Source organism: Camarhynchus parvulus, chromosome 3, assembly GCF_901933205.1.
Source record: "Camarhynchus parvulus chromosome 3, STF_HiC, whole genome shotgun sequence".
NCBI lineage: Eukaryota > Metazoa > Chordata > Aves > Passeriformes > Thraupidae > Camarhynchus > Camarhynchus parvulus.
In genome coordinates this window covers 62,751,156-62,895,334 of record NC_044573.1, presented here as the reverse complement: position 1 = coordinate 62,895,334, position 144,179 = coordinate 62,751,156, and the positions used below count along the sequence as shown (strand labels likewise).

At 35.8% G+C, this 144,179-nt stretch overlaps 1 protein-coding gene across 4 annotated transcripts; it reads right to left on the bottom strand.

The window, feature by feature from the left end:
• Positions 1 to 60,643: 60,643 nt before the first annotated feature.
• TBC1D32 (TBC1 domain family member 32) lies at positions 60,644 to 134,706 on the bottom strand. Of its 4 annotated transcripts, none has more exons than XM_030945868.1 (34): positions 134,622 to 134,706; positions 132,442 to 132,596; positions 128,615 to 128,776; positions 127,267 to 127,444; positions 126,579 to 126,650; positions 125,297 to 125,422; positions 124,338 to 124,416; positions 124,083 to 124,183; positions 123,938 to 123,999; positions 123,300 to 123,444; positions 122,524 to 122,583; positions 120,787 to 120,886; positions 120,381 to 120,518; positions 118,911 to 119,003; positions 118,517 to 118,659; positions 117,679 to 117,803; positions 116,560 to 116,761; positions 112,886 to 112,968; positions 111,165 to 111,303; positions 110,568 to 110,655; positions 108,986 to 109,104; positions 108,274 to 108,390; positions 104,739 to 104,827; positions 94,399 to 94,521; positions 93,011 to 93,119; positions 92,080 to 92,173; positions 84,284 to 84,409; positions 77,659 to 77,742; positions 69,229 to 69,298; positions 68,314 to 68,429; positions 67,192 to 67,346; positions 65,627 to 65,767; positions 63,627 to 63,815; positions 60,644 to 61,342 (listed from the first exon to the last, which is right to left on the bottom strand). In XM_030945868.1, the coding sequence occupies exons 1-34, from the start codon at positions 134,688 to 134,690 to the stop codon at positions 61,223 to 61,225; spliced, it is 3,972 nt and encodes a 1,323-aa protein (XP_030801728.1). In that variant the 5' UTR covers positions 134,691 to 134,706; the 3' UTR covers positions 60,644 to 61,222. The 4 variants fall into 4 exon arrangements, with proteins under 4 accessions (XP_030801728.1, XP_030801729.1, XP_030801730.1 ...); XM_030945869.1 differs by having other exon boundaries at positions 134,325 to 134,673; XM_030945870.1 differs by lacking the exon at positions 134,622 to 134,706 and having other exon boundaries at positions 128,611 to 128,776; positions 132,442 to 132,571.
• Between the last annotated feature and the right edge of the window lie 9,473 nt (positions 134,707 to 144,179).

The window sequence follows — 144,179 nt, the reverse complement described above, 5'->3', positions numbered from 1 at the left end:
CGTCTAATACTTGAGGGTGGGAGTGAGTTTTGGCTAAAAATGCTTGTTTTCTCTTGTGAATAGTTTAAAAAAAAAAAGAAATTTGAAGGACACACTGAGAAAGGAGCAGCTGGTTTCAACAGACACCAGGTTGCACTTCCCTTAAATTTCGAAGATGCTCTGCTTTTTCATGCATTCTTACTCCCCTTCTGAATTAATGCAACATTTCAGTTCTCCTAGGATGTCTATAGTTATAGCTGGTATGGAACACCAGAAGACACAATCTCTTCCTGACTCTTTCTGTAATGAATTCCTTCTGTATATGGAACTAATAGTAGGAAAATAAATCTGTTCAGCTTTAGGGGTGGTTTTATGTAGCTACACAGCCTTTGTTTGCTTAAATCCCTGTTTGAAGTATACAATTGGAAAACTTCAATCCAGGGTTATGCTATCCAATGCCAGTTCTTCATTTCACACAACTGGGTTAGCACGCAGGTTAAACTCATAGTTCACCACTAAAGCAATTGCAAGGTTACAGGTTAGAAATTAGGTAAGCAGTATGCAAAAGACTTGTGGTGAAGGCTTTTCTATTATGTAATGGAGAACCTCAGTTACAGGGATATTAATGTTGTTCAGGAATGTGGTGAGTTGAATCTTTGAATTACACATGGAAAAATAGTGGTGAGGGTGTACAAGAAAAAAGAGATCTTGCTGAGTAGCATAGCAGAATTCCCTTTGATTTCTTCAAAAGCAGCCTTGAAATTTTCCTGATGATTTCAGGTTTGCTTGTTGATCAGGTTGGAACAAACATCTCACTACCACTGCTAGCTTAGATCTTGATCTTGTTAACCCTTAACTGCCTTTTTAACTTGTAAATTTATTATTAGGGTATTTCTTTCAGGCTGTAGAATTATATTATGCTTAATTCATACAGCACTCCTGATTCCTTTCAAGCTAGTAAAATTCAAATAATTTTCTCCCACTGAGAGTAATTTCCTTCCTGTATTCATTCTTCCTCACTTATAAACTTTGAGAGACATATTAATGTTATTTTTAATGTTTTTCTGCAAAAAAAAGTTGTCAGTCCCAGAATTTTTTACATTTTAATATGTACTCTGCTGAGGCTCACACTAAATGTAGCATTAATTTCTTTTATATATTTCTGGATATCATAGAAATATGTGAATTTTCACTGTCTTGCCAAGGAAAAGCATTTTGCAGGTCTTCTGCTCTACCTAATATTAATCCACTTTGACATTTCTTAAAATTTGTTTTAAGATCAAAATTGACTGTTATATCATTCAAATTGATCTCTGCAGTACAAACCTTTCTTCATATTTGGCCTTATAGCTTTGGTTTCACTGAAGCATGTGGTGGATATGCCTAAGGCACGTTTATCAGAAAACAGCCTCAGCCTGTGTGCATATACAGAAGGACACAGATTCACCACTCTCCTGGAATATGCTCCCTTGCAGCCCTGTGGCGCCCAAACCTTGACATGTAAACCCCACACAAACATTGCAGTCAGCAGTACAATTCCCTCCCTACATTTGCTGTCCACGTTTCTCTTTACACAACCCAAAATTTCTTGGGCTTCCTGATCATAGCACTGAGCTGGGACTTCTGTCATGATTAATGGTTTAAATCTTTGTGTGACACCCTCCACTCCACAGCAGCCCTTTGATTGTACAGCCACAGTGTAATTTTTTTAAAGGGTGCTTCAAGTTTGTCAGCAATAAAATCCCTTTTTAGCAGACTGGAACTATTGAGAACACATACTACACTGACTAGCTACTGCTGGTGCTACCTGAGGTTGCACTATGTAATTTAGTTGCATCAGCATGTCTCAAGCACTAATTACAGAGGCCTAATGAGGGACTGGGTGTGTAGGTGTGGGCTCCCACCTGACCTGCAAAGTGCTGTGACACTTACCATATTTCATATTGTGACTGACCTTTCATCGTAGCTATTTACTGTTTCACCACTCTTTATGCTACACAAATTTTTAGAGGTTTTATGATTCTCTACAGATACCTCATTAAAATATGAAATGTTAATGGACTTATTAGTGCCTCCTGTGGGCATCACCCTCTCATTGGTGATTCCCTGAGAGTTACTTTTTAGATGGAGGACCCAAATCTGAGATACAAATGTTTTTATGAGATCTTAGATGTAGAGCTATGTAATTGTCTTTTTGTTAATAGTAGATGAGGACCCAAAAGACTTATAATTTGAAGATATTTTAGGAAGAGCTGTTGACCAGAAGAATTTTCCACAGAAATAGAAATTATATGAAAAACATATTGACTGTTTTGCTAAAGACCATTAAGTACCACAAACTTAAGAAGGTTTTTCACTTGAAAGAAAAAAAGCAAACAAAAAACATCCTCCATTTCAAAGTTGAAGATATTTAAATGAAGAAATTAAAACATAGTGCTGTTTTGGTCTGATTACATTTGCAGCACTGAAGTCCTGTAACCTCTGAGGGAAGGTTTATTTTAGTCCCTGCTGTAATTCTGTTTTGAGTGTGAAGCAGCCAAGACTTCATCCAACTCTATCCTCTCCCTGCCAACAGTACAATTTGGATACTGACCTGCATCATAAATTACTCCTTTGTACCTGAAGAACTCCAGTACTTTAAACTAACTAGATAGATGTCATTTGTTATTCTGTTGACTCTTCATTTGCAGTTCAGCTGTCAAGAAAAGGGTCTTTATATAATAATATAAAATTCTGAGTTAGGATGAAAGGGGAAGCTAGGGCTGACATCGATTCTCTGGTGTCTCTTTGACTGCAGTGAAGTTGATGTTCATTCTGTAGACTTTTATAGTTATCAAAAACTGTTGACTATTTTACTTTTTCCCACCTGGTAATTGTGCATAGATACGTCTTAGAAAAATAATTTTCCTTTCAAAGATAGCCTGAAAAGTTGTTCTATCTGTCTGAACTTCAACTTCCATATGTCCTGCAGACAACATAAATTAACAGAACTTCCATGTCACAAATAGGGATGTTAGCGTTCAGAAACACATAATCACATAAGCGATTATATGCCGGTGCTTTTATTAAGAGCTCTGGGTGTCAGGGGTGAAACCCAAATCTGACTCCGCCATACATTCGAGATTAACATGCTTTTATATTCAATTGTTATATAACTCTCATGTTAATTATTAAACTTATATTGTTCTATTGTATACATAGATTTCAATCAAGCATGGCCCCTCATGGTTCCCCTTAAATTTCTAACATAGTTTCTTACAATTCTTCTTATGGTTATACAAAAATTATATTTAATTACTAAACAATCATCGCATCTAACAATTATATCATTTATCATACTGCTTATGCAGGTGCAATGATCTGGAAAAACACAAAGCCTAGTATTTTCAGAGTCTATTTTTAACATTTTCCAGAGCCCCCATTATCAGGGAGGCACCTGACTCTTCCAGAAAATCATCCTCCTCTGTACTTTTGTTAGGTAAACTTGTAGGCTAATTTTCTGTGTGGAAAATTACTTTGTGAGCTAAATTCTGAAGGGCTGATTTCAAATTGTTGATACCCTTGAGACTCATGCTGGTGTTATATATTTTGTACTTAGCAATAAAGTGTGCTTCCTGACTTAGGCAATGTTTGCAAAGCAATCCCCCACAAATATGGGGATCCATTTAAAAGATTGAAGGTTACATAAAGTCCTTTAACCTCTCTTTCTGCAGCAGAAACTTGCCACAGAATTCTTGGTATCAAGTACCTCATGAAAAATATGGGGAATTTAGTAGCAAGCTTGAAGACAGGAAAATCATCCTGCATTGAGTGCAGAGACAAATTAAATGTTGAGGAAAAATAAATTAGTAGGACTTAAATGGAAATTAGGTTTTCCTGGAAGGGGGTGTCAAATTATTTAATGTTTTAAAAGAAGTAAAAGATGAAATTATTTAAGAAAACATGTAAAATGTAAGCTTTTCTTGTGGAATTGTCTCACCATTTGCACTGCAATTGAGCAGTGGGCAAATTGTTCACCTATCCTCACACCCTGTAGCCATCTATAACATATTTCCTTTGAAGTAATTTTCTCTTCTCTGTTAAAGCTGGAAAGAAATATTCCCTCAGTATGAATTTGAGGAACCTAGGATTGACATGACCCAGGGGCAGTCAATAATTCTGTCACCTGCACTAGGATGAAATTTCAGAAGCCTTGTTTTTCATTTCTGCTACTAGTGTCTAATAAGCTACTTTTTTCAGACTATAATGCATATGATAATATAGCCTTGTTTTATTTATGGCATACACTGCCGTGATGTCAAGAAAGTCACCTTTTTGTGTGATTAATCAAATCCCAGGCTGCACATTGCCTTTCTATGGACTTGAGATCCTCTTATAGATATAGTTTTTTTTCCGAAATTGTGAAGAGCAATAAATGTGTGTGTTTTTTCTCTGGAAGATACTGGTGATATCATGGAACCAAAAACTGAAGCCGTGAGATACTGGGTCAATGGAAAATGGATAGTAATAGAATTATCCCAAAGGTTCTCATAGCAAAGAGAGGAATAATTGAACTGTACACCATCATCATGAGTGTCCCCAGATCAGCTAAAAAGTAATCCACAAGATGGAGTAGCTTGTTTTCAGCTAAGAATGTAGTTATTTTTTATGCTTCCAAGGATTTTCTTTCTGTTCTCTACCATGTTATTAGATGTGTAAATTCTTGATATAATTGCTTGTGGGAAAACATCTGTACAAAAAATGTGTACTGGAGTTTTTATGGCTGGGAAAGGAAAGAAGGCAAGATGTTCATGTTCTTTTGAAAGCATGCCATATATCATGTAATATAACCCTGCTGTGTGTGCAGTGGTGCATGAGCAGCCTTCTTAAGATGGGGACTTGGCAATGAGTTCTCAGTCTTCTCAAAAATATATTAAAGCAAGAATCATGATTAATATTTTGAGATAATGAATACCTAAAGAATTAACTCTGTTACAAATTACAGCCCTGATTGGAAGTTGACTAGGAATGATGCATGACTGCAAGGGCTGGCGAGAAGAAGATAGCTTCTTATTTCAGAGTAGGCATCTCAAAAACCCAGGCAATACACAAAAGAGAGGGAAGTAAAAGGACTTATAGGGAAAATGAATCATTCTGTGGTGATCCATGGTTTGTCAGCTAGACTACAAAGCAACTTTGTGGAATAGAACAGGTGAAGTTCTCGTGTTGACCTGAGCCAGCAATGTGCCCTCACAGCAAAGACCAAGAACAGCACCAGCGGGCTGAGGGCAGTGATCCTCCTGCTCTGCTCAGCTATGGTGTGCTGGCCCCAGTTCTTGACTTCACAGCACAAGAGAGGTAGATGTGCTGGAGTGAACCCAGCAACACATTGTGAGGATTGTCTGGTGTATGAGGAGCAGCTGAGAGAGCAGGTGATAAGTCTGGAAAAGGGAAGGTAGAGGGTGATCTGGTCAGTGTGTATAAATACCTGAGGGGAGTAATAAAGAATATGAAGCCAAATTCTTCTCATCAGTACTCAGCCAAAGGAGAAGAGGCAGTAGATTCAAATTGAAACACAAGAAAATTCTTTTTTTTTTTTTTTTTTTACAGCGATCACAGTGATCTGACTCTAGGACAAGTTGCCAAGATAGGTTAAAGAGTCTCCATCTCTGGAGGTATTCAAAGCCTGACTGAATATTGTACAGTGGCATTCTAGATCGTGCTTCTCTGAGCAAGGGTTAGAACTAGATGATCTCCAGAGGTCTCATTCAACCTTAAAACTCCTGTGATACAGGTGACAAATATGTTGGCTCTGGCTATGTATCTGTAAGCTTTTTGAAGATAAAAGTAAGGTTATTTTCTTACATTAGTTTAGTCTTTCTGCAGCAATGTCATCTCCCTTTTCGATCAGAGTTGAGCATTTTAAGATAAACTTTCAAGAGGTTTAGCCTCACTATAACAACAATCTTACTCTACAGGTGGTGTAAAAATCTTTATTTTTCAGCACGGTTTTGTCTTCTGAGAGGTGAATTGGGTTTTCTCTTCTGTTCTTTACTGCTGGGATCCCAGGTAGATAATCCTTACACACCAATAAGTAAACATGTGCAGTTAATTAACCTGGAATTTGTTAGCAGGGATTATGTGAGGGGAGGAAGAAAAGGGAATAGATAAAACATAAAAATGGAAAAAGTCACATTCATTGCCAGGAGTTTATAAGAGAGTAGCTCTCTTGACTTTTGCTTTCTGACTTGCAACAGAAATATGGTATTCATGGTTTATTACCAAGCTTTCAAAAACAGTGATTTCACCTGAGAGTTCTCTGAACACAAAAGCAAAGTGTGAGCTTTCTAAGATAAATTGATTCTTGTGAAGTATCTGTGGTCTCTCAGACTTAGCAGCTCTCAGTATTTCTAATTGCAAAGGAGATGAAGTAAAGTGCTGCTGACAAGCCATCTGGGCAACCTGCATAATGTAACAGACTTAAAAATTCATGCTAAAGAAGATCCTCTCCCTTTTTCAGTGGCAAATTATTGTGGGATTTCTATGGCTTGGTTGCTGTTGGCAGCACAATTATTCCTCCTCAGGCTGGATGTGGAATTGGAGGGTGGAAGGACAGTGACAATGCTGAGGAATCTAGATTCTATTACTGATATGAGTAGTATCTCACCATGGATGAGAAGCCTTGGTGTTCTGTTCCAGCATCCCACCTAAAAAATAGATAGAAGGAAAGCCTTCACTTGGTCTTTGAATTACATTAATCTCCTCATTTCTCTACTGAAAACAAGGAAGGTCCTGTTAAGCTTTTTCTTTTTTTAAGACATCAATACCTCTGTTTTATGTCAGCAGCAGTTGTTAATTTTAGTAATATTTTGATTTTGTTCTCATTTCACCAATGGAAAGTGGCTCTGGAATAAAGAACACGCTTGTTTGGCCTCTTTGCCACTTGCACAGCAGCAAATGCTGATGAGAAAGATTGAGCTCATTCTGGTACTGAAATAGGAAGGAATCAGCCCTTTACCCACAGTTATCACTTTTCTTTTGCCCTGACCACTGTTATGCTCTGCACCTCTGTCCAGCACACACACAGCAGGATGCTGGTATTCAAGCTCCATTAGGTTATTGACTCATCCTGTTCCTCAGGAGCCTCCTGGGATCAGAGTAATTGAGCTCAATAGTTGAGCCTCTATAGAAATATCCCTGACCTTTTGCCTTGCAGTCAGTGGGGTGATCATATGTGAATGCCAATTAAGAAGCCATAGGCATTTTGACTGAGGCAATTGGGTCAAGCATAGCATTGAGGTTATATAATCCTTTTTCCTATTAGCTTGTGAAAGTTGGAAATACAGAACCACTCCTTTCCTACCTTCTCTTCACCAGGGGATTTTTATTCATATTTGAAAGATGTCACCTTTTTATTTTTTTGCAAAAGCAGATCATCAAAATCAGCTACTTTCAAACCCATCAATACGATATTTACTCTTCTGGAAAATTTATTATGGTAACAGAAACAAAAACATTCTGAAAATGGAGAGTTTTCTCCTTCCTTCTGAGAAAGAAAATGAGAGGAGGAGTACACTAAGGGTGTTGATAAGATCTGAATGAATACCTGCTTACAGTTCTGCTTAGTTCAGATGCTTCTTTGAGGTGAGCCTGCTCTCTGAATTGCAGCTGTTAGATTTTCTGAATTAAGTAGGGAAATTTCAAGAAAGCACAGTGATAGTCATGTAACCAGATGAGCAAGCGGCTGAGGAAACGAGGAAGGAGAGTTCCCCCTCTATAAACTACAACACCTGCACAAGCAGTAGCATTGGAGCTTGTGCTGCACAGAGTAACTCCTGAACCAAACCAGTGAATTTGCACAGGGAAATTGCTGCTACCCATAGGGACCAGCAGCAAAACAGCTTTAGTGTTTTCTATTTCATTTGCTGAAGCTTAGTCAGCTTTGCCCTAGGAGTCTATGAGGACCCACTTATACATTTCCTTCCTGCATTATTTTGTGATATATCACTTCAAGTTTTAAATAATACATGAGTAAAATCAGGTTGTTTTGTTGTATGGCTGGTATGATGAGGGGTTTCCTGGTAAAATGGAAAATGGTATGAAAAGAAATTAATGTGGCAGTCTCTCTGACCTCTGCTCCTGTGTTATGAGTGCAATGTACAGGGAGGGTTGGAAATGGCAATGATTTCTCTTGAAAACATAGGAGAAGAATGGAATGGTAAACAATAAACTAATGAAAATGGAATAGTTCAACTAATGCATCACAGAGTAACAGACAAAAAAATATTCATGATGAAAAGAAGTCACAAAAAATATGCTTTGAGGAATTAAGGGAGCAGAAAGAGATGTGTGAGGGGAATTCAGAGGATGTGAATGGGCTGACACTGAACATAGAGAGGGCTTCATTAGAAGGAAGCAAGAAAGAGTATGGAAATGAAGGGGGAGCAAAGAGAGCCTTTTCTCAAAAAGGTGATGCAAATAATTACCAGATAATGGGAGTTCATCTTTATGGGAGAACTTCAGAGTAGCTGAGGAAAATTGAGCATGCCAGTTTTTGGAGACTAGGGCTAAAGGTGAAGGAGGTCAGGAAGACTTACTTTCAGTGTGGGAAAAGCTCATTATTGGCAAAATTACACATCCCACAGAGATGTGATTTCTTGATTTTCGGCTGCAGATAAGTGTTGGAGTCTGTGAAGGATTTCAGTGCTCACAGAATGCTTGAGGTCAAAAAGGAGCTCTGGAAATCATCTAACCCCACTGCCTGCTAAAGCAGGTTCACCTGGAGCAGGCTGCACAAATTTGAATCCTGTCAGGTCTTGAATACCTCCAGAGAAGGAGGCTCCACAGCCTCTCTGTGCAGCCCTGTCACTCACATAGTGAAGAAGCTTTTCCTCATAATCAGATGGAACTTCCTGTGTTTCAGATTCTGGCTGTTGTTCCCCTGTCTGGCAATAACTTGAACTTGTTCACAGGCTGCTGGTCTGACACAATTCCAAAGCAGTGTATTGCTATTGCATAATCTGTCATATAGTCCACTGAAAAGCTGCACTGTGAGGGAATTTTCAGCTTGGAGTTAATGAATAAAGAATTTTCTTTGATAATGTATCATTTTGCTCATACTAAGAAGCTTCTGAAAGCATACAGTAATCCTTTGCTTGCCAGGAAAGGCTATTTCACTAATTGAGAAATCTCATTTTAGAGGTAAGTTCATGCCAGACCATTACTGCAATATTATACTCGGAGCACGTATGGGAGTGATTATATTTTAATCTTTGGTCTTGATGGGGGTCTGCTTCCTACAGCCTTTCAGTTTTAATTCCAGCTTGGAAAACATACAGGATCCCTGTAGAGTGACATTTATGTTCTTGTTTAACTTCTTGTCCTTGAGGCTGGCAGCTTGAGTAACACTGTTTCCCTAACCTGACATCCTGCAAAGAAAAATAAAAAAAATCTGAATTTTGCCCCCGGAGCAGAGAGGAAACACGATGCCCTGTACACAGCAGAGTTCTGGCTGCTGGTACACTTACAAATGAAAGGAGCAGCAAACCCTGCATTATCTGTGCTTCAGTGGTTTGCTAGATTTTTTTTTTCCCCTGTGGGGTCATGTAAGTTTGATCTGGTTTTGTAATTTATAACTATTTTGACAAACACATATTCATAGGGTCTTTGGGCTGTGCTTTGGGAAATAGATCTGTGTTTTAAGGATAGGCTTGGCAAATGAGGACTGAGGCAGAGACCCCATTAATTTTAAGATTGGACCACCTTCTCCTGTGTATGGATGCTGGGGTACAGAGTGGCTAAATGGCTTGTCCAAGACACCATTGGTATTTTCAAGCACACAGCCACAAATCACTTCTAAAAATCGTATGTACAAGTAATATTTACCACAGCACTGAGAATGGCGGGCCCCTAGATAGGAGCTTTTCTCAGGAGAGAAAAGTCCACAGGATGTCATCAACATCATTATGAGATGACACTGTTAAAGATGAAGGGTGCCAGGTTTTAGGCTTGTGATGATATTTAATGCTACACTTTTGGTTTTCAGAGATGTGGATACCCCTGAGAGTGCTCAAGGCCAGGTTGGATGGGGCTCTGAGCAACCTGGTCTGTGGGAAGTGTTCCTGCTTGTGGTGGAGGGATGGGAACTAGATGATCTTTAAAGCCCTTGCCAGCCCAAATCATTCTGTGATCTTTAATGGAAAAGATGGAATCTTCTGCTGGATGCAGAGATAGAAGACCACAGTAACGTTGTGTGTGATGGGGTTTGATAACGCCTGCTGCTCACACTGGCCGAGGAGTGACAGAGCGGCCACAGCTCCTGACCAGGGTATGCCCAGAGCCAAACCTAGCCACTCAGTCTTATTGTGTTGTTATGAGAAGTTTCAACACACATACTGCTTGTGAACAGAATATTAGCAAAAAAGTTTCCGCCCAATCACACCACCCCAGAACCTTCAGAGTTTGGGGGGGTCAGGTGTGACAAGTGCCAACGGAGCTGACCTGATGCAGTGGGTTAACATAGACAACTGATTGACAGATAACTGACTGTTTTTGTGTTTAACCCAGCATTTAATGGAATAAAACATAAAACTTATAAACTCAACTATAGAACCTCCAAACTGTAAAACAACGTGCACCCCAACAGGGTGGGAGGCAGAGAAGGTCTTCACTTTGTGTATGCATTGCTTAGTAATAACTAAAGCACCAAATTATCAAGTGTTTCAATCACAAATCCAAAACACAGTCCTCTGTCAGCTTCTATGAAAAGGAAAATAATAATAATAATCAAAATAAAGGGCAACAGGAAAAGACTGTGAACAACTCAGATACCAGTTTAGTGGGACCCAGTTAATGGTGGAAAGAAATGACATTTTTTAATTGACTGTGCTTTTTGCCAGTTTTAGGTTTTGGGGGGTTTTGTTTGTTTGTTTTGTTGTTTGTTTTTGGGTTTTTTTTAGTATAGGAAATACATTTGTATTGTTCCTTATGAGGTAGATGGTGTTTAGACTATATAGATTTTAGAATTATGTTGTACTGGGTGATTTTCACAGTTCCTATCAACCAAATTATGGTATTGTATTCTCTGCCTACCTGTTCATCACCACACTTTAAACAAGCACCAAATAGTTCTGTTCAGAAAATCCTCACATTTATCTTGTCACTGGATACTGGATTTTTTTTCACAAAATCCAGAGAGGAACGTACTAGCCTTACCTCACAGCTATGTGTTTTAATATCTTGCTGCCAGCTGCTTGTAAATACCTGTAAATAATAAAATTATTCTGATATAGTCTCCAAGACATTGGAAGAATTATGACTGAAAGTGCAAAAAGTAATCTATGCTTAGAGAGAGAGACACATAGCCAGAAGCATATGGCTTTGAGTTGAAATGATCCTTTTTCCTCACCTTGAGACAGTGTGCATAATCCTGAATTATGGAAAAAGAACAGGCAGTTCCTGCCACATTGGGAGCCAAGCTATGAATAGTTAATGTCAGCATGTAAAGGCAAGATTGGTCCACAGTTTTAGGTGGCTTACCTTCCTTTGCAGTGGTTTTCCTGGGAAAAGGAAGGAACTCAATTCAAGTAATGTGAATATAAGAAACAGAAACTGAAGATCTGTCAAAATAGAGGAAAAAAAACTGAAAAAGGCAATAATAAGTAGATGGGTGTCTTGGGAGCTTTTTGGTACAGAAATGCCCCAAATGGTCGTGTCTGGAAAGTCTTAGGAATAGAATATCTTTATATTTGTCAGGAGACTTCAATTCTTTCATTCATCTGGGTACTTTGATTATTCTTGTAGGAGTCTGGTATCTGTTTTTATTCAAAAATCTAACAAATGACATATGGAAAGGAGATTTCTGTGACTCTGTTAGGAGACAGAAAATCATATTAGAATTAGATTGGGGTGTGCTAGGACCCAAAAACTTTTTCCTTCCTTTCCATTTGGTCCAGCTTCAGGAAATCACTAACAGAGATCTTTCTGCTATTTATAAAAACACTGAGGAATGTCAGGTCAGCTGAGGCTCACTTTGTGTTTCATCTAATTCTGTCTGAGCAGCTGTGTGACTGAACAAATGTGCAAGCGATGCAACCAGCTCCATCATCCAGTTTTTGCCAATTCCTCCTGAAGATAACAAGCAGCTCCTTGCATTGCTGAACTGTGATTCCCTGTAATGAGACAGGACAGAGCAAAAAGCAATGTATGGAGAGCAAAACCAATGTAGCTGAATGCTGTAGTGATGTTGCTGAGAGCAGTGGAACCACATCCCCCCTGGGCCATTCAATAAGGTTGTGCTCCAAGACTCCTCTTCCTGTGAAAGATGGAGGAGAAATCTTCCACTGTGAGTGCACAGCAAGAACTCTGCCCTTCCTTTCCTGGCTCTTTGGCCTCTTTTACAGTGGTGGATTGAAAAGAAGGCACTCAAATGTGCCAGGCAGTCAGTTTGAAATAAAGGGAAAAATAACTTCTGAGCAGTGTTCGGTCATTCAGAAGGTGGATTCAGCACTTGTCTGCAAAATCTTTTGTGTGTATCTCTAGGTTTGAAAATGTCGCAGTACAAATGGTCCTATGATCTCCCATATTTATTCCTTCTAAAGAATTGTTAAATCAGATTCAGAACTGTAATGAAATACAGTGGGCTTGCATTTTTGTCTTTATGTATGCCTTCTAGCTGTCAGTCTTATCTATTCAACCTGGACCCTGAAAAGCTGCTCATGTTGTTTTAAATTTCTGTCATCAACAGAATTATTTTGGTACTGGAAATCACCTGGCCCTTCCTCTGCAAGGCCAAAGAGTGCAATCATCTGGAAGCAGCTACTGTTCTTCTGGCAGGTGTGTACAAATAGGTGGAGATACCTTCTCCCTGGTTCATCAAGGACTACTTCCTGAGCTTGTTCTTTTCTTGATTGCCTTCCTCCTGATACAGTTTTACCAAATAACTGCAAACAATTTTCTGTAGCAGCTTATTTTAAAGGCTAAAATCTCTGCATGTCTGTCTTGTAGGAGCTCTACTACAAGGCTGCTTAGAAAACATCTTGTATCTCATTCCTCATTGCCAGGCTACACGTTAACTTGTGGAGATTCACAATTTCTTTTTTTTGTTTAAGCCTATCACTGAGTTTGTCTAGACCTGGCTTTTGCCACCTATGTATTCCTCTTTTTCAGGAGTATACAGTAGTTTGGGATTTTCACTCTTGCAAAAAAAATTTGAGGAAACTTAAAATATCAGCAAGATCAGGTATTCACCAATAGCTTAAAATATATATATATATGGATTGTTGTTGTCATTATTATCATTTATATTTTGATAATTAATACTAATGCTAATAAAAATAGGATGAAGTTGAGATAGAAGACCAACTAGAGGCCTAAATAAACAGTGGGCTTAGAGGAGAAAAAGGCAGTCAATGTTTAATTTTCCTGTGTGCTTCCATATGTATAAAATATATGCACCCATTTCTCCTTGTTTTGGACAGGTTAAAAATTTCATGAGCTGAAGTATTAAAACACGTCTGAATAATTTGGTGCTTAATGGGCTAAGGCTCGTAACCAGTTAAAAATGTATTATTGCAAGAGATATAATTTTAGTTGCTTTTTGGTAGTGAGCTAAACTGGGCAAGACTTTCTGTACATTGTGGAACAGGGAAAGATTTGGAAAATTAGCCATTCCATTTGGAAGCCCAAAAGTGATCTCTTATGACCTCCCTCCAGCACATAAGATAGATTTATAAAAGACTTTTGACTCTGCCTTCTGTTCAAATAAATTGTGGTTCAAGAAGTATCTTCCTCTTAGTTTGCCTACTGGTTACTTCTTACATCTAGTCTCCAAAATTAAGAAGTAGTCTCATAAAATACTATTTGGTTTAATTATACTGAGAAAAGTTAGGACAGAAGTACTTGGGTTGGGAGAAAGAGAAAGCCAAATGATCCATGTGAGGTGGAGTTCTGAGAGGAAAGTATGGCTGGCAGAGAGCACTTAGAACTGAGGACTTTGTGCCTGAGCAATGGCCAGGTGGGGAATAGGGGGAATCTTGCCTAATGTTATCCTCTAGAAATGGTTACCTAGCTCTTGTGAGTGAAGAAGGGTAGGGGAGAGAAAGTATTGTTGTTATCATGGAATATCTTCACCAGTGTTTGCTGGCTTGTTTTCATGATGAAGCCTGAACTGTGGGAATGCCCAAGGCTGTTGGACTTTGATTAGTGCAGCTGGTCAGAGCGTGGTACTGAAAACACGAAAGTCAGAGGTTGGATCCCTGTACAGGCCATTTATTCAAGAGCTGAACTCAATCCTTGTGGGTTGCTGCCACCTCCAAATACTCTGTGATTCTTGCACCTTTTCTTTGAAGTTCTGAGGGCTGTGTTCTCTAAAATAGGGGATTTAAGTTGTTCTGTGAATGAAAATGAATCTTGGTGGCAAATCTACTCTATAATATAACTTCAATAATTGTATAATTTAGCATCTTTTACCATTGTTCTCTGGGTACTATATGAAATGAATTATCATTTGCTTATTGATAGAGAAATTTAACTGTAGAGTTAGGATTGCCCATTTTTATTGGAAAGTTCAGTACTTGTGAATTGAGAGCTGAGTTCCCAATGTCTTTTAGGGCCTCTCATAAAACCCTTTTCTTCTGATACTTTAACCAGATTCTATCTAAGAGTAGTGGAAGTTTATAAACTTGCTGAATCTTTATGCAGGACAGATTTATCTTTTCTTAATAAATCAGATTCATTTTTTCAAAGAATTTCACATTGAAGTTCAGAAACTTTTTGTGGGCATTTGATGTTTAGTATTGAAATGTGGAGTGATCAGACACACCAAGCTGTCCTAATTCAGTGCTAGTTTTGATCAAATGCTCCGCCTGAAAGCAAAATTTCTTGTTCTTTAAAGATAAACAATTTCTGGCTGTGTTCTTGATAATTTCAGCAGCTACCCATACAGATTATGTTGTAGCGTATCTATAGTATCATGGGAAGGTAGGATAGTAGGAAGATGAGATGTTAACAAAACCAAAACACAATAGGCTTATTAGACAAGTGAAAATTGTTTTGAAAATAAGGAGCTGTCTTGCTGGTGGATTTTTACCAATTAGATGATTTTTACCTATTAGATGATTATTATATTTTACATAATTATGAATCATATAAACTTATAGGGGATTCAGGATTCCTCTTGTTCAGACTTTTTTTTAATGTAAAAGACAAGGTTAAGGTCAATTGGAATATTTCATGAAAGGACAAGAGACAAAGTAAATGTAAATACAGGTAAGTCTGTATCGTATATACAGGTAAAGGCATCAGAGAGCATTTGCTAAAAAAACATAGCAAGTACTCTCCTTGTTTGTGTATGCTGAACATAATTTAAGGGAATGACATGCCTCTTTTCTTCCCTGTGCTCTAGTTTAGGCACAACTCCTTTGTTTGCCTTTTAAATAGTGCTCCCTTTATTTGAATTTCTTCTGATTGACAAAAACAAGTCTGCCTTAAAAAATTATGTGGGTCATTAGTTCAATTGGTATTAGCTAGTTTTACTTACTGCTTATTTTAAATCTCAGCATTTGTCATCATGGTTAGACTGTGAGGATGAGAAACTTTCATTCTCAGAGGCAGAAAATAATGCAGGAATGTGTTCAGTTTTTGAGAAGTCCCTGTCCCTGTCACAAATTAGATATTAAACATCTAAGAGAAACTCCACTTATAGCCAAGCAAATGCATATATGGAAAGGATTTACATGATTTGTTTGTGTTGATGTTCCACTGCCAGTGAAGTAGGCATGCAAGCAGATTTACCTGGCCAGGTGCATTGACTCTGCTATGTGTTTCTCTAGGTGTCGTGGGTCAAAATTTCCAGTGATGGCCATTAATCCTGACTGAAAGATCAGAGTCTCTCTTATCTCTCTATTTCAGTGGGAATCCAAGCAAGATTCCACCTTAACTTCAGAAAACAAAGACTTTGTTTCACTGAATTAATACCTGGGGGCTCACAGTCCCTCACATTTGCTTTTCTCTATTTTACTGATTTGCTTTAGTTCTCAGATGAGTATGTTTGATGGTCCTTACATGTATACATGCAACTTTGACTAAGAGAAAACTCAAGAGACCAACACAATGGGAAGTCCTTATGCAACCCATATCAGAGAGTTGCTAATGTGAATCTAAAATAGCCTCAAACTACTGCAGTTAAAATGAAGTGCCCTAGAAACTTTGTGACTTCACTTGAGTGACCAGCCTGAAGGAAGGTCACATCATGCTGGGAGATTATCTGACCTGACACACTGAAACTCTTTTCAGACTGAAAAATAGAATTGTACTAAGCAACTGAAAATAGAATATAGTTTATGCTAATTTTCTTTGTTTTGTTCTCAGTGGTGGGCATACTTTCTTAGAACAAACTGTCCTTGATCCAAACCCTGAAAACTCCTGTCTGTGGTGAAAATACGCAGCCAGCATTGTGTTTTTCATCTTATTTAATTTCTTTATATATAAATATATAATGTAAGTCTACATATGCATATGTTTGAGAGTTTATGTATATGTTTATATATTTTCTGTGTGTGCATTTACGAAAATACAATTATGCCCTGTTACAGACTGATATGAAGAGAGAGTTTATTTCCATTCTTAGGATATTTGCCTCCTAGATTTCACTACATCTTAATTTTGTCACCTCCTAAGCAAGTGGAGTGGATGAGAATAGGAGCTCAGAATTGAAACTACTTGAGGAATAAGGAAAAGGAAGATTGTGTGTTACCCACACACTGAGAAGTACCGTTTACTTCTGACCTGGCCAAAAATAATTTGGAGATTTCTATAAATAAATCTTAGGGCACCTGATGAGTACTCCTCAGCGCTGGCTGGGGTTTGGGCCTTGGAGGTCTTGCTGTATCCAGCAGCACACAGAGCTGATGAATGCTGCAATGCTGCCCTAGCTCCATGTCCCAGGTTCAGCCAGCAGGGAGACTGAGCATGGACCTCCAGTGGATGCACACACACACAAACACGTGAATTTACACAAAAACATAACATAGCCACACAGATCAGTGCAGACAGAGACACTCAAGGCTCTCACAAACAGCACTGAGGGCCTCATCCTATTCCCCTCCCTGTCTGACCAGAATCAAAGTTCATTATTGGGAAATATGTACATATCCCTCTGCAGTGACCCTGTAGTCTGTAGGTGATCTCAGACAGGGTATCCTGATGACCCAGAGACTGATGTCACTCCCAGTCCTAAGGGCAGAAACCCTCCTGGGATGTCCTAAGGCAGCCAGGGCAGGGACTCATGTCCCTGACTGGATGATCAGGGTTCCCTCCCTCACAGCTCTGGGCTGTTCTACTCCTCCATGCCTGGAGAAGCCAACTTCTTACAGCCATCCTAACAGGGCTGCTGACCAGGTGTCGATTCACTGCCCAAAGGTTTAGCAAGGTTAACAAATTTGTCAAGCAGTTTTCAGTTAAATTATCAATCTTTTAATAATTTCCTATTTTTTTATTTTAATTCAATTTTTCATGACCTAAGCAAATGTACTGAGGTATACAGTGTGGTATTAACTAATTGCATTTCTTCCTCTAAGATTTGTCTGCGTGGCTCTGTGGTATTGTAATAATATGCATGTGCTCATAAAACATTTGAGAGTCATAAAAGTAGTGTAAAACTCACCTCTACATTGCCTCTTCTTCAGATGTTCAGAACTGACTACTTAAAAAAAAGTTAACAACTGCTATTTTTTATTCAAACTCAGTAAGGAAGTTGAGGGATTTCATGGTCACAGGCTTCAAGTCAAGTGCTTGTACACTTCAAAAACAGCATTATGGAAATAAAACAAGACTGCAGTCATTAGCACTGAAGGAAACCTTCTTTCCCCAACTCCTTTCAATAATGTTTGTTCACGCTCACTGCTGTAAAATAACAACCTCACTTAAATTACCCCAAGAACTGCTCATTTTTGAGATTGTGTTCTGATAGGCATATAATTACAGTCAAAACAACAGCAAAATACAGTGATTTCAGTTTGAAATTTAATTGCCTTACCTACATAATCATTTCAATATAAATTAGGCACAGCTGTAGAGCAGACAGAAGGTTTCTTTTAACTAAAATTGTTTCCTTTCTCTTGACTATATTGAACATGTGCATTTCAGGGTTCCAGATTTTGAGAAGATCTTACTTTATGGCTGGAGAGTATGTATGCATATTTTTTAGATATGGGCAAAAATTTTTTTATTGCCATTTTTCTTTGAAATGTCTAAGTAAAACAGTAATTTGCTGGAAATGTCCATTTTTGCACTGCTGTTCCTGCAGCTTATTTATTGAATCCTGGAACTCAAGGTTTTGGGTTTAATCAGGTTTGCTCTTTGAAATTAAGGCAGCACATAAATAATCTTGTGGCATTAAATCAAAGTAGTTGTCATGCTTGTCAAAAGTCTGTAGTCTGCACAATTAAAGGCCCTCAAAGGGAAGCAGGGGTGGGGGGCAGTATGGTTTGAAAGAGAATTTACAATCAAAAAGAATCTCCTCTTAAACAATTGGCAGGATTCTAATGAGGTCAGAATAACCAGAAAAGAGTGAGTATTTTTGCTTGGGAGTTAATGCAAAAATACTTGAGCTTTATCAAGAAGGAAACGGGGAGCTTAGAAGTCTGTTGGCTTCATATGCATGGAGATTGGTGTCACTTCAGTACTGTCCCACTTTCCCCAGGGTAGCTGTTAGAAGACAACCTGTCCCTAGAGTTATTAATTAAGATTCATACCCTTAATCTGAAATCTAAAATTATATTCTTCAGAGTTTTTGAGAACAGGGAGAGGGTTTTCATTTTTACTTGTTAATGATCTGGGGTTTTTAAATCTAAATCTAGAACTAACTTCCAGAAATCATTACAAACAAAAATGTATTCGATTTTGCTGATGAAAAGCAGGCAAATTAAGTCTTTCATCTTTCGTCTTGAGAGCTCATGTCTCTACTGGAAAAAAAGAGGATTTTCTTAATGTGGCAGCCCATTTTTCAACATATAGAAGAGGAATGAATATTTGTTCTTCTCATTTTTCTTGCCTCAGGGATGCTGGATGATAACACATTGTGGAGCTCTTTTATGATCTTTTAAGGTGTTCGGGGACAAGTACATGTTTAATCATTCAGTTGTCTGACTAGACATTGCAGAATAAAATATGTTCATAGAAGACATGTCTTCAAATCCTTACTGAGTGTTAAACAGGATATCGTGTAGCAGAGGTGGTCATCTTATTAGTAAATAACCTCTTAAGAGGATCATCTCCCTTTCATAGGATTTACTTTTATCATGTGGCCCCCTCGCCTGGGGTTCTGACTCTTTGAAATGGCAGAAGAGAAAAGCTGTGTCTTCCATTCAGATTTTATTCTGTTGCTGGCTTGTTTCTTAAAAGTTTCTTTCTTCCTTGAGATTTTATGAGGCAGGCACTTCAAAGTCCTTTGTGAATCATATAGATGGAGAGAAACACAGTAGCTGTAGGAAAAAAAATATATAAGTAAATATAGAATAATAGTTGGCATGTACAGAATGCAATGTTAACTTTTAAGCTTTTCAAAGCACTGTGTGAAGTTGTTGGCACACAGGTTCTCTAAGCAAATCTCTGCATGACTGATAGAAAATGCTGAGCTGCTGCTGCTGCTCCATGAGGAAAGGCACACTGTTTAAGTCTAAGTATCACCTTTAATTTTTTTTTGCCTTGTTTTCTCTGGAGATCATATTTCATCCAAATATCCAGAAGATGAAGGAAAGAGTGAACAACCCGTCTGCAGTTGCAAACTTAGCTTACTAAGCATAACTATGTTTCTGAAAATTGTTTCCTGCATTTTCAATTCCCAGGTGACTTACTCTTCCTGTAAATAATAATACTGTTGTGTCCTAGGCTGTAATTAACCAGGAAGTAAGATAAAATATTGCCTGTGGAAAGCTCTTCTTCAGTGCATTTGTACCCAAATGCCTACCAGAAGTTTGCATTAATAAATATGCTTATAGTGTGCTCACTCTTCCTATCTCAGTGCTGCCCACTGTGGGATAAGACAGTTTTTGCAATCTTTAGCGATCTGGTCAAATACAGCATAGAAAGCTCATTACTTTTTCACTCTGATCAGTAATGACAAATAAGCAGTTCAAGTCTGAGCTGTTCTTTGAGAATCCAAACCCTTTTTTTCAAAGCCCAAAGGCCTGTAGTGCTTCTGAATCAATTTAGCAATAAATTGTGTCATCAACCAAAAGATTTTCAGAGACACCACTCTATCCCTTCCCATGACAACAAGTGTCACTCCTACTTCATTTTGAATGAACAAAGTTGATTTAATCAATTTTAATCCTGAGACAATCTGAAAAAAAAGAAATTAGATTGTCAAGTGTTATTGGATTGAAAAAGAACATATACCAGAGTATCAGTCTACAGATGTCCCTGTTGTCAGCTCGTTGTCTTACAGTTCTTCCAAGCAACTTTCTTATGAAGCTGAAACATAGAGAACCTGTAGCTGTCTTTGGAACTCCTCCCTGCAGGACAAAAGTTTATTCAAACCATCCTCAACAGCCCATTGATTAGAGGGAACAAGGCTGTCTGCAAATTAATATCTGCTTCCTCTTTAAAATGGCTGCCTACTCATCTACAATGTTGGATAAAATGGTTGACAGTATGATTAATTTGATCAATCCTTAGTCTTTCATCTAAGAGGTCTTGAAGAGGTTTAGTTTTGGTAGCATTTTCCTCATTAACTGATTATTTCTTATGATTTCCTTCCAAAGTTTGTTCCCTTCAGAGCAATACAATTCATTGCACAAGAGTACCCTGGGCACTAATACATTGTAAATGCAAACAATTGTATTTTCAGCCATAGAACAGACTCACAAGGCCTATGTTGAGAAACAGCTACTTATATTGAAAGCTAAATTTAAAAAGTTATTTGTTAACGTATTTATCACCCCAGACTGTATGCATTTGGACTGAGAAAGCAGCAATGAATGACTGTTCTCTGGGAGATTTGTACATTTTTAGGACCTTGGTTAGCTACAGAGTCAAGTCCAAGTAAATATGTACAGTAGCACTTGTCTACTTGATCAAACTCTGAAATACTATTGGTTCAGTAGCACAGATTTCTTGGTTTCTCTCTGCCAAGCATAGCCCCTGTATGTTCACTGATAATAATTAAAATTTAAAAAAATTTCTGTGTTCCATGACAACTTCAAGGTGTAACACACAACGTTCAAAGCAGTTCAGTCATTTGGTTGATTTGACCTGCCTGCTGATGAACTGTCCCTTCCAAAAGTGTCCTTGACTGGAGTAGAATAACCGGTAATTCTGATAAGTGGTTTGTTGCTGTGCCAACCTGTAAAACCATTGTTTTTGTTTGTTTGTTTTCATCTACATATGAGAATTTTGCTGAGTTTATGGTATGGGAGGATGCAATGCACCAGCAGTGAATGCTGCGCTATGAAATGGTCTTCAAGTAATGTCAAGAAAGTGCTGTGATGATGTGATTCATGGAAGGAGGGTGGAACCCATTGCTGCTAATTACAGAAACACACAAAGAACCTTAATAAAAATTCACTTGAGGTTCATTGATAAAGACAAAGTTCTGAGGGGGATATTTTGCCTTTTTTTCCTTTATATTTTGATATCTCTTCTTTACTTCATCATTTGTAGATTTTTTGTTTTTTCCTTTTTTGTTTCTCCCTCATATATTGTCTTCTCTGGCAGAGATAGAAAGTGATACATTAGTGCTGTGTAACCAAAATGGGCAAGATATTTTTCTAAGAACCTCCCTTGTGTGATTCTTTTAAGAGGCATGATAGATGCATATCTTAAAAAGTAATAATAAAAAAAAATTGTTAAACATCACAATGACCAAAATGCATTCTTTGCAGGCAGTTACTTGATAGCTGTTGAAAGAATTTAGCTTTTTTGACTGTCAGCAGTGTTTTCATACATAAAAGCAATTTTTTAAACATTTTTAATCTCATTTTCTGTGTAATATAATGTCACAAAGATGTTTTGGTCATTCAGAAGTTACATTTTTTTCCTAACAGTTATTCAAATACATTTGGTAAATTAAATGTCTGTTCTACAAATCAAATGTAATGTGCACATTGTCAAAAGTTTTTAATATTGTAGAAACAATGCCATTTTGCTTGTAAAGGGAATTTTATCTCTCTTCATGCTGATTTTTTTTGAGCTTTTTGGACTGAAATGATGCACTGAACACTCATAATTTTATTTTGAGTGCACTGCAATTTTCATGCAACATAATTAGGAATTGCTGCTGCCCCTGTCTAAAGGTATGTATGTAGGTATATGTATATACAATGCATGCAAATATACATACAAAATATTAATATAAATATATGTAGAAAGAAGCTTCTCTTTTACAGTGTGATTCTAGGAGTAAATGTTTTATTTGTTACATATACATATATATTTGTAGATATACAAGCGCATTGTCCAACTAACATAGTTTATAAGGAGGTCTATACCACTTTAAGTATCTCAGGAACTAATTTTGGAGAAGATACCAATTTTTATAGGGGTTTTTTGGGCAGTGAAATCTGTCCTACATCTTCTAGTGATTTAAATATTTATTAAAATGCACATCAAGAACCTGTTTTGTGTGATCACTGGTCCCTTGGTTCCTAGAATACCATTTAAATAGGGAGAATCAGAACATGAGTAGTTATATAGGAATAGCTAAGTGCATCTTTTTTTAAAAGGCAAAATCCAAGAAAACTACTGTTTCTGATGAATTCTCTATGAAATACTTTTTCTAGGTAAAGGAATGAATGATGCAAATATTAGTGAGAGATAGAAAATAGTAGCTAAAATGACACTTTTGCTGAGAGCGTATTTGAGCCTTGTTTCTATTTTTAATTAAAGGATTTGTATATCAGGAAGGATTTCCAAGTGGTTGTTTTGTGATGCTTCAATGCACAAATATGTATGACTTTGGACTTCTGGGTTTTAAGTTTGGATAATCGATCACTTTCTGTCAAGACTGATTGTAATGAAAAAGTGATATTTTGATTAAATGAACAATTTCATGCCTGTTGTCTTCTGTCCATGCAACAACTAAAATTATGAAAATTGTCTTCATCTCCCAAGGACAAATTCCACTATATTCTATCTTGTAACTGAAAAATGCATCTTGAGAGATCTAATTGAGCTTAGAGGGGATATATGAATCACAAAATCCATTCTGGACAAACATGTTTATTTTACTTGGGGTTCGTTTTTGTTTAATTGTTAATTTGTTTTGTTATGTTTGTCATTGAGCTTTCTTAAAGAATATGCTCTTTCTCTATGGTCAAAATGCATATTCAGTGTTGAGAAAAAGGGCAGATATTTTGGAAACATTTTTAATTCAAGCATAAAAAGTTACTTCTTGACATCTATCTAAAATAACACAAAATAGCCTTAGGAAGCTCAAGTTGTGAATTACCAGCAGTTTGGATTTGTAGACCTCCTCTTCCAGGCTCCAAGGCCTCTAATCTTTCACCATTCTCTTCTGGCCTTGACTTCTTTTTTTTTTTTTTTTTTTTTTTTTTCTTTTCTTTCATAAGTTATTTGAAAAGATCACCTTCTTAGTTATTTTCCAGTGCTGGTATTTTTGTAAGCCAACATTTTTTTCTAAGTGTAGGGATTATATCTTGAAAATATGATCCTAGTAGAAATTCTAGCACCTGTTTGTGTTGCTATTGTGCAATTTACAGCTAGGCTTTGGGCACATTTATAGACGGTCCAGAAAATTTAAATTAGTGATCACTGGGATTGGTGTAGCAATAGCTGACACAGACAAGCACAATCATGTGTCAGATATAAATTTTCTTAATTAATGCAATTTTTTAGAAGTGGACAAATCCATTGGAGATTTTTGATAGTATGAGATCTGTAGTCTTAATTCCTAATCACAACTGTATTCTGCCCTGTTTGATGACAGATTGTCAAGGGAGCAGGTGCAAAGAAGCAAAAGTACATTATGTGTTCTGTTTGTAAATGAGTGGATGTTTCCTCCTTGTTTTGATTGATGAAAGCTTTATTCCAGGAAAGGTTATTCTCAATTTGTTATTTATACCTTGGATGATCAGCATAGTCTGAAAAATGCTTTTCCAAATCAGCTTTCTCTACAAACCAGAGCCCTTACAAAAAAACTTTCGGGCTTTAAAAGAATAGGGAGATAAGTGTCCAGCACAGATGTTCTCATCAGTGTGTTTTCAACCACAAGCAACCCCCTTCTTCACAAGTATACAGGACATAAATGAATTTGCTGGTTTCTGTTCCCTGTTTCATCTTGGCCTTCACCTTCTGAATCCATCCACACCTGTGTCTACACAGAGATTTGGAGGTTTACTCCTCCCTGTGTCAGCTTTGATGGAATGAGAAACTTCCTAAAACACACAAAAAAGGAAGTCCATTGTTTGTGTTACTATGTAGAAGTAAATTAAACTTAAGACTCCGCTTTATTTTCTTTTTCTGAAGCTGAAGAGGTATTTTTCATCATTATTCATCCTTTCTATAACTGGCCTTTTTGGTTTCTTTCTGAACACTAAGTGTTCAGTCAATGGCTGCAGTAAAAACACAATTTTGGAACTCAATAAGACCGTAAAATTTAAATATATTTTTGACAGTGTAGTAGAATTACGTTTTATGAACTTTCTGGAAATGAAGGATGTTTGCTTGCGGTTCTTACCTCAGCTTCATATTTTGACTAGAATAACTTTTTTCTCAAGATTTATTTTCATTCATGCATGTTTAGTGAGCCAGTTCAAAGGGTGGTTGTGTCACTGAGGTGCAAGAGTATGTATGAAGAGGAAAAAAAAGAGATATCGAAAAAAATCTCAAAATTCATATTACTGTTGTGGAACACCTTGTATCATGGGGCTGCCAATCTGCTGTATAATTGTTATCTTTTAACTGGTGTTCATCTCCATAAAAAAGACCACAAAAAGGTTGAAGATATAAAAGTTGAAGGTATAAAAGCTATAGAAACTAGCAGTTCTGTTTAGAGACAATGTAGTTTAAGTCCAGCTTGCAAGAAAACCCATGAAATCTCAAACATTTGACCTTGTGCTGTTATCATATAACCAGACATGAAGGATTTTTCTGTGTTCTGCTTCTGGCTCTATGGAGAGTATCAGCTGTTGAGATGCTCACTTGCAAGTCAGGTGTGTGAGGTGGCATTTTCCCTTTCAGGTTTGTTATCTCAAACAGCTGAAGACTCATGTTGTGATGTTGTTTTTCCAGCAGGAAGACTCTGGCAGTTTGGAATTCCTATTAATGCCCAGCTGGCTGCCTTAGGAGCTGTAGTTTGATAGCTACTGCAATTAATTTACACATAAAAGAAAGGCTTCACCGTGCACTGCTGGGACAATTTACACCTAGCTGGCAGAACAATCACCTTTGTATTTACAATGCTATTCCCTTACTGCCGTGCCTGACCTTGCTGATAAATCTGAGTCAGAGAAGTGTACAGGAACCTGTAATTCACAAGCTGTCACCATTCTCAAACTGAAATCAGAATTGAAATCTTCATTGATTTGAAAGGGAAAATTCTTCATCTTAATGACTCAAATGCAGCTTTTGGTCCTAGAGAAAAGAATAACATGGGGAAAATTTGCCTTCAAAGACATAATTTCCTGTGGAATAATGTATTATTTTGTTGTCTCCTAAGTATTAGCAGTGGCTTAGCTAATGATAGGTTTATAAATAATGTTTTGAGCTTGAATGCAGATAAACATACCTATAAACTACCATCTACATGTTCATATTTAAAACAATCTAACTTGTTTTTCTCTTACGTATATATTTGGGATTTGGAAGGAAAAAGTGCTGCATATGATCGCCTGGTGTCCTATAATGTAAGTAGCCTCGATTCAAAAAGAAACTTTTGTTTCTTTTTGTGTGACTACATGGACTTGACTTGAAGATGTTCGGCTGATAAGCATCAGTCTTACAACCTGGTTGCCAGACCATTCAGATAAGTTACAGAGCCATATTTGCCAGCACCTGACCACTATCCAAAAAATGTAGAGCATCTGAAGTGAGAGAAGCAGCAACAGCTGGCTGCCTAACGCTGTCTGTTAGGACATTTGCCTAAGATATTTTTCACTTATACATGTGCTTCTAAAGTAGCTCTCCCTCTTCAACATACTTCTGTGACTTTTTGATGCAAACAGTACTAAGGAAGCCCCAGAGTTATTCCTCAGAGTATGCCTACTGGATGGCCCTTAACAGATCAGGCATCTTAGGAGAGTGGTTTGACCAACATATGATCTGCACTGCTCACTAGATTGTGTCTCACTGCCAGGAAAGACCCTGATTTTCTCATTTGCTTGATTCTCTACCTTCTATGAGGTCTCTCTGTGTCAGACATTTAACCCTGCATTTCTACAGAATGCCCTGACAGAAACCTTGGAGGCATGAATGGTTCAAGGATCAATTTGAGAGTGCTGAAAAAGAAGTCTGACCAACTAGAATCAGGTTATCCTAGGTTTCAGGTTTCTTGAGAAAAAGGTTCTTTGAGTAGTTAATTGAACGTTACCTAGCAGAAGGTTTGACCTTCTATGGGGTTTCTGGATCACTTATAAGACATTATATGTCACCAAAACTGGTAAAAAAAATCACTGAATAGAGATGCATAATTCCATTTTCAGGATCAAAAGTCTGGAAAAGCTCTTGCCTGGGATTCACATACTGAGAGTCACTGCAATGCTATGCAGAATCTTTAATATCTGACTTCAAAACATAAGAACTGAATCTGTATAAATTATGAACAGAGTGGAAAAACTATCAAAAAGTTCATAAAAATCCTCCAAAAATCTTCAATACAAAAAATTAATGATAATTTAAAACACATTAAGTATTCAACGTGTTTCTGATGGGAAATTATCCCATTTTATCCCAGTACATTTCTGAAATAAATTTTATTTCAAAAATCATAATACATGAGGGAGGAGACTATTTGTGTTATAAAACCAAGTTATTCTGAGAATGCCAGAAGAGATAGTGTCTGCTTTTAGTTTTCAATCCACTTTTCAGTTTAAGTGTGTTATAGTAATTATAAAACAGTAAATGGTTTCACAGCAAATTTGACGGCAAGTTGAATTTTATGAATTTAATTTTCCATCAAAATAATTCAAAGTATTTCCCAGTTCTAATAATATTCTTGAGTCTTGGTAATACTATTTTATTCTCTTATCTTGTGAATGAAAAAATTAACTGTGTATAAAAATTTTAAATTTTTAAATATATACAAGAGACTCCCCAGATAACTGAGGTAAGAAGAAATGTTATGTAAGGAAAACTTGTGGAAGACAGGTAATCTAAGAACAGTCATGTTTGAAATTATAGAGATAAAAGAGAGATACTGTGTCACTGAAGAGAGGTTTTCTTTGCAGCCTGATTGGTCCCACACTGCTTTGCTTCTTGCTCTCTGAAGAAGGTGGAAATCACAGAACTGCTTGGTTGTCCTGCTCTTAATTTAATTTCATAAAAGTGCCTTTGAAAAAAATTATAATGGAGTTCTCTATTGAAGCCCTTAAACACGATAAAAAACTTATAGTCCTACTGTTACATTAATCAATGGTCATCAGTAGTATCTAGTATTTGCAAAATTGAGCCTCTTACAGAAATGTTACATTTCTGAATCCTCTGTAGAAAATTAGAGGGATATCATTTTCTATGAAGTTCTAAAAGATGGAAATTTTCTCTCCTGTGCACAGACTGCCTGAGTCATAAGGGCTTTTATTAATTATTGAAGTTTTTTCTTCAGAATTTGCTTTTCCTCTAGTATCTTATTGTAGACTGGGTGCCATGACATTTTTCCATATTGTACAGTAAGGATGCAAATTGTATTTCCTAGTCTCAAATCGCCAGTTTAAATGAAGTTGTGACTATGTCCCAGCCAACAGCTGTTTTTCTTTTTTCTATCAAATCTGTCTAAGGTCCCATTCAGCAATTACCTCCCTCACCTTCTTTTACATAAGCTGTGGAAAAGCTATCAGGATACTGAAGTGAGATTTTTGCTGTTGCATTTGTTTTGACCTCAGCTAGAGAGTTGAATGCACCACATCTGTTCTGACAGAGTATTCAAAGTATTCCAAATGGAGCAAAGAGCTCACAGGCTTCAGTAATGTAGCTAGCAATTATCTATTAGATGGTGCAAACACATATTTTGTAGTGAAGAGATGTTTCCTATGTTATTTCTTAAAAACATTTTTGATCTAAATAAAGCCAGTAATTGATGGCTTTCTGATCAACATGTGCCATCAAACTCAAAGCAAGAGCTTTTGCTGAAACCTGATGAGCTGCTCCTGGCTGCACCTTGAATCTGAGGGGAAAGGAATAAAAATTCTCCGAAGCAAATGGTGAGGGAAGTGTCTGACTCACAATATGCTCCCAGTGAGTTGCACAGGGTCTCAGTGTGATGGTGGTCCGACACACAGTTGTAACTATATATATTTATATTAATATATATTAATATTGCTAGGTTCTGCATCTGGGTTGGAGCAATCCCAATCACAAAGACAAACTCAGGCATGAAGAGATTGGGAGCAAGCCTAAGGGGAAGGACTTGTTGGTGGATGTCGACCTGCTGTAGTGACTCCAGAGCATATCCATGAAGATGCTCAGAGGACTGGCTGAGAAAGTTTGGGCTGTTCAGCCTGAAGAAGAGAAGACTCTGGGGAGATCTGATTGCATCCTTTCAATACTTAGAGCTTATAAAAAAGAGGGAGACCTCTTCCCAAGGCCTGGAGTGACAGGACAAGGGGCAACAGTTTTTGTGTTGCCCCGATAACTGGCAGTCTCCAGGAGCAAGGTGGTGTGTGCACAAGGTTTATACGACATCAGGCTCACCAAAGAGCAGAATTGTCTCTCTGATGCATGAGGATGTGCAGCTTCATTAGCTTTGTTTTATCTCACATAAGTACAAACTCGACTAGTTGCAATAAAAGGATTCTGTTTAGAGTGCTGCAGGTGAAGTTTTGTGGAGCTGACCTATGCTCCATGGAGTCTACACTTTGAGTACACATTATGTGGGGAGGTACTCCCCCCAGTACTAAAATGGCCTCTTTAGGATTGCACCTTTTTTTTTCCCCTTGTTTTATACAACTAGAAAGGGTAGAAAGGACAAAGTGATCACTCTCAAGTGTTAATTATGAACATCTTAATTGAAGCTCCATTAGGTTTTTTCTGTCCTCACCATCTAATTCTCCTAGTTAGAATCTCCTGGCATATGTAAAATATTCACAGCAGAAGAAACTTCCGCAGACATTTGAAGATATATCAGGAGGTAACTCTGCCATAAAGGTTACATTAGGCTTTGCAATTAAAACAGACATAAATTTCTCTATTTCACACTTTAATGATCAAATGTAATCTTCAAAGGTTCTAATAGCTGTTAAATTTTTCTAGAATGCTTATAAGCTAAAACAAACTGTTCCATTAGTAGCAGAACTAATGAAAGTTGCTTTCCTATTGTCACCAGTCCTTGCACACCAGCCCACACTTGTATGCAACCACCACAGCAGGAGTGTAACTTGTCTGAAGCTGTGTACCCGCTAAAGGAGTTTTATTTTTCTTCCTGTATGTTGCTCCTTCTCCATCGAAAAGGTTTGGACTGAGCTCTTTCTGATTTTCCATTACTAAAAGAGAAAATACTGTCTGCTCCCTTGAAGTTTCTAATGGAAGTAGGGGAAATTAATACTTTAATATCCTTAAAAACTTGTTCGCTTTCAAATGTGAATGAAGTAAGCTCATGAAGGGGACAGTGAAAGTATTATCACTTGATTTTTACTTTTTGAGAAAGCTCATTAAATTCGATATGCTCTATAAAAATTGAGATGGAACCTGGTTTTTAAATGCAGCTTTAAGGGCATTACTTTACTTTAAATATGGGCCAAGAGCTCCTAAGAAAAACTTCTAGCTCTGTGAAACAGTATAAGTTTTCTGTTCTTTGTCAAGTGGAGAGAATTGGATGCCTTAGGAGGGCTTTCAATTCAGCTGATTTTAATGTTGCTGAACATTTGCTTTGAGATGGAATTAACCCTGACTTGCTCACCTCTGACTCAAGAGGTTGTCTGTGGTGAATGATTCGATACTGATATTTAGTCAAACATATATATCTGCAGGCATTTATGAGCTGTTGTTTGCTTCTTAAAATAAAAAAAAAATCCGTTCAACCTACTCTCTGTGAGCTGGATCCAGATTTGTGTAACAAATCTGTTGCAGTTAAGGTTGAAACTAAGTTCTGAATTTGGGAGAAATAGTTGGGGTAGTGTTTGAGAATGGACCTCTGAGAGAGGTTTTGGGCCTGTTCATGTTGATAGGACTTGACCACAGCTACTTCTGTAGGAAGAAGTTCTTGTGGGACAGGTAGTGCTTCTGTGAGATCTTCATATTACGGTTGCATGATTCTTGGCAATGATTCCTAGTTCAGGTTGGTGAGGCAGCACTGATGATTAGTCTGTTTTCTAAAATCCCTTTTTCTGTTACTAGTGGTGTCTTTGACGTTAAGGAGCTATTTTTAATTCACAGTTTAGTTCTATTTCTTTGATTTGAAAACACGAGATTTTAAATTAAGTAGGCAATAAAACTACAGTGATATTCCAATTTTATAGGGATTATTCTTAATTTGCAGAAATAACAAAAAAGATGCTAACACTCTACCTTCCTGCTAATGAATGTGGTCTCCCAAAATACTAACTTAAGGGTTCTTCTTGGGCTTTTTGGTGTGGTCATGAGGCTTTTTGCTGTCTTCTATTTTGTCATGTCTCAAACTTCCCCTGATGTATTCAATCATTACTGAACTGAAGCTTATTTCAGTTGCTTACAAAAATCACAAGCAGGAGGGATTATGGTCTGAAGAAAGGGATAGGAGAAAAACTACTGCACCTGGTACCTTGCAGCACACTGGGTGTGAAGCTGCAGGGGTGTGGGTGTTGTTGAAACTCTGAAACTTCTCCAAGAAATTTATTTCTGCCTGAATCGGTGACCCTTCTAATTCAAATAACTGGTTTTGTGCTGTGGTACTTACTGAAAATCAACAGTGACTGCATGTGAAGTAAACTGATAAGAAAATCAAGGTTTCAAAAGCCAGAAAGATGAAAGAATTAGTTTTCCTGAAGCCTCTGCTCTGTGAAATACAAATGCTGGAACAACTGGCTTAAGCTTCTTCCAATTATCTTCCAACAATTTGTAGCTACACAGTGCTGTATATGCAGTTGCTATTTTATCTGTGATTTTTTGTTTCTTGAAATAATACAGCAATTAACAATGGTAATGCAGGGGAGGGGAGCAAAGTTCTGGTTTTGTTTAACAAAAAAACATCTTTTATTACCCTGGCAGGTGCATGAGCCATTTTGTCACAAAGTTTTCTTTGAAAAGGAATCAGCGCATTCTGTTGCTTTGCAGAAGGCAAGTATGATTTGGGAGATAAAAGCAGTTACAAATAAAAGAGCTCCATTTACATTCAGGCATCGTTGCTTGGATGAGTACGTGAAAGAAATCCTCTTTACAATATGTATTTCAAAACTGAGGAAAGAAAAGCAATCCTACTCATAGATTTAAAATATGCTCATTAGTGTTGAAGAAGGAAGTAAATTAAAACAATGATGAAGTTTAAATTCTCTTAAACTTTATTTGCTATGAATGCAATTGCTTCAATGCAATCTCTGATGACAGTGCTTGGATGGGAATTTGAGATTTTAAAACTTCAAGATGGATGGGACATGAAATCTTGTGTTTCTGACAAACTCCTGTCAGACACAGATACAAATGAGATTGGATATTTAGATCTAGAGAATGAAATGCTTGAACAGAAGATATCCCAGATGCTGGAAAGAGAGAGATAGGAAGAGATTTTGACTTGGATGCCACTCTCAGACAAAAATATAGACTGTGACTTTGAGATTTAGAATAGAAATTGTATTTTCTTTTAGCACTTGCTAGAAGGGAAAGATTGGAAGTTAGGTGATGACTGTTCTTCGTTTGGTAGTGAATTTTAATAGCATGTTTTTTCCCTTATCAGAAGGCTTAACGGGGAAGGCAGGAGCTAAAACAGAGCTGGTGACTAGGATACCACCCCAGTTGTTGACTCACCAATTCCAAATGTTTATTTTGAAGTAAAAAGCCACCTATGCTCATTAATATCCTACTTGGACACTTTAAAGAATATCTTTTAGTGTCAGAAGCTAATAGCAATATAAGAAACACACAAAAAGTATGCCTGTCGTTTTTAAAGTGTTCAGCATTGTTAATATTGTTAGCACTGCCACTTAAGAATATGCCGTGACTTCCTGGCCACAGATTGGAAAAGGTGCCTATTTCCTTTTACTTTCCAGATGAATCAAAATCTTACTTTCCTCAGGTTTTCTCCACAAGTTGTAGATTTTTAAGACATTGTGATTTTGGTTTGAATTAGCTGCTGTCATCTTACATTGGTCTATAACTCAAGGCATTTTTTAACCCTCATCCATTTCCATGCATATCTTCAATGTCTTGATGATAATTCTACACCAGATTGCAAAATGATTTCTTATTTTTCAACTGTTCCTTGAAATCAATGTGAATTTTGATATTTACCTGCAAGATAATTGTCATCAGGTTATGTGTAATGAAAACTGCAGTACTATCCAGACAATATTAACAGGTAGATTAAACATTTTAACTTTTTTTCTTGCGTAAATCTAGTTAACCTAATTTATGCAGAATGTACTTATAAAGCTGACTTTTTAACCTTCATTTCCTCCTTCTATTTGTGAAAAATGCAAGGTATCTCATAACAAATCCCTGGGACATCTGAAAATCTGCTTATGGGAAAAAATTGCTGGAAGTACTGGCTTTAAAATGTCCAAGCATTGATATTCAGCATCTTTATTAGTATTTCATTGCAATTCCTAATCCATTTCTATTGAGATCGTGGAAAAAGAATTTATTTCCTTAGAGGTAACCTAATATCTGTGAGCTCCCATAACTATTAATAAGAAAGTACTCAGCTAATGTAGCACTATAATATGTTTAGAAATGCTGTATGTTTGTATAGTTCCAATTCCACTGTGACAGTCCTAGTTTAAAATAAGTAAATTATTATTCTGTTACACAATTTATAACCACATTTTATGTGTAAAACACTTGCATGTAAAGGATGCTTGCATGTTAAACATGGCAATAATTCATTGTGCTACAGAATCAACTCTGCAGATTGTATTTTTTGATTGAAAATTTACTTCTGAGACACAAAAAGTTTAAATACTATTTCTCTCTTTGAGAAAGGCAGAATGCGGAATTGCAGCAGCCTCTTCTTCGGCTAGAGTGGATCTGTGATTTGATGTTTCTTGGGTCATGGTTCTCTAAATGAAAACTTTACTGCTGGCTCCATAGGTGGAAATTAATTATATCCATCTGCTATAGAGACAGCTTAAAAGTGCTTGTGCTATAAGTAAATATGTACTCTTTATTTGTAGTGTAAAAACAAAACAAACAATCTAAACAATTTTAAATTTTTGCATTGGGATTAAGGAAACATATTTTCTTCAATTAAGAGTCAAAATGTTTCTTGTAGTATCTAACATGGTAGATACAAGGAAAGTTTGGTTTTCCATATAATATTTTAAAAATAACAGTTTTACAGTTGAAACACATACGTAGTTTTTTTCTTTTTTATTTCTGTGTAGTACTGCTGAGTATCATCACCAAATGTATAATTCTTTTGAGCTTCTGCATAATAATTTACAGGCTTCTGTATATTCTTGGCCTGTGTTCAAACTGATTGATTAATAGTTGCATCTTTGAAGCAATTTGATACCTTCAGCCACCTGAAGGTATCAGCCACCTTCAGCCACTCTGTTCCAAAAGCTCTTAATAGAACACCAAATATGTATAAAACTTTTAATCTCAAAAAATATTAAGGTTAAAAAAATCACCATACCAGAAACCATTTAAATTACAGAATGGAAAAATTATCCATCAGTGCATTTGTTTACATAGGCATGCAACAGTTAAAATATGTATTTCTGGGTATTTAATATCATTGCAGATTTTTCCAAACATATTTAACTTGTTGACCTGCTCACTGGATAGTCAAGCAGTAGAAAATTTCAGTTAAATGTAGTAATTATTGCATGTTGCATTTGTTACCAGTAGAACAAAGTAATCAAGATCTTGCTTTAATGCCACAGCTGAAAAACACCCACACTGCTGCTGAGCACATTCAACATTAAACAACTGTGTCTGAAGCAGGCAGAAAAATTCCTGGCATGCTCATTCTCTTTGTATTGCCTCTTCATTCATCTTATTGCCTTTGTATTGTTCTACTTCATGCATTGAGCGCTACTTAATATTGAGAATGTGAACTCACTCAACAAAATTTATGAGCACGAGAATACAGAAGTGTACCTAACAGATAAGACATAACATGGTGTATTTGGACATATAAAAAGCAAATATTAGTAAATATTTCATTTGCATATTCTACTTGTTAATTATTTTTAACATGTTATAGAAGAGTGCTACTTTAAGAAGAGTTAGTGTGATCTGAGACTTGTGACTACAGCACTGTTTTGAGGAACATTTCTGAAAAGTGTGCAGTCTGACTTTTACCTTAAAATTGTGAAGTGGACTTGGTATGCATGTTCCATTACTTAGAGTCTCTACAGAATAAAAACAGTAGTCTGTTTAGATAACCAGAAATCTTCTCTGTGGAGATACAGTTTAGTAGCTAAGCAGATAATTATTTTCCACAGCTATTTTAGATTTTCTTATTCTCAGTATTGACAAATAAAGTCCTGAAACACATTGCACCCCAGGTTTTTTTCTATGAACCTTGCATGGATGAGTGATCTCCAGACTCCTCTAGGGTTGGATATTTAGTTGCATATGAGAGAGAGCTTTATTTACAATTATATCTCCAAAATATCGAAAATACTTTATTGTCTCAGAAAAAACCAAGTGGCAGCGCTGATAGTAAAGAGCAGAGTATTTCCCTCTCTCCTTCCTCTTTTCAGCAACCCTGTACTCTAACAGGAGGAATTGGATAAACACTGGAATCTTCACTCTTGTTAAATGTTTCTCTGAAAGCAAACTTAATTTTGTTCAGACTGGAAGCATATGTTTGCTTTCTGAAACCATGGAAACTAAATCACATTTTAATGTGAGTACTAAAACTATGAAGTCTGTCAAATGAACTGTGTTGCATTATCTTGAAAGCTGCTGTCACACATTCATGAAGGTGAAGAGCTGTGTCTCTAATTTCATCAAACAGATTTTTATGTGCACCAGGTGCTAAGTTCAGAAGTGTGAGTGGCAGGCACATGGACAGACAGAGGATTTTTATACTGTGCAGGCAAAAGTAATTTTGGAAGACCTTTTGAATCTGTGTGTGGAAGTATACAAATTTATCATTAACTGTTCAGAAGAAGACAGTGCTAGGAAGTTTCAGATCAGATTATCGGCCAAATCTGAACACTTCAGCAGATTGGAACATCTATTATTTTGTTTTCCTTTCTCAAGTGTTTTACTAGCAAGGACTGAACAGTCATATAAATGTAAAAATATCTATGTCTTCAAGGGGAGTTTCACTAATTTTAATAAACTTTCAAACATCTTGTAGCAAACTGTGTTGCTTTTATGACAGATAAAGCTTTCAGTGAAGCTGAGTATTTGTACAATTTATTTTGAGAAATGCAAACTTTTGCCTCTTTATCTTCGTAGTTGGAGCAGATTGAAACTGTTTTTTAAAATAACTTACCAGAAAATAGGAACATTTATTGAATTTTACAGAATGGTATAATCTTAAACTAAACCACCTAATAGGAAAAACTTTGTTTTCCAATGTATAATGGGCTTGAATTCAAGCAAGTACAGCATTTGGTGCAAAACTCCATTGTTCCTTGAGGACTTTCACACTGGCTTTGTCTCTGCTGTTTTCAAAACTCAAATGCTTCACTGCTACCAATGAAAGAAATGTCAGACTTTCAGGAAGGGCAACTGAATGCAGTTGATATTTTCATGTATACAGAAAAAAGGCTCAAACATGGATCCTGAAGTTTAGCTTTAAACTCACTTGTGTAGACATCTAAAGTTAGGACTAGAAACATAATTGATAATGAGATTCATGGTGTGTAACATCAGATGACAGGATCCCATCTGTTCATTTGTATTTTACAGGTCACTGACTGACAGAAATTCACTAAACTCTGTAATCAGTATTTGATAGACATATCTGATCATGAAGGCATAAAATATTGATGTGAAAAGGCTAAGAAATCAGCATTTACCACTTATTTGTTTAGCTTGTTTCAAGTCCTATCCATGTCTGATTTAAAAGATGCTTAATTTTAAATTGAAACACTTTGATATGTTCTTCAAGACTATATCAAAACTGAATGCTTGAAGTGCTGAGGAAGTTAAGGATGATCTTCCTAAAATGCATTTCCCAGAAAAAGAGAGCTGGATATTTGGATGAGGATGAGAAATTTTGAGAGCTTGGTCTTCAGGGGTGTGCAGTATCTTTGCAGGGCAAAGCTGCATCTAAACTTGATCCTAAATTCTGGCACTGAACCCCTGTGCAAGAACATAATAATGTTGTTTTATGAAGAAGTTTGGAAATGCTTTTATGGCATCTTTAGAAGAGACTACATTGGAAATGTTTTTTCTTTTAATGTAGATAAACCTTTTTCATGTGGATTAAGAAATATTTTGCCTCTAGTTATAACAGGATATTGCATGTCCTGATGTTTTACCCAGTAATAAGAAAGTGGGGCAGATTCTCAATTAGATCAAGGGCAACCTTACCAAAATCCTTGGGACCACGTGGTCTCCCAAAGAGTTAGCTGTTCTATTTGAAAATCTGGCTGTCTAACCTGAAGATGTTGTTTCTTTTTCTTCTTTTGAGACTCTCATTTTATCAGAATATGATTTTTACTTATGTCTTTTAAAAGATTCAGAATATCTGGGGGGAAAATCTACCAAAAAACCACCAAAACAAATAACTCAATACTGTTTTTAATGCTGCTTTGCTAATTGTTATCAACACTTTGACAACATGAATAATATATTAAAAAATGTTTAGGTAATACCAGAGGGACTGACTATTAGAAGAAAATAAGAAAACAATGTCTGATAGTATGCTAGTATGAAAGTACTTTGTTACTTATTTCAAATTATAGGAAAGTTTAATTTACAAATTACAAAAACCAACTATTGCTTAGGTGCATTAAATTTCTTAATTTGTTCTAATTTAGTGACAGGCTTTTGAGTCTAAGATGTTAGACAACTATATCTCCTGCTTTCATTGTAAGGAAACAAATTTTTTTTGTGTATTCAAGGTATAAATTGCCCTTTGGATAGCATAGGTCAAGCAGTTTCCTGGTTTTGAGGGTTCCATAAATCTTTTAAGCCGAGGTACTGGTGAGCCAGTGTCCTTACATGATTGCTTTAAACTACTGCATATTGCTAGCTGTAGTTCTTCCATTGCACTGGGAACTAAAGAAACTTGCTTCAAGGCTGCTTACTGCCATCTTCTAGCATAGAGAGTACTAATTTGCCATTGAAAAAAGGATTAAAAAGTACAGTGATTTTTCATCATCTTGGGGTTAACAGTTAAATTAAGTCTTGTAAGAAGAGAAAGGGATTTGGGGATAATACTGGAAGAGATGTAAAAGCATGAAATGGGTCATAAAGCAGTGGAAGTTGTATATGAGACTTACTGGTCACTATGAAGTTGGATGAGAATAATCTGGTTTTTTCACATGTAGCATCAAGAGTTTTTAATAATGAAATGGCTTCTTATCTCCCCAGAGATGCATCAGTGAAAGAAATTATCTGGCAAAACATCTGGAGACATGTTATTAACTGAAGGCCTAAGAGCAATCCTTTCCTAAGGAAAGCTGTTTATTCACAAGCTGAGGGATTTCAGACAAAGGAGGAATATAAGCCCTTGCTCTAGTTTCCCTGGCCAGCTACAGCTTTGCTGAGAGGCTACAAAGGGGCTCTTGTCAGCATTTTGTCTAGACTTCTTTGCCCAGCTCAGCCCCTTAATAGAGGGTCTCTATTTTCAGGTTCTGCAGTTCTTATACACTGTTTAAAAAGATAATTTAATACTTTATATTACTCTTCTGAATAAGACAGGTAAAAACTTCATCTACACTTATGATGATTATAGTTTTCAAAGTTTCAATCAAAGGAAGCAAGCAAGATATTTTTAGCACAATTTTGGAAATATCTTACATTTCCCATCCTTGAATCTTTACTGGCAATGTGATCTGATCTTTAATGTGCCTTCACCAAAAAGCTAGTTATGCATAAGAAATTGGTCATGTTACTCAGATAACTAATTGCTTAGATCAGGGCAGCTGGCCCATAGGAATTTTTGTAATTGTTTTTGGTTTTCCTGATGATTTTTTTTTGTTTTCTTCTAGCTTAGTTTATATTGTATTAAATGGGGCTCTAATGCTTCTTTCTGTCTCTATTTTGTTTCTCTTGATGTTTATCAGTTTCGTTGGAAGATGTTCTAAGAATCTTTTTCTTCTTTTTCAGGTTTCCTGAGTCACTTTCAAATTAATTAGGCAGTGTAATTTCTCCTTGTGCATCTCCACACCTGATCCTTATTTTGACAATTTTTATACAGGCTGTGTAAGAGTTTTGAGTAAAAGCATAGAATAATTTTAGGTTAGAGATATCAGGACAGGTTTTCTAAAATAGGAAATAGGGCCTGTAGACATCTTGCCTGCCTTTTTCTCCTAGCAGGCTTTTCTTTTTGATGTAGCCCTAAGATGTGATTCATGTTGGACTGTTGAAATGCCCCAAATCAGTTGCCTCATTTAAATGCTATACTCTGGAAATAGTGACAACATCCAAAAGACAGAGCTTTTTTGACCTGAAAGCTAAAACATAATATTTTATTTGTTGGCCCAATAAAAGGTATTGCATTATCTACCTTGTCAGTAGAGACTGACATTCATAGTGCTTGGCCCTTATCCTAGAACACATAAAATGCTCTTGGTAAATTACTTATGAAAGGCTGGATAGACAGCAGGCACAGTGACAGCAGCATATCTCTCTCCCCTGTCTCATTCGAACAGCAGCAATGGTGTGTTTAGTTTTTCCAGTATGGGGTGTTTCAGGATGATTACTGTAATTGAATCTGGTAGCAGACACATTTGTGGCTTTGCAGATGTTGTAAAATAGCATTTAATGTTTTCTGCCACGAGTCTCTTGCAGCAGCCCCCACCTCTTCCCATCCAGAGGAATGGATTACTCAGCTGAGGTAATAGGAATTATGTTTGTTGAAGGACTTAGCCCTCCAAGTGCACATCAGACCAGCTTTTTTATGTGATTATTGGCTTCCCATAGAATGTCAAGACACAGCTGGGGATTCAGCACTGTCTAGACTGTGTTCTCAAAGCCATTCCTTGATACCCCATGTTTCAAGGGGGAAACCTTGTCCCAAAAGTCGGCTCAGGTAAAGGAGAGGTTTCTACAGAAGGGTAGGGGAGGAAGAGAGAATTCACTGGCTCTGGGACAATTTGGTGCAGGAATATTCTGAACTAGTCACAAGCAGGGCTTAAATTTCAGCACCACTCACTAAAGGAAATCCAAATCTTTGTCCCACTGAAATAAAACATTCTGTAGCCTGTCCTCTGGAAACTGAGTGAAAGATTGGATTCTGTTTATGCAGGCAATGGTCTAAAAATTCAGGGACTGTGAAAAATGCTTGGATGGTACAAAGAACTTATTTTTTTTACAGGTCCAGGGAAGATATGCATTTCAGTATAGGCTATGCAGAATTGAACTGATACACGGAACACTTCTATCCTCATCCCTGAAAATTTATACCCTAACCAGCAAAATCTGAGGGCAGAGAATGACATGAAAGATAATTGATTAGCCGCTGAGAAATGCTGCATTTCAACAGGTTACAAAGAATAGAGTAATTTAGGTTGGAAAAGACCTTTAAGATCATTGAATCCAACTGTTAACCTAGCATCTCCAAATATGTCTCTAAATGATGTCCCTAAGCGCCACATCTATGCATTCTTTAAATACATCAAGGGATGGTGACTCCACCTGTGCATCTTGATAAATAAATTTTTCATAATATCCAGTATAAACCTGGATGAAAGTGTGTTCCCATTGGAGCACTGTTTGGGCAGCTGGATCAGTCATGGTGGGTGCAGAGCTTGGAGGGGCAGTGGCTTTCTGCTCTGTGGGTAACAGTGCTCCTTGGTTGAGCTGTCTGGGTTTCAATGCTCTTCCTGTGCCCCTTTCTGCTCAAGGAATCAATCCATGCCCTTGCTGACACACCACACCCTGGCTATGGGCACGCCCCAAGGACTTCTTTTATAGGCTTGGGATGCTTGGTTGGCTTGGCTCCTGGCCTCACCCTGGTCTCATTTGCCACTGTGGCACAAGCTGTGAGCTTCTGGCAGGTGTGTCTGCTCCCCTGACATTCCCCTATCACACCCACGTGCGCCACACTAGAGCTTCCCACTGCAGCAACCGAGAACAAATCTCACAGGGAAAAAAAAACCTACCTTTTTATATCTCTCAAGTATTTAAGTATAGGTGATGTATTTGCTTCTCAGAAGGTATTCGTATTATAGGTGAAATGTTGTTGATCTCTTCTGTGGTTTTTGTTATTTTTTTGTTTGAAAATGGTTTTGTTTCTTTTCCCCCCTCTACATATTTTAATTAAACAAGTGAAAATTATGTAGAACTTAAAACTCTTCTTGCACTCACAGAAACTGGCTGAACATGCATGTTGTAGGTCTTACTGGGTTGGAAATGCAGAAACTCTTTTAGTAGGCAGATGTTCATCTAAATGACAGGAGAGAGCCTTTAAAATAAGGCAGGTGCTGTATAAATGATTCCTATGTCCTGAAGTTCAGGAGTATTGAGTATTAGTAAGAACTTTTTATTAGGGATCTTAGAAAGAAGTAGGAATTAATTCAAATATTACTCAGAAAACATGACAGAGTGAGTTCATATAATAATGATGGCAAATAGTCTGATTGGGTCCTGCAGAAACCTTGATGTGCCTTCAAAGAGTCTTGGATCTAATTCAGTATTGTAGGTTGGAAGGTCATGAACGCTAAAAAGGGAACCTGTAATCTATATGGGATACCATTTGAATACAAAAGAAAGGTTGTGACTTTCCTTTTATCTCCTCTTTCAGGCCTTTCCCAATAACTGTACAAGAATGCAGAATGAATCAGAACAGTCATTTACATTTCATTTGAATGCAGGTAGTATGTTTTGTGCTAAAGCCTTGGACTTACTTCTTAAAGTGGAATTTAACTTTGGAACAACTATACAGAAAGACCAAGCTTCTAGCAAGTAAGTATTAGAAAATACTCATCTGGTCATGTTTTATTTCTTCAATCCTACTAGCTATTTATCTGTTTTCCACCTCTTACAAGTGTGGGGGAGAGTCTCAACTCTTTTTTACTTAGAGAAGTAAAATATTAGCTGTTACTCCTGTTTGGTGCAAGAAATGTTCTAGGGAGAATTTCAATATGTATTTTAACAGACCAAAATCTTCGGGAGGAATGTTTACTGGAGAAGGTTTTGTCAAAAGAAAACCCTGACTCTACTACATAAAATGCCTCTTTCTGGTAAACAACTGGGATTCTTTGAAAACAAACAAACAAAAAACAAAACCCCAAAAAAATAAAAACAAACAAAAACAAAACAAAACAAAACGTCACCTGACATGTCAGGTGGGAAGGTTTGTCATCTTATAAGTGCTACATGAAATTATTAAAAAACATTTTGCTTCATTGTGGAGGTTGAAAGGAAGAAGATGATATTTTTGTCCTTTAGAACAACCAACCAAGATGTTTGGCATAGCAGGAATTCTATGACTAACTCAAACCAGTCATCATTCATGTAAAAGTTTTCTTTTCATGGAAGAAAGACCATTTTGAAATAATAAAAATGAAAACAAAAAAGAACAAACCTAGAAGCATAAGCCAACCTTTGATGTATGAGTAGTAATAAGAAAAAAATGTGTAAAATGAATGCTTTTCTTGAGGAGAATTCTGTTCTTGTTAGAGTTTAAAAAAGGATTTCAGTTTGGATAATGCTTTTCATTTTATGCTATTATATTTAACAATTGTATGTTGAAGTTCTCCTCTTGTAAGTTCATGTATTTATAAATAAATTTGACAAAACTTACAAAAAACAGGTTACTTCTGCAAAATGCATCTGGAGATGAGGATGTGTCATGTAGGTTATCAGTGCACCATGAACTACTGGGTCCCTCCTGTGCTGGAGCAGACTCTGTGGGTGCAAAAGCAGGGATCTATCAATGAAGAAGTTAAATGGCCACAATGGAGCACACTGAAAACTTGTTTCAATAAAGAAATAAGAACATTTCAACTCTTAGAGAAAGAGGGGAGGGGGGAAAAAGTGAAAACTCAACAATAAGAATAAAAACCCTAAAATTTTTTCCACTTTAGTGAGAGATCAAAGAATTCCAGAATTTCAGTCAATTTGGTTTATTTTCATACGAAGCAAATTAAAAGGTAAATTGATTGCGATACAGAAATACCTAGTAATTGTGATTCCTGGAACTAAGTAGTTTATTAAAGTAGCAGAAAAATGTAAACTACTAAAGAAAGGCAGAATCCAAGCGGATGTGTTTCCATAACAAGGAATACACTGCTGCTTTTCAGTTTTCATAAGGCAGGCAATTAAATATGACCATCAAGAAGCATGAGAAGTCTTTAATGCTTGAGCTTATGTTAAGATTCATAGATCAAATAGAGCAAGGTTATAGTTGAGTGAGGTGTATGGCCTGTGTTATGGTCAAGTACTTGATCACAAATTATTTGTTTCACCTGAAGATTTGTGGCTTTTCTGTAAAAGCTGTTTTCTTACTCGTGCTTTAATCCATACTGTCAAAGGTCTCTTAATCCTCAATTTACCTACAACTAGGTTGCTCAGAGAATTTATGCTTTCTAGGAATGCCTTAACACTTACATTTTAATTCCCTCAAAACCATCCATCCGTCTCCTTGGCAGTTTTGAAGTAAGACTATATTTTGTGTATTGTTAGCTGGAGTTGGGATGGACTTGGGATCAAGTTGCAGGTCTCTGACTATGTGGTGGTTTGGATTTTGGGGCAGAAACAAGGAAAGGCCCTCACAGAGCAGTAAAAGAGACAAGTAAAGGGTTGCCTGAATGTCCAGAGGCAGTGCATTTTCCCTGAGCAAATGTTTGCTGCCAAGGTGTTTGGTGCAATATCTGCTGTTTGGATCTTGGGTAGCAGTAAGTAGATCTCTTCTTACTACACGTGCTTATTGGCCACATGCATCATAGTCCACCTCTGTGCTATCAACATGGCACAGAATGGGAGCATTGTGGATGGCAATCCAAATATAATCACTGTGCAGAGCATATGGACTGGCAAGCAATGCTATCACATATTTGTCCTCATATGCTCTGTTTTGTCCATATAGATGATACTGTCTGTTTGTCAGTGACTAAAGGGGACAAAACCATATCCTTTGTCTGATTTATTTATTACTCAACTACAATAACAAAAACGATTGCAGACAAAGTTTTCTGTCTAGGTGGGATTGTTTTATACCCAGTATTGAGTGTTTCATCTTAGCAAGGACATTGCCACTTTTTTGTACAGAGTATGTGTCTGGTCATCTATGGAGTCATTGTGGGCCACAGATTTAGTGACAGTCAAAAGTCTCTATCATAATTTAATTTCATCTAGCATGGTCACTATCATAATTTAATTTAGTTTCCAAATGAAGAGATTTGGCTAGTTTGCATTCCAATGTGAAAATCTTTTAACTGCACTAAAAATAGAAGAAAGTTGCTCACTTTGTTTCTGACTGAAAACCCAGCAGGAAAGAAAGATTTTTGAAGTGGTAAGAACTAAACAGTTTATAGACTGTTTATCTATCTTTACTCACCCTAGTAAGATTAATTTCTTGCAGATCCAATCATTATACACCCCAAGGTGGACTGTCAGTTCTGAAGGAAACCAGAAGCAGTGAATAAGTCAGCTTCACTTCCTTGCAATGCTAGCAACATCTGGGTTTCTAGTGCCCTTGCTAGCTAAATCGAAATGTCAGAGAAGTCTGAAGTCATAACATTGCTCCCCCTAAAAATTACAGAAAATCACTTGCTTTTGTAATGAAATGTCATTTGTGGTGTGGGCTGTGCTTTCTAGATGTGGTTTGAAACAATTTTCATAGCAGTCGAAGTGTCTATTTATTGAATGAAAAGGAACTAGAGGGCAAATGCATTACATCTTTTCAGCTGAATTCAATTTGTGATTCTAGAATGGAGATTAGGCTTTTACTAATAAAGCTTGCTGTGAGGCTAATAACAGAAGAGATAACCACTTTGCTCTTTTTGCTACTCATTTCTGGGACTGAAATGTGTCTGAACTTCTACAAAGGTGCAGAACAGCACTTCAGGATATTTTGAATAGTCTATTCTTCTTAATGGGCTTTAAAAATACCTATTCTGGATGTTTTTCAAGTTGCAGCCTATTTCAGCTTTTATCTAGCACTCCTGCTTTTACTTCAATCCTGCATTGTTATAGCCCGAACCTCCATATATCTGTGTTTCAGGGGAAGGCACATGAAACATCTGCTTTGGGGTTTTTTGTTGCTGTTTTTGTTTGTTTGTTTGTTTGTTTTGATCATTTTTGTTTTGTTTTTTTTTTTTTCCTAAGTTTTCACTTTTTTTTAGAGTACCATGGCTTTTACTTATTTGTGTAGATTCACATTTCTTATTGTTAAAGCCACTCTTGAAATTTAATCCTCATTTTGCAGTCCTAGTAGCAGAGCCTCGTATGGGTTAATTTCTGTAGCTGCCAGATATTTTGACGAAGCACTGACCACTTTGTCAGGAGAGCACTGTTTCTGCTCAGGCTTAATATTCCATTCATCCTGCTGGGGGTTTTCTCATCTCTTCTTGAAGGAAAAATGGAGTTATAGGAAAGAGACAATATCCTCTGCAACTGTAAATCATTGTAGGATTGATTTTGGAGGGAGGATGAGATGGGGAGACAATGGCATAAAGGTATAAGAGGTAAGATATTTGGCCATAACAGGCAGACAAAATGGGAATTTTTGCAGTGCAGTACCATATATTGCCTCTTTCAGGAAAGATCTTTTCTCACACAAAGGTGGCATCTGCAGGAGTTTGTACATGTCCAGCCTACAGGTACTGCAGTGGGTGGGGAAACTGTGGGATGGAATTGCACTTAGACCTATCTGCCACGAATATTCTGCCCCCAGATGTGCCCCTGGGGAGACAGTGAGAGCTCAATGTACTAAAAAATGCCAGTGGGTTGAATTAAAGTCAGGAAAATGTGATTTTCTCATCAAATTTTGCCAACCTGTAGAGAAAGGCCTCAGTATTCAGTCTGAGCTGATAACAGGTTTAAAAGATGTAGTATAATCAGTGCTGCCAGGAGACAGCATAGACACATCATTCCTTGTGTGCTGCTGTAGAATAGAAATTACATTGTCCCAAAGGGCTCTGTTGAAATAGAACTTTGAGTTTTATGCTTTATGAAAAGTTGTGATACTTGGAGATCAGTGAACCGAAAGGTTTTTTTTTTTTTTTTTTTTTTTCATACTTATGGACAAGTTTTAGTATAGTAATATTTGCTAAGGAGCTCTTGAAGGTGGCCTCATACTCTAATGCCTCCAGCAGGAAGCAACAACCTAAACAGCCTTAGGCAAGGCTTTTAAATGGACTCCAGGATACCCAGTAGGCTCTGTTTTGAGGGCTTCTCTTGATTTTACCAAAGCTAAAGTAAGGAAAGAAAAAATCTAAAGGAAATATTTTCCCAGTGTAGGTCTTTGAAAGGATCTTATATATGTCTTACTCTCCAGTCTCTGCTGAATGAATAGTGAGGGAATCAACACTGTCAGCTGGGATGCATGTAGAAATAAATAACAAAATTTTGAAGAGAAACAGTTTTATTTACTTTAGTTAGAGATCACAAAAGCTACAGAATTACATGAGGTATGCAGAAATCTTCACAGCTTCTTGGAAGAAGCATTGGCTGGGGACTTTTTCATTAGGTCCATTTATATCTCTGACTAGTTTTTAGGGGTACAACAATATAACATTTGAAACCCACAGTCTCTTCTTTTTAATGCTGTGTTACTGTGGAATATCACTTTTGCATAAGTGATGTGAGCATTGCTGAAAAGTCAGGAAATGTCTCATCTATGCAAGTTGGATCCTTAAATGGTGATTCACAAAATTTTTTAAGTGCCTGGGAGTCTTTATATATTTTCACAGAAACACCTCTTGTAATGAGATAAACATGAAGCCATAAATAAGCTTCAATGTTATTAAAAAATAAATCAGAACTTAACAATAATGGAAAAAGGTATGATTTCTTATTCTTCCTAAAATGTAAAAAAATGTGTAGAAATTTTGCCTTGCAACTTGTGTTGAAATTGAGAAGGGTAAAGATTTTTAATTTTTTGACACTGCATGCACTGATCAAAAATTGTTACTTCTATTTACAGAAATGTAAACTTACTGCATATTTGGTATAGAACAATTTGATTCTGTGTGAGGATAAGGAGGGTTGATCAAATGAGTGTCAGTTATGTTGACAGCAAATAAGGGACAAGTTGTAATTGAATGGTCCCAGCAGCGTGGCATCAGTTCTTACATGACAGGGAAAGCAATATGAACACTTCCTTGTTTTCCTTGTCTGCCTCTTTAGCTGTCTGTGTTACTTTTGCATCAATTCATCAGCAATGGCATTCTGTAAGAAGAGTCTCGCTGCCTATCAGGGAAAGCTATTGCTCAAGATGGCAGTGCCAGGCAAAATTGGACATATTAAATTTCCCTCCTTTCTCAAATAATGAACTTCTGATGGTGGCTGTTATTTTCTTAGAAGGTATTATGTTTCTGATATTTGAGAGCCCAGAGGATGATCATAAATACCTCAAAGAGGTTCAGACACCAAGTCACTCTCTATGAGTCGAAAAGCAATCAATTCTTGATCAACAAGAACCAAATGTCAGTTTTCCTTAATGCATTGCGCACACAAAATTGATACCTGCTTGTAAGGTCTCTCTTCTTTCTCACAGCTGCTATTAGATTAACAGGCATCCTCACAGAAAAAATGTACCATTTTATGCCACATCATGGTGTGCTAGAAAACTTAGATAGGATGACATTAAAAAGCCTGGAATTAGCTAATCATCTGGGACCTTCAGAAATCCAGCTGCTGGCAGAGCTGACCTTGCCCCAGGTAGGTGCAGGTGTGGCATGTTAATGTCTGGTTCAGAGTTTAGGGCTGAATTAGAGCTAATCACTGCAGACAGCATAGAAGGATAGAGAGAACAAACAGTGACATACAGATAGAGTAAAAGAAAATTGTGCTAAGTAAGGAAGGAATAAATAATTGGCTAGGTTTCTTTATTATTACCTTGTGATGAAAAATTTGAGTTTGTTACTAACCTGCTGTTAAAGACAGTACCATTAAAGTGGAACTGGAATGTTAACAGCATAAGTATTTCTTTCTGATGTTTCTGGCTTAATGCACCTTTAATTAAATCTATTGGAACAACTACTTTGCTTTTATTGGAAAGGAGAAAAAATATTGGCAGGAAACCATTGCTAATTTAGGGATATCATTTTTGTAACCATCAATTCAATTAGTAAAGGCTGCTTGGATATTTTGAAGCAAAATTAAATGTTAGAGCTTTGCAATGCACTGTGTAATCTTTTTACATGTGTAGCTCTTAGCATGTAGCTCTTTTTACACGTGTAGCTCTTAGCAAAGTGATAACAGTAAGATGATTGTTCCTTTCTGTTATTTATTCAGTGCTTTCCCCATAGCAAGTACTGCCAAGCACATGAAAGATATGCCACCAAATCTTCCCTTTTACATACAAATAAAAGAACAAGTGTGTTATCAATGAGGTTTAAGTAGATGAGAAAATTACCCTGAGTTCTTCAGAGGCCAGTGTGAACTTAAAATAAGCTCTTAAGTGATTGAAAGTTCAGTTCTGGCAGTAGGTGCAGAAAGCATGGCTGGCTAGCTGACACACCTCAGGCTCTCACCAGCGTCCATTCACTTGCCTGTAACTTGCAGTCATGGCTCAGGTGATGGTGGTGGAGGGGTAATGAGCTAGGGCAGGGTCTGTTCCCAGGATGTACATCCCACTCGTTTGCTATTTGTGTGAGGACAGTGGGCAAGGGAAAGCAGAATTAAAAAGGAAGGGGGATCAAAACCTTCTGAATTTTTGTTTTCTAAGGGGAAGAAGAAATGCAGTACTTCATGGATGATGGTAGATTCCTTATGACGTCTAAAAGAGCCTATTTGTTTCTATTAAAGAATATAACTGGGGAAGTTCATCTAATGCTCTGATATCCATGGAAAAAGAGAAAATTTGCTGGGAATATTGCTGATGCCAATGGAGCTTCTATTCTCATTAAAATTCCACCCACGCTGGCATATAGCTTAATTTGCTTCTACTCAGTCTTATTTCAATACCTGGCATGATGCATCAACAGGGAAAGAATCCTCCTGAACTGCAATCACTGGCCTATGGCAATGGATAGTGGTAATAGCTCCCCTGGGGCTATTGTAGACAGCATTCAGGTCTGCCATGGTGTAGCCAATATTGCTTTGCTTAAGACAGAAGAGTTTGCACCAGTAAAATACCTTTAAAACAGAATAATTGGTGTCCAGTAAGACAACATTTGTAAGATACTTTTCTTTTTTCCAGACTGGTATGGTTGGGTTCAACCCAGCTGTGTATCAAGTGCCCACCAAAACTTTTTTATGACTGCTCCCCTCAGCTGGACAGGGGAGAGGAAATGTAGTGAAAACCTTTTGGGTCAAGAAAAGGACAGGGTGTTTTGCTGGGTGTTTTGTGGAACAAAAATACCAATGCCCCATCTCCTCTCCAAGTACTTTTTTGGTCAGGAACATCAAATGCTGCTGAAAGTCATTAACTGTTCATGGGCTATGAAAGTTTTTATCTTTGGGAATATATATTTTTTCATGACAAAATACAGGATAATAAATACATTCTTTGTGCTGATAGATTCTCTTAGTGAAACACAGCTATAAAGAACAAATTTTCAGCTGTCCTGTAATAAACATGCGTACCAGTCAGAAATAAGGTCTGCTGAGTTTGCACCTCAGAGCAAAGATAATTTAGAACCATTAAGGAGCTCAAATAACAATCCTGAGATGGCAACAAAAAAGTACAGACACAGGACCATGAGGGGCCCTAAGACCATAGGCACAAACGATCAGTCTGTACGCAACATGGAGAGAAACTTGTTTTGGGGTATAATAAGAAATATTGTTTGGCTATGCTGACTGAAGTGGCAGTAGTGTAACGGAGGTGTATATCCTGAACAGTGTTGAAAGCAAGAATCTCCTGCTAGAAGAAGCTGGATATTGTGAAAAATGGTAAGGAAAATCAGCAAATGTCTGTTAATTCTTTTGCCAACTACTATATGCAGGGTTGAGGTGGCTTAATCATAAACAGAATTGTGCATCAACCTGCGAAAATTGACTATAACTTATTGTACAGGGGTCTTTGGATTGTTTTTGCAAGTCTGCAAGACAAGTTGCTGAGTTAACTGTTTCTATACTTCAGAAAAGGACATGCAGAATTGATCACTGATTTCCTCTGCTGTACTGACGTACACACAAGTATCATCACTAAAAAGATTCTACCCAGATATTTGGTTAAGGTTTGGTTGATTATGCTTTGATCAATTTCTTTAGTTATATGCCTTTGAAATCTGGATATTAAACATGAATGCAACAGTACTTTGGGAAGGGCTTCAAAATTTCATTCTGTATTCACTGTCACAGACATATTTTTCTCTCTGCATTTGGAAATAATGCCCTCTTAATACAGCCACTGTAGCAAATCCTGCTATCTGTTCAGTTGATCACGCATTATGATTTGGTTTATCCTTTCAAGTGGGTTAGAATAAATGAGATTTTCCATAGCTGAATTCCTAAATTGCCTTAAGCTGAACTTGGCTATTGATGATGCTGTGGAAATGGTGAAAGTCGCACGGCACCATTCATCAGTACACTGGGAAAGTAACATCTGAAAGGATGGGAATGAGGTAAATGTTATCTATTAAGAAAAAAAAAAAGGCAGCAAAACCCAAAGAGTTACGTTATTTACCAGTGCTACAAAAATGTAGAAAATACCAAAAATAGTTGTTCATTTTCTGTGTGGAAGAATAGCAAAGGTGCTCTAAGAATTGGAGTCAATGTATTTGATTTCCTCTTAAAGTGCAGACCATACACGATTAGCCATATCAGAAGAAACCAGATTGTGTGAGGTTGACATCGGCCAGCTGCCAGACTATCAAGTTGCCACTGTTTCACTCTTTGGTTGTCACAAAACAGGTGTTGAGAGGAACAAAAGGGGGGGGGGGGGAAGGAAGAAAATAAAAATTTTTAGCAAATGCTGTAGAAGAGAGGAGAAAAAGAAAGAAATCGTAGTAATAATTTATCCAGACCTGGAAAGGATGGCCAGAATATTCTTACTGCTTTGTTTGTGGTGTGGTTCCCACACTAGCCTGCTGGAGCACCTGCCTTGCTGCTCTTTCAATTTTTAATGCAAAATACAAATTCAATTTTTAGCAGGGGTTCAGAAAGACATTATAATAAAAAACCTAAAGACTTCTGTGTTTCAAAGGATCTGCTGGGAACTTATCAGGTCTGAGCTTACCTGTTGCAAGTGGCGCATGTCATCGCGGAGCCATGGACAAACTGAGCCTCACAGAGCTGTGGCCCCACGTGCTCCTGCCCAGCTCCTAGAGATGAAGCAGAAAGAGAACAAGGAGAAATGCTATGCAAATAAGTGTTTGTCTAAGTGCTGATATAATTTGGGGTGGGTCATTAGCTAAAAAGCTTATGTTGAAGAACTCTGGCCTGTAATTCATTAATCTCTACTGGTTTAATCCACAGCTGTTTCTGAGCCTGCTGCAGCTCTGGTGTTGCGGGCAAACTGGACTCGAGGTAAACTGAAGCAGTGCAAATAAGGATCACTGTCATGTCCACAAACAGTACAGAAAAAGAGGTGAACTTGAAAAAGTGTTCCTGGTAAACACAGAGGCCTTAGGTTGTGAAATAACAGATCTTTACAGTTTCTTTTGAAAGGTTATACATGTAGCACTAGTAGCTGGTGTAAATTTCTTTTACTGACCTCTGGTGCACAGGCAGGCAGGCTGAGATTATATCCAAGATTTAGGTATTATTTGGTATAGATCTAGGAATTATAGAAAAGCCAGGTGTAAATTTTAGAGTTTGACTTTGGTTTGGCAATCTCCCTGCCTGAAGCTTCACAGGCTGAAATGTTTACTGAGTTAGATCAGAAAACAGCAGTGAATCTTAAAATATCAAAGGCAGATTAGCCAAAATACTCTTAGGTATTTGGGTCTTAATTCTTTCGGTGTTATGGGAAGTGGCCTGTATCATAATTTTATCAAGATCACAAATTATAAATGCATTTCTCCTATTGGCATTTGCCTGCTATGTGGAACTGAAACTTTAGGTCTTATTAGAAGTTAATCAGCAAAAGACAACTATCTAGCAGCATTTTTATTTTTTTTGTAGCAGTTTGAGGATTTTTTTTGGTTTTTTTCTTTCACTTCTTCCTTCTCCAATTAACTGTCAGTGTTTACTTGGAAATTTAAGAAACCAAAATATTTTGTCACTAATTCCTCTGTAATTCCTCTTTTGCAAACTTCTCATCTATATCAGGTTCTAATACTTTTGTTTCCCTTTCAGTCTAACTTACTGCAAGGAATGTGTTTTCAATCAAACTGTGCATGTGCTTAATCCCTACATTTTTGTTAGTGAAGGGCATTAATTTTTTTCCAGCCTGAACTCCTTCTCTTTGCTGAACAGCCTTTGCTCCTTAAGAGCTTTTGTACCTTTCATCTCTAGACCAGGTGAAGTGCTGCATTGCTTCTTTTCTGAACAGATTTTCTTTAAGAGCATTCTCTCTTCACAAAGAAATGAATAGCTCTTTGCAGAATAATATGGGGTTAGTCTCAATTTGAAGAGAGAGAAACAAAGCAGTCTTCTGTATGTGGCTAATTAAAATCCATTATTGCTTCCTGCTTTCCAAAAAGCAGTTGAGATATGGATTATTGGTGGCTTGTGGATAAAGCCTGAAGAAGATCACATTGTAAAGCAGTGAACAATTTTCAGCTAGATATTGAATGGTAATGTATCAGTGATCAGTATATTTGAACTAACTGAGTGACCAAAATACTGTAAAGCAAAACTGAATAAATTCTTATGGCACACACCCATGGGTGGCTGTGAACATCCAAACATGATTTTTAAAGGCTTTGATCCTTCTGAAGATATGAACAATACCTTCATAAGGATCTGAGTACATATGTCAATTTGAATGCTTACAAAAGGAAATGGATGCCAGGTGTTGAGTGATGCCCCAAACTTTGAAACAAGTATGTTTCTTTGAGCAAGTTTCCAAGAATTACTATCTGTTGTAGTGCTATTAGAATGACAATATCTAAGCAAATGTATAGAGTTGGAACTTCCAGATTTATTTTTTCTCATTGAAAACCTGGAATTATTTGAGCTCTCCATTTTGTAAGAAGGTGTTCAGAGTTTGAAGGTTTTTTTTTTGTGAGATTTGAACTTGCTAGGCTGACGTAGATATGGGAAAAGACATGCTAGTTCAAAATTGATCACTCTTGCCTGAAAATTTGCTCTTGGTATAGTTGCCACCGCTTTCAGAACAGCCAGACTGGGAGGGTAGGAAGAGCTTGATCTTGGGTAAGGCAAGGAGGGTTTTCTAAATATTGGCCAGGTGTTTATAGAGAATTTTCACTGTAAGATATTTCAAAAGAACTGCCTCAGGTCAATACACTGGTACTTCTAAAAAAATGGGTTCTGTCAAGAAATTTATGGTTGTGCAAACATAGCAAAGCATTGCACAGAAAACACCATTCTACAGTAGGGTAAGAGCTCATGTACCCCTAGGGGCTGATTGTTGTTCCAGGCAGATGATGCTTTCATATCCATTGAAAGTGCAATTTTAAATTCAGATGGTCTCTGTTGTGCTCTGATTATTTTATGAAGGGCCTTGCTTTCCAGCTTCATGCTGGCATACTAATTTGATAGTTATTTCTTTTCTAATTTCTTAGTCTCAGACCTAATCTTTATGCTCCTTCTAATTGTTTTTTATTATTACATTTACTGTTTTAAGCTCTGGTTTCTCTCTGTACCTTAAGTAGCTGGCTGCTAGTACGTCTTTGCTACATCACTGTGCACGCAGTGTTCACTGCCTGTATTTGCATAATGAGCTAATCTTTGTTGGCTGATTACTTTGTGGAAAGAATTGAACTTTTAACTGATAATTGCAATCTATGAAACTGCAGTCACCTCACAAATGATCAAAGTATGTTTGCTCAAAGTTCTGCTGAAATTGATGAGCTCTCACTCTACATATCAATACCCAGCTAGGAACTTTACCTAACATTCAGCTCTATAAGAACAAAAACCTCATCTTACTAGGTCAGGTGCTCTGGAGTTAATAAAAATAAGATATTTCTGAAAAAATTCCCAATACTGTTCTTTGTATAGGTAATGATTTATCTTAATATAATGTTAATTTGAGGCCAACAGAGAAAAGCATGTACTTTTCCAAGCTATAGTTTTAAACTGAGTGCTTTGCCTTGTGCACTGAGCTTACGATGCTAAAATTATATTTGCAAGCAGAACACACAAAACTAATTTCTTTGGACAGATCAAATATATCTGAACTACATATTAACTTACCCATCATATCTAGCCTAAATTCCTTAATTTACTTTTTTTGTGAAAAAGATTTTGTGTTAGCATTGCTTTCTCTATTCACAGACGAAACTTTTGAGGTAGAATTTGCAAATAATATAATTTTAGTGAATTTGTCATCAGGATTAAATAAAAAAAAAGTGTCAACATTGGCCTTTACTACACGGCCAATGAAGTAAAGTTGAATGTTTTGCTACAGCGATAATGTGCAGCTATGTCCCTTGGTCTGTGTGAGCAGCACAAAGACCAAGGGATATAACTTTTTGTGAATGTTTTTTTCATAAACACAAACCATGAAATTGCTACTGTATTTCAAGGAATCCTTCATACATTCCGTCCCATGACCTGAATTCTTTTGAAATAGCAATAGAAACTGCTGTTACAAATACAAAGGCGAAGGCTCTTTCCTGAATATCTTGCATGAGCTAAGGTGGAGCGAGACCAAACATTCTTCTCCATATTCTACAGCTCTGGATTTGCAGCATGGAGAACTCGATTTGCATGCCATTGCCCATGAGGAGGGATGTGTAATGAGGAGCTAAGCACAACCCTTTCCTGTCGAAAGACATTTGAAGGCATATCTGTGGAGTTCTCCATATTGCTCATACTTTTAAGTAACACTCAGAGTATTCAATTTATGACAAGCTTCCAGACGGATTTCTGTTAGGACCTGTGGCAACTTTTAAAGAGTAGCAAGTTGAACAAACCCCTGTGCGAAGAGGCTGTGGTTAATGTCAGAGGTTCTGGAGAAAAGGCTGAAAGAGGCTGAAAAAAAACCCCGTGGTTGATCCAAAACCACATTGTGAGAGTCCAAAATCAATCTGAGTTGACTGTATTGTCATCAATCTGGAATTTGCAAGTAATTGTTCAAGTACTCCTTTGCAGTTTGTACCCCGAAGTGCCCCTAAGATGACTTTGTTATCTTCTACTGTTGCAATTGTTGTGTAACTTCACTGTTGTTTTTTAAAAAGCTGTAGGTGACATACTGGCAGCTGTGATATATAGTGGAAGAAAAGGACAGCTCAATCAGCAAGCTGAAATGAAAGCTATGTGCCAAAGAAAATCTGCTGTGGGCCTTACCATGGTTTTTCCTGAAGGAAAACTTTTGTTTTATTATAGGTGCTGAGCTTGCTTTCTTAGTGTCCTGGGGTGACTTTATAATGCTGAATTGGTATCCCTATTCATCTGTTCAGCCCAGAAATAAGTTTTTGCACCTTTAAAAGTAGATCTGAGAGCAAAGAAGGGGAGAAGGAGAAGCAGTGGAATGTCTGAGGTGGTTGTATTCAAAAACACAGAGATAAGAGCTTCAGCTTCCCTTCTCACAGACTGTCTTGTCTGCAGCATGGATGGACAGTGGGAGAAAGCTCTCCTTTGCTTTTTAGTTAGTTTTCTTTAGCAAGCTGAGGCAGTGAAGTTCCCTAGACTGTGTTTTTTCTTTTTCTTGGAACTTTTCAAACCACCTCTGGATGGAAAACGCAGAAGAACACCCAGAGAAGTTCCATTGTTTAATATTATTCATTTTTCCTTGTTTTGTGAGTACTTTGCTTGTTAAATAAACAGGGGTTTTTTCCAGTTTTCTCTAAAGAGATTTTTGTCTCCCAAACTGGGTGGGGGGAGGGGCCACTTGAATTTGCTTTCTAGAGGGATGCCTTCAGAGATTTCCTCCCTAAATTTGCCCTAAACCAGGACACTTAGTTAGAATCAGAAATAATATTTGGGGTTTTTTTCAAGTTTCTGGCCCATTTTTATCTTCTGAAAGGGTAATTTGGAAGACCAGTTCTGACATTTACCTCCTCTGCTCTTCAAAGTCAAGTCAAACTGGCTGCTCACAAACCAGACCATGACGTACCATAAAGAATGTTAATGTATTTCCTTAAACCTTTCAAACTTCTTCAGTGGCTGAAATTTTTAGTAGGAATAAGTTCATGTTGGGGGAAACAAACTATTCTTACTTTGCTATTTTACACTTTCATCTTCTCTACTGTAACAAATGACAGTTTAAGTGCTTGTGACACAAGTGGAGGAGACATTTTTCCATGTGCACACTATTAGTCATGTTACAGGTTCACCTTGCAACCCTGATGGGGCTTCCACACCCCACCTGAGCATCTAGAAAACAACCCTCACAAAATAAGATGATATCCTTCTGCTGTTTTAATTATATAAAGCAGCTAGTGAAAGGATCTGATAGGAATCAGAGTGGTGCAAACAATGAGACTATTAATTGCTCAGTCAGGGATTACAGAAGGTAGCAGCTTATTAAAAATTTTTATCTGCCTGAAACAGCATGTTCCAGCAGTTCTGTATTACTATTTTTCTGTAATGAGTATTATGTTTTAAATAGTTCCCTGCAATTTTGGGGGGCAGTGCTGATGGTGAGGTAGACTATTTTTTTAATGAGAGACATTTAAAAGGGTTTGCCGCCCTGAAAATAATCACTGTGCTTTTGGAAAATATTTGATGAAATCTGTTGTCAAAATTCTGTTGAGGCACACTGTCCCATCATTATTCACCAGAGAGGATGAGCTAGCTGACTCAGGGTGGAAGATATCCCTGTTTTCCTTGGCATAGTGTGTTAGTCAGTTGCATGATGTTGTCCATAGCTGTGTGAAACAGCTGGCACCAAGAATAGCTACAGTGGTAGCTGCAGAAGTGTTGCAGACTAAAACCAGAACAGTGGTTGTTAAACACTACACTGATAATTCTCCCACTTCTTCAGTTCAGGATGTTTTGGAAGCTTCAAGTCTACTACATGTTGAAGGTCAAGGCAATTACTCAGGATATAAAATTAGTTTCTCTAAGGGACAAAGTTGCATGGCTTCAAGTGACTTGGCTGAAAATTCATCAAATTTAATTTTCATGGGAGTCTGAAAGGGTTGGGATATCTAGAGACCATGGTTTCCTCTCACTTCCAGATTCTGTACAAAATTAATTTCCTACAAATATCTGAATGACTCCAAAGTGATTTAGACAGATGGTCTAACTGACTTCATGGGTCTATAGTTTCCCTCAGAAGGAATTCCTTGCCAAAATTGTATTTGTTCCAAAATTTGGTTTCCTATTTTCTAGCAGGAAGCATTTCTCTGCTGATTTAGAGCTAGAGGAAAATGGCAGTGTAAAAAAACACCATCCTGGATCAACAAGGGAAATAAGCTTTTTTGGAGAAGAAATCTTTGCCTAGAAAACCCATTACAGGAATTGTGACACATTATGGCATTGTTTACAACAGTGGGTTTTACAAATCAAGAAAAGTTTTATCTGAAAAAACTACTTGTAAATATGCCTTCTAAGTGAAAATTGTGTGGCGATAGCCCAGATAACTAAAAAAAAAATATCATATCTAAGCCATCAAAAATTTTGAGGAGAGGGAAGCTTAATTGGATTGCTGTGCTTGTGAATGTCTGTGTTAAAAATAAAGAAGCATTTTAAAAGTTGAGTCAAATTTTAAAGGAGTTAATTCCCACAACATGGATGAATCTCATTCCATGACAGGCTTTTAGTTAGAGAAGAGAAAATACCAAGAGCAGATTAAATCTTTTGAGAGGGTAAATAATAATTTAAATGGTTAATTTCCCTTGGAGTTTTTATTCCTGTGGTGTTTGTTTCCTTAAAAATCTACTCCAAAAAAGCTTGCTTTCTTCATTCATCATTTTAAGTGAATTTCATGTATTCTCCTTGTCTTTTTCTATTTCTGAACAGGAAACTGACCGTATGAAATGTTAGTCAGGTATCAGTTCCTGATTTAACACCATCTAAACTAATTTTTCAAACCATGTTGAAACCTCCCCATGCACCACTGCTCTGTATAGTATGCTTTAAGGCCTTTTGTTTTTTGTGATGAAACAGAATCAACCAACATTATGCTCTGGAGCTGTGGGGATTTTTTTAATTTACTGGTGTTTTGGTATCAAAGGAACAGGGAAGATGTTTTTTCCCTACACACTGATGAGTATACAAAACTTTTTGCATAAGTTCTGGCTAGGTGAAGTAGTAAAACTGGTAATTTAGTCATGATCTGAAATGTAAAGAATTGTTTTCCTTTAGCTTACGTGCTGAATAAAAATGAACTCTAAAAGGACAGGATCTGTGTAAATGGAAATGTCATTTTAAATTACTGGAAACTACTTGGAGTAATCTAGCTTGGAAGAGTCATATCACTGTCTACTTATGTATGATCAGTTAATAAACAAAATGGCAGAAGAGATGTCACAAATATAGCCCACAGATTTGCAGAAAGAGTACAAACACTGCAGCTCTCGATATGACTTCCTCATGGGAAATGGGAAATAAATGATAGTTACTTCTCCTGGCACAAATACACTGTTACGTTTCAAACAAGTTTTTAATTTTTATTTGCTCAAATTAGGTAAAATTTTATCTTCTGTTCTAGTCCAATGTGATATATAGGTAGATATTATAATTTGAGAGGGGAAATGTATGCTGAAATTACCACCTATTCTTGAATCTATGAGCAATTGCTATGGATTAGCTAAAAAGCATTTTAAGACAACATGAAATGGTTTAGAAAAGCTGAGACTTTTTATCTGTTGTCCTAGTGATTGAGCTGGACATATTAAAACACTAAAACCCAGAATTTTGAGTCCAACTATTTACCACTGATATATTTTTTTTCCAACCACATCTAAAATATTTTATTTCAAAGTTTCTAGTTGCTTTCACTGTCAGTATTTCTCTTGTTGTGTGAACATTATATATTGTAATGGTGTAATGGAAAAACTTTCTACCTGCAGAACTGTCATTAAAAAAAAAATTGGCAGAGATGAAGAGTTGAAAAGTATTTTTGGATATTACTGTTTTTTATCTCAAAAGGCTGGCTCATGCAGCAGAGACTAAAGGAGGTAGTTAGGAAATGAAATATCTTTTAGAAACAACACAGATGTTTCTATCCAGGATGGCATCCCGCTGATGGTCAGGGGGCTATGACAGACAGGCAGATGCAGCAGAGCTCAGTTTCCTTCAGTAGGAGCCTGGGTCAGGACTGCAGACAGCATAATTGGGAGGGTCACGTCTTCCTACTACTGCCTTCTCAGTTTTTCCAAGTTGGGGATTTATTTAGTGTCTTGTTTTGGGGGTTTTGCACCATTATGTTTATTTTAAATCAAGTTTAGTTACACATTTTAGGTACAAGGAAGGAAATACGTTATCCTTTAGTGCTTGGGCTGTCACTAGGGATTGGGAACAATGAGACAGCTGAAAATAACAGAGAGAAAAAGCCTGACAGAGGTAAATACAATCATGATGGAAAGCAAGGAAGAAGCAGCTGGAAGAGGAAACCAGAAAAATACAAATAGATTTTGAGATAGAAACTGTCTACATCTCAGTAGAATAGCTCCCTGAAAGAAAATAGGGAGCTGAATGGAGAAATTTATATATATACCAGCAAAGCTGTATAAGGGAGTCTTCAGAGTGGAGGTAATATAGCATGTGAGCATGTCTTCAGGTATCTGTTGCTAAATGGTCATTTGTTTTCACACTGTTATTGATTTAAAGAAGATACCATTGGTTTCCCCATCACTTCAAGCTTTATTTCACTTGTATTAAGTGTCAATGTCCTGTTTCTGTCATAGGGCACAAAGGAATTTTAAATTAATAATATTACCAGGTATTAAGATTTAGCATTTACCTAAGACTTTCATGCACTAACTATTTTATGGATGTGTTCTAATTAATCATCTCAGCATACACAGACTGTATGAAAATGTAGCTGTTTTGCAGATGGGAAAACTGCAGTCGATTGAATTGCTGGAAATGCAAAAATTGCTTTTATCAGTAGCACTGCTTGGTAGTCAGGTGGTTTGCTTTCTACTATTTGAATCTGACCTTTCTAGTTATTGTGTACTGGATCTCTTTGGATTAATTTGATCCAATAGTGATGAAAGTTGTTAATATTAAGGGTCAGCTCTGCAGTACCTCTCTCTTCTTTGTTGGGGGACAAGGAATACAAAATGGCAGCAATTGATATGGCAAGAGTCTCTGGGTCACTCATATACCTATCACAAAGGCCTATTTTCCTGAAAAATTTCTGCTGCTGCTAAAGGAACTGAGGACTTCGTAATGAATATTTAATCACCCATGGTCTGTCTAGAAATATGTATATATTAGTGTTCAAGCGTTATTCAGCACCTGGAAGTTTATTTTTTGTTTATTGATTTGAGATATATGCCTAAATAAGGTTATTTAAGAAAAGAGAAACTGCTATTAAGGTTAAAAGAATATATATCATGTAAGTCATAGCATTCACTGGCCTCAGTGTCAGGCAAGCACTTGGTTCTATCAGTTCTTGTCATAATTCCTTCCTCATACTTCCCAGTCTCTTTTATTAATGTAGGTGAGCTAACACAGTTCACAAAAGTGCAAAAGTATTTAAAACATATCTTTGCTAGACAGGAAAAAAAACCTAAACTTGTGAACTTATGAAATTCACAGTCAGGAAAGTAGAAATTAGTGGCAAAACCTTTGTCAATGCTCACTCTTAGGTTGCATATAATTTCAGAAATTTCACAGCAGGTTCTAATGTGTTTTATAATTTGAATTTGAGTATGGGCTCAATTAGTATCTATATAACCATTTTATCTAGCAAAGTTGTTTATCAGGAACTTTGCAGTAATGTTTAGTTTTTCTCCCAGGAATCTGGTAACAATATTGGATAAATCTAAATTCAACTTCTGTGGTTTCTGTTGGACTTCCAAAACACTTTATCATTAATTTATAATCAAAATACTTTGAGATTATGGACATTCTGTAAAGAAAATGTTATTGCATGTGTTGACAAAACATAGTATTTTCCCCTCTTCTTTAGCCAAACAATAATTTTAAAGATTCTAATTTCATTCACAAGAAAGGTTAATAATGCATTATTACATAAAACTATTTATTTGGGTTTTTTTTAAAGACAGGAATATAAAGTCTTTTCTCATTGCATGTATTCAAACATACCATTTTCTCAATATTATCCACGAAGTTGGAACAGAGAGCTTGGTTTCCATTTGTTGACTTTTCTTGCACATGAATACACAATAGCAGTTGTTTCTAAAGAAAAATTCCCTCTGTCAGATCCAAACAAAATATGAAGGCTTTAGGACAGTGCTACGAGGAGATGACAAAGAGAGAATGAGTTGAGAACAGGTTCAAGGTTATAAGGAAGAAACTGCAGCATCCTACAGGTGGCTTCTGAAGCTGCCTTCTGCTAACTGAAAATGAGGCTGTGCACATAACCTGTCTGGTAAAATCAGGTTATCAAAAGTAGGCTATGTCTTATTGAAAAACTATATTCTGAAAACACTTCTTATTTATTTTACAGTATGTACATTTCAACAGCCTGGCTGATTTTAGGTGAGACTAAGGCATCAATCAATCAATCAGCGTCCTTTTAAAGGATGTAATCAAAACTGTAAAATAAAGTGCTTGTTTGCTTCATCTATGGGTTCTGTGTTCTTATGTTCCTCATGTCTTTCAGCAGCATTGGTCTGTAGAGCTCCTCCAAGCTTTCCATGTAGTCTAAATAATCACTCACTCGAAATCCATGCAGTGCTTCCTCCTGCACAGATACACAGAGAAAGCATTTATTACCTAGGAAAAAAAATGTACAACTCCAATTTAACGAATTCCAAGCTTCTAAAGATAGCTCATTTTTTTCTGATTGTCAGAGCCTGGCTGTTTAAAATAGATTTTATTATGTTTTATTTAGAAATACAGATTTGGCAATATCTGCTTCCAGACGTTGGTTTTCTTTTTTTCTAATTACACACTTGGTATCATAGAATTTCATTTCACCGGGATGTTTTTTTATCTAATTTCTGGGGAATATTTCATTGAAGATTTTTAAGGAAATGAAAGTAAGCTTTAAGAAGGGAAATCCAGGTACTAAAATATTCTTTTGAAAGAAGATTCCTACACCACCAGCACATGGCATAAGTTTATAGGTGTGGCGTTTATATCCAGCTAGCTTCTAAAGAAAAACAGGAGATGAGGATTTTTTTAAAATCAATGATAAAAGAAGATCTTCATGAAGAAGTGCTTAAATAAAACCAAAATAAACTGTTCTGCACCACTAAAAGTGAATAATTCTTACTAATTCCAAAACACACAGTAAAAGAAAGTGCCCTCAGAAAACAAATAGATAATGTTCCTTTTCATGGCTACTATATTGGAGGGATAAGGAAGATGCTCCACAGAACACAGGATCCTGAAGAATGGTTAAGTGTAAAAAGGGTTAATTTGTTACTGTTGCATACTCATCATCGACTAATCACTATCACCACTGCTGGCAGCATGTGCTGCAAAAAACTCTCTGGAGCCAGTCTCTGTGGATATAAGCAGTACCTCTGGTGTATTAACCGTGAATCTCTGCTAAGTAGAATTCTCCTGAGAACATCTACTCAGGCTTGGAAAACAGCACTTTGGCATCTGAACAGGAATTCAAAATAGTCTTTATATTTCTTCTCCTCTACACAGAAGCAAAACAAAAGTAAGGTTTTACTTTCCAAGTTGCTCCTTATGCACTGTGAGAAAGCTGACTACAGTGGAATATAAAATTACATATATATATATATATATACACACACACACACACATATCTGGAACTAAATGACATGTAGTGACAGAACAAGGGGGAATAGCTTCAGACTCAGAGAGGGTAGGTTTAGATTTGGTATGAGGAAGAGCTTTACTGTGAGGATGGTGAGGCACTGAAAAGAAGTTGTGGAACACATTGGTAGTATTCAAGGCCAGGCTCAATGGTGTAGTGGAAGATGGATTGGAACTAGATGATGTTTAAGGTTCCTTCCAACCCAAACCATTCTACAGTTCATTTTTTTTTTTTTTTCAATTAATTAAGACTTATAAATAGCAGGAGTACAAGTTAAGTATGCTCCTTTTTTTCTGCACTGGTCACACAATAAATTGCAGATGTTCCAGTACTGCATTAATTTACATTCTTTTTTCATTAATTTAACAGTACCATGCCAAACCTTTAGTCTGTTTATACTGCATGTGGCAATGTACAATTTCTTTCTTCTATATTTTACATAGTCTATCCAACAATGCCATCAAGATACAGCTTTTAAGACACTTTGTCCAAAACCAGGGAAAACAAAACAATAAATTCATTAGACTGTGTAGCAAACATTTTCAAGGAAGCTGATTAGGCTGAGATACTTTTCCATATTTAAGCATATGTCAGTTGGATGCAAACTAGTCAGAAAACTATTATTCTTGGGACAGACTAAGATGCAGATATCTAGTTCGCAAAAAAATTTTGACAGGTGAAAAAAAACTAGCAAAAAAGACAAAACTATCCCCGTGAAGAAGAGTAAGATACCGTATCAATTTATGACTGCAGCTTTTTGCTTACCCTGCAAAAAACCCCAAACATAATCTATAATTGGGAAAGAATATGAAATTGTGAGGCTGGTTGTATAGTAATTGGCATTTCTTCAAACTACCAGCTTGATCAGCTTTGTGCCACATCTCTACAAGCTTCAGCAAGAGACGACTGTGCCAACCCACCTTTCTGGAGAGCACCTCAGTCAGTGAGATTGAGCCCACATATAGAGAACTGAGTCAAATGCTCTCCCAGCTTAATGTGCCTATTTTCTTTGCTCATGAAGGAAATTGCTCAGTAAAAAAATGCAGAAAAGCTATTTTCTGGAAAATACTATACACAATTTCCTGCTAGGGAACAAATAAAATTAAAGTGTTATTTCTCTTGTTTAAAATGACTAAGTGAAATTCAGTAAGAGTTTCAGATTAAGTAATGTATATATCCTCAGTATTCAGAGCTTTGCTTCTCCTCAGCAATTGAAAAATTAAGAAACCCTTACTTTCAGAAAAACCTGAAGATCTCGGGCTTCTGTGTGCTTCAGAATGTCTTGCTGTAGGTGTCTGAACAGAGAAATACACATATATATTTGATAATCAGGACCAAGGAAAATACATATGGCAATGTAGTGACAGATCTCACTCCAGTCCATGTAATTCCAGAAACACTGAGTTATCCATTGCAGACAGATCTAGATGAGAACGAAATGATATATCATTAAATCATTCTATACATTCAGTCATACTTAATCAGCTTTATCTCTTTTCTATACTACAGAACCTTTTCTTTGTAACATTACCCCAGCTATGAAAATAAAAGGGACAAAGTACAAAAGTCAAGATACACCATTTTTAATGCACAGCCTCTGAATAGACTCCTGGTGAGTTAGACTAAACATTACAGCCTGTATCCATGCAGCTCACTTGTATGAATGTATTCCAGCACCTCCTGAGGTTGAGACTCAAAGTCCAATGAAGAAAAAATGATTTTTTTCAAGATTTTGTTTTAAATGCATCCTAAAGGATAATGACAGTGATGAAGACATGTTCAACATGGGTTTTCCTTTCAATTAAAGTAGTTATCTGCATTATAAATGAACGTTAGGTCCTTCCCTAAAACACATTTTCATTTAATGAAGTGAGTATGAACACAGTGACTCCTTTGCCCTGATCTAAATTACAATGTATTAAGAGGTATAATTTCACTTGGTTCTAGACCACAAATCTTCTGCTAATCATTCCTTAAAGTGTTTAAACATATGCAGCAGAATTACCACAATTCCAATTAGATGACAACCATAGTCTGGCAGTAAATCTGTTTTGAGGTATTTATTGAGGCACACAATCACTTAAATACATCAGAATTGTTTCTACTGTTCAGAGTTTGTTTTTAATGCTGCAGTAGAACTGCCAAATCACAGAGAAGATACAGTGGCACCCATGAGTGGCATTTCAGTAACTCATAAATGAAAAAAATATTAGCAGTTTAGAACAGTATCTAGTCTACTACTGAGTGCACACAAAAAAAGAAAATAGTGTAACTTGCACAAGAATAGCTGAAGGACTGACTGCCCCCATGTATTTTCTTCATCCTAAAACAGGATGAAGAAAATACATGCAACTCATCTTATTACAAGCACCTTATTCCTATGCTGAGATAAATTCCTTCATCTACTACTCTTCTCTCTTCAAAAACCAAACCCCAAGCTGACTACTTTAAGAAATGTTTGTATCACACTGGCATCTGCCCCCATTAAAGAGTCTTTTCAGCTGCAAATCTTGCAGCAAAAAGGAATTTTGAAGGCATAGGATGAAAAATGTTTTTCTTGCCTTGGCACAGCAATACACTTTCTCACTCTGGCAAGATGTCCTTTGCATGGACAATCTAACTCATTGCATGGAGCTCTTTACCCTTCATCATGATTGCAATATTTACAAACAATGCTTCATCCATAGCTTTCCATACTACCAAACAATTGTTGTAAGTAGGCAAAATGAAAGCTGGTGTTATAGATAATTATTCTTCTGTTGTAACACTTTATAATATGAAAGAACAGTGTGTTACCTGATTGTAATAGTGATAGTAGCTCATATAAAATTATTTTTTCTCTAATATCACAGGAACTGCTTCCTAGTATATAACTACTGCAAATTGCCCATTTCTCTCCTATGGAAGATTTAGATAATTGTTCCAGGCAATAAGGTATTTTGTTTAAATGCTAAATCTGAGGATTTAGTATATACTATTTTTATCAATTTTTCTGCATGAGCATGTAACAAAAGGTCATCAGCTCATGTACATTTGAATTATTCTATGAATCAGTCACTTTCTATTTTCAGATACTCAGATAAGTCGCTATGTGTTCTTATCTCTTACCCTCAGTTTTATAACCACCACACAAGTGCCATTTAGAAAAAAATGGCCAGTAGTTCCTCAGTGCTCTTATTTTTGCAGATTTAAGTCAATAGGTTGATGATCATTTAATACACTTTGATTGGTTACCTGGGATGGAGTGAAACCAGACATGTGGAAGGCTGAACAGACAAGGGGCAACTCAGCTTTCAGCAACATTTCAACGTGGTGAGCACTGCAAAAATAGACTGGATGGATGCCATATTCCACTGTTGTAACAGGCAGGTGCATCTGGTTAACAACAAAAACATCATCATCATCATCAAAAAATGAAATTTAGGAACAGGATTACAGACTACAGAAATGTGTTGTTTTTTAATGCCTTGCTGAGAACAACATATAAAAATATACCCTTTTACATGTAAGATAAGTAATTCTGATTATTTTAGAGATAGGAAACAGGATAAACAAAATAGGTTGTACTTCCATCAAGAAAAACATGTGGGTAACTAAAGTGTTAATAAATATATCCTGATTGTTACCATGCATTAGTAGTATAGCTCCTTATTGTATACAGGCTTTAATTGCCAAAACAGGGATGGATAAACTGTTGCTATATTTTAAACAGGAGAAAAGAAATAAAAAAAAAAAGATTGATTTCTGCTGAATATTTTTTCCTTCATTTTGTTGTGGAGTAAATCTTCACGGTATTTCAACTTGTTTTTTGTGTGCACATATCTTTGCAGTATGTGTGGAGGCTGTGAGCAAAATTCTATTATGTACAACAAAAGGAGCAGAGGTTTTATCACTATGGAAGGCTCTGGATATCAATGCCCAATTCCAATTAATGAATCCTTGGCAGCAGTGGTTTTCAGCACTAGCAAAGTGGAGCAAATTTCAGCACAAATTTCATTATGCTGGAACAACCTCAGGCCAGACTCAGTGCTGAATGGACCGATATCATCACCCCTCCTAGTGACAAGACAGATCACTTGGTATTGCTACAGAAGCCTCCATGCAGAAGAAACACAGAATCTAATCTGTGCTTTTTGTATCTCAGAGTTCTCTGGACGTCTCTACTACAGTTTAGAGTTTATGTTCAAAACACAACATGACAATGTACAAAGGGTTTTATTTTAAATAGCTGGGAACTCCCATAATGAAAAATAGAAATGATGTTTCCTATATTACAACCTCAATGCAGATATTGACAATTTAAAATTGTCAATCATACAGTATTTGTGCAGTAATAATTTTTAAAATTTACTAAATATACTCAAATATATTAAGAAAATTTCAAAACTTTCACTAAAAAACCCCAAAAATCAGATTGACAGACTTGCTCTCTTATTGGAATCTGATAATTAAAAAAAAGGTCATTCAGCAGTATCACAGACTTCACACAGAATTTAATGCCACAAACAAAGTTTGTTTTACTGCCAGTTTTAAAACTCATTAACATTGCCTTCAGTCCACCTGCTACTTCTTTCCTTTTAAACAAAAATTTGAGCAAATATCAGATCTACATTTTTCCATTAATTTTTCAGGGTCATGTATTTAGCTAGAGGGGCTTAAGTATATTATAATGCATTAGAAAAGTAAACAAACAAACAAACAAATTGCCCAAGAAAAAACAAAACTAAGGAGATTAATGAACTCTCATTTGTAAACTTTCAAAGGAGCATTTCAGAATGAAACAGGTTATAAATTCTTACGGATAAATGCAGTCTTGGTAGCCAGAGAAATGCCGAAACAAGAAGACATGAAAATTGCTGAAGAAACATCAGCGTCCTCTCCCTGTCTCCTGACATTATGAGGAAGATAGAAGATGCAAACCAGTCATAACCAGCAGAGTGCTCCTGCAAGCAGCCTGAACAGGAAGGTTAAGGAACTTGGGCAGAGATCTCCTCCTCACTCTCCTGTAGCAACCACAGCTCTCCTCCTTCCGAGGTCCATGCACACAGAGCCAGGAGCCGGGTTGTTAGGCATGGCCAAGGGGAACCGAGCTGCACAGAAGGCAGCATCCAAGGCACAGTTGTCTCTCAAACTGAATTAAAAGAAACAATTTAAGCTGTTTTCCCCATATACTAAATTTTTTTCGTCCATACATAGTCAAGCTAAATCAGTAAAAGTAAACAAAAAGCAAGTAAATGCAAAAAAATCTGCACCAAAATGAGTGTGCTTATAAAGTGCAAGAAAGGAGAAGAATGGAGGAATAAAACAGGACTTAAAATTATTGGGGAAAAAAAAAAAACCTAAAAGAAAAGCCTTAAAAATGAGATTCGGCACATTCTGACTAATACACCTGAAGTATAATTTAATAGTGGTATGCAAATTTAACAGAGAATAATATAGCAAAGCTGGTTGAAAAGCTATTATCTGTTTTAATTTCTTTTACAGGAAGTTCCACAGTAGATCCAAAAGAACCAAAAGTCTAACCACTCCTGTTGATCTGACTACACTTATCACTACATGGGCAGCATCATTAACAGTGTTGGTATTGTGGGAGTACCACAAATACTCACTAATGTTCAAAGGTGCATTGCTGCTGGCTCTTTATCACATTCAAAGATGTGATCTCACTCCAAAACAGTTGATGACAAAAGTGAATGTGATTTGCACTTCTAACAAAGTATGGGAACAAAAGGGCGAACATTTTCTTAAGTGCATTGGGAATGCATTTAACTTAATAAAATTTCAAAGTAAAAGTGCTCTTTTAATTTTTTTTTCTTTCCATAAATATAACACACCTACAGCTCTATTAAAAGTACAAACCAGGAGTTCAAATTCTACTGAAATTTTTAGACAATATAACTTATACCATCAGGAAAGGATACAAAGTGAAGATACCACAGTTCTTTGCTGTTGTTTCAGAAACTCCTCACAATTCATTAACACGAAACACAGCCCATTTTCAGCATCTTCTTTTAGCAAGTTTAAGTATTTTCCATATCTACTTCAAAAAGTTAAAAAAAAACCTCTTTAAATATTTTTTTAATTCCTAAAACGGAAGAACTCATATTTAATAAACCTGTAAATGTTAAGCTGTCATAAAGTTGTTCATCACTGAAACTATGCTGTAGATATATTAGTAGATCATTAAATAAAACTTGTGCTCTACCTAGAAAGGATTCACAGCAAATATCTGCTGCTCATTGTTACAAATACTCACTCAAATTCCCTTTAGTTCAGTTTTAGAGACAGTGGTGGGAAGGAGCAAGTACTCCATCACACACAACTCAGTTTCTTCACGTACAATATTTAGAATTCGATATAATTATTGTGCGTGTAATTATTATAATCAGAATTCAAACATTAATGCTAAAGATAGCAATCCGTGGAAGTACAGACATCTAAGCTTTTCCCTCATCACAGCTCTGCAAATTACCAGCCAAATAAAATGTTTAAATGACATATAACTAAGCTTAGCTAAACAGAACCATTTAGAGAAGTAATGCGAGAGGAAAAAAAGACACATAATTCAGGATAATGGAATTTTATGGTAAATCTTACTAGCACGTTACAATTAGTCTTTACAAAAAGAGAGGATAATAACATACATAAACTGTAAAGATAATTTAATTCTGTTCTAATACCTTTTTCAATTCTAGTTAGAATTCATTTTCTTAAAGTTTATCTTAGATTAAATGCTATAAAGCAATGAGTTGATGGATTAAGTATTATTAAAGTCATTCCATGAAAATCAAACAAATCCTAGAAATACTCTAGGGAAATATTTTAATACCATGTACCTGACTGTCATTTCAACACCAAGCTGCTGCACAGATGAAAGGTTTTCTTTCTTCACATCTGCATCCATGGCTAAAACAAAATAAATTAAAATAAACTATTATAAGAAATATGATTTGAATTGAATGCTAATGTAAAGCTCTTTCTGTGTAGGAATACCAATTCTGGAGAACTGTCTCCTATTCAAAATTATTTTGGTAGTGTTTGGAAAGGAGTCATAAAAATCTCCATTCTTCACAAGACTTTTTTTAAAATTAAAATCACCCTTGTTTCAAGGAAATCTTCATGGTTGGTATCATTACATCATTATAATTTACAGCAAGCAACATCTTTTTCAGCCCCATATCTTAGTGGAACTTTATCCTTTCTGGCCTAGAAATCAGACAAGGCAGCCTATTCTGATCCACTTTCTACCATTCCAGAGGCCTTAAAATTTCCTAGCTGTAATTCCAACTTTATTAACAAAAATTCTATACTGATATGAATCACAGAAAACTTTAAAACTGATAGATTTAATAAATTAATTAAATTCTATATTTATGTGCATTTTTTCCTACAGTAAAATATACCCCATTTTTCTGCAGTTGTTTGAATTAAAAATCCAAACTAGAAAAAAAAAAAAACAAGGATTTAAAGCAACCATTGCTGTAGCATTTCCTCAAAATTTTAAATTCTAAATTAAATTTTAAATGGGCATTTTCCCTATCAGGTACATATTATCATCTAAGATAACTATACCACAGATAAAAATTGCAGTCTTACAATATTAAGAGTTACAAAGCTGAGGGAATAAACCTTGAATATACTTCTTTGAAAGTGCTGCTTAAAACCAGAAAGAAATGAAACAAATTAAAACCCTTATTAACTGACAACATTTGTTTAAAATGTAAATAATAGATATAGCAGCAGAAGTTAAAGTATTTTCATGTAAACGATACATGTAAAAATCTAATTAAACAAATCACACAGTAACTTCTTAAGTCTTTTTTCTATATCCTCAGTCAGACAGAGAAATCAAAGTGAATGATTCCCTGACTATTCATGTAGGTAAAGATTCTATGTTCCTGCAACATAAGCAGGGACTAAGGTATTAAAGATGAAATAGCTACAAGTTCAGGGAGGAAAGGACTCAAAGGGAAAAGAAACAAACAAACAAAACAAAAAAAAATCACCAAAACCCAAAAAAATAAGATTCCATCTGCTCATATCAGATGAGGTAGGGAAAATTTTTATGAAGAAAATAATACAGCAAAATACGCTCAACAATGAAGCAATAAAATTCTGCAGAGGAAGTACGGCAATAATAAAACCCCACCCTGTTTTATAACTTTCCCAGAGAATAATAATTTAAGTGTTAGGGTTGTGAGAAGTTAACCTTGTACCTTTGACAATATATTTATACATAACAAATATCAACTGCTCTTGAATAAAATTATCTTATTCAATAATCTGATGGGACTGAAACAATGAACACACATCAGAGAAGTTTTCTGCAATCCAAAGAACAGAAGTTCATATATCTTTTGCATAGCATACCAGCAGTGCAATCTTTGGAAGAATACATATAAGGTCACAGGGTATTTCAGTTAAAACCCCACAGAGATAACTGAAACATTCATAACTTTTTACAGCTCCTGTTCCAAGTTACCCGTTTACTCAGGCTGCAATTGCCATACTAAGTTAATACATTTTCAAGTTTGTGTGTGCAAGTGGGAAGGCAAGAGGCATACATACATCCTAGGAAATAGGGGGAATTTAAATGAATTGGCTGTGGCTAATGACTAATTCAGTCCTAACACCACCATGTTTAATGGCAGCAGAGGGCAAGGACAGCAATGATCTCTAAGCTCCAGTGCGGTCCTGCTTCCATTCTGAGGTGGATCCTCTTATGGGTGGCAATGCAGGTATCCCAGTACAGCAAGGGTATAACAAAGAAAAGCTGTATCACAGCCCACTGTGTGACCCCAGCGTCCGCTCTGTAACACTTTACAGCAAGTACTGAATACTCATTGTCCATTAACATTAAAAGAACACGACTGACTTCACTGATTTCCATTGACTTCTCTTCTCTATTGTAACAATTTCTTAGTGGCTGGAAAGGGCTTTTTTTTTCCACCACACTTCCTTCTGATATTTTTCTCTGTATTGTGAAGGAAGATAAAATTAACTTGAAGTCTAGACTGAATAATAATTCTCTAGCACACAGTACCTTATCAAGGCAAAACCTCTTGCTTTCAGACACCACTGTATTCCACATAATCACAGCTCTGTATCCTGCTAATCCAAGAATTTGGCTTCTTTGTCCTGTGTCAAAAGTTTTTATTTTCTCTTTTTTTTTATTACTTAACAAACTGGGAAGACTAGGCCTAAGAACACTGTAAAGTCATTTAGAATACACAAAGGACTATTTCCACTGATTAAAAACTGGACCTAGAAACCTTAAATGCTCCATTAAACTTAGAAAAATACTATGAAAAACAAGCGGAATATTGCAATCCATGGACAAAAAGCTTGCTTGTTGTGACTGTACTATTGTGATGATGCCCATATATCTGATTTAATGCACTGAGTTAATTTTATACAAAAATGTTTTGACAAATATTTTTCAATACACCTCATATAACTGTCTTGAAACACAAAAGGTTTCATAACAAAAAGGCATGGAGAAAAATCAGTTCTCTAAATAAGAATGCCATTCATCATCAAAGGCCAGACCACCTCTCTGAACTGTGAATTAATAATATGATAAAGCTCTTTGGCTATTATTAAATTGAATGAACAACATATTTTGACAGCTTCCTTTTTATTTATCTTAAAGCAAAAAAATCTATGTTGAACAGGTATTTCACACTTTTTTTCGTTAAAAATGAAAAACACTGTAAAACAGAAGCCAAAATTAAACTGGTGACTTCAAGGATATCAAAATTCTCTAGGAGCTGATTTACAATTTGTGAAAATTCTTAGAAAGCACCTCAATGGGCAGCACTTTTCAAAATGTTTTGTAGCATTCAGGAGCACAAAAAGAGACTCCCATGAGGCATGATTTTTTAAATTATTAAACCCAGTCTATAGCTATAAGCACTCCAGCATAAGTTAACTTTCATTCATAGTCCTGTGGCATTCTTTCTGATCAGCCAACACTTCAATTAAGCTTACAATTTATATTAAAGATTACTTTCTTATTCATTTTTCCTCTTACCATGACAAAGCTTTTCTGTGGTTATTTCAGAAAATGGGCTACATCACATTCATCACATTTCATATCCTGAAATGACAGGATACCAAGCTGAAATAGTTTTACAGCATATGTCATGTAACTTGTATGGTCTCTGGATAATATTTAATTTATTTCCCTGTTTAAAGTGCTGTTAGACCAAAGACACAACTGGCTTCCCTTTTGTCTTAAGTAGAAAATATTACTAAAGATATCACTCACATTATTGGTTTAGCTCTTTCACTTCTCTGGTGCCCAGGCCAAATGGTTTTATGTCTATATAAATAATCTTTGGAATATACTAATGGATGCTAAATTTTAACTTCAGTGACAATAAGAAAGATTAGGTTTTGTGCTATGGATGAAAAAGACTTTTGGTTCAAAGAAAATATTTAAGTAAAGGTTCTGCAAACAGCTGAAAATACCATGATAACAGAGCCACCTGCATGATTCTCACAAATGCTTTAAAATACTTAGAAGTATATAGGTATATTTGCTATCAGATTTCTAGTCTATGGCTTTGTCCATATAAACTGAAATTATGGAACTCATAATTTTTTCCTACGATTTATTATTTTTGTTAACAAACCAGCAGGTTTTCACTTACTCTTCAACAGGTACTAAACACTAATCCTGTCCATTGGCAGATACCCAGGCAGTCAATATTAATCTTTATGCTATGCCAGTAACTATCCTTTCTCATTCTGATGTTCTTATGAAAGTTTTCTATTTTAAACATTATTTAGACTTGTGGCAGAGCAAAATTTACTAGTTTTTCTCCATAATCTGTTCTGCCATTTTGCTACTGTTTCTTCATTATGTCACCTCCTTCAACCAGGCTACTCATCTAGAACACTTCTGACAGTCTGACCTCACACTCATTGTTAGAAATATCTATAAAATAATCCTTTTTCAAAGAAAAGTATTACTTCTGTTGGATTTGAACTGGGATTGGAGACAATGTAAAAAAGATCCAAGAGTGACTGCTGGAGAATGGTGATGACTTCTCAGAGGTAACCTTATGCACAATTCTACTTTGACTATCTAAAGTATCTGTTATGTCATCAGTACTCTTGTCATAACAATACAAGACCAAAATATTAATATGTAGAACTTCAACTTCTGTAATGATCATCTCGAACACTCAAGCCGTTTCTGGCAACAGCTTCATTAAGAATGAACCACATTTTCCATCGAGTTACCTAAACTGGCAAGGGGTAAAATGCTTTCTGATAACAGCATCTTCAAAATGGTGGACAGTTTGAAGAAGTGAATTTATCAAATGATGCAGAAAGAATGGAAAAATTCATTTCCTTCTCCTTCCCTTTCAGCACAATTTCAGGTTGTAATCCTGTGTTTCTCGTTCGCTGCTCCTTCTGAACAGCTCTATATTGATACATTCCCCCTGGTGTTTTTAAAATTTCTCAGTTTGTTACCTGACACACCTGACCCTTTGAAGATTAAAAGCTCATTAAATGGTAGAAAGCTCCTAGAGATTTTGTTCAGTCAGAGAACTTAGGCTCATCTAGGAGAAGAAACACACCATGACATTTGAGTTTTATGGCCAAGACCTGAAATCCCGGAGGTTCTGTCCCTTTGGCAGTAAATGGCAGAGCTGTTTCAGAGACAAAGTCCAGTGGAAACAGAGGATTTGACTGCAAGGTCATCTGCAAAAGCAGAGCTCCCAAAAAAAACCTGCTGATCACAAAACATTGCAGCAGTCCCAAGTGTCTGCAACACATCATGGTCTGCAACACATCATGGAGATCAATTAAGAAGCACAAGACACCAATACATTAGATGACTTCACATTTCTCTGATAAATGGGTTGTTTAAACCTTGAGAAAACTAAGACATTTTCACAAAGCATTTCTGTTACATTGAACTGGAATTTGCTAACAGAAAGGGAAGAGGCTATTTTAGGAACCTCTTATACCTAATATATAATGCCTGGTATTTACTACTACAGCAAATGTCAGTTTCTTGCCATTTTATTACCTATCACATCTAGACACCGATGATTTGGTTTTCAATGTTTTAGGGTTTATAAAGGAGAAAGAAAAAATAAAAGCAAACTAGAAATTATTAATTCTAGGAAAGGGGACAGACAGAGATCATCAACATATGCACAGATTCAGTCATCTGAATAAACATCACAGCAGTATTGTTGCTGCTAGCAGAAAGTAAACTTCATGTAAGATTTGTGTTACTGTTTATAATTGAATATTGCAACTGCATAGTTTTTTATCAGATATTTTTTCCTTCTCTCTTATCTTGAAAATGGTAACAACCCAATCTAATTTAATTTTTCCATATTTGCAAACTTTATAAGAGACTGAAATCCTGAGGGGTTCCATGACAGATGGATGACTGTGTTATTCTAATTACAACTAGCTACAGGTTTACAAGGCTGTCATTTTTTTAAGATAATCAAATTCTAATTTCAGGAAACATGATAAATGCTGAATATCTATGTGCTGTACTGAATCCACTTTCATGAAAAATGTGACTTTTCTTCATTGAAATGAAACAACTATCAGAAACTGGCTTTCAGTTCCTCAGACCCAAATTTATTTTGTTACCTTCTAACAACTCATTAGCTTTACCTCATACAAAAAAACATCTCTACTGTAACTAGTTTCAGGATTTAGGTTAGATGTCTCTTACAGGAGGATATGAAAAACATACCGTGAAATAACATGGCATTCAATAATTGTCCTTGAAGCAATTGCAATGCTTCATAAAGACTATCAGAAAACCTTGGGAAATGTACAGAAATCTGGCCAATCATTATTCAATCAGTGAGAAATCTAATTTTAAACAAATAAGGTCTGATAAAGATTTGAGTGTGTGTTGTTGTCCCTTTGGTACAAACATAGGAAGCATAATGCATCCTGGGTTCTCAATGCACATTACTCTCCCTTCATAGGTAGGCCATATTGTTTGTTTTATGATGTAAAAAGAACCCAAAATGAACGTCATTTTAGCTATATGACCCATTCTTAAAATCATGTCCTTTTACTGTTTCAGAGTAGAATTAGAATATGATCACAGATTCAGTTTTAGAGCCAGACTTTTGTTTCATGTCAATCAGCATGAATTTATTGGCCTAAACTAACTTCCCTGGTTAACCCTTGCTGCTAGACCTGTCAGGAAAAGGTCCTGTGTAGTTTTAATAACTGTTTTCCTATAAAAGTTAAAAGAAACCTTTGATGATACATGGTGTTTGCCTGAGCAACACTCTTTCCTGGGCTAGAGAACTCTTCACAAAAGAAGTTTGTGATAGTGCTGTTGCTGACAGGGAAAGAACTCTATAGGGCGCCGCCAGCACTCTGCCTACCTCTTACCACCAGATTACTGACTACCTTTGAGAAGACTTCTTATTCTCCCATTTCCAAGCTTTTCTTCATTAAAGCATATGGAATATCAAAAGCATTTGCACATGAAAACTCTTTCTTAGACAGCCCATTAAATGTTGGAGCCTTTATTTGATAATCCAACAGGCAAACTTATCCAAAATTAATCTAGTCTAATCTAGCAGTGCCTGTATAAGACCCAAAAACTCCCTCATACAGAAAATACAAAAATAACTATTAGACAGAGTTGTTTTATCATTAAAAGAAAATCTTTAAGGCTCAAGAAAACCAAGAACTGAGGTTTTCACTACGTTATCTTTGGTTTCGTATCTACTCTTTTGGATTTTTCATTCTAGATAATTAGAAAATTATCTGCAATTGTCACAGAATTTTCAAACTTTGTTTTCTTCGAAGTTGACATTAAATTTTAGATAAATAATGCAGTGTTGATGCCACCTCTGTCTAATCAGTGGTTCATGGTGAAATCAATTAAACAGAAGATCTAGGTTCAACCTTCCTGAATGTATTTTAAATCCCAGCTTTGACAGGAATGGATTAAAAGCAAGGTACTTGATGACTAAGGGAATGGAGTAAGGCCTACTACTTCTCTTTAGAGATCTTTCGCATTAGATGGAAGCACTTAGCTATCATAATTAAGGAAGAGCAGGATGGCTGTCTTTGCTGGGCAGACATTCAGAGGATGCAAGTCAGATGTTTCTTCTTCCTCTAGTCAGTTTTTGCATGTTTAGCTTTTAAAGGAACAACCAAAATTATTATTTGAATAAGGAAGTCTCAGAAATATGTAATTAGCAAGCCTTTTTGAGTCCATAGAATTACTTCATTGCTTATTATGCCTCATGAGAAGTTGAAAAGTAATTCAGGACAAGACAAATATCTTGTCCTTGACAAAGATATCAGTATCTTTTAAGAAAAAATAAAATTGTGATAGAAATAACTGTCCCATCAACAACTCTCTTACTAAAGCAAAGAGACAGATTCTCAAATGAAATTAAGGGTATCCTGTTTGCAAGCTTTTGGAAGGTAAAGGCCACTAAATATAAAGAAAGACAGCTTCTAAAATTTCTAAAGGGGTTTTATACTTTGAAACTTCAAAGGCAGGCCCCAAGTCTCCAAGGATACTATATCTGCATACTATGAATAAGAGAGTAAAATATCAGTATAAACAACAGACTCTCCCCAAAGCAGGCTCAATTCTCCACAGTTAGTAACAGAATAAGTACTCTAAATGGCTGAACTACAACCTGAGAGAAGAGTCATGGACAAAGAAGAATGAAAGTGCATCTTCCAGCAGATATTTACATGGGTTCTAAATCTTCTAATTTTACCAGTGCTTCACAGTATTAAAAAACCTGACTTTACACTCAGAATAAATCAACGTTATCATTCATCCTTTATTCTTGGCTGTAAGCACAACATCTGTACAAAACTAACACTCAGGTTACTCTGGCAACAATAACAGTTCTTTAATACATATCCCTTAATACAATATAAAGTGTATACCTTTGTGGGGCTTTCAAAGGTGAGCCAAATTGCTTACAACATCTTAAATATGTATGCCACCAGCTTTGCAAATCATCTATAATAGGTGTCAACAAATACTCTGAATCTCATCCTCACCTGCTCTGCATCTTCCTCCTTCCATTTTACACACAGAAATGTGAAAGCCACTTGAGCACATAATTTTCTTCTCCAAAGTGAGGTATTTCCCACCAGTGAAGTAATGAATTTCTGAGCTGTTAAAGAACATTTTAAACAACCCCCAAAATGATACAGATACATTTAGAAGAAAGGCAATTTAAATATGAAGAAGCTGCATGGCAATAAATTATTAGGAGACTGACCTTTATAGCTTCCTGTGCTGAAATAACAATCTGTTTTGCTTTCAGAAAGATGTGACACGAACTTTTCAATTAATTCTGCCAAAACTGCAAGAAGTAAAAACCCATTAAAAACAAACAAAATATAGAACTATGTCACCTAACTAAATGACAATATGTGGGAAAGTAAAGTTATTTAAATTCCTGCATATTTATTCATATTTTTATGGGGGAACAACTCAAAACATGCATTGCACTTTTACATTCCTAACACCATTCCTAACTCAAATTAAATTTTAATAGCTTTACTGAGAATATATTCAGTGTAAACAGAAAGAGAATCGCATATTATCTTCATATCCTCCAAGGATTACTTCAGAATTTGTTACAGGTTTCAATATGAAATGAAAATTAACTATAATTAAACTATAATATCTTACCACATTTGTCTGTGTATAGAGACAGGAAAGGAAAACAATAAAATGAACAAACCACAAAACAAACCAACCAACCAAATACCCCAAATAAATTCAATGACCCATGCAGAACAAAAAGCTGACACCATCCCAAAATTATGCTAACAAAAGCACATGAAGTGTAAGGGCGGTTTCCAACAAACCTCAATGTAATACTACCTGTGACATCACAAGATAAAAATTATTCACTTAAATTTACGCAATAGGAGTATTTAATTTTGGAAATTCTGTATTTAATGATGACCATAATGTCCTTCTTCAGTTCTTGCCATGGAACTTTGTGTCTGCAGACACTGCACAGTCAAGTCCGATGCTGACATTTGTTCACTATGGAGGCAATCTTATCTCCCACCTTGATAGGATGTTAGCCAGGAAGTTAGCAAGACCTCTCAGTGACAAATCATTATCCCAACTGTCCCTGATGCCTCAATTCCCGAAGTCTGAGGCTATGGCAACTGAGCACATGACACCATACAAGTTTAAACAAAGGTTACAAGGAAGCCTTCACACAAACTGCACAGAGGAGGCCTGCATAAGCCCTATAAGTAAGCCATATTAGGAATTTAAGATAGCAACAATGAACTTCTTTTATAAGTAAATGCTATCCTAAAACACCTGCTGTTGGCTCCATAAATAGGATATAAAGCATACAGATATGCATACTGGTACTTCTCACAAGAATGCAAAGCAAGGGAGTGTATTTAGAGAGTAACAACTGCTGCCACCTGTGGGATTTCCTGTTTAAAGACCATATTACCATTTCCCTAGCAGCACTTCCAGCTAATAGCAATGAAGCTCCAGCTCCTGTTCCCCTATTCTTGCACATAACTCCAGGCACCCACTGCCCAGGTGGGTTTTCTGCTTTTAAATTGAACAATTCAAAAATCATAGAATGGCAGGGGTTGAAAGGGACCATAAGGAGCACCCAGTACCACCGGTACCAATACCACTACACTGTTTAAGCACATAGTGGTAGGAGCAGCTGCAGCAGCACAAGTGAGGCAGAGCAGCGACACATGCTAGAGGGGGCAACGGAGTAAGCTAGAAACCTCCTGAGTTAGCCATGATGACAGGAAAACTGACATAAGCAGTTAAAACAGTGCATGCTCTTTTGGGAATGAGGAGGAGGAGAAAGACAGAATTTCCACCCACACTCTGATTCTTGTTATGCCAGAAAAACAATGAAAAAAAAAGATATAATAAAGATAATTAATTCTTCTTCCAATTATTTTAAGCTAACATACTGACATTAAATCACAATCTTTTTTGTCTTGATTAATTGCCTAAAATATTTACAGAAATTACACTGAATGAGTCCCAAAAAAAGTTTTTAAAAGGCTGTGTTTTGGTAATGCTAAAAAAGTTTCACTACAACAGCTAAACATGAATTTACAGTTAGAGTTCCAACTGTAACGGTAACAAAATTAATTTTGCATTGCAAGGGACTACTAAATTAAAACTAAAAACCTACATGTGTAATTTATATTCTTATGCACTTTTACAGTGAAATGAAACTGCTAATTAAATATAACATAGCTACTTTTAATCATGGTTAATAAAACACATGGGACTAAAAAAAGCAATTTACTTTACAGAAGAGTAACTATTATTATTTTTTGAAGAATATACAAACTCACTAATCCTCACTAATATGCTTAGTGGAATTTGGCTCACAAACAATATAACAAATATTTGTGTAAAATGAGCAAATGTGTCTATTCCTACAACTGCAGACAGCAAAAAGCAGAAATTAGACTTTAAGTTTGTAACTAGCTATATATTTACTGTATGGCTATTAGTACAGTGATTACTGAAATATGCCATACTATAATAATAAATGAGAACTATGTTAAGACTCAAATATCCCATAACTCAGAAAATTTAAGACCAAGTTGGCACACTGTACATTTCTTCTCTTTTTGTCATAAGGCAACCACATGCTTGACCTAGCAGGTGAATACTTCAATTCAGTGCTTGAGTGAATAGAAGTGAGAGTTCAATGGCTAAGCAATATTTTGAAACTCAAGCACTAAATTGATTTCAACCATTTGAAAGTATTTATCTAAGCGCCTATCAGGATCTTTGAAAATATTTTCATCAAATTTGAGAGACGAAGACACACAAGAACGTGTCTCAAAACACAAGTGGTTAATACTTAAATAAATGGTTTTCACAGGACACAGCCTTTTCCAAAGAAATGTCCATGTGAAATGACAAGTAGCTATTTGAATTTTCTTCTTTCAATACTACATCATTTAGCTGCCATTTGGACACTACTATAGACACTACTAGAGTGATTCTTCATTTAACTGGAAAACTAGACAAAAGACATTTAGGCAGGTTCATTGTACAGTACAGTCAGTATTGCTGTAAGAGTCAAAATTTTCAGGTAAAGTTTATGTGGCCTACCAATACAGTGAAAATGTTGATTTTCTTAAATTATGGTAGCTTGGCTGTGTTAGTATTGAAGTTTTTAAGAGTCTAGAAATAGTCTCATGGAAATTTAATTCTTACACACAAAATAAACAGAATTTTAATTTAGGTGTGCGTCATCATATACAAAATAAACAGATATTTCTTAAATTACTGCAGTATGCTTATAAAACACCTACTTTCCTCCATGGTTTTCTTTTTCCTTGAAGAAGTAGCGTACAAAAGGAAGGTAACTGAAACAGCTTCAAAACTGCATAAGAACGCTGATTTAAAAAAATCATGTTGTTAAAACTGTTTTAATAGGTAACAACCACGAGCACTAACCTAATTCCTACTCTGAAAGTTTTAAGTTAAAAAGATGAAAAAGCAAAAAATATCAGACTTTTAAAAATCCTATAATATAACTACTGTTATTGGACCATGTTCTATGGTCCAGATGCTTCAGAGGAGTTTAAAAGAAAATACAAAGGATTTTTTTAACAGCAGTTCTGCTCTCAGGCACAAGGTGTGACTCTTGGGGATGGTCCTGTGCAGGGCCAGGTGTTGGACTCAATGATCCTTGACAGTCTCTTCCAACTCCGCTGAGTGGAAGGGATTCTGTGGTTTTGTGACTTCTGTTGGAGGCTAGAAATTCAAGAGTGAACATCTTGCACAGATTACTTTTTTGCAGGAGTAGTGTCAGAATTTTCAACTCCATCAACCATACTTCAGTTTAATAAGTATATGAAAAACAGAGTTAGCAATTCCATTACTGATGGCAAGAACAAGGAGGACTTTCAATTATTGTACATTAAAATGACAAATGAACAACCTACATTTTCTCTGAAAAGAAGAAAACAGGACAAAAATTCTGACAGTGCTTCCATTAGCGATGAACATTGCATATGTTATATCAATATAAAAGTATTTTCTTTATTAATGGAAAAAACAGCCCTTCAAACCAAACCAAATCTTCACACACCTGCACAGACATTCATGTGCACTCATGTGCCACTGCTTACAGTGGCTCCAAACTGATTGGGGGTCAGAAGAAAGAATTTGTGATCGGCAATTGTTTTTTCTGCATAACATAAAGACCCACCGTTTCACTCAACTTCTAACAAGCTTCCTTGGAAAATCAAGGACATAAAAATAAAAACGCAAACATCTAATTTGTATTATCCTAAAAACTTCTTTTGAAAATACAATATCAGCATTTCATTATCCTGAACTAAAACCACTACTACAGCATACAACAGTCATGGGTTCTTTATCCTATAGGGAAAGTCCTGCAGTTAGTTTCAACTTTTTGTTGCAATTGCTAAAGGCTGCAGCACACATACATCACAAACAATGACACTGCCTCAAAGGCTCACTGTATTTTTTGTCAACGTGTTTTGATAGAGCTATCTCAGATGATGCAGATAAAGGATTCCAGAACACTGTGTTTACTGTAGCCACTCTGCTTACATCAAACATTTCATTTATAAAAGCTGGAGAAAATCCCTATGTTTTACAGTAAGTTCTTACATGCAAGCTCAAGAGCTGCTGTATTTTCTTTTCTTGCTTGGTTGGTTTTTATTAAGAAAAAACAATTTAGAGGTAAATTAATAGGCCCTAAAGAATATTGGAGATCTAAATCCAGATCCTCAGGGAGATAGGTGATAGAAAATCTGAAAGACTCTATGGAGCAAGTAATTTTAGCCAAGTTTACTATCCCTGTCCATATCACATATGAATATAAAGCTTAGAAGAATAGGATTTGGGGACAGAGTATCTCATTATGAAGGGAAGAATGTTAGCATATAATTGATATAATCTCTGCAACACCCTTAATTTATTTTGCTTTGGGTTTAAATTCTCCTAAAAGGGGAGTGGAATAAGGATGCTGAATCTGCCCAGAAGTCAGATACTGATACAATGTTAACTGGGAACAGATGAAAAAAGAAGTTGCTGGAATGGAAAACAACATTCTGCCATATCTGAAGGACAAAAAGGAGGAGATAATTGAAAAAGACATGGCTAAAATAGTCAAGATGAGATTCTGGTTTAAAAGAAATAAAAAAACCAAAACTACAAGCCACCTCTCACTCATGTGAACTATTTGAACATGCACTATGCTAAGCCTAAATTCATACAGAGTACTGACTTTCTACACAAATCTAAGCTCTTGTTCAGAGGAGTTGATTTGCCTGCTTCTTTTTCTGCCAAAGCTTAGATGCAAATACACAGAAAGTTCTTTTCTAGATGTACTAAAGACACTTCAGGGAGGCCACAAATACTGTAATGAGTAGTCCAAAAGAAGCCAAGACATAACCTGGCCAAAGGTTATGGTTCTCTGGCTGATAAGTGACCCAAAGAAAACATGGAGCTATACACCCTAACACCCACAGATCTGTGGCACCTTTATGGAAGGAATGACTGGAAGAATGTCTTTGTTGTAGTTTCTTATTGACCAAGTTGATGGGAGAGTAATCAACATGGGAAGGGTGAATTAGAGATATTGATACTGTACAGTTTGCTCAAGAATTTTTTGATGGAGTTTGAGCAGGTTCTATAGATTCAGCATCTGGTAATCCTGACACCAGATCACAAAATATTTTTAACAAATCGATACACATTACTCCATACAGTCCTTGAGTCTAATGTTATCTTTGCTCATTATATTCTGGTTTAACTCCTGTTAATGTCAGTCCCCCTCAGAATGGGCCCAGTAAACAAAGCACAAGTGTACATCTTTGTTCTGTAAACCATGGAGATTGCTCCATCTGTAACTATAGAGAAAGTTTTGATTTCTGGGCATCTGGACTGAAGTCTCACACTCCTCTGAAACTTGGGAGAGCTTTGCATGCTGCAAAAGATACACAGCAGCACAACTGTCTCTTGTAAAGTGGATTCAGTGAACATGATGTTGTCTGAAACCACAGAGCTGCAGATATTTTGCTGCTTCGGAAATATCTCCAAGCAGATACAGAACATCTGAAGAGATTCGCAACAGCCAGTTGTATTAACTGCTTATCTAAATAACATAAAGGGAAACCTTGGGCACCTGTAAACAACAAGTTGGACTACATACTGACCATAATCAGAATTCCTATAGGAATAGAAGCCTGAAATTTCTGAGAACACTTCACTTCTTTATGGCTACACAAGCTTATATATCACAAGGGAATTACTATGTCTTACTTCTGATGATTTATGTCATATGGATGATCTGTGTTTTTGCTTTGGTTTTTTTAACTGAGCTATAGCAATGATCCTGCATGATCACACTGTTCATTAGAAATGCATATGAAAATTAAGAAAAACCTGAATGAACTAATTCTTTAATGTTTAGTATGGCTTAATTCTGATATTTTTTTACAGAAATTGCCCATTAATATAATTTCCCAACCCATGTTAACTCATTCACTAATCTCTGAGAAAAGTCTGTTTTCTTTCAGGCTTTCATTTTCATTTTCTCAGTATCTCAATAATGGTCCCTTTAGAGATTTGGAACAAAGACTTGCATTTGAGCCCTCTTTTTCTTTCAAATTTCACTGACAACATAGAGGGATAACAGTCATAAAATGAAAAATAAGACATAAAATGCATAAACCTTGCTTTCTTGGGAAAATACCATTGAAATAGTTTTCACAATCAACACAAAATTAGGGACTATTTGTATAGATAATGTACTCCTCAATGAAAATAATAAGAAGAGTTGCTTATTAGTGGTCTTTTGTCTGCTTTCTTTGTTAAACTTCCTAAATCATACTCACTTGGTCCACTGATGCTATCTGGTCTGGTTTTCATGACTTTGCAGAACTGTTTTCTACAAACTTCTGCCCACCCGGTTGGCTTGTCTGGACTTCTTAAGAGTTTTAAGAGCTTGTCAAGATCTTTATCTAGAAGAAATGAAAAATTAGTGTTATTCTATAATGATCATACACTGACAGAATAGTTTGAGTTGAAAGGGACCTCAAAGATCATGCAGCCCCAACTCCATTGCCACATGTATTTCTGGCAGACCTCATAAGAAAAGACTACATAAATATGTCTTTTCCTAAGACAATTAAACTGGAGAAGCAGTCCTAAAGCTGATGACATTCTGCTTTATACAAAACATTCTATTTACTGATGGAATTTTGTGCTTATTTTGGCTGGGGTAGAATTAATTTTCTTCACATGGCTGGTATGGGGCTATGCTTTGGATTTGTGCTGCTCAGAGAGCTAAAACCTAAAGATGTTCCAGAGATCTGTGTCAGCAGAGCAGAGCTTACACAATCTGGCCTTTTCTGCTTTCCTACTGCTATCCTGGCAAGGAAGCAGGGAGTGCATGGGAAACTGGGAGGAGACACAGCTGGGACTGGTGACCCAAACTGACCAAAGGGATATTTTACACCATATGACATGCTCAGTATATAAAGTGGGGGGAAGAAAAAGGAAGGGGAGGAACATTCTTAGTGATGTTGACATGATGACATTTAACATGGTGGTGTTCAGTCAAAGGCTGCACTCAATGATATCTGAGGTCTTTTCAAACCTAATTATTTCTGTGATTGCATTTGTCTCCCTAAGTAACCATTACAGGTGATGGGGTCCTGCTTTCCTGCAGATGGCTGAACACCTGCCTGCCACCTGGATGCAGTGAATTAACTTTGCTTTGTCTGTGTGCATGGCTTTTGCTCTTCTATTATACAATCACAGAATAAGCCAAGTTGGAAGGCACCCATCAGGATCATCGAGTTCAACTCCTGGCCCTATTCAGGGCACCCCAAAAGTCACACCATGTGCCTGAAAATCTTGTCCAAACGCTTCTTGAACTCATAAAGGCTTGTTGCTGTGACCATTCCCTCGAGAAGCCTGTACCAGTACCCAACCACTCTCTGGATGAATAGCATTTTCCTGATGTCTAATCTAAACCTCCCCTGACTCAGCATCATACCATTTCCTCAAATCCTGTCATTGATCACAAGCATGAAAAGATCAATACCTGCACCTCCACTTCCACTTGTAAGGATTTTGAAGACCACAGTGAGGTCTCCTCCAGGCTGAACAGACCAAGTGACCTCAACCACGCTGCTAAAGGCTCCCCCTTCAGACATTCACCATCCTTGCTGCCCTCTTCTGGACACTCTCTTATGGCTTAATCTCTTTTCTATGTTGTGGCGCCCAAAACTGCCCCCAGGACGGGACAATCCCCTCCTTGCCCAGCTGACAATGCTGTGCCTGATGCCCCCCAGGACACAGTTCGCTCTCTTGGCTGCCAGGGCACTTGGCAACTACCAGATAACTTGGCTCCCAGAGTCCTTGATGCTGCTATGAAATACTTTCTGGCCATCTGAAGGAGAAAAATAAAGATGGTACCTGACACAAAGCAAATGCATATGCATTCACTCCAGCTGTGTACAATTCCTCTGCTGTTGGACCATTAATAGTATTCACTTTTCATGTTTGCGAGTACTTTGCTTGTTAAATAAAGTTTTTTCCATTTTTCTTGAAGGAAATTTTTTCTCCCAAACTGGTGAGAGGAGGAGCCGCTTGAATCTGCTTTCTAGAGGAACCTCTCTGGAGATTTCCTCCCTAAATTTGCCCTAAACCAGGACATGTGTCAATTGTTTGAGCCAGTCTATGGATATGAAGAATGTTTGCTGGTACTTTTACTTCTTTATACCATTTCTATTTCAAAACATTCTTTTCAAAGGATCTTATTCTTTTTAGATTATTAGAATATTTTCAACAGAATTATGATTTTGCATGTAATTTATTTTAAACTCATCTAAAGACCTTAATGATTTCTAATTAGTAGATTGTATCCCTGTCGCTGGAATTTATTATACAATACATAACATTTCAAAACAATCTTATTATAATAACTTAATTATCATTAATAATGCCTCCAAATTAATTAACCTGAAATTTCTTTGTTATCCTCAAATAAATAAGTCCTCAGTATCTTCCCAAATAACATGCAGTGATGCTTAGAACAGCTTACTTATGAAAATTTAATGTGAAGAAGGATTTAACTCTTACAGTATTATCAATATGATTTCTAGTTCTTTCTCTGTCCTTTTTTGTCATTTCTGAAACAGTTGAGTATTGAAGAAAATCCTAGAACTGCAAAGAAACACTCCTTGATACAAGTTAAATAGTTATTTTACTTCCTCAAGGACTTGTAGTAATTCAGTTTGGCAGACAAGTATCAGAGACTACAAGCTGAGACTTAATCAGTCAATGTACCAGAGACCCATGCAACCAAGATACTGCGGTGCAGTCATGTATTTAATATATCCACTACAAACTGAAACTGGTATCATACTGTGGAAACTCACTGCAGCTTATTTTCTTCCAGGTAAACCATTGCTTCCCTTAACTTGTCATTAAATGTGGACTATCACTTCTGCCAGCAGGTCATCACAGTACAAAAAAAAAAAAAAGACAGAACCTTGGGGGGTTTTTGGAATGACAATTGCTTCCAAACACTCATGATATCTAAAAAACCCCAGCTTGCTTTCACAATTTAGTAGGCAACTACAACTTGCCCAACAGTATTACCCTGTAGCTGAAACTTAAGCAACAACACAGTTCTGGGCTATGTATATTATGTGTTACTGAGGGCAGGCTGTCACATTACCACTACCACTAGAGGTGTTCTAAACACACCAACACCAAGAAACAGAAGTCCTGCTTTTATTTCTTCTCTTTTCTGGTTTGTCACTAAATGAGTTCACAAGTTATCCTAAATTAATGACTTGAATTTGATTTTTTTCCTGAAAAAATACTAGACCTTCTGAATGAAGGTCTTCTAGATCTTCTAGGCCTTTAAATGACAAAGGCCTACTGAGAGAAGGTCTTAGTCATTTAAAAGCTAGCAAGCTCTTAAATATGGACATGATTGAAAACTAATGTCAATTTAATTAATCTGCTGCACTTCTGCTCTCTTCTTCATATGTGGTTATATTTTGCCATCCCATCCGTTACTTGTGCTTACCTTGTCCTAGCACTGGTGGTTCTGTGTAATCCCATGAGAAAAAAAAAAACCCCCACATTTATTAGTGTATGAAGCTATGAAATTGCACTATAAATAAGCTACACTTCCACTCATGTATGAAATCTGAACCACTACATCATAACAACAAGTTTAAATTGATCTCCCTTTTCTAAAAGATGCTGCTTTATACTTCTTCAAATAATTCTTCAGCTAGCTTGTTTAGATCTTCTAAAGAAAGTAAGACTCAGAAAAATTCATCAATGTTTTATAAAACACAAGAAATGCAACAAGCCCCTTCTCATCTGACTGTGCTTTGTGGCAGAAGTGTTTTTCTGTGATTAATAACTAAGATCTGTAAATCCATGCATATCTTATTCAAAATCTAAATTGAGAGACTAATAACCTGACTACAATTTATTTGGCTAGTACATAGAAACAAATCCATATAGAGATATATAATTAAGGAAAGCTCATATGCATTTCTCATAGACCTTACTACTCTTTCATCTTTTTTTAATTGAGTGGACTTAAAAGCAAAAGACAACAGACTTGTACATGACTATCATGGAAAATATAAAAAGGAGTACAAGTCAAAGAAGTGTAGGTGATTAAGGCAATTATGTGACATTATAAGGAATAACAGAAAAGATAATACTACTGATTCTTTGACAGAGAAAGTTTTAAAAAAACTGAAACACTGCTAATACCAGGTAGTGCAAAAAAAGATAATTAAATCAGATTAAAAAACCAAAACCAAACAAAACAAACAAACAAACAAACAAGAAACCCTCAATGAAACCAAACCGTAAACATGGCAGCATATTCCCATTCAAGTTAGAAGTTTAAAGCAAAGAACTCAGAGAACAGTGGCTGAGATAAATTATCAAAATACTTTTGATAACAAATAACCAGATTTTTGGTACCAATTCTGGAATGTATGATTTCAGAAGAAAATAATATTAATGAATGGTGGAGTACCCAAGTTTAGGGAAATGTTAAGCAGTGAATGCATCACTGTAGGACATTTACAGACAATATTCTTCAGCCACAGCCATTACCAACTGCCATAACTGCAGAGCTAGGACTAGAAAAGAAAAACATATTCTGTACAAATAGAAGAGTGAATATTACAGTTTAATAGCCTTGTAAAGAGTTTAACTTTTAATAATCGAAACTATAGTTAATATTACAAGTTTAAAAAAAATCTTTACACAATTGTTTCCTGAATATAAAAGGATGATATCACTCTTTGAAAATTACTTAATAGTTCTTCCTCAAATTACCTTAATAAAATAATAATTGAACAAATAAACAAGAAAAGCAACAGGGTATCTTGCTGGAGTGTAAACAAGTAGAAATGGCATAATTAATTTTCACATATAAATAATGATCCACATAAATCATTTGAAGTTTCACTATAAATTATCTTTGACCGTAGTGAATCATATTAATATATGGCTATCCAGTACTTTTCAAACTCTAACTACTGGCTGAAATTTTTAGAGCATATTAACATAAAATCAACCAAATTTATTTTTCCATAAATTTTTTCCTGCAGACTCATATACCACACAAACAAATACCTAGCATCTGTAAAGCCAGGACAGATATTTGTAAACATTGATGCACTGCAAGATTTCCTGAAATACAAACATATTTTTTGGGTGAGTCTGCTTACTCAAGGTATCCTCATGAAATGGAAGAGATACTCCACTAAGTCAATGCAGTTACTAAATTACAATAGTCCTTTTTTATTCAGTGAGTCAAAATATGCACTTGTCAATGTCTGGGATCACAATAATAGCACAGAATAAAAGCAAGAGTGTTAATAAAAGAGTTCTGTTACATACAACCTTCAGGCCTTGGTGCTGGGAAACTTGTTCCATACACTGTCACATTTACCACTGCTCTACTTTTTATTACAGCTGAACCCTAAGGTGTCAGCGTTGCACATTTAGCACTGTTCTTCAAAAGAATTTATAGAATAAAACCCCTACCCACTTCTTGGGTTTTCATGCTGGAAATCTCAGTGTGAACAAGTCCTTTTAATTAATCACCACTCATAAGCTACTTTCAGTTTTATCCATGGTTTCCATTATACCAGATACAGGATAAATTAAATCCAGAGATCTGGAAATGGAAAACCAGAGATCTGGAAATCTTCCTTTTCCCTGACCTCAGTTTGGCCACACTAGTTGCCAAATGTTCTGTTATAGCATCTGTCATTCAACTCTATCTGAAAGGAGGGTTATAAACAGAACTATTAGCAGTATCATATTCAAGGCACATCTGTAAATATTTTTTTTTTTTTAATATTCACAAGCCATCTCCATCTATTATATAAATACATCTAGATATCAACTCAGGTTATGTTTTCACATCTGCCATCACAATTATGTGATGGATATAGGATAAATTTTCAAAGCACAAAGAAAAGGTAAGTTTCTCTTGAGATGTCCATGTTTCTTGAGCAATAAAAGAGGACACAAATAAGAGATCAGGACAGACAGAATAAAACCTACAGTTACAGCTTTTTCAGCCAAAGAAACTATACATTCTTTAACAGTACTAAGAATCTACCAGTCTTAATTATTCATGTCATAGAAACACCAAAATAAGAGCACCAGAATGATACCTCACAGGTTACATATTGAAACACTATAGCATGAAATCTGAACGCAGGCAGGTTCAGGAAACCAGAGACATTGCACTGCCCTTCAATCCTTGACAACAGATACAATGAAGCAGTCATGCATTCCCACTCACACAATGGCTGCAGAACTCTTGTCAGTCAAAAGTCTGTGTGAACCGTGTCCATCTCCTTGCACTAAAGCAGAATGAAAATTCAACAAGTATTTTTCTAAACTCCAAGCAATCTGAGTAGCACACAACATGAATTCTGAATATTCACAACACAAAGAAGTTGCAAGATCTTGTATAAATGTAACTCATGGATCCATCTTGTAATTGCATTTTTAACCTCTCTTGTGAAAGAAAACTGTCTATCACTGCCATATCATAGTGCTTAAAAATACAGTTCAGATATTCTCCATTTTCTATTCATGCTCTGGATTTCTTTTTTTGCAAGCACTACAATAGCAACTTATGAACTTCATTATTTTAATTTTTGATCTATTTATTCTAATGCTTTCTTTCAAAATAACTTACACATCCTGAAAGCTTCAATCTGGCAAATCATTTATTCACAATTGAGTGGCTTGTTTTTTTTAACCTAGTACTGAAATAGAACACTTTCAATGGTTTATTTCCCTTTTATTTTCAAACAACAAACACAAAATATTTTGATTCCACTACCAAACATTCTGTTCATTTTGCAGTTATATAATCTTTTACTTCAGTTACCCTTAACATCAAAAATACCATTCCAAATTAAAACATTTCTTTGATTTCAATTTTTCAAACTCATTTGAAAACCTTTGACACTTCATTTCAGCAAATTTACTTTTAGCCAAAGTTTTACCCAAGTTTTCTTAGTTGGCTGTCATCCACAAATGTGATAACTGTAATATCTATTTCATTAGCCCACTGGGTAATGATGAGCAATGGAATTATTCTGAACAAGAGAACCAAGGGATCCTTTGAACACATTCTGAGAGTAATGATAACAATACAATATGCTTTTCCAACCCAAGAATGACACTACTGCCTCCTTGAAGACACACACTTTACCATTATCTGATTGTTGTCTTATGAAACTTGTCTTGGGAAGCCTGGAAGAGTATTACAAAAGCTAAGATACAGAAAACTCCCTTCTTTTATAACTATATGGCCTTTCCTCTGGTCAGAGCAGGAAATCACCTTTTCAATTTTTTTCCCCCCAGATATATACAAACAGACTATATTATAGTCCACAGTTAATGTAAAATTTCTGTCACTTCTGTAAATCTTTCTCTGCTAAGGAAATTCATAATTTCTAACAAGTTCATCTCAGGGATATAGTAAACATGGATAAATACAATGAATTATTTATTTACCAAACAATTCACCTAATTCTTTTGCATTGTCTATGCAAACTAAAACCTTAAAAGAGTTTCTCTGTGTGAATTAAACTGCTGTGCCTAGGTAGCTCTTCAAAGGATTCTTCAGTCTGCTCACATTCCAAATTGATGTTCAATGTGGAAACCAACTATCCTAAACACTGTCTATTTCACACACCACCAAGCTCAGTAAACACAGGGATGTGAATCACAAAAATAGTGTACAAAGAACTCTGCAGTTTAAGCAAACTGTCTTGCTTCAGTTACTAGAGAGATAATATAAATGTACCTTATGAGTCACCCACCAAAGATGAGCCAGGAGGTTAATCTTGAAGTGTGCATAAGAATTAGATTACCAAACAGCTTTTCAGATTGACAGTTGCACAAAGCCAGACAAGCAAAACCAAACCAACTTATTTAGCTACAATTGCAGCCAGCACTGAAATAACCTTACGTATTTCATGAGATTATGATCAGTGGGATGTGAGGGTGGGGAGCAGGGTGCAGAGAGGAAGGAAAAAGAAATTTTTTAAATTGACTGAGATACTTGCATGAAATCTACACTGCTCGCATGCTTTCTACGTACCTCGTCTGAATTCAGCTTTCCTAGGAATTTCTGCAAAATAGCACTTTGGCACAGGGAATGATGAAAACATTGGCCAAGGATATAGACCACTGTCCTAGAAACAGGACCAGAAATAAATTAATTTAGCAGAAACATTAATAGCTTTTTCTTGATTAACAAAGGTACAGTTCCCAGAATTACAGCTTATGCACCAAAATTGCTTGATACTAAAATTTCCAATGAGATGTGCTATCACCAAAAAAAAAAAAGGATAGAAAATCCAAAAAGCTTTGAGACTCTTAAGTTTTTTATGGCGTATACACCACTGACAGTTTTGATTTTACAGTTCCTTTTTTCAGCCACAAAGGAAATTGCAAGTTTTATAAAAAATACAAAGAAGAAACCCCAACAACCTACTAAACTGCATTTCCAACTTTATACATTGATTTAGGTGTCTTTGTTGTGCTGACAGTAATCTGCATTTCATCTTTATGAGACTGACAGCCAGTGAGAAGTAGAACATTTAAAGAAGTTGCTTAACAAACACTCCTTTGTTAGAACATTGATGAAAGCTCTAGGTATTAGATACTGCATATGAGAACCCAAGAATGGAAAAAATATCAAATAATACAAAGATAAATGGAAAGCTAGTAAAGAAAACACAGAAATATAAAAGGAAAAAAACCAAAAAATTGCATTCACTTAAAAAGTAACACTAAAATGGAGCAAAATAAATATGTCATCTGAACACAGTATGTCCTAGGTACATGGCAATCCCCAGATAGCGGGAGCAATGTATTTGCTCAGTGTATCACTTTAAAATATTAACATTTCATAAAGCTAAAGGTGGTCTGGTGTTAAATAATTTTTCACATGCCAAATTATCAGCAAAAATGTTCAGTTAATGAAGGCACAAGTTACAGAAAGAAACTAATAAACTTAAAATTCTAACCTTATCTAATTCTCTCAAAGGCAAAATCCTTTCCTGTGGTCCTCCGATCAGATTTATCCTTACAAGAACATGGTTTCTCTCCACTGACAGACCATCAATTATAAAAACTCTGTGGAAAAAACCCCAAAGAAAACACAACAAACCTTCAAAAATTACAACCTTTGATTTACTGACTATTCAATTCAGAAAACTTAAAGAAGCAAGAATATTTTGAGAAACATACCAGAGTTAAAACACAGCCTGGAATACAAATAGGCATAAATAAACAGAAACATTTAGTATTTTGAGATGTCTCCAAGCATTGTTCTGTGTGCTTCCCTACCTACTACCGATTAGAAAAATTTGAGCAATTACTGGACCCAAAAGAGTAGAAAATCTCACAGATTTTCTTATGTCACATAAAAAATTATATAATTCTGGCAGTGACAGTTAATGGACCATAAAAATTTGCTCCTTATTTTGCCTACCAGTATATTTCTGCTGTCACAAATAAGCAGTTATTCACTACTTGAAACAGAGACAACTTGCTGTCTGAAGTCACTGGGCAGCCAAAGGTACAACATTTTTGAAAGCAGTAACATCCAGTTTTTATTCAACAAGTTTCTTAATAAAAGATTTGCCTTAGTAGGCAAATAGCAGCTTTCATCTTCAAATAGTAAATAACTATCATCTTCATCCATACTGTTTGACTTACATTCTGTAATGGTCCCATATAACAAACAGTAAGAGGAAAAGACTTAAAACTCAGCATGCCATGAAAAAGGAAAAAACATCAGTAACTAAATGACTATCCACTTGTGTCCCAAAAATACTTTTTTTTTCCTTTTTAAAGGATGCGCTGAGCAACTTTATTTAGAAGACAGCAGTGGAAAGTCACAGAAGCTGGGGAGTTGACTAAGCTACAAAGAAGCTATTGGAGAGTTGACAAAGCTAGAAACCAAACAATAACAACAACAACAAAAATACTCCCCCATAAAAACCCTGAAGTACTGATGATGCCTGTAATTCATGAACATTAAAACAATACCCTGATTTTATATTAAATACATAACATTAAAAAATATATAAAATTAAAAGGCATACTTACATTCACAAGTTTTAAACATTTTTTGTTTTAGAAACAACTTAAGAGTAATACAACTAAAAAGTAAAAAAAAATATTTTTTTATTTTTTATACTTTTGGGGTTAACATGGGAGAAGGAGAAGGCAATTATTCTTTTCATAATTTAAAACTGCTGACAAACCTGCACGTAAGGAAACTTATGGACATTAGAAGCCAGTTTAAGTGAAAGCATTTGTATGTTTAAAGCTACTAAGGCATTCATTTATTTGTTCACAGGAGAAGAGTTTGATAGTTAAAATAACATTTACATCAATCACTACTTACCCTGGTCCTTCTGAAGTTTCTGTGACATTTTCCTCCTGAGCAGTTAGTAGAACTTGTGACACTTTATACTGAGTCTCCAAGAGTAAAAGGGTATTGAGCTCACAGCACAGCACATTTAACAGCCTGCAGAAGGACACATTGAAATGGTAGCACACCAGTCAGGACTCCAGTAATGCACAGAAAGACAAGGGTAAACATGTTTATGAGATCTTGCAATGGAAAGGGAGAGGAGAAAAAACAACAAAAAAACCCACTTGAAGTGTCTGAAAAAAACTCACACACAACCAGGTCAGGAACACTCTTTAATATCCTTTTTAATCACTCAAGTGACACAACCTTAAGCAAACAGGGAATGGTTCGCAACAGGTTTTTTTTGTGTGCACTGAACAACCAGAGAAAATACCTACTGGTCAGCTCAGTCACTTTTGAGTTTACATCACAGTGTAACAAAAATTATACACGCTTAGTAAGACATTCCATGTGAACTATAAGGAAATTATACAATAATAGGCTGGCAAAGCAACTCAGAATTAGGTTGTCTGAAGGGGGAGGAAGGAAGGGAGGTAAAAAAAATATCTTTCATTTAGAAAAGAGGCTTTTAAGACCTTCTGTATAATCACATTTAATGCAGTTCAAAAGCAATAAAAGATTTATCATGTAACATAACCAACAAATCTGCTGGGTTGGGTTTTTTCAGAGAAACACAAATAATAAATGAAATGAATAATAACAAGTGCACAAGACAGTACATTATATACAATTTTCTTTCATAACTTTGGGGCAAATTAACAGGGTAAGTACTCTAATATATTTTCATATAAATCTGAAATAAAGCAGTCCAAATCACATTACTTTTTGTTTTAACTAATCTATTCACTCTAAGACCACAACAGAATAATTTCATTGAGGGCTTCCAGTTCAAGGAAAACAATGTAACTAAACATTCTTGTTACTGGTTTTATTTCCTGTTTTAACACAGTCATAAAATGCAACATAAATTAAGATTGATCAGCATTATATTTTGCATTCACATAAGATTTTATATGAACTAGAAAATATACTGTTTTAAATTCATAGTCTGTTAGTCAAAGCTTATTTTCTTCCATGTAATTCCTAATATGTTTCTACTGACAATAGCAAAAATTCATAAGCCGTTCTCTCAATAATTTAACACCTGCAAATTTACATTGTTGTGGCCAAGGATTAAACAGCCAAGATGAGAATATGTCTCAGGTTTTTTTCTGTTGTTTTTTAAACAACTTGATCTGTTCAGTTTCAGTACTCTTCAGCTTTATTTGTTTTACATTAACTGTTTTGCAACATCAATTTGTTCTCAGTACTTTTCTAAATCACAGAAGAAGAAATGACAGTTCAACTATAATTTTTATTATTATTTAGAAGAAAAAAAATTAGAAAAGAGCACTGAAACCATTATGAAGATGGATATTTTTTTCTGTGAAGTACAATAAATGGCAAAGACCAGCAGTTAAAAACCACTTGCGAGACGACTAGTAGCTGAGAATGCTTTATAACATCATCACCTCTGGTAGGCAAGACAGAGTGAAAAAAAAAAAAACAACAGGAACAACCAACCATAAGCAAATAAAATTAGGTAGATGGAATAGTGGTAGAATAAATGATGAAATATACAAGATCTAGTGTAAGCAGCTGCTGCTTGGGCATTCAAATGAAATTTTCACCAACATAGAAAAAGACATTTTCAAATGCAACAACTGAAGTACAGGTTATTTGGTTAATTGTGATATTCCATTAATTACCTTCCAAACTCATAAATGTATAAAGTTTCCAATTTAAAAAAAAAAACAACCCACATTTTATAGTAAGTATATTTGTAACCGTGCTTGAATACAGCTATGGAGTTGTTTGTCTTTTTTGTTTGTTTTTGGAACATAAGAATTGGATTAGACTCCCCATCTCAATATCTCATCTATAAGAAGTACATGCTTATGAGAATGTATAAAACCTTTACAGATATAATACAATATTATTAAAGAATATATTTTTGAGATATGTTTTTAAATTTTCTTTAGAAAAACTCCGAACCTAAATACTGCCGAAAATTGGAAGATACACTTTGATGAAGTTCTTGGACCTGGTAAGAGCCCAATGCAACAGTACAGGCTGGGGACAATCAGTCATAAAGCAGCTTTGCAGACAAGGACCTGGGGGCCCTGATGGTCAATGGTTTGAACATGAGCCAGAAACATGCCCTTGAGGGCAAACAACATCCTGGGCTGTGTAATGAAGAGTGCTGCCAAAAGTTGCTGGAGGGAGGTGACCCTGCCCCACTACTGGTTCTGGTGAAGTCATACCTGGAGTGCTGGATCTAGTTCTGAGCTCCCCAGTAACAGCATGACATGGATGCACTGGAGCAGGTCCAACAAAAGGCCAAGAGGACGATTAAGGCTTGGGCCATCTGACATAGGGAAAAGCTGAGAGAGCTATGACTGCTCAGCCCAGAGGATCCTCAGGGGAGATCCTGTCAATGTGTATAAATATCTAACAGGAAGGTTTGAAAATTGAGTCAGACTCTTCTCATTGATACCCAGTGAAAGGACTAGATGCAAAGGATATGAATTGAAAGACAGGAAATTCCATTTTAATATATTGTGACGGCAGTAAAACAGTGTAACAAATTGCCCAAAGATGTTACAGGATTACTAGCCTTGACAATACTCTAAACCAGACTGGACATAGCCCTGAGTAATGCTCTATAGTTGAACCTACTTTGAGCAGAGCAGTTGTACTACGCAATCTTCCATCTCCCTTTCAATTTGTATTATGCAATTCTGTGATCGCTACTAGTAAGATATACCACACACCCAGGAACAAACTGCAATGCATATAAAATAAAAGTTTATCTGAAGGCAGTCCTTTATAGAAGAGTAGCTTCAAAGAAAATCAGAAATATCAAAATACATATCATAGTTGTGAAAATATGCTAGGAATAAGTAATTTTGTTCTGAATTCATTTCCTGCCCTATCCATTTTTCTTGAAAAGTGCTCCCTGGATTCTACCCCTTCAACTACAATTTCATAACTAATGCTTCACTGCAGAAATCCCTAATCTAAAAGAAAGCATTCTAACTAGTATTTTGTTCCATGGGCTATCTCCTTAGTTTTGCTATGTGGAATCATAATGACTTCTTTAATTATGACACAACAAAAGGTCCTTTGTTGCACTTTGTGGGATATAAATCAGCTAGTCAATAAACCTTGCTAATTTTTATGTTGTCTCTCTACATTTTTTTGCCTGAAAATAATATAATAAACTGTCCATTATTTACTCTGAGTTGCTAAAAATGTGTATTATGAGGATAGCTTATGACCACCTCAATACATTTTCTAGGAGTTCCTTTTAAGAACACAAAAGAGTATGCTCTTTGCTCTTTTTCCCAATATCAAACGCATTTCTCTCAAACAGGACCTTTATTATGTTTTTCTATTTTTCTGCAGTTTCCACTACACAACCATATTCTATTCTTCCTTACTTTCATATGTTCTTTCCAAAGCCACTCTGATGCTCTGTGCTCACTTCAGGCATATCTGCTAATGCTCAGCTGGTGGTGAAAGATGCAAGATACTACTCTTGAACACAGCAGCTGTAACAGTCTGTGGTGTGTTGACACCTGTCAGCAACTAAGCACCCACTTGGCTTCTCACTCCCTTGCCACTCGTGCCTGGCCAGTCTTTGACCAATGAGACCTGCAAGACCAACCTCCAAGCCACTCAGTGTGGGACGCTATATGGTATAAAACATTCCTCTGGTCGGTTCAGATCAGTTGTCCCAGCTATTTTCATTCCCAACCTCTCGCACATTCCTAGGTATGGCTAATGTTGATAAAAAAGAAAGCCCTGTTGCTGAGCTGGTGCTTGCATAGCGCCAGTGGAAACATACTGTGTTACCAATACTCTTTTAGTCCCAAATTCAAAACACAGCACCCATGTGGGGTGCTATTAAAAAATTTGACCCCAGTCTATATGGACTCCAGAGAAACGATAAAATTTTATGCTTTAAGCAGCACGAAATTTCCACCACATAGAAAAAAGAAAGCAGCTCATCCAAAGTAAACTATACTACAATCTCAGTAATAGATGTGTGCATGCAGCATAAAATGGCCAACTAAACACAAAACACTTACATCTCTGCTACAGACAGTGACATGATGCTGAAATAGAGGACTAAATTGGTCTTTAGTAAAAGGTTTTCTTTTGGCTTGTAGTTACTGCCTTCTACAGATATAGGCATGGCTGAATCAGGTCTGTGCAAAATACTAGCATGATATTTGTAGAGAGTTCAGCTGTGGGACAAGGTAAGGTGCTTTTTTTCATCTCTCAGGAATAAATATTAAAAACTGAAGAGCAATAAAACAAGGACTGGAACCTCTTTGCAGTAGCAGGACCTCCTTTTCACTAAACGGCCATGCACAACAAAAGTGATATCCAAAGCCAAACTTCCATTAAACAATTCCAGTGTCATCATAATGGGGGACAGCCTCAAAACATTTAACATCAGAGCTTACACTAATAATTTGATTTACTCTTTACTACGCTTTGAGTAAGAGCCTAAGCTTCAATGAGAACATGAATCCAAACAGCGAATGGCAATTATTATGAAGTGCCAAAACAGTAGACAGAGGCTATGGCTAACAAAAAAATCCTGAAGAAGTCAAAAGCCACTCAGTGTTGGAACACAAAGGGCATTTGGAAGCTTCAGCCAAGCATAGTTTTGCATACTGCCTTTGTAAACTGAACAAAAGGCACTAGCAATGAGCAGATAGAGGATGCCTCTGCACTTGGTCTAGCTAAAGGATTGAGGCTTTGAATTGTTCCACTGAGGATGATGCACGGTTTTGGAAAAAAAAAAAAAGTTTCTGGATACAGGAGTTACACCTTTTGTGCCTGAGGTGCTGGAAACTACTACCTCAGGGCAGTCATGTTTCTCCCAGAAAGAAAACTCAGGGACTAACATATTCCTTACAATATTTTCCACATGAAAAGATTTGCAAAAGCACGCCTACACCATTTCAGCTACCCGATGTACCTACAAATGACATGTAATGTGATTGCTAATGATAAAAGTTTCCCCAGCTAAATAAAAATGCTTTTCATGAGCATCACTTGCCAGCCTAGAGGATCAGAAGTGAAAAATTTTAAGTTAAGAAAAAAAAGTCAACAAACAAGTGAAATCTGATCACAGAATCTACTGTTCCTAATTTATTAATAATTGTTTTAAATTAATAAACCTAATGAACTTCTATTAAATTATAAGTTAGCAAAAAATTGAATAAACTGTGTAACTACATGATCACAGATAAAGTGGAAGCATTCTCACATAATCCTGTTGCAAATCCCTATCATTAGTAGTCACTGTTAATCCAGACCCTGTCCCCTTTTACCTTTGGATTTTGCTACTCATGATGCTTTTTCATACAGAGAAAGGAAAAGAGAGACTAAATATAAACAGTACTGTGTTGCAATCATTAAAATCACACATTCTTTTAATAATAATACACATAATGCAAGTAAAATTAAGGAATGACCTATTTCATATGCTGAGGCTACCTCACTATTAAAATGCTATTATATAAGGGGGGTGTTTACAGTGCAGTTGACAAAAGTAATGGAGAAGAATGCAGGAACATTTATTATTTGTATTTCCTAAACTCACAAAGTTATCTTTTGCCTATCACCTTTTTTTTCATTTAATTCATTCACCTGGATTTCACTGGAATGTTCTAGATTAAATTTTGACAGATATGTACTGCTTTAAGGTAAATTTCAAGATGCTGATTGATTTTGATGTCAGTAAAGTATAAGCCATTGAAATTTTCTTTCCTGAAGCTTTCTCTGCTAGTTTTTTAGGGCAACAGAAATAGATACAATGCATTTTTATAATTCTCTGCACTCACTTGGTAAGCAAGAAAACATAAACAAAAAACATATTCACCATAATATTTTATATGACAAAGAAAATGTGACCTAACAATGTCAAAATCTTTATTACACAAATCTGAAAATAACAAGCCAATATTATTTTTCTATTTGCATCAGACAGTAGATTTACAATCCTGAGGCTGATATAGATGAGCATATGACTTAGAATAATATTTACAATTTTCTTTAATTCCACAGAAAAAGAAATGCATTTATTCACACAGAGTGTTGTAATAAATACTGGATTTTCAGCCTTGCCTTAGAGAAACCTAAAACAATCTATTTTCCATTGCAGTTCCAATTACACTTCTACAAAATGGGTTATCTTCAGATATCTCTAATGACAGGCAAACACATTGAATCTTTAAAATTAAACAGTCACAATTTGCATATCTGAAGGAAAATGGTTTACCCTCAGAATTTCCCAGGCATTTCCCTGCAGAAGGTCAAACTCTTTAACAGAGTCACTTGATGCTCACTAGCAGGAGGCACCTCAGTGAACAAATGTGGAGCTAACAAAGGTCCTTCTGATTCAGAATGTACATACAAAAGATCTTTTGACTTCACAATATTTAGGAGTTTTATTGATTTATGCTCAAAATAAGCCACTGAGGAAAGAAAAAAAGATAGCCAAAGGAAAAAAAAAGGTATAATTCTCCTCTTTAAAGTATTCAAATGCCCCTTACTGCCATTTTATCATATATGCACAAAAAAGAGATTCCAAGAACAGTCTGTTATAAAAGTACTCTATTAAGTAAAAGCGAATTTTTGCAAATCTGCCTGTAAACCAACTCTTATCCCCTACCACTACCCACAGTCTAGGCATATTCCAGTAATGTTATTTCTCCTTCTGTTTTTTACTCAGGCCAAGCAACACTAATTGAGTATTTTCTGATTTCTTTTGGGGTATTGATACTGTTTAGAGACAGGCACCTGATTATCAAAGCTAGAAATTCTTACTCTGCCACACTTTAATCCAGCTAACAAAACAGTGCCACTAACATTAACAGAAAACCTATTTTCTGAATAGAGAGAACAGCAATATGTAAATGGCTGAATAATCCTTCAGGCAAAGACTTTGAAAATATATATATTATGCATATATTTTCTTGGCAGGCTGTAAAAACTCATGAGTGCATTTACTGTACTGAAATACTAGACAAATTGAGTTTATAATACATAATATCATTAATCTGAAAAATTCCTTTTCAATGTAAGTTAGAGACAGAGAGCTCTTCAAAGAGCTTGGCCTCAACAGGGAGGTGGTAAAGACTTCTAGTGTCACATTTTAAGAAAACTGTTATTTCTCATATGCAATATCTTCTAAAATTAGATTTATGGGTATACTCATATCGGAGAAATAAAGCTGATCATTAAACTAAGAAAATACTCTCTGTTTAGTATGTTAAAAAAATATTGCTTTAATTACTGCTCTTAATTTCCTTTCTGTAGGATTTGTGCTCTGATGGCAAGTTCAGAACCTTCTACAACAGAAAGACCACTGAGAATTTCTGCATTAGCTCCTGTGCATCCAGATTTTCAGCCTGTACAAAAGAGCATCTGAGACAGTCTTCAGTATTCTTTTATCAACTCATATTGGCCAACTGGGAGACTTCTCTATTCTAAATAAGTGTAAGTCTGCTTTGAAACTAAAAGCTGAACTGACAGTTTGAAAATCTTTCTATGGACAAATTAGGAACTGTCTATATACTTTGACATTTCTATTCCTATCTCCAACTTTTTGCCTCAGATTTCCCTTTAATAAATAAATAATAATAATAATAATAATGATAATAACACCTTTTTTTCTTCCAGTTAGCCTTAAAAGGACATTCAAGTGAACAAATCTCATCACAAGAACACATAATAGATTCAATTAATGGAATACCAGATCACTGTCTGAAACTACTGAAGAATCATTCTAGGCAAAGACACTTCCAAGTAACTAAAAACAAACAAATAAAAAACCAAACAAAAAACCAAACCAAAACAAAAACCCAAACAAACAAACAAAAAACCCCTAACAAAATCAAAGAGTAACAACAAGAAGAAGACCAAAGGAACCACAGATTTGAAATTAGCTGCAGCTTGTGGTGGAACTGAGTATTTCACCCTTGACCACACAAACCCTAATCTATATGAATGCAACATAGGGAGTATTCTTTAAAGACTAAGAGATATTGGCTACGCACACCCTATTTTGCTTCCCTATGTTTTTTTCCCTTTGCTTTCTACTACATGCATACCACTTTACAGTGGTTAAGCTTGAAAAGTGAAGTTGACAGCAAAGCCTCTACCAGACTGCCCTTCAAAATTGAAATTCAGAATTCACACTTATTCAAAATGAAGAAAACTATCCACCAGAAAATGCAATAATAACATTACAAACATAAATATCCCAAACACCTGTGCATTTTGGATTAGACAGACTGTGGAAATACCTATGTATTTTATGCTTTATATGCAATTGCACACCTAATAACCAAAATAATTTAAGACACTGAAGCTCAGTATACACACGAAGGAAAATGTAGTTCTAAATTGAGCAGAAGTTGTTTAACAATCAAGTACATGTGTAACTGTTTTGAACAAGAAAAGCAGGACCTCACAGTATAACACTGTAAGTTAAAGACATCTGAAGTTCAGCACTCAACTATGGGTTGAGTTGAGCCACATATATAGTGTATGGCTGTGTAGATCTGTGAACAATTAAAAGAATGTGGCTTTGGCTGTATTATTGGTATTAAGTCTAGCAGAAATACTTCCAGACAATTGCTTCACAAAATCATGCTGTTTTTCAATGCTGCAATTATCACCTAAATATTTAATTTCTACAGAACAGCAAAGAGAAATTAGATCTTTTGCTATAATTTCCACATTTTCAGATCTGTTAAGCATCTAATATTATTTGGTATAACTCCTGCTGAACTTAGAACTCTTGATGGAATTTGGCCAAGGAGCAAATCAACTACACAAGGCAAGGTTCATTTTACAGAACATGGATGTCTGCAGTCAGCAGCACTCACAGGAAAGATCACAGAACTTTGAAATGAACTGTACACCTCTCATGTTCAGGTAAGACAGACCACAGTTATTTGCAAGTCTTAATACTCTAAATAAGTCTTAATACTGCAAATCCTGAGTTAGAAGGAACCCATCAGGATCTAGTCCAACTCCGGGCCTGCACCCCTAGGACACCCCAAGAATCACAGAACATGCCTGAGACTGCTGTCCAAATGTTTTTTTTAACTCTGTCAGGCTTGGTGCTTTTATCACTTCCCCGGGGAGCCTGTTCCAGGGCCCAACCACTCTTTATCTTAAACTGTAAAACATCTCATTTTCTCTTGATCCTAATTAAGTCAATGTCAATTCTGTCAAGTTTTCTATGGAGTCAGTCTAATCCTAAATGAAAAACATTTTTTTTTCAAATTTCATCTTAAGACTTCTTATTCCTATATAAACTAGTGATTTCCTCCAAAACAGCATTTATAACTTCTGATTTGTATGACAAAATCATATACATCTCCCAACTCCAATCTCTGCCATTGTTCATCTCTATGCTCATCCTTATCAACAAATTGTACTGTATCTTATGGTCATTCGTATATAGTATGAAATAATTTAATTGTGATATTAAAGTATAAATATAGCTGCAAAAAGCTAACGTTTCAGAACTTAATCAGTTGGGCTATATCTTGCTCAAGAAAGGTAATCAAAGTTTTCTATATTATGAAGTACAATCCAATAGGTTTTTATTTCAACTGTCTATAATAAGTTCCCAACAAAAACGCAAATTCAAGGATTTATATAGTCATCCTTGGAAAACAGAATAAAAATGCAGAAACTAATTTCTATGTTAAAATTATAAAGCACTAAATATTACAATACATGAGCATAACAGTGTGAGCATCTTTTAAGTGTACCTTTAGGTTCTAGAAATATTTGGAACCAAATGCTACACTCCTTAAACTAGGTTTTTGTGAAATAGGTCATAATTAAACAAATAGTTAAAAAACAATTTTAAGTACGGGGAAACTACGTAAACCAAAATGACATAAACATAATAAAAATAATTTTGGTATTTTGGTGTACAGTGGATTTACAACTTGGTTTTTACAGTCAAGTAGGCAAAATAACATGCAATTTCTATCACTGCTTCTCATATTACAATATATCCATTTACAGATAATAAGCTTAAATCTGTCACTGTTCTTATTTTGTGGGCCATTTTTCATTTAATCTTCTTATGGTAAAAAAAGGGGGAATTTCACCTTCAGACATAATAAAACCCAAACAATGTTATCTTGTCAGAAGTAACACATCCAAGCATATTATATCCTATTTAGTTAATGTGACCAGAGAATAAAAAACATGCACCTTACCTCAGACCAAATATATGGGATTGTTCATAATTGAATAAGGAATGAATTTTAGCTTCCGAGTTCAAAATTATAAGCCTGTCAATAATATCCTGTCAAAGGAAGAGAAATGTGAAAAACTATGTAGGCTTTTATAATTTATGCACATCATAGTTTCATAGGGATATTTACTATTGAATGAAAGCTATTATTAAAACACACACTGAAATTATTTCTGTAACAGGATGTGTTTTCCATACAAAAGTCAACAGCAAAATTGAAGGCAAAAATGGCAAAACTTTCCTAACCATGTAGAAAGTTAGGAAAAAAAATCTATTAAAAATATAAATATACAAAAGATCCTTGCATGTCAACTATCCTAGTTCTTCTTTAGCATTAAAAAAAAATTAAAACTTTTTTGCATGTTTGAAGTGTGCACATGTCTATTTTAATAAAGAGAACAGCAACTCCTTCAGTATAATAACCCCTTCTCACACCAGTTAGTACTACATGCTTCAAGACACAGCCATTTAGTCTTGGTTTAACAAGGCTTGGCTCAGATGTTGAGGCTTACACCTTTCATCTTGGAGCATCTCATGTAGCAGACAATGACTTGTGGCTGCTTCCCACTTCTTCCACAAAGCCAACCCAGTTATCTTCCCCTCTGGCTCACTGCACATGCAAACTGCTTCTGAAAAAATTATTTCATTAAAAAAACTAAGGAATGAACAAAAACATTGTTCATGTTCAGTGTTGTTATCATGTCAGAGAGAGATTGCTGTGCTATGGTCACAAGAAACAGATTACAAAATCCTTATGAGCTTTATTTAATCTTGATTAAATACAAAGTTTTATTTTCTCCACATTTTAGAAGTACAGTTTCAGAGACAGCAGAGGGAGCTATTATTCACCTAATTAGATCAATCAGTCATTTCAATAAGATACGAAGGGAAAGTTAAGACCCATAATTTAATGAAATTAACAAAAGCTCTGGTTTTCAATGGAGAAAACTAAAAATCATGAGTAAAACTCATAACAGAAAAAAACCAAAGTCTAGAACTTTTCAAATTAAACTGCCTTCATAGCATGTACTCTTATTTAAAATACGGTGAAAGCATAGTTTTCCTATTAGATTTCTGGGGCACTGGGGGAGACAGCTTTTTCCACATAATATATTTACAATAAAATTCTCAATTAAAAATCTCAACTTGGATCTCAAGGCTGTCCATAAAATTGATAATGCAAGCAATTTATTTGTTTGGGAATTAAGATTTTTTTTCAGATATCTGTGCATACAAACAGTTAAATGCTAAGGGATATTTCTCTGGCGTTATCTTCCTTCTCTCATTTATAAATCAAAGCTTGGAGCTGCAAAAGAGTACAAAGAGCAGGCACAGTGAGAGGACTACTCAGAAAGGAGACTAAACTCTGATTTGGGATTTTAGGAAGGAAGATAATGAACAAGGTCTAACACAGGATTACATCCAAAAAATTTGTGGACAGAATTTCACTGCTCAGCTACAGAGCATAGCTTAAATATTGCAGGTCAGATGTCATCTACTTTGAATACCTAAGACAAACCATCTAAGATTCTCTAGAATCACTGAAGAAAATCACCTTTTCTAATGTCTTTCAAAGCTACAGGTCTAGAGGGTACCTTCCAAACTAGATTTCCCTGAAAATATACACTGCAGAAACCCTCAAAGACTGGAGGCAGGTAGAAAATCCTCATTTATGTGTTCCATTCTTTAAAATAATTTTAAATTACAAATACAGTAAAAAGAAATCTTGCATGTATTAAGAAAAATTTTCCTAAGGGCACAAATGAAAACCTGATTAGTCTACAGTTAAAAGTTGTAAAGTTGTTTTCAACTGATAATCTGTTCAGCCAATGATACAGCTAGTCAGATAAAAATATAAAGGAGGTAAAAATGTTTAAATCCCAGGTATTCAAGAAATAAAGGATACACAAAAATGATTAAGTTCTGTGCATTAGCAAATATAGTTTGGCATAAACAAGTCACATTCTGTGGTAACATGACACAATTCAGAAACAGAGAAAAAATATGGCACACAAAGCAGTTACGTCTTCCAATCAGATATTCTGGTGGCACAGAAGTTGCTTTTACTTTGCTTCTTGTAGTTATATCCAGTCAAAATCTTTTACCTTTTGCTTTCTGGAATCACTGCCCAAAAACATGTTCATAACAAACCTGTATCTCTTCTTAATTTCAGAAGTTTTCTGAGAACTTAGACTCAGCCATTATACATTAAACTAACATTAGAGGATCTGACTATTTCCTTTCTGTTAACTACATAATCTTGGATGCCTATCTTACATATCTAGGCATATCTTGGATGGCTAGGCCCACAAAACCCACTGCTGCACAGTAATTAACTGAGGCAAACCTCATCCAAAGTATCTTTATCTCCTCAGGGAACTTTGAACAATTGTATCAGTATTGTCACTTCTAGAAACCTAGAAAATTTCATAAAAATACTCAAGCACCTCTAAAGCTAAAATAACCCTGGCTTTCAGAAGTTGCAAAAATCCTTCTTGAGATCTACCACAATTTGAGTGCTCTCAAATACTTCTGATCTTCAGCATACATCTATCTTCCTCACTCTGAGTTCCTTAAAAAACTTGGTAACTGAACAAAGTTATCCATTGGTGAACACACTAGCATTGAGTAGATTGGAAAAATGAAATTTGCCATGCAATTTCCTCTTGAAATCATCAAAACAGTATTGCAAAAAAGAACCCCAAAATACCTTCCAAACCTAATATACACTATTATGATAAACTCTGTCTAAACAACTTAAAATATCACCAATGCAGAGCCTACGCTAGACAAACACTTCAACATAACCGCAATTTAAAGTGCTAACTCATTAGGGAAAAAATCTGATTTTAACTGCCACACAAGGTCACAAATTGTCTGTGCTTTGTAGATGAGAAAAAAGCCATAATTGACTGCAGTAGAATGATTGAATACAAAATAATACTAAATACAGAAATGGTGAAGCTATTTCTCTGAAGACTGACTTAATCAGTAGCTTTCCAATTACCGATTTTTCTCTTTGTGTGAATTATGTGTCCTATTAAAAAATAGCCTGAGGTGTGAGACTTTTGTGTTTTCATTTTGTTTTGGTTTTTTTTCTTTTATTCTTTTTAAATCCACAGATAGTGTGATAGAGTAATGCTGTATAAAGTACAAGTATACATATTTTCCAACATTTTCCCATACGTAACTGTATGCACATACTAACATGATTATTTATAGTACTTTTTTTCTGAAAAAACAGAATTCTAACACAAGTCAGGAAAGATGATCTTTAAATTAGGCATCAAAATTTATATTATCTTTAAGATTTCAAAATGAAAATTTAGGTTCATATGAAGTGATATGTGCATATACTGCCCTCATGCTGTATATAATACAAAATGCAGAAAAATTCAAAATCTTTCAATAGGAAAAAAAACTTTCCCTTTTATAGCAAAAACATTTTCTCAGGTAAAAACATCTTCACAGAATTATTTTTCCTTCAAAATACTTACAATTATATCTGTGGGTACTTCACGGAATGAGTACATGGGTTTGTTTGGTATATCTCGTTTACTCAGGAGCTCAAAAACTGCTGGGTAAGTGAGCATGTTTACCAGAAACAAAAATGACTAGAGAAAGAAAAAAAGGAGGGACAACAGGGAATATTAATCTGTTAAGTGCAACCAAGTAACTGTTAGCAATTATCTTCAATCTACATTAACTTTGTTCTTATCCTTTACAGGCTGAACTTGACATAAATAGACCTGTCCAAAATAAGACTGCATACCCTGGTAGGCATCTGTGTAATCTAAAAGGGCAGTAGTGTTTGAAATATCTATTACCTATCATATTGTACATACAATTTTGAAAATTACAGTATTTCATTACCACTTAAATTCTAAAATCTTGAGACAAAGAATAATCTTAAATCTAAAATTCCTGATTTTATTACAGTAATCTGGACATAAACTGATGGCCAGCATTAAGACTTCATTTTGCCATAATTTTTAATCATTATTTCATAGTTAATCCTTGGCATTGTGAACAGCCATGCAACATAAGAATCCTGTACCAGTCATGATTTAACTAGTGTATTATACCAATTTTGACACATGTGCCAAGAAGCAGGTATAATAAAAATTTACAGAAAGGTATGCATCATCCTATCTGAAGTACAGCACTGTTTCTTTCCATACAAAAACATAAGATTAAATAATTTCTCACCTTCTGACAACTTTGGTCAATAGGGTCAACTGGAGTAGATTTGGGTTGGGTTATTCTCGAATCATCTTTTCCACACTCCAAAAGAGCCCACAATTCAGTTACAAGTGCCTTTATAAAGCCTAAAACAAATGTTTGTTCTAATCATGAGTTTCATGTTAGAAATATTTTACACCACAATTCTAACCAAGATTGTAAAATTCTCTATACCGAAGGCTGAAATTTCACCACACAGATTGTCTTAGGGTTACCATCCCTGCTATTCTCAATCCTTTAATCCAAACTACCTTTCCAGAGCAGTCTGCTTATGTTCAATCTACAGTCTGCACCAATGGTTTCCAAAGGCTATTACACTAGAGTAGGATTACATTCATATATCTTCTATGTAAATGAGCTTCTGACCTTCTTTAAAAAGTTAACTGCAATGGATCAAGGCTTAGCTAGTATTGTCTCTGTGGTTCTAAAAATACAGATTCACTATAACTCATAAATAAATTATAACAGACCACAGTGAAAAGGACTAGAAAAACCCCAACTTTAAGAGAAGCACTACTAGCTGAATTTAAATTGTTAAAATTTAAAATGTTAAATATTTAAATAGAAGAGGAAAGAGAGCTCTAACTCTGAAATCTTCAAATGTAAGGGTTGAAAATCAATGCTGATTATTTTTGGTGTATCAGTTGTCTCTGACGCCAAAGGGCATAAAAGGGCCATAAGAAGCAATTTGGCTGAAAACCTTACAAGAGGACAGATGGGTAACTCCCCAGTGGGTCTGCTCCCTGCTTTGTGAAAAATCCCAGAGGCATAAATAGTAACTAAGTAAGAAACCAATCAGTTTCCTTGACTGGCAGAATTTGCCTGCCTTTCTGACAGTCTTTCAGTCAACACCAGCCCCTTCTAGATACTCAGAGAGACGATTTACAACTTTTGTACCTCATGGACTTCCTTAGCAGCTTAAGATATTACCTTCATTTTATTGATGAGATTCTAGTTTTAATATAATGGCTACCTGGACTGTTGATGATATGGTAACAGTTGGATTATCTGAGATTGACTCTGAAGGGACTTTGTCTGAATTGACAATTCTTCTCACACCACAATTTCTTTTACATCTCACTAATGCGTAACTTCACCTATGACATTCAGGCCCTTGCAGTTCCTCACCCTTTGAGCAGTCAGTAACCATGGAAATGTACGTAAAAATTACAGACATCAACAGTTATTAATTCTGATCTGCAGATCAATAAGAAGCACCTGCAAACTTATTTTTAAACAGTACAGATGTCTTCACACATATACAGGAAATTTCTGGAAATCCAAATTAGTGAAGTAAAGATTTTGCATAATATCAGAAGGAAAAATAAAATAAACCCTAAAATTCTGCATCAAGATTAATGAATTATTTGAAAGCTTGAGAGAATTAATTTCCATCAAGAAATAATTAACAAATATTTAGGAGTTTTTGGTTATACTGTGTAATTATTTTACACAGTTCATCTTTTTTTAACATCTTTCCCACTGTCTTTTTTCAAAATGAAGGACTACAGCATGCAATTATTCATAATAACATCATCCTGCAATTTACCTGAATTCTGCAGAGCCACTGCAGCCATTGGTGTTGTTGCCATTTGTGTAACAATGATTCTATTACCAAAATCTTCATATTCATTTGTCTGTTGATAAGTATAAAAGTGCAGTGTTAGTTATTCAGAAGACATGAAACTCTCAAATGATCTCTTAAATATTGAGCTTTCTTACATTTGTTTACAGAATTTAATCAATTTTATGTTTAGATTTGAACAATTCATAGCTATTATCCTCTACAGACTTACCAGGGTCAGATTCCTAACCAAACATCTTTATCAAGTATCTTATAAAAATTTAAACATAAAATACTGTGGTTGAGACATGCAATATGAGAAATAAAAACATTAGTATTATAATGATTTTGTACACATTCAGTAAGATGCGTTTGGCATTACTTTTTTGCACATTATCTGACTAAGAATGCACATTCTCTGATTTTTTGTTTATATTTCAAGCTTTGTCTAGCATATTTAGATTTCAACATGACCTACCAACATTGTCTAAGAAAATTTGCACTTAGAAGAAAAGAAAAAAAAATTTTCTAGCATTTCAAACTTTACAGTAAAACATAAACTACAAAGACTGCAATGCTTACCTGAATTTTTTTTGATAAACTGTTAAACATAAAGTTCACACAGTCATTCATGGCATCTGTACTATGAAGCAGAAATAGTCCTTTGGGTGTGGTTGAAAAATTTAGCAAGGCATCTAACAAAGTCTCTTCCCATAACAAGCTGCAAGAGTAACAAAAGAGTGATTAAAAACTATATGTAAAATAGCATGGGAAAAAAGAAAAAAGTACAATTCTTAACTTTGAGAAACAATAGTACTTTACTCACTGTACTCTATGCTTAATTTATAAGCTTATGCTAGATTTAAAAAAGCATTTGGGGAAAAAGATAATATACCAGACTGCATTTTATGTGAACATTCAAACTCAGTGCAGCAAACCTGTGATATCCGTAAACATATGTATGACTTACAGTCTGACTCTATGCAGTCTTAAGATATTAACATGGCAGTTACATGTTGGCAAAACAGGCACAGAATTTCCCAACAATGTAAAAACTCTATGAGGGACTCACATTTGAGGAGCTAAAGGTTCCTGCTAAAACTTGGTATGGAATTATGAAGAAAGGTGCTATATTTACTCAATAGCTTCACATAATAAGAGAAGTAAATGGAAAATCATCATTGTCCTGAATTTTCAGACTCCCAAATACTTGCATATTTATCATCTTAATGAATATAAACTTCTGTAAAGGGACATTAAGTTTCAGTATAAAAGGAAGGACACTTTTCACTTGGTATCAGCCAAAATGCTGCCAATCTACATAATATATGTAGATTGCTACATAGTATTTTGAAGGTGTAAATATGATTCAGCAGAGCACTATTTTAAATTAGCACCACATCAAAGGCATAAGATAGCTATTTTGTTCTGTGCTTTCTAACTCACATTTTCCTCCAACCAAATTCTTTAGTCAGAGAGAATCAACTATAAGTCAATTTTACATAGATCAGACACCACTCTAAGCCAAGGAAGTTCTCAAAGGTCAGGAAGAATTTTGTAGCTCTATTGAGACCTATGCTAGGATAGGTCCTTTTGGCACTATCCTTTTGGCAAAGAAGACTGTCCTGGGTTTGGCTCGGATAGAGTGTGTTTTCTTCGAAGTACCTGGTAAAGTGCTGGTTTTTTTGGATTTAGGACAAGAATAAGATTGGTAACACACTGATATTTTAGTTGTTCCCAAGTAACACTTCTCAAAGTCAAGAACTTTCCAGTTTCCCATGCTCTGCAAATGAGCAGGTACGCACAAAACCGTAAGAGAGCACAACCAGGAGAGCTGAGCCAAACTGGCCAAGGGGATATTCCATAGCATGGGAAGTCATGCTTAGTACATAAACTGCAGGAAGCTGGCTAGAAAGTTGGCCAAAATCACTGTTAAGAGACGAACTGGGCATCAGTCAGAGGGTGAGGAGCAATTGAGTTGTGTGTCATTTGTTTCTCTTGTGTGCTACTTCTCTCTCTCCTTTTCATTACTATTAATGTTATCATTACCATTCGTAGCATTACTATTATTAGTATTACTATATTTTATTTTGTTTAAATTACTAGACTGTTTGTATCTCAACCCTTTTATTTTCCTGATTCCCCTCTCCATGCTATTGGGATGCAAATGGCTGTGCAGTATTTAGTTGCCAGCTGGAATCAGACTACAACAAAGACATGGGGTTACAAGATGTTTCAATTGTAATTAAAGCAGCAGTTTGTGTTCACACTCATACATGTGCATAAATTAAGTACCAAGTTACCTGGTTTTTGATTCTTGACTTATTGATGAAGTGGAGTCTGCATCAGTTACAGGAGTAGGTACTCTTTCTGAAAGCAAACTTGTCTGTAAAACAAAACCAAATAAACACCTCCTTAATATTGATGCCAGATGTCCCCCTGCTAGGGAATGACATGCAGTGACTCCAAGAGTCAGAAGGCTGAACAATTGCTTTATTAAGCTATACTATACTACACTACTATACTAAACTATATTCAAGAAAAAACCCATGACCCTTCTTCAGACAGTCACGATGCAGCTTTGACCTAATTGGTCAATCAGTCAAAACAACCAACACCAGTGTCCAATTAAGAAATCACTTTTGGCAAACTATTTCCATAACACATTCCACGTGTGCCAAACAACAGGCGCAGCAAATAGAGATAAGAATTGTTTTCTCTTCTTTCTCTGAGCTTTCTCACTGCCTTCCCCAGGAGAAATCCTGGGAAGGTTGTGCCTGCTGCTGTCTGTGAAGAGAGCTGCGGCCACACGTTAATGTTTATTTACAGCATTTTTAAACTCTAGATCTAATTCATTTTCTTGTTATATACAAAAGACAAAAAACCACAGTGATCTGGTTATAGTCCAGTCTTTGGTACAGAATACACTATTCCTTTATATTGTTTTTATTCCAGAAAAGCTTATTTTTTTACTTCTTCCTTGGGTATAAACAATTGTAAAGCTAGTACATTTTAATTTTTTTTTATTAGAATTCTTAAATAAACCTCTTTATTTCCAGCTGGAGACTGCCAAATCAAAAACTGGTATTTAAAAGTAAAGAAGGAAAAAAAGAAAAAATTGTAACACAGCTTTTTACTCTGTTTCTGTCACAGGTAATGGAAATAACAGCCTCTGAAGTCACCATGCAAAACTTATTAATTCTGCCACTTTTTATTTTATTTATTTATAAATTATATAAATTTATCTCTATTGATATGGGTGTCATTGGAGTTAGACATAAATATATAAATATTTTTATATTTGAACATTTAAATTATATTTTAAAATACCTGGCATGAAAGAATGCATATTCAAAATTATTTCAGTTGTTTTATGTTTATGGGATAAAAAGCAAATTACATCATTGAAATAAAAGTGAGAAGTTATTAATTTACTACCTTATAAATGTGATGTAAAAAATCAACAAAAGATTATTCAACTAGTCAATCATACTGGATCTGTTGTTCCCCTTTTATTATCATCTTTATAAATTCTCTCTCAGAATTTAATCAGAATCTACTGAGAAAAAAATAATTTCTTTCTCCATCAGTCTTAAAACTCCAGGAGACATGTAAAAGAAAAGGATACAAATTACCAGTCCCGCCATTAAAAAATTCACACTTCGGCTTGGAAAGAATCCACCATAGTCCACTGGTTTTGCTACACTATAAATGGCATGATATTTTATAAACTTCATGCATTTTAAAATTGAAAAATGACAGAAAATAATTTGAAAAGTAGTAAGATGATGGAGTTGACTTTGCTGTAATAGCTTGTTGAATATTAAAGTCAAGAATATATTGATTCTACTCCAGTTTATATCTGACTATCAAAGTGAAGTGAAGAAATAGCATTTTGTAGGGTAAACTTTGTTTTCACTCAACACATTCAGTCTACTTATCTTTTACATGTCAAGACAATTTGTCTACTAAATTATGTTCTATACCTTAATAAGGGATTTAACATGGAAAGAAGTCTTTTGTACAAAGTGTAAATGCTGTGTTTTATAGAGGAAATAACTGGAAATGCCCATCAAAAGCTTTTAACACTCTGGCCTGTGATCAACATTCAATAGACTAAGAGGCTAGTTGGAGTAAGACTGACAAGTTACACAATAGGAAAGCATCAAAAAAAAGATTGCTGAGTTACGTAAATTACAGCATGGATCAAGTGAACTAAGCTCCTTAATTCAATAAAAATCGTCGGGTTTTCAATGCAAGGAATAACATAAGTCTCAAAACCAACATTCTTTGATGAGAAACAAAATCTACTGTGATGTAATTATGATTTTTTGTAATAATATATTTTATTTTCAAGACAATGTATGGCTTTGTGGCAGTATTAATATATGAAACAGTCAGAATTACCTTCAAATTGGTGATTTAAGTACCTTCTATTCATGTTCTCCCCTCTAGTATTTTCTGCCTTAGTTGACATTGTGACTGTATCTTTAAAATATGTCATCATAATAAAAGCATACAGTAGAAGCATACAAGAAGGAAGAGAAGCTCTTCCATTCTTTTCCCTTGCATTCATTTTCCCTCCCACTTCCTTGCCTCCAGAAAAGAAACCAAATTTAGTTTTTTAGTCCATTCTTCGTTCTAGCTTGATCTGATCCCTCTCTAAGATATAAAAAGATAGTCCTATTTTTCAAGGTAAAGTGAATAATACAGCTAGGCTTTGGTTTTCCACTATGAATCCTAATATCTACAGTTTAAATATGCTTTCAGTTAAGCTGGAAGCCAAAGTTGAGATTTTGAAAACTGCATTTGCAGGATCTGCCATCATTTCTCCATCTTAAGTAATTTTTTACAATACACAAGGATTTTCACACTGCATGTGACTTTCAGAACAATGAAAATAGAACTGATGATGATGAGGCACTGGAATATCATCTTTTATGAAGCAAGGCTGAGAGAGATGGGCCTGTTCAGTCTTGAGAAGAGATGACTGAGAGGGGATCTCATCAGTATCTGTCAGTATCTAAAAGGAGGGTGTCAAGAGGAGGGACTCAGGCTCTTCTCAGTGGTGCCAAGCAACAGGACAAGAGACAGTGGGCAGAATCTGATGCACAAAACCAGAATGGGCAGAATCTGATGCACCTGAACATGAGAAAGAACTTACTTACTGCGCAGGTGAACTAGACCAGATTACCCAGAGAGGTTGTGGAGTCTCCCCCACTGGAGACACTGAAGAACCCTCTGGACACAATCCTGTGCCATGTTTTATAGGATTACCCTGCTTGAGCTGGGAGGTTGGACCAGTAGACCCACTATGGTCCCTTCCCATCTTCCCCATTCTGTTATACTGTGATAACAGAAAGCAAAACACACAGAACTGTTGGATTCAAGCTCCTTCATGCAGAAAAAACACCACACTAGCAATCAAACTGAAGTTAAAGTACAATCTAAACTTCATAACAAATCCATGTACACAGGTAAGACAAAAACTCCTGCCTGGCACTTTTCACTATGGTCTCTAGAGAATACTTCAATGTCACCTCACTATTTAACAAATAATTGCAATCTGCTATTTTTTTCTCTGTATCTCCCACCTGACACAAACCAGTTTAACTAAAATTTGATAAGAGCACATCTCAGGAGTATTTTCCTTCAAAATATCCCAAACCAAGAATGAAGGCAAGATCTGTGGTGGTCAGTGGTTATCATGACATCAAGTGACTTCTACCATCAAGGACAATGAATGGCAGGTCTACCAATGCATCAAAACTTCCTGTTTTAATCTTAGGCACAGAAGTCTCAAATTAAATTTCTGCTAGGTTCACATTCAGAAGGAAAATTTGCAAGTAGAACTTCATTTTTACAACATTTTCAAGTACTATTTAACTGCTTAAAAATAATTAACCTATAAGAACAATTATTACACAAGCTGAACCTCTCACAGTAAGATTTTTCCCAATCAAAAAGCAAAATTTACCTTTCTCCAGGCCTCTGCAATAGATTCATGCAAGCCATAAGGAATTAGCATCTGTAGGCCTTCACAAGTTCTGTACATTTGACGGCATACAAAAATGAAAGCTCCTTTAACAACTGGCATAAACTCAGATCCAGATAAAAGAGAAATGTCATCATGAAGAAGTTTCTTTGTGAACTGAACAAGTACATGAGCAGCTGTAGGACTAGAAATAAAATAATACGTTTAAAATTTTGTTTTGTAGTAAGCCTTGAAACAAATCCTCTGACTAAACTTATTTAAAATTTTTTGGGGAAAAGAAGCTTCGGAAAGAGACTATGATCCACTACAGAGGGACAAACTATGTTAGAACTTACAGAAACTTATGTCATCTTGGCAAATAGCTCTATGCAATGCAAAAATACATCCATTGCCTTCCACATAACCCACAGGACCGTGAACTACACAGACAGGTTTCACAGGAGTCCAGTTGGAAAGACAACTTGGAGATTTCTCCACTTAGAAGATGTACATTCCAAACATTTTCATGACCTGCAGCTTAGCTGTTTTCAAAGGCTCATCTCAGTTTTACTGCTGTTACAAGTTTTAGCATCAGCTAACTATATTTGACCCATAGCAGCACACTGATCCTAAGCTAGGTACAATGTTACACATGGCAGCTTCTTATCCAAGATCTGTCTCTACTAGATGTACTGAAATGTGAATGCTACATTAAATCTATTCTTTCAATAAATTTGGTTAGTTTAAATACTTATTCTAAAATCAAACAAAGAAAATTGAAGAAGAGAGGCCTTTGGACTGAAAAGTAACACTACAAATATAATGGAACTATATTCAGAGAAAGGAAAGCTCTCACATGAATTAGAAAAAGAAGAAAAACATGAAAATCTCCCTTATTATTAGCATTTCTTTACCTTGTCATTTCATCTGGTTCTACACGTAAAGATCTCCCTCATAAATGTTATAAAACACTTACTACTTTAATTTATAATCAGATATTTTACTCAAACAAAACCAAAAAGTATCACGTTATAGATAAATGAAAGATGAGCAAACGAGTCTCATAAGAGCAATGCAATTCATTGAAGTGCTCACTAATACCATCCATTAATGCACTCTTACATGTCTTTGGCATTTTTTTCATTTTCTCCATAAAGAAGAAGAGAAAGACCATCTTCTGAAGCAGCAATCCTTGCCAAAATATCAGCTACATCAAGTAAAGTGGATTCAAGGCAGTTTATATACACCTATTTGGAAGAGGAAAATAAAAAAGAAGCTTCAAATTCAATGGTTTTATGAAAGCTGTTTTTTCAAGTCTGTCTTAGGTATGCACAACCTGAAGGTCACCTTTCTTAACGTCTTAAACATAGTAAGTTAACAGCTTATGTTCAAATGTCATTACACAGAAATCTTCATCACAAAGGGCACTAATTCCCAATATTTTCATAATCGTTATAAAAATGTTTACAAGAAAAAAAAAACAAAAAAAAAAGAGAAAAACACCTTTTTTCTTTTATCAATCCAGAAAATAGTAGCTTTCCATGGAGAATTATATATTTTATTTACGTGAATTATTGAGAACACCTAACTTACACGTTGCCAACTGAATTAAAAAATAAAAGTAGGCTGCCTTTCAAATAGAAGGTAGAGAAAATATTCATCCACAAAATATCCAAGTGACAACAGAAAAAAGCCAAAACCAATGAAAAAAATTAAACAGTGTGTTTTTTCCCAAGGAAACAGTCTCACTACGGCACAATTTTTGCTACTATTCACAAGACTTCCATGTCAATCAATCACAGTAACGGACTAAACTATTCAATGCACACTATGATAGTCAATGTATAAAATACCACAGAAGTTACCACATTATGTGAGTAAATAAACCTTCTACATAGAAAATACGGATAAAGTGTAATATTCTATACATGTAAAAATCATTTGGAAGATTATTACAAACCTCTGTGCCATTCAGCAAACTTTGAACGGGATGGAGCAGGGCATCTATCACTGTGTCTGTATACAAACATTCAGCAGCACATCCTGTTTGATCACAAAAAACCTGCAGAATCTCCATAACAAGACTTTCTGGAGAATAATTTTCTGGTGAACACAAGAAATATTTATTTATATTTTAAGGTACACAAATACCTCTGTATGACTTATGTAGTTGCTTCTGAATTATTATTAATTTTGTTAAGTCCTGATTCAACATAGAGGGAGGAAGAAAGGGTAAGGGTGGAAGGGAAGAGAAAAACTGCACTAATATAACAGAGAAAATAATTGCAAAAGAAGTTATCATATGCCTCATTATAAGTAAATATATACACATATAAGGAAAAAAAAACATTTACCTGTATGTGCTGCCAAAGCTGTCTTTGGGTAACTTGGAGAGTAATAAATAAGTTGAACAAATAATACCAACACATCAGTTATGGATACAGTAGCTATAAAAAAAAAAAAAAGAAAGTACTTTGTAAATTAAAGACTAAGTTTAATATTCCAAATAAAAAATGGATTTTGTAAATATATGTAAATAATGCTTTCCTGTAGAGAGGAAATCAATTATGTACAAGTTATAAAGCAAAGGACATACACCTTCTTGGGACTCTACAAAGGTATTTCATGATCACCTTAATAAGACTTGATCTTGCTCTCAATTTAGCCAATTGAAATTTTGCAAAGTCTTTCACTGTAGCAAATGGCAGCCAACATTTGAAAATACCGGCTGTAGAAAAAAAGCATTACCTTTCTATTAGATTAAGTGAAATAACTGGTAAAAAGAGAAGGTGTCACACAACTCTTTCTCAGGTCTGGAACAAAAACAACAAATGTAGCTAAACGCGAGATAGGAAAAATTGCTCCAAGTTTATATGCAATTATGTTAAGAAATCAGCCACTTTGTGAGGAAAGAGTTGCCATCTATGAAGCTGAGAAGGACACTATTAAGAAGAAAAATGGCAAGATTGTTACATTTTATGGGAAAGAAATAAGCAACCACCATCCGTGGATCTCTGCTGGATGGGTGTTACGCTAGTAATGCATAAATGACAAAAGCACTTTATGAGTAGATATTTCTTACTCACAACTGTTCTACACTGGATCTATCAAGTCTTGGTCCTCTAACCAGAGGGACAAAAGGCAAATCACAGAATATTCAGTAATGTCTGGAATTATACATTGAATTAATAGAGACACTAAAGCAATGGAATGCTACAATTGCCCTCACACACTTCTGTTTGCCATCCCTGCCCCATGTAGAGTTCTCTGTCTGTCGAAGAGCTTTTCCATCTCATTTCTTGCGTCCCTATTAACACCTCTGTTCCACAGGTATGAAACTTTTTTTCTACTTTTTTTTATCTTAATTAACAGATTAAACTCAGAGCACTTGTTTTCAATTTGCAATTAGCTTGAAATACTGATTTTTCTTTCTCATCTGAAAACCAGTTTTGGCCCCTGGACATATCTCTCTTCCAACCAATTACATCAAATGGTTTGACAGAACCTATTACTCACACCTAGAAAAAATGAATCACTTACACACTGATCCAACTGTCCTTCAACACAAAATTAATGTATTAGAAGTAAAACACACAAACAATCCATTTAACCACATCCATCAAAGAATAAAAAACTGTGTGTAGATTCTCATATATAGATATATACACACATACACCACCTTTGTGTAAGTTTCCAGGTTCAGAATTAGTGAACAAATATTGTTCTTCAATATCCACAATATTGGAGTGAAAATATATAAATATATATCAAGAATGGATACAGTTTTTCTGAATAGGTTCCATTTTCCTCAACTCTCCTCCTACCTTTTTTATTTTTCAGCTGTACTGGAAAGAGATTCTGGCCTTCCTTATAGATCAACAATCTTCCTAAGAGGCACAGTGAATGAACAAAACAGATGTACTGCAATTCTGGTCCAGTGTAAGCAAAATCCTGCGTATCACCTATAACAATAAAGCAAAAAAAATTAGAACTTTACTCTTGTAGTTTACTTCACAGTACCTAGCTGCTTCCTGCAACACAAGCAGATCATTTTGGACATAAAGACAGCTTAAGAAATTAACCACTGCTATTAGTTTTCTCTTAAAAGACAGTCATTCAACATCTGAGGAATGGAAGAGATAGAATGTCTTCCTCTTGAAGTAGCATGCTCAAAAGCCTAAAGAATGTGGATGTGTGCACATATACTGTGAGACATGCAAAGATACTCACTACAGTGCTGCTGAGAAAAGTCACCGACTTTTGAATTTTTATTAACTGCTGCCTTGCAAAATTCAAAATAATCAAGACATTGCTGGACTGCTGCATTAATCTGTGGAATAAAACACAAAATAATAAAGTACCTGATATTTCACAATAAACTCATTCTCTCCTGCACCCAAGTACTGTCCCTTAACATAAGAACTTAAATATCCACTTCACTTCAATGACTTCATTTTTCAGTGCTTTGGATGTATTAACCAAGAGAAGGCAAACTTTTACAGGGCTATTAAAATATATCACATTATTACATTATCACACAACCAGTTCTATACACATAAAGACAGTCTATGAAAAAGAGTACAGAGAACATGGAAGAGTTTTGAGAAGTCAACAGCAATCTGTGAATGCCCTATTGTCATTACCGTGGAAGACTTTAAATTTCCAAAAGTGAAAACCTTTGTCTTGAATACAGTTAATAAACTGTAGGTTTGGTTGCCAGGTGCTGTCAGTGCTATTACTGTTCTTGGTGGTGTATCACTATCATAGCACTATAATCTAACCAAGGTATATAAAAGTTTAAAAGTTATAAGCATTGTTATAGCAAGGAAACACAAAGCACACTGTCGTGGTTTCAGGTGGGATGGAATTTATTTCTTCTACTCCCTTATGATCTGAGAAGAATAATTAGATTCATTACAGCTTGGAGCTGCCAAGATTTATTCACAAGTGTAAATATGCAGGCATACATAATAAAAAAAAACCCAACCTTAATCAGATGCTTACCCTTGCTTATAAATTAGATTACACTACCCTGCTTATGGACTTTCTATTATAAACTCTTTGTTGCATGGATCATGCTTTATTCTATGTCCTTTTCTATGCACACAGATAAAAAAGAAAAAAAGTCTCTCATCTGCATCCTTTCTCTATCTTAAGGTTTTATTGGTCCCATATATTTCACATTTGATTTCATTTGTATGACAAGATTTTATAAAACATAGCCAAGTCCTGTTTATATGCATGGATCTCATATCTACAGTGGTCTTATTAAAAACAATGAAAATTCTACCCCAGTAAAGAGATCTGCTCGTACAAAATATATAATAGGATTAACAACTATATTACTAAATATATTTTCCCAGTTTGATTTAGCTTGCTGACTTTGAATCCTTTATGCTTCAGAGAATACAATGGCAATTTTTTTAGCCTCTTTTCAACAAAAATCAAAATTTAGCACAGTGTATTTGCAATATTTATCATGTATCATTTGTCATTTTTATGCTTTTTTGGAAACAATTCTAAATATGAATGAAACATAACAAATTAATAAATTACAATCCTAAGTAAACACCTGCAATAAAATATCCAAATTGCCCTTACACAGAGCTGGCCATATAAAGACTAAGTTGCAAGTAAACTTGCCTTGGTAATTCATAGAATCATAGAATGGCCTGGACTGAAAGAGACTCAAAGATCATCTAGTTCCAAACAGTGTCATGGGCAGGGACACCTTGCACCCCCATCCAACCTGGCCTTGAACTTCCAGGGGAGGGGCATCCACAAATTCTCTGGGCAATCTTTTCCAATGTCTCATCACCCTGACAGAAAAAGAAGTTCCTCCTCATATCTAATCTAAATCTACCCTCTTTCAGGTTCAAGCCATTACCCTGTGTTCTCTCAATAAATTTGACTTACAGACAATTACTGCATATATAATCAATAAAGTATATTAATATAAGTACTTACCAAGGATTTATATTTCCTTTCCAGAAGCCTAAATACCACTCTTCTGCTGTAATATGCATGCTTGGATGAAAAAGAAGATGTAATGTCAACTACAAAGAAATGTTCTGTTTTTTAACTAAAAAGTAGAAATTACCTCTCATTCTGTTCTAGTAGAGATCCCATATACAGTACATATTCAATGAATTCCAGCTTGTGTAAGCCACTATTATACTCAACTGAGACTTGTTTGCAGTACATTTATGACAAAAAAAGGCCCACATAATTAGAAGAAAGTGTAGCAGAACATGTAGTTAAAAGAGAAAACCAAGAAGTACACAAATGCTAAACTATACATTTTGAAATTGCCAAGTAAATCCTAAATTGTAAGTTTATATATGGTAGGCTGGAAAAAGTTCTACTGTCCACTGAAGTTAGCAAGTTGTGTCTAGTGTGTAATATATATGTGTTCTTTCATGCTCATCACTTCTTCCAAAAAAAATACTTGCATCTTTTGATGGCTGTCAGTCAATTCTTCCAAAGGGAGCGAAGACACAAAGCACAGAAAATACTCCTAAATTTCATGAAAACAAGTAACTGAACAGAAATTGAGGTGGAGAGTAATATTGAAAAGCAGTGGACATAAAAGTCTAAAAAAAAACTGCACTTCCTTAATTACAGTTCTCAGTACAGGCTGTTATAGGACACAATAGGTCCATGATGTCAGAACCGTACCTTTTCAAAATAAATGTCTGACATGAACAAGTTATGTGTTGTTCAGTTGCAAGTTATTGGCTTACCGTCCACTTCTTAAACCACACTGCTTTGATATCTAGCAAAGCCAAGAAGTGCATTGGACTCAAGAAATCTGGAGAGGCAGGATGATTAGGCTTGTGTTTCAATGACAAAAGTGACAAGGTACTCTCCACTACTTCTTCCATATACCTTATGATACAAATAGGAAAAAAGGGACAGGAAACAAAAAAATTACTGAAGTCCTTCCACCAGTTATAGTTAAGAACAATCTTCTCATAAAACCTTGTTCAGATAAATTGTAAATACCAACAGCATTATCTTTAACTTGCCCTTGCATGGGCATTAATTCTTTGTAATACCACAAATAAAACTAACATGCATCTATATTCTCCTAAGTTGTTACAGCTTCTAAGTGTATTACCCTTGTTACGCTTACATCCAAATTATTTTTTGTTCAAAAGTACTTAGACCACTCCAAAAGATAAATAAGCAGCTAAATATGACTACTCCTGTGCAACTTCCTCATTTTACTTTTCCCACCCTCTACTTTTATTTCCCGTATTGTCACTGACCAGCCACTGCGCATTCTATAATCAAGCCTTTGCTAAAACTACATGCATCTTATTTTATGTCAATACCTATTAAATTAAGAAACAGTTACAGGGTTTTGGAGGTGACATACTTTTCTGGATGTCGAATCCAGGAAGATGGTGCTTCTTTTTGGTACTCATTTAAAAGGCGAACCTGAAAACATAATTAAAATTAAAAAATAATTAATGCACAATGTTTTGGTACTGATAGAAAAGGTACAGAAAGTTCATTTATACCTTTTTAAGTAAACGATTTACATCTGAGTTAGATACATCCAGACCAGCTGAAATATGAAGAGAATAGTCTTCAGAAAGAAAGTACAACTCCAAGTGTCGTGCTAAAAAAATAAAGAGAAACCAACAACAAAAAATCACTTCAGCTCCATGACAACAGGGACAAAACAGACTGTCTTATACAATCTTCATTATAAAATTTAACTTTTCAAAAAGTACATAACCCATGAAGTTTGAAATGCAATTAAATGCACATACCTAAACTTGTATAGACTTCTTTTGTCATATTAAATGGAGAAGAAGAAAAGGTTTTTGCATAGAACCTAAGAATTTTCTCCTAAGGGTGAAAAAAGCAAGCAACATATTAAATAGTCATTAACTGTGCATTATAACTACAAAATAATCAATATATAATTTATTCTTAATATTATATATTATTCATCTAGACATCTGTGCAGATGTTAAGCATGTTTTATAAAAATATAGTTTCTGATCACAGAAATCTCCAGTTCAAAGGAAATTTTATTCAAATACTTGAACTACAGCACCAATGTAAAGCCTCACTGAGTTATAAAATAGACCACAGAACATTACTTTTCCATTCAGAATCAGTAACTTGTAATTATCACTGTTTTAAAAGAAATTGTAGAACTCATCTGAAAGAGAAATATATGACAGCAGCTGGGGCAACTTTCCTGTTTATTTGGTAATCACTTCAAAATTTGAAGAAGCAAAAAATTTAATTGACATAATAAATAATCTAAAAGCCATTTAAGCAGCTGTCATTTCTTTTCCTCATCACTGCCTGTGTCATATTACTATGTATCATTTTCTCATCGTCATGGAGCATAAACCTGACTTCAACAGGAAATATTAACATGACCTATTTTACAGAGCAGTTTTGTCCATTCTTTTTACGTGCGTTTCTGCTAAAAGAAATTAAATGTCTTCACTGCCATTAAAAGAAATGCAAATGACTACTTTGGTGTCTCAAAATCCTATTGAAAGCCTGTTGCAGTCCTGTAAACCAAAATGTACTGGAATCCTGTAATTCTGTTACTTAAAAAAATAGTTTATGTGATTCACACACAAATAATAAAATGTCTTGAACCCTGCTGGACTACTTATAATATGTAAGAGGTGTAACTTATAATATGCAAGAGGCAGTCCTTTCTTTGGATACAAATCTTGTAATTAGATACAAAACATTCCCTTACACTGAATGTTGCATCAGGATCTGCCAGAGAGATTGTCAGATGCTTACTCAGACTTGGCCAACTCTCAGAGTTCAGGATATCAGAGGCAGGGGCTAAGCACAGCGTCTGCAAAGCTTCTTGGCGAACCTGGAGCAGTCAAAAAGATAAACACCAAAAATCCATTCACAGCAGCCTCTGAAATATGTAATTTACAAGTCAGAGGGAGGGAGGGAGAGAAGGAGGGAAGACAGGAAGGAACAGAACCTGGCTGTAGAACAGCAAATACTTATCTTCTGCTATATTTTTTATGGCTATTTAGACAAAACACTACATCACTCAGTGGGGAAAATGTGTGTATTCGAAGAAGTAATAAAACCATTTTAAATGGGTTTTCAATACTGGACACAAGGTTTATGTTCTATTTTCTGGCTGTAATCAAATATTTTGAAACTGGGGAATATAGCTCCCTAAAGCTCTCAGCTAGGAGAAGCAGACACAGTTATTAGACATAGTGTTTTGCTGCTGAATTTTCATCAGCATTCTAAGTAATTTCAAGTAACTTTTTTTTTCAATTCATAGACAACTATTATCTCTAGCAATTTATTTCATCTTACTGAAACAAACTGTAAGACATTTTAATAACATTTAATAGAATCAGACTTTTAACCTGGTTTTCTAATAAAAAAATTGTTTGTACCACCTCCTAGCTACCATGCCTGTTTCAGCTGCCAGACAAGCCCTGACAAGTCTTATCAAGGCAGCACACTCAAACTGGTATTTTTTCAAGCTTCAAAAATACCAGCAGCTGGTGATGATTGTTGGTTAGAGACACAAATTAGTACCGCCACTGACATAACAGCAAACCTAACTTGGATTTATATTTTCCATTTGGCAGCAAGTTGTCGGCAAATCAGCAGGCACCTCTCTCTTTGGACAGGGGTAACTCAAAGGGCAACATGGAAGTTACCAAGAAGGGCAAGGGACATGTATACAGGACAAATAATGTTCAGTAACTTTATTTATCATGGAACAACTTTTTTTTTTAACTAAAAATGCCAATCTATAGCACATAGATCTCTAAAAAATATAGATACTTGCAGCAACACTAGTTTTTGAACCAGATGGTTATAAACAATGAAATATTGCACTGTAGAGTAGCTTCTGCACTGAAGGTAAAATAAATGAACCAAAAAATAAAGTTTCCACTCAGGTACATAGGAATTTGTATGTACAATCAGGGTACTCTACAATATGCAATAAACATTCATTTGTATCAACATTTCATTTCTATTTTTAAACTTACTTCCTTGGGCTGACTAGGGTCAAGCTTTTCTGTGAGCAGCTGCAATTGTTCTTGACTCATGAATGCATAACTCTGTAATACATATTACAAAACGATCATTAGTGTATTTTATGAAACTGAACAGCAGCAGATTAAAATCATCAGTCTTTCTGATACCTAATTTACTTTTAATAATTAGGACTTCAACATTTATACTAATTTTACTGTAAAGTCAACATTCCAAATGTTTTCTGCTGTTTGCCAAAAGTTAAACTTACGATAATGAAATCACTATGACATATTTTGTTTGCTTTACTTCAAAGTTTTCTGTATCTTCAAAAAATCCCTTATAATAATTTATTCAGCAAGAAATGTAGCCTAGTACAGTAGTCTGGAAATGAACTGCACATTATTTGGCTTCTAAAATAAAATCACAAAAGTTAGATGATGTACTGATTTTATCTCTATCTTTCTATACCATACTTGGATAGGTACTTTGGAGCATATGGCATCACATTGATCTCATCTAGCACATGATGCCTAAAGTAGCTGTATAAGCTTAGTACTTAAAACTGAAAGAAAAGCAAATAATTTGGGTTTAAGATATAACAAAGATGGGAAAAATTAATCTTTCGCTAGGGCCATTCCATTGACAACAATTTTGCAGTATCATGCTTATTTCATAACACAGAGAGAAAACCCATTGTACTTGGTTGAAGGAGGAGTCACTGTCAGAACAGTTGTCTGTGTAATAGCCACTCTGATGTTCTTTCTTTGCTTTACTGGCCAGCTCCTTATCATGCATCCGATCTTCTTCAAACTTGTTAATCAAAGATTCTACCACAACCATCATGACATTCTTCAAGGCATGTATCATTTCTCTGTATCTTCAAAGTAAAGATGATTTTAATATATAAGAACATAAAAATTACTATGTAAAAAAAAAAAAAACAAACCAAAAAGAAATCGCTACATCATGAATAACTGAATATGAAATTATGCTAATTGGACTTGAACTTACTGAATTTACAGAAATTAATGAATACCAAATCCAAATCTAAACTAAGCAAGGAACCTTACATGTTTCAGTTAATGATATTTTAAAATCAGAACAAAGTTCCTTTTTTTCCCTTCCAGAACCATTCAATGAAATACCACTATCATAATTCTATTTTGGGATGTTCTTAAGAAAGAACAACATGAGTCCATCAAAAAGGAGGATCTGTCCCTGAGAAAACAAGCCAGTTCTCATCCTTGTTATTGTTTGTTTCTTGTAGTTCAACACCCAATTTTTCTTTTGCTATAAATCTTGAGCAGAACCAGTGGAAGTGAACATATCATCCTGATTCAAGATCTTGAGTACAGGTCATGAACACAAAGTAATTTTCTTTCAACAAAACCCAGTTTTTTTTTAATTTCCATAAATTGAAAAATAATATCCACAGGGAAGTAATTCAAAATTAAAAAATGCTTTAGAAAAGCATCCTATTGTAAAACATTGATATTTTATTTTTAATTATTTTTTACTTTAATGCTACAATTATTTATTTTACAGTCATCAAAGATACAGATTACCATACTGTGCTTTAATATCTTCCTACATGTCAAATTAAAAATATAAGATACATTTTTAGTTATTTGGAGTTTCTTCTGCCAATTTTAATACACACAAAACCCTAAGGCCCTGATCCTTGAAACAAAATTATACAAACAGCATAATCTAAAAAATGGTCATCCTAACATCTGTTTTCCTATTTTTTTATTTTGCAACACATAAAAATGACTGATGCTAAAAATCCTAAATATCTCAAAAATTTAACATATTTTCTACCTATCTTTTTTATGCAATTATTCTCAACCTTAAGTCCAGAATGAGACAAAGCATGACAAATTGCAATGTATGGTGGCAACATGGGAATTTCTTAGCAACAATTTTGGTTAAAGATTCAGAATTGTTATTGGTTCAGATCTTATTTTTTCAAAACACATTATGGAAAAGCAAAAGGAAGATTAAGACAAAGAAAAAATAGAGATGTGTATTACAGGTACATACTCACTCTTTTGATTCACGGGCCTTCTTAGTAAGATGTTGGACAAGTGTGTCATAGCCAGATATTTCACCCTGACTTTGAGCAGAGGTACATTTTTCTGTTTCTTCTTCAATCACAGGTCCCACAGTATTTTTTATGTATTGTCTAAGGTATTTCACAAACTCATAGCTGCAAGAAATATGCAAAATTAAAATGCTATATCTCTTTGACTTCACCATGAAACATTTTCAACATTATATCAACAACAATTATCTTCTCTCCCAGTAGATCTTTTACTCTGAGGTAAGAGTTTATGACTTGCATAGAAATAAACTTCAGGAGTGTAAAATAACATATTACAGTTTGATTTTCTTCAAAGTGGTCAGTATCAGCATATTGTAGGAAGAAATAACTCCAAATAGAAGAAACAAAACCAAGTGTTAGTTTACCAGAATGCACATTTTCACTTTGTGCTTCTTCTAAAAGTAAAAATCCACTCAGACAAAAAGGTAAAGATTTTGTAGACAAAAAACGAGTATCAAGAAGTTTCAAATTCCAAAAGAAACATTCCTTGTAGCATTCTAAACATCTCTTAGAGTATAAACTGTCTGGTAATATTATTTATGCATTATACATACAAAATTAGAAAATACACAGAAAACACCGTTTATAAATTAGAGCATATGAGAACACCTATGGCCTATGAAATTCTACGTGTAATGACAATACACAAATGTCAATCAAACTGACAAACAGCTCTCTGTGATTATACAAATATATCAAATTTAAGGATTCACCACTTTGCAGTCTTATGATCCCACAGACACTTGCTAACAGAATAGAATAATCAGAAGGAGATCTCAAACTAAAGACTCTCCTTGGGTCCTCCAACTTCATATTAGCTATAGAAATTGCTAAAGAGTACTGCTCAAAATAAATCAACTTTTCTTTTTGGCTAGTTCTGTGATTTGTATAAAGGGCAAGAGGCAAACAGAAACACACACAAAGAAATCATAGTTACAATAGATGCATAATTTTATTTTCATTTTATCAAAAGTAGATGCATGACTACTTCAAGTTAACTCAGATTAAAAAACCCAAAACACAAACAACAAAGCACAGAAAATTGTATCATGATAGATACTTCCTCACTGGATTGACTACCTCAGATTCCATCAGGTATGTCAGTATTTTTCTTTTCCCCTACCTTTCCATTCTTGTTCTCAGTGCAAGTAATAGAAATATGTCTCAAGAAAGATGCAACATATGTTTATTTTTGTTTTCATTTGTGAAATTGCACACAACTCTCCACTGCATGAAAGCTTTCATGAAACTGTCTCCCCTTTGTTTTATAAGGGCAACACTTCCAGAGTATCTGTTTTTGCAGTGACTCCTTCACTCTGAAATATGCAGTAATCACATCACTATTCACATCACTACTTTTATGTCTGAGGTTCTAGTCTTCATCTTCTGCATTATTCTTCTACCTTAGACATGTTTTGTAACAACTATGCATTTCAGCAATGACAAAACTACTTCTTCACAAGCAGAATCAATTCAGACTGATCTGGTAGGACTTACAAAGGAATCACACTTTGGGGTTAAAAATACCTCTAAATGTAAAAGAAAACATGCTACTTACGTAGTTTAAAATCATTTTGTCTACTACTGCACAGAAATTTTGTACTTGATTCAATTTTCCTTTTTGTTAGCTTTCTGAGGATCTTGCATTTCTGTCTTTTCTACATCAAAGTGGGAACAAAGGGGAAGGCCTCAAAATCTGGTGAAATTACTGTGTCAAAATAGGCATGGGGCAGAAACAATACTGTTCAAAATGCTGAGAGCAGCAGTGGACAGTCCAAAAGCAGACTACTAATTGTCACAGACATATTTTATGAAAAATCCTTTCGTTAGGATCTTTTCTCCTGAGAAGCTGGGAAGCTTCATCTTCTCCATGTTTTGCTGCTTTGGAATGTGATTTAGAGAATTTTTCACCCAGCAAGTGAAATTGTTTCTACTTGATGACCAATAACAGACACCTGTGTCAAGGCTGTGAGCAGTCACAATATTTTATTACCATTCCATTCCTTCCTTTGCTAGCCTTCTGATGAAATCCTTTTCTCTTCCATTCTTTTAGTATAGTTTTAGTATATCATTTTCTTCTAATATAATATATATAATAAAATAATAAATCAGCCTTCTGAAACATGGAGTCAAGATTCTCATCTCTTCCCTCATCCTGGGACCCCTGCAAACACCACCACAACTAACAACAGAGCTTGCAATCTGGATGGATAGGTTAAGGAAAAAGTTTCTTAATGGCCTCACTTATAAATGACCATATGACCTCTCTGACTTTCCATGAAAACCAGTCTATACTGCCATCGGTCACAAACAAGACAAGAATACCTCCAGAAATACTGCAGTATCAGATAGTAATCCTCATGTTCTGAATTTAAAGATCACTTCATTTTCCATTAAATGTAAATTAAAAGTGTTCTAATGAAAAGAAGTATTTTTAGGATCATGAATTTTCTAACATGTAAGAAAGAGCAATGGATGTCAAGGTTTCACTGCTGTAAAAGGAAAAGCTATATAGGCATTGCTTCAACCACTTACAGACCTTACTCCCTCACCCTGGGTATTCCATTAGGTTCTTCAAAAAAAATGACAGAAATAATTTTTTTGTTTGATCTTTATTGTATATATCTTCTCTAAATATTTTTTTTCTTTCAGAACTACATGTCTTTCAACTTTGACATGTTTACAACCAAATTATTTTACTCTCATGCTTGTCACCCAGCAACTTATTATTCAAAATTCACAAGAGTACAAGCAACAGCGTAATTCAATACATTGGTAACAAAAAATAAAACTGAACTAAAATACCTTTTAAAGAATCTTCAGAACACATGCAATCATCAAGATTTTAAAATTACAGTGAAATTTTAGATAAACCCTAGTTCAACTTCACTTATTTACTTTTACCTAACTCCTACCACTGACAAAGGAATGCTAATACCTAGGTAAATTTAAGAGAATGTAAATAGTGCCACTTCTGAAAAAACTGATAGGGAACCAGCTTTCTCAGAAGTCAGCTCACAGAGCTGTTCCTTATTAAAATGCCCTCAGGTTATTTCAGCCTGATATTGTCTTGGCTTGTCATAAACCATGTACTAAAAATCTCCTATGTAGTAAAAAAATAATCAAGTTATAACATCATGGAAAGGAAAGAGGAGCATGGGGTCTAGAAATTTACATTGCACGTGAGATCGCACTGTGAAATCTGATTTAACAGAAATGTGATGGGGATACATTTCTGTTTTACTTAAAACATAAATTAAAAGAATGATTGGATTAGATAGATAAGATAGACATGTTCAGTAATATAGGCCAGAGAGAACAATCAAATATGGAAGCCAAATGACCCTCTGAAAAAGTACTCTATTTAGAAAAACATGACTATGCTGTCTAGCAGGTGTCAAATATATCAAGAGTCTCCAGGGACTACTTCTTCTAGCTCCTTGTCACATGTGCATTTAGTACATTATTTGCGCACATGCATCAGAGCTTTGTAAATTCCTCTCTCACAAACAGCTCATGAATTACTACTACAGAAAAAATATAATAGCAAGATCGGATGGGGAAAAAAGCAAAGCAAGAAAACGGCAACATTAATTTTATTCTTTAAATTAGCATCATCTGAGAGTTGATTAGCGACAGGAATACCTACATATGTATAAATACATGCACATTTACAAAGCAATATAAAGTGTAGACATTTCTCAGGAATAGTACAGTTTAAAACATATCAATTTCTTCAAAAGACTAAAAATAGCAAAAAATATTTTTACTTGTGAAAATTCTCATCCGTTTCCTCCAAATGCAAGAGAATTTCTTCTGCACATTCTGCTGATGGAGCTCCAGTGATTTTTTCCTTTACACTCTGCAGCAACTGTCTAAGCATAGACTGTAACAGAGCTTCATCTTCGCTTGTAAAGTGAGACATCTGTAGAAAACAAATTGAAGAATAAGAAACTCTCGTAGTTTTGTTTTTCCTCAAGATGCTAAGAAAAGCACAAATTCCTTAAATTGCCACTTTTTTTACTGTTACCAACAGGATTTTCATTGAAAGACATAATCACAGACAGGAAATATTTGACAGAGCTTAAGACCAACTGAAAACAAAACAATCAAATCAGTTTCACTAAAACTCCTGATATTGTAGCATAATATTCTTAAAGGAGATATTACACTAAGAAAAGCTTGAATATTCCTATTTGTACTTGCCCATGATAGAGGCATAAGACCACATCGTAAGCTAAAAAAATAAAAAGAAGGGAAGGTTTAACAGATGTAATGACTGTATCTTGATAAGAAAACCTTATAAATAATCTTTCACCTGCTTATCATCCACTATTACTACCCAGTTCTGACTTTGGAATCCCTCTACTCAGAGCTATTGCTGTGCCCATGACTGAAAGTGTTGTCAGCTTTTGCAAGCGCCAGGTGGAATTATCAGAACAGTTTAATTGCCCTGTGCTAATCAACAGCAGTGACCTGACAGAGGCCTGTCAAATTAAATGGAAACTGCTGGGAAAAACTGTGAGGAGAAGAAGCAGTAAGAAATTGGAAACATCTGCCAAGTCCAGAAGATAGACAATCAGTTAAATTTTCAAGAGCTGCAAAAAAAAAAAACAAGCTCATTTTTGACCTTTATTAATCAATGGCTTAAAAATCTTTATATGCCAAGGAAGACTTTCAAATCTCAGTGGCAGTTTTAGCTTATCTATTTCTAGCCTATTTAAGGAAAAATTACTTGGAGATATTTGACTTTTCTGAATTAAAAATTAAAAACTCTCTAAGCACCTGTGGATAAACAATAAACACACACTTGGAAGAGAAAATATAGCAAATTACTGTTTAAGTATCTAATAGTATCAATGAGAGGGGAAAAAAAAGCCATATAGCACCAGCTAGAAGAGTTATCTTTTATGAAAGGTAACAGCTCATCAAAGTAACACTCTTCTGTGGCAAGTAGCATAGTTGCTGAACATTTTACTTAGACCAATCATTATTCAATATTAACTCAATCATCTTACCAGAAATTTCATTAAACTAAACTCATAGCAAACAAACACAACACTCCATATCCCTTGCAATAATCTTAACTCACTGATTCGCAGCCTTCTTTTTCTTATAGAATCTCAAAATACTTAACCAAAGTCAATGCACTTTTAGGTCTGTATAAACATCAGACAATATCCTAATCCCCGGGGGAAAAAAATAAATACCAAGTATTTTGGTATAACTAAGCATTTTTAGAAGCGCAATGTATCCAGACACTCATTGGCAGTCAGTGCAAAGCCCTGCCAGGTTATTCATAGAGAGAAATCATGAGAATATTGCAACTCCACCTCCAGTTTACCTCGAAAACTCTTACCTGACTCATGTAATCACTAACAAAGATACATATCTAACATTTCATTTGTAAAGGTTTGCGGTTTGTTGCGCTTGGTTTTTTGGTTGTTGTTGCTTTGGGGGTTATTTCCCAGCAGGCACAGCCCCCATTCAGTTTCCAGGCAACATTTAAATAGTCATTTTCTCTCTAAATTACAACTTTACCCTAAGCCTAGTTTGGGCAGTCTTTTCAAGGTCCCGGCACTATCCCAAATGTAAATCCTGCCCCCAGGCAACGATTCAGAAGCGGCCTGTTGTTGCCAGCATTTATCCTTACATCAACCTTCGCCTGGGCAGGGAGGCAGTTTTAGCAACAAGCCGAGGACAGCCGCTCCCAGAACGCGAGCAGGGCGAGAATCCCTGCCCCTTCTGGCGCTTTACCGCCCGTCCTTCGGCGGGGCGGCAACCAGGACTCCCGGGACAACCCACAGAGGAGGAGAGCAGCCGGTCGGTCCAAGGGCTTCCTTCAGCCAGCGCGGGCGAGCTCTGCCCGGGCACACTCAGCTCCACCACGCTCCCCCCGCCCCGGGATCCGCGCATTCCCAGTCCCTGCCCGCAGCCCGCCGGGATTCACCTTGGGCGGCCACGGCCCTTGGCAACCGCGGCGCCGCCGCCGCCGAGTCTCGCCGGGCCCTGGAAACATCGCGAGAGGCCGCGTGAGCCGCCCGCCCCCCGCCCGCGCGGGATGGCGGTGCCGGGGTGGCGGCCGCCGTGAGGGCTCATCCCGGGGAGAGGCGGTCCGGGGTGTGTTTGCTGATATGGGCAATCCCAGCGCAGTTCAGGAGCACTCAGCGCTTCCTGGCTTCCTCTGTTCAGCCCGGAGTGGTGGCCCCCAGGTTTCGCACTGAAATCAAAGGAGTACAGTCAAGCCGTTATTCCCAATTTACATCAGCAGGGGAGCAGGTTGTCTCAGTAAATAAAGTTATGAAAGGCAAGGAATTTTTCAGCCCTCTTTGACTCTCCATTCCCTCTTGTGATGAAGGAGATATTACAAAGATATCAAATAGTATTTTTTCTCTCCGACAAATAAATTCATAACACAAAACCAGTTTAATATGTTTACAGTGTAACAGCAAAAGCAGTTTAATATGAAATAATTTCTATTAGGTCAGCTGTAATAAACCAGAATTTGGTTACCATAAACACTCGTAATGATGTTTTTCAGTGCTTGCATGCAAGGAGTTACATAGTGCATTATTATCCTTTCCTCCTACATTTTTCTAATGATTCTGATGTTGGGTGACGCTAATCTTCCATGATGATGTGTCCTTTAAATTTTAATCTTCCACATAACACTAACCTTCCATGAGGACTTGTTCCTTTAACTGGGCCTGTAGCCCCTTCAGTTAACAGAGCTCTACTTAGTCGTGGGGATCCACTTGCACAATAGAATAAAGCTTGTAAACTCCCGTATTTCTAATGGAAAGAGATAATTCAGGAGCAACACAGACCTCTCTTACTGCTGGTTCTCAGAAACTGGATTTTGATCAGTTGCAACAAAGTTTCTGTGATACGCTTAGCAGTGAGCTCTTCAGCGCTTGGATGTGGTCATTGTGCTCCGGTACCCACAAAATGAAACTGGAAAAATTGTCTGCTTACTACTGCTTGCAAAGGAGCTCCAGTAAACTGACCAGAGTCCTGGTAGATTGGCCATGCACTCTCCCCATCTTCTAAGTGCATTGTTTGGAATGGGCTACACATTACAGCAGCTTATGCCAGGATCTCCCTTCACAGGCAACAGAATGATTTTCTTTTCTGTCCTCATACCCACTGAGAGGTGCAGTGGTGCAACACTTCCAATTCCTTTATCACTTCACAAGCACTGATTCAAGTGACAGCATCTCAGTTTCATAGCTGAAAAGGAATAGAAAAATATCAGTGTACATAGTGTTCAGCATTCATAGTCCTTACTGAAAGAGCCTCCACTTTAACAAGCCTTCTCTATCTTAAAAAAACCTTATAAGAACAGTTGCACTTGTAGTGGCATCACAGAAAGAAGTCCTCATGATACCTGTGGTGTTCCTGCAATCCTTCCATTCCTTTCTACCCTCTCCCACCTCCTATATTGCATCCAGCTTCTTTAGCCATGTTTTGCAGCCATTGGAACCAGGAGCCTGTTCTTGTGAGCAAAGCTGTCAGACCTCAGATGCCATTGTTGAAGGAAACAATACACAAATTCTTAGAGTGTGTAGCATATAAGGTAAGAAGAATTTCAAACTATGAAACATTATAGGAATGTAATTTAAGTATTATAGAGAAGTTTAATTTAACTGATATGGTTTTCTCTCCATATCTTGAACATGTCCCAGATTTTGGATTATCAGTCTATGTCAAATTTCTGTAAATTTAAAACGTTTCTGCAGTGTCTTCAATGTGGCAGACCAGAAAAAAAGGTATGAAAAACAGAAGAATTTTTTTTACAGCTGGTGGTAGTAGTGGAAACAGCTTGTGTTGGTGCTCATGTTGTTACAACCAGGACATAATTTCTCTCCCCTCTTTCTGCTCTTTCTGACTTTTCTCGTTTCCTTCACTGTAACTTCCCACAAGACCATTCTTTTTCTGGATGACACACAAAGGTTTGGAGAAATTTTGATTTTATATAGTTGATGCAGAGCTCTTTAGCTAACACTTTCACCAGCTCTATATGTAGAACCTACTAAAGAAATTGGGGTTTAGTATCTGATTAAAAAATTTAGCATAGCCAGTATCTATTGAAATTTCAGTTTATCATCCTTGGCTGATACAGTTTTCAAAGGACTATATACCAAAGAACTAAAAGGGAAGGCAAACTCCACTTGACTAAGACAAACCCTACCAAACCAAAACAAAATCAACTTTCTATACTCCCTTTCCAGAGTTAAATCAAGATCAGAAGGAGCCAAGGTGTCCTCACTTTAGAGTTTCCCAAACTGGGACTGAGATATGAAAAGGATAAGTGTGAATTCTGGTTCTGGAGGTAGCGCAAGAAGTCTTCACCACCTTTCGGCACACTGACATCCCTTAAGCAGTGCTTGAGACTCCAAATAAAAGATGAGGACGCTTCATCAACCCTTGTATGAATGCTGTGGCATTTGTTGCCCTCTCGCATCACACTTATGGCAGTTTCCCAAATTTGGAGGAACAATGAATATGTTTTAAGATATCATTAGATCATAATCTAATCATAAATATCAAAAAAGGAAACTACTTAAAATATTACAGCTGATGGGAAAATCTTTTTAAATAATCTCCAAAGGAAATTTTCTGTTTTGGAGACCATCTATCCTTTCCTCCCTGTGTACTCTGGGGAAATACTAACCCCTGGATAGATGTTTCCATTTAAAAAAACACTCAAGAACTGGTGGGTAAATGGTCACGAGGGTTGCAGGCTGGAGCACTTATGTGATCAGCTGCACTTAGAAATCTTGTGTTAAAACACATGCAAGGAGAATTTATATCACTTCCATAACAGGGAAAATCTAAAGTGTCCTGACAGGTTTAAAGTTACATCAGATGACTTTGTACGTACCTGTTGAGAGCTAAGCTGGTATGAGATGCATGTAAACTATTACAGGAATAAAGAAATTAAATTGGGTCAGTTTGCTTACTTGGTGATTAAACTTCAGTTATGCTGACATTTCAAAAAGACTGAAGATCTTACTTTGCTGTTCCTGATCTCTTTCTTTTCTGTAAAGTGAGAGACTGGCAGGAAATCGATAGGACTCTTGCATAACATTGTAAAGCATCAGCTCTGAACTAGCTTGTCCAATAACAATCAGAAATGTTATTGATTAAAAATATAGCTTAGTGAATATATAGGTACTGATTTTTCCATCTGTATTTTATGCAGTTGCAAATGTAACTAGTTGAACTGCTTGCAGTTGTAAAAGTAACTACTGGAACTGAGGTGATAAAATTTATATTGCAATGCTAAGTAACTACCTCAAAGAATCAAAGACAAAATAAGCTTCAATGACAATGTAAATATCCAAATGCCAATAAAACAATTTTCTGATCCACAACTTTCTTTTTTGAACTTCAAGGAGCCAAGGACATGTATTACTAGCTCTGACTGGCCTTAGGCAGATCTCTAAGCATCAGACTTAGGTCTTTATTGGAAATTGAGAATAATAAAATTATCTTTATATGCCATTATGAAAATTAATCTCACAACATAATAACCAAATGGCCTCATAGATCTTGACTTTATTTTCCATTTCTTTTCTAATTAATATTTTGGTCCTTTTTTATCATGTGTTTCCTGAAGGTGGCAGCAATATTCAGGACTTGCGTGAATGTCTGACTTTTGAACCTACTGACCTGTAATGCAGCATTTCTTTCAATGTATATGTATTTGTATTTATGAATACTAATAATATGTTTAAATCAAAATTTGATGATGTCAGTATTGTAGTTGTAGACCTTGTATGTACAATATCATTAGAAAATATGAAGAAACTATGTTGACCTGGAGTGTTAGAATTCCTTATTCTTTTGTATGATAAAAAAATTGTAAACAAAAGGAGCATTCCTAAAGTATTAAATATTTTTAATTAGCAATTTACCATTGCTTGTAGTTAAAATTATCCATTTCATTGTCTTCATTGAAGCCTGTATTGTATGCTTTTTCTGAAGTGAACTGTAAGCTTTTTTGTGAGCCCTACATTAGCAGTTCAAAACACTACAAATGTTATGTGTGATCACTAAAGGAAGATTATAGTCTGTAGGGTTTCTTTCAGTTCCATTCCTCCATTTGATCTTAATCACTTAAAATCACTGCTAGAGCCAGTCAGGCCAGCTATCTCAGAGCATTGCAGGGTTTCAATTAAAAAAAAGAAACTTTAACATTTCTCCTTTTACTGCAGATGTGGTACAATGCATTTTTGTGAAATGCTTCTGCTACTGAAGCAAAGCAGTTGGATCAACATTAGAAATACAAAATAACTTAGGGAACTTTTGTCTCCTTTCATTTTGCTAGCAGTTGCCTGGTCAGGGAGTTGCAGATTTCACTGCAGTTTTAATGGAGGATCATGGAAGCCCACAATGACATCTCTGCAGCAGGGCTTTCCTCACCCTTTGTCTTTCGCTAACAGAACTGCATTATGTCAGGTGATTCTTTTGCCTGCAAGTCTTCTGTCAGCTCCAGGGCTGCTCTCACAATGCATCCAGGACAAGGGCCCAAGGACCAGTACTGCTGTCCCAGAAATGCCACTTTAATGCAGGGCTCCTCAGTACAAGAGCGTCGTGGAGCTCTTGCAGCAGGTCCAGCAGAGGGCTATGAAGATGATGAGGGGACTGGAGCATCTCTTTTAAGAGGAAAGGCTGAGGGAGCTGGGCCTGTTCAGCCTCAAGAAGAGACAGAGGGGATCTCATCAATGTCTGTCAGTATCTGAAGGGGAGTGTCAAGATGATAGAGCCAGGCTCTGCTCAGTAGTGCCAAGCAATAGGACAAGAGGCAATACAGAAAATGATGCACAGGAAGTTCCACCTGAATATGAGGAAGAACGTCTTTTCTGTGCAGGTGGCCATGCACTGTTACAGGCTGTCCAGAAAGGTTGTCGAGTCTCCCCCACTGGCAATGCTCAAGAGCCATCTGGACACAACCCTGTGCCATGTGCTCTAGGATGACCTGACTTGACCAGGGAGGTTAGGCTAGATGACTTCCAGTGGCTCTTTCTATCCTTACCTATTCTGTGACTCTGTCAGTTGCATAGCTGCCAATGGCCATGCTTCTAAAGAAAATGCAAAACATAAGCAGTAGATTTCTTATGAGTTTTCACTGGTCCAAATGGATTCCCTAATCCTTGCATGCCTTCAGATCTGAATGTTTCATCCTGAGAGAAAAGTAAGAATTTTTTTTTTTTGTTTAAAATAATCTCCCCTCCTAAATATTCATGGAACACAAATGCTACAATTTTAAATTATACTGACAGACTTTATTACACTGTGCTTCTTAAGGAGTTTGCTCAGCAAAACTGGTGGACTTTTTGGTAGTTTGATGTAAATATTTCTGTGCCTTAGAATTGTCCATCTTTCTTCTTGTCCTTACCAATGACTGTTTATGCTACCTTCCAAAACAATACTTTGATATCTTGAAGCAGAATGTTTTTATAATTGCTCCATTTATGTTCCTCCTTAGTAAAATATTGCTAAAGTAACTTCCTTAAGATTTCCTCTCAAGATCAGCATTAATTCCTGTGCTTGTCACATGGCATTTCAGAATTCAGTCATCAGCTCCTGTGAGCTGCTGATGTGGTAGCCTTTTGCAGACACTGACTGCTATTCCTCTTTGCATTTCTGCTCCCTCTTAGATTTCTCTAAAATGTGTCATTGATATCACTTCCTTTATTACACCATTATTACTACAAAGCCTGCATAAGTGATTTTGTTCCTTGTGGTTTAAGTGTTGAGTGACCCTACCTTCTCTTTCCTGTTTCCCATTTGTCTTCTGGAAATTTTACCAGTCCAGATAAATTACTGCTCTCCTTACCCAATGGCTTATCCTGCTATAGTTCTGAATCCCAGCATCAAACATAATACCATTTCCTTCCTGGATCATCAACCAAGTGCTATCTGTAATCTTAATATTTGCAGGGAGTCAAATACTGGAGACATTTGCTGTGTAAGCTGTTGTTTCATATTCTCTTGTTAATATAAGTTATAGTCTTCTTGTAAGAGACTCTTCTACAAGTACAGATTAATCTGACCAGATGTGACGCACAGATAACTTTGTTCTGTTCATTTTTGGAATGTTGTAAAATGCTTGAAAAGTAAGCAAATCGTGTTCTTTGCCGCTTGTTTGAAGCTGTACTCTTCTAAGACAGGCTCAGGAAGACAGAATTTGGCCCATCCTTTGCCATGCTTTATTCCTTTGTGTACTTTCAGCAACATGAACTGTGTGCTTTTTTTTTCAAATGTTTTATGTCCTAGCAAACTGTGACCTCCTCCTCAAAGTTATGTTTTAAAGAAATAGTCAAAGCGTTGCTTGGTAACAACACTGTTTATCTAAATTCCAGAAAACACTTGGTTTTACTTTTTTGTATTATTTTGCTTAGATAATGTCTGCGATCCTAACAGAATTTTACATCTGAGAAAGTTCTTTGGAGATTCTGTGAACAAATACAGTGTCTGAAATAAAGAAAAATGGATGAAGAAAAACAGCAGTCCTGAATATCTTCATACACAAAATATGATCTTTTAATAAAAATTTATTTTAAGATTGTTGTGGAACAGAATCTATTGTGTAATGGAATCTTATTAGTAACACACATTCCTTAAGATAATTAATCTAATTTCTTTTTTAAAAAAGTGTTGTAGTTTTGCATTATTGAAGTCAATATGCCACCATCATCTCAATGTAATTCCAGTGAATTTTAGTATTAAGGATGAATTTGATTCAGTAAATCTGCAAATACATTTCTCTGACATGAAAAATAATCTCCAAGTAACAAGAAGAATATTTAATATTTTCATTTGTATTTTTTTAGTGCCCTCACGATGTGAGTGAAATTCCAACAGAGACATGATTTTGTCAGTCAAATTCCTTTCACTGAGCAATAAGATAAATACTTCTGTATCTTGATACACCTGCTCACTGACTGTTACAAATTTTGTAATGCATATTTTATCATACAGCCTGTAGAGCTGGGTTGTTGTGACCCAAGGGCACAACTTGGCACTTGGCCTTGTCGAATCTCAGACAAGTGGCCTTGATCCATCAATCCAGCCTGTCCAGATCCCTCTTCTCCTCTTCAGAAAATTCTCTTTTCAATTCTTTTTTTTTTTGCAGGGAACCACCTTCTCAATCCAGGCAATTGTATTCTGCACCTGTCTGGGGCAATTCCCAGAAAAACATGCACAGAGTCCCTGTTCTCCTGGGCTAGAAGTTTATTTGAATTCACAAGATGAAAGTCAGGTCTCTTGATTCAGAAGGTGTCTTTTTCCCAGACTTGTGAATGGTCTTGTTTACCATACCAGACCTGCAGCGTGCAAGTCAGTGCTACTGAGAGGGAAAGAGCTGTGATCCTGGAGTAAAAGTAACTCTTGATAGGGGTTGGAACTTCATAACTGGCTTTACAGTCAGAGCAACTGGGAGCATATTCTGTTTTGATAAGGCTGACTGTAATCTTCGTCCCTTTGTCATCGGTCAGATGAGTTTTGTGAACTTGTGATTTGATTTGAGACTGATTATTCTGCTTGGAATCCTTGGAGCACTCCTGTAATATGAAAAGTATGCTAAGAATGTGATAATTACTATTTTACAGTCCGATTTCCTTTTGATGCACTCTTTTTTGCTTAACTGAGGTTCCTGAGCTTGCACTGGAGAATAATGCAGTAGCTGGAGGGAAGAATTCATGTGGATGTAGGCTCTAGGCTGTTGTAGGTTGATTAACTTGATTTATGTTGATGAATCTATCAAAATACCATGGAAGATTGAACCCCAGTTTTAAGGAGGAAGGAGGATATACTCACAGATAAGTAGTTCTTGGCAAAGCTCTCAGAACAATTTAAAAATACCTGCTTAGTTTTTAGAATAATTTTGCTAGCTACTCTGATGCTTTATAGTTTTTATGGCACTAAATAATTGTAGTGCCATTGTGTTTCATACTCTTTATTTTACTGCTTATGCACCGTATGGTATTGATGTGTATTATATAGCATATAACTCAATACAATAAACATAGTATTACAAAAGAGAGTTAGTGGATTTTTATTATAGGTAAGTTATCTACTGTGATGAAAATAATATAAAATTATAGAGAAATTATTATTCCCTTTCTTCCTAGTTTTTATTCAAGATATAACCCATGGTAAATTAGGTGCAATTCCACAAAGTTTTATAGAAGCATAGATCTTGGTATAAAATAGTAAATAAGCTCTGCTAGGATTTTATGGTTTTTACACTTGTCTTTTAAATTAGTTTATACTTGTAATGCTTTGCCTCAAAGGTTACTTGAAGATCACTCCTGAGTGTTATTGCACATTCTCAATTGTTTCTGAAGGCAATGAATGCCAAGAATCTCACTTTGCAGACCACAACCTTTTATTCTTTCTGTTATTTATCCCATGCAGATTTTTTTTGCATGTTGACCACAACACCCCAATTCCTATCCATTAAAGACTTAATACTTAGCTAAGAGAGTAAATTTAGACACTAAATAAATTTTCTGTTGTTCTATGATATGATCCTTAGCTTAGTGAGATGAGATGACCTCTGCAAAAAGAGACTGTGTGGCTCTCATTTTGTTGATTTAATTCCAGAATGGGACTTAAGAGCCAAAAGGAACCATTGAATTTGCATTTTTTAGGCAAACCTTCCTCTCAGCTTTCCATATTTTGAGCTCCACAGAGAAGGGAAAGGCAGGGAAGGAAAGCATTCCTTTCCCAAAGGAATTACAAATTCCTTGAAATCTTACACAATGATGAAGCTTGACTGCAGCATTGTGGTTAAGTACTGATGTGGGAGTGTATGTACTTTTCTTTTTATTGAGTCCAGTCACTGTTTGATATAAAATGGATGATCAGTCCTGACAATAGAGACAGTCCCACAATTCACTCCTACCCAAGTGTCTCTGCAGAGTCAATTTTCCACTTGTTGGGTTTCCCTCCCTCTTTGGCAAATCACTACCACCTTCACAAATCTTCAGCAGAAGAGGAAAGCCCTGCTCAGCCTAGCCTGCTTCTCAGCCGCTAAAAAATTCTCCTGGAAGCAGGTTTGTTTTGAGTTCCCTGTTTCTAGAGCTGATTTAGATGCTGTTAGTGGGCACTGTGAGACTGAAGCGTAAAGAGGTGTGTAGGCATTTGGGGTCTTCAGAACCAAGCAGGAAGCTGCATCCTATACCTTAATTTTCAGTTTCAGACCTTCTGAATCTGATCCTAAATTTCTTCCATTTTTCACATGTGCCTCTTTTTCTAGGTCAATGACGGGTTATATATCAATTTTTGTAACCAAGGATAACATAATAAGGATAGGACGTAGGAGATGTTTGTATCTTTATAAAAGCATAATGTTTTTCTTCAAATTTTCACTTTTTTGATATAAATGTAAGACTCTATCAGACAAGTGTTACAGCAAATTAAAACCTGCATGGGGTACAGAAGGAAGCGAAAGACAATCTGGATCAAACATATAAGGAACTGTGCTGCGTGTTTA

Excerpts from the sequence above, each read along its gene's own strand:
- TBC1D32 (XM_030945868.1), bottom strand. The coding sequence starts at position 134,690 with ATGTTTCCAGGGCCCGGCGAGACTCGGCGGCGGCGGCGCCGCGGTTGC. Across the intron at positions 120,519-120,786 it reads CTTTTCTCAGCAGCACTGTA|GTGATACGCAGGATTTTGCT; the intron begins GTGAGTATCTTT and ends TTATTGTTATAG. Across the intron at positions 116,762-117,678 it reads GAAAAAAATGCCAAAGACAT|TCCTACAGCTGCTCATGTAC; the intron begins GTAAGAGTGCAT and ends TTTTATTTCTAG.